Genomic DNA, 144,179 nt, shown 5'->3' with positions numbered 1-144,179 from the left:
GGCGTCAATGTGCTGGAGGAACAGCAACGGTCAGCAGAGAGCCCGCCCCCATGGACGATTTACAAAATTTACATAGCAAAAGGTATAAGTTTATAAAGTATTTAATTTGGTTTAAAAGGGGCCACAAAAAGTACAGGAACCTTGCTAGAATGCAGCCCAGGAGCTGCAGAGGGGGAAACTTTTAGGTTTCAAGCTAAATTTCTGATGACAGGTTCCCTTTAAGGTGATGACATACCGAAGCCCAATGGTTCTTAGGAGTCTACCCTTACGTGTTCTGCCAGCAGCTATTTTTCCTCTTTTCCCTGAGACTTTTCTTTGTTTTGCTGTGCAAAAAGGCTTCTACCATACACACAAAATCATCAGTGAAGTTTTATACGACAGATACGACATATCTGACCAGCTTTATTTAAACACGTGAGACTTACCGCAGATTTTCCGACAATCCTCATCCAGTCTATGGAGCGTCTGAAACTGCATTTACACAAAGCGGAACAAATCTGCACAGATTTTAGGGATTTTTGCAGATTTTGAAAGTCATGCCATCCAGATTGTACTGATGCTGAATGGTACAGTATGTAACCCTTACTGCTACAAACAGAAACATCCAAAGTCAAGCCTATGTCACGATCCTCTAAAGTCAGTTGGAGATTTTCATTGAGTACCTGTGAATTGTGGGGGAATTTTTCAGCAGCTCATCCGCCTCGTGTGAAGCTCCAAAGGTGAAACACAAGCAAAATAGACCACAACGCATTTTCTCTTAACCCCAACACAACTTTTTTACGCAATTGAGACCTTTTTCTCATTTTTTGAGGCCTAATAGAGTAAGCCCTGCATCAGTGTCTCATACCACCCAATAGTAGGTACTTAGCTGTCTAATGACATCTATCATCTGTACTAATGGCCCAAGAGCCCGACCTGTTTATGTTTTGATCACCAAGATCGCTCTGACTTTGGTTTTACAGTTAAGCCAACAGAGACTGGGAAACCCCTGTGCAGTCTATACAGTGCACCTTAGGGAATACCAATACTACAAAATTGCTGCAGAAACTGTGAGGTCATTTACCATATATCAGCAAATCCTCACCAAATGTTTCAAATGCTGCGATTTTGTGGAAGGAAATGTCATTGTAGAAGTCTGATCATCAGAGGATCAGGTAAGAGAAATATGGAAGGGTTGGAATAGTGGTTTTTTTTCATTGCATCTTTACAATTATACATTTTTTTTTCAAAAGCTACAGATTTTGATTCCCCCGGTGAACTCAGTTGGAAAAATCCACAACCAGGGCCGGTGTCAGCACCCGGCAAACCCTGTCAAATGCCGGGGCCCTGGGCTGCCAGGGGGCCCATTCACGGTGGCAGGAGTGGCGTACCGCTAGTCAGGGGGGGCCCAGTGGTGCCCGCGCTGTCACCAGCCTCCCCCCCCCCGCCGAGGATCGCGCTTTCAATTGTATCGGCATCGCAGTTGCCGATACAATTGAGAGCAATGATGATATGGAGCGGCGCGCTCACTCTCATCATTCTCCCCACTGTGTCTGTCGGCACTCTGATAGCTCAACAGCGTAACGCGGTGACGTCAGCACTGCACGCCTGCTGAGAGGTCAGAGTGACAGCAGTTGACGCACTGAGGAGACCAGAGCAGCGGGGGAACGAGGAAAAGTGAGTATGTGTTTCATCACTGTGGCCAGACTACCATGGGGGTGCATTAAATAATATGGCAACTGTATACTACATGAGGGTGCCTAATGCTATCTGGCTCTGCACTGTGCTATATAGGGGCTGTGTACTACATAAGGATGCCTAATGCTATCTGGCTCTGCACTGTGCTATATAGGGGCTGTGTACTACGTGAGGATGCCTAATGCTATCTGGCTCTGCACTGTGCTATATAGGGGCTGTGTACTACGTGAGGATGCCTAATGCTATCTGGCTCTGCACTGTGCTATATAGGGGCTGTGTACTACGTGAGGATGCCTAATGCTATCTGGGTCTGCATTGTGCTTTATGTGGGCTGTATACCACATGAGGATGCTTAATGCTATCTGGGTCTGCACTGTGCTATATAGGGGCTGTGTACTACATGAGGGTGCCTAATGCAATATGGGTCTGCATTGTGCTATATGAGGGCTGTATACTACATGAGATTGCATAATGCTATATGGGTCTGCATTGTGCTATATGGGGGCTGCTTAATGTTATATGGGGGTTGCATAGTGCCATCTGGGGGTTGCATAGTGCCATATGGGGGCTGCATAGTGCCATATGGGGGCTACATAGTGCAATATGGGGGCTTCATAATGCTACATGGGGGCTACATAATATTAAATGGAGGACTATGGGAGGGTTCATAACACTATATGGAGGAATATGGGGGCTGCATACTACTATACCCCCAGAGTTGTATGTCCCCTCCACCCCAATGCTGTATACCCCCTCAGAGCTGTATGTCCCCTCACCCCAGTGCTGTATACCCCCAGACCTACATGTCACCCACCCTCCCTCCTCAGAACTGTTTGTCCCCCCACCTCAGAGCCACTGCCCCCCTCTAGAGCTGTATGCCCCCTATTGCTGTATACCCCTTTTCTCAGTAATATGTATGTCCCCAGCCTCTCTTGTGATGGATATACATCGGTGTTAGTGAGCTCTATGTGCGGCCATGTCTGTTAGTGACTGCCACCAATCAGCATGGCACAGACACATGCCCAGGAGGAGCTGGATGGAGACAAGCGGGGAGGTGAATGAGGCTGTTGCCGGCTGTCCAATATTAGAAATATATATAAATATATAAAAATAATGTGTCTGTGTGTGCATGTATGATGTGCATCTATGTTTGTCAGTGTATATGACTGTGTCTAGATTTATGTCTATTTATATGTTTTTGTGAATTTCTTTTTAAATATATATGTGTACGTATGCCTATATGTGTATGTATCTGTTCATCTTTGTGTGGATGGGGCCCACTGAGACTCTTTCACCCAAGGCCCAAAAAGACCTGGAGCCGGCCCTGTCCACAACCAATCAGCAGTATAAATTGACGTACGCCGTGTCCGTTTCTACTTTGCCTCCATCTTTTCTGCAGTGTGCGAAGGACATAAGTTACAATCCACTTATCTGTCACTGTAAAATGCGGTGGATTTTCAGAATAGTATATTAATAATGTGTAGCATATTCTCCCTCATGTCAACATACCCTAAGGCAAAGTTCACAAGAGGATTTTTAAGGAGGATATTGAAACGGATCTGCTCCAAATCCACATCAAACGCTACATCTCCTTGAACACTTTTCCTGTTCATATCAATGGAAAATTAACTTTTCAAGTGTTTATTAGACTTTTTGCCAGTGAGATTTTGAAAACCTTATGGTGGTAAAAAAAAATAAGTGACATGCCCTTCATGGAAACTGCTGCGTTATTGATACTGTAAAATGAGAGGAAGGCTGAAAAAAAAAAAATATGGGAAAAACTCTAACAGAAGACAAAAAACACAAGTATCCAAAAAAAGCAGAATTTCTTGAAGAATTTGTTTAGGATTTTTCTACTTCCAGAAAAAAAAATCTATGTGCACACAGGTTTTTGAGGCAATTAAAATGACTGGATTTCTAGGAGAAACTTTTTTAGGAAATGCTCCTTCTCATCCAGTTTTCCCAAATAACTTTTGAAGAATTTTACAAAACATTTTTTGCAACTTTCTGATTGGAGCTAATTCAATCAGGAACAACTGCAAAGAAGTAAAATTCACTTTCCTTTTTTCCCCACCATTCATCCTTTTAAAGTTATTTTTCAGACGTTTTTCCTTTGGGTTGGAATCTCTCTCCCAAAACATTTTTCAAAAAGGTCTGAGTGCATATAGTCTTATTGCTGTCCTAAAAGAAGCTATAGAGAACAAGAAAATGTAACACAAAAATATACAACCTGCTAAAACAAATTAGTCAATAAGTTGTTATTTCTTTGTCGCTCCATTGGGAGACCCAGACAATTGGGTGTATAGCTTCTGCCTCTGGAGGCCACACAAAGTATTACACTTTTAAAAAAGTGTAACCCCTCCCCTCTGCCTATACACCCTCCCGTGGATCACGGGCTCCTCAGTTTTATGCTTTGTGTGGAAGGAGGCACACATCCACTCATGCATTCTCATACATAGTTATGTCGGATGGAAGAAAAGAGGACCCCGATGGGGTCCCCGGCATGTTCCCTTCTCACCCCACTATGTCGGCGGTGTTGTTAAGGTTGAGGTACCCATTGCGGGTACGGAGGCTGGAGCCACATGCCGTCTCCTTCACCATCCCTTATGCGGCTCTGGGAGAAGTGGGATCCTAAGCGGTCATCCATGAGCTGGGATCGTGCTCCATCCGCAGCCCCTGGTGGAACCTGCCGGACCAGAGCTTCTTCATCCCCAGGGACCGGGCCCTGCAACTGGAAGGTACTCTGTGTCCCCATGTGGGGACTGTACAGAGAGGGTCGCACCTTATCCCCGGAAGCCGCGGTAGTTCCGTCCGTTGTCTTTTCGGCGGACTTCCGCGCCGACCGTGCCTGCTTGTCGGGCACGGCCTTAAATTTAGTCCCCGGCTTCGCCGCGGCCTAGTCACGAAAAATCCCGCCCCCGAGCCTGCCTGTCAGGGGTTAGGGCGGGATTGCCGGCATGACGTCGGCTTTGAGGGCTGGAGCATCCTGCATGTTTCCCTCCCCCCTCATTGACCACTGTGGGGACTCCAGATTCCCGCTCTTTGCTGGCGCCGCCCTCGGCTCCACACCCCCCCTGAGAGCTCCGGCAGCCATTTTTAGCATTCTGACGGTGGATGCTACTCAGCAGCAAAGCTCTGCAGCTCCGGGGGATCCACGACAGGGAATCTGGAGGACACACTCCGCTCGTTAGCGGTTGGTAAGCCACACCGGTCACGGTGCTGGTCCCCCTAGGGTGCCGGGATATATATATATATATATATATATATTATAGGTATATATATCTGTTCGGAAAGGCTGTATACCCTTTTCCTATATACCCTCAGTGGTCACTCTCTTAAAAGACAACAGCATGTCGTCCACAAGGAGCAAAGCTACTAAGGCACAGATTTTTTTCGCGGCCTGTACCTCTTGTGGGGCTATGTTGCCTGCGGGATCCACCTACCCTCACTGTGAGCAATGCTCGACTCCTGCCACGCTTGCTCAGCCGGAGCCTAGGGCACTTGTGGGCCCCTAGGCTCATGTAGATCCCCCTGCTCCCACTGAACAGGCTGCAGAGACAGAGTCACCGTCGTTGGCCTCTTTCGCTGAGAAACTCTCTGTCACTTTCTCAGTCCATTGCACAGTCTATGGACAAATGGTCATCTAAGCTCCTTGAAGCTTTGCAGTCCAGACCGGGCCCTTCACAGGCCCCGGCCCCTGTTAGTCTGTCTCCTCCAGGCCCTTCTCGGTCCGCGCCGCAGCGCGCTCCCAGGATAGCCCCTAGGCCCCAGGCGGAGGACTCCTGCCCGGACCGCAGCCCCAGACCGGCTAAGCGGCCTCGTTGGGACTCTTCCCCGGCCTCCTCACGCTGCTCTGGATCCCAGCTTGAGGACTCTTAGGATGACGAGGCGGACGTGGGAGCTCAGGGCTCTGACCCTGACTTCACCCTTAAACTTGATACCCCTGAGGGGGACGCCTTAGTAAATGATCTTATCTCGTCCATCAACCAGGTGTTGGATCTCACACCACCGCCGCCTCCTGCAGAGGAGTCGGCTTCTCAGCAGGAGAAACACCAATTCCGTTTCCCCAAACGTACGCGCAATACGTTTTTTGATCACTCTAACTTCAGGGACGCTGTCCAGAAGCCCAGAGCGGTCCCGGACAAGCGCTTTGCTAAACGGCTCACTGACACACGTTATCCCTTTCCACCTGAAGTTGTTAAGGGCTGGGCACATTCTCCCAAGGTGGATCCTCCAGTCTCTAGATTGGCTGCTAGGTCCGTTGTGTCTGTTGCCGATGGCCCATCCCTGATGGATGCCACTGACAGACAGATAGAGCTCTTGGTGAAGTCTATTTATGAGGCCACGGGCGCGTCTTTCGCCCCGGCCTTTGCGGCCGTGTGGGCTCTCCAAGCAATCTCGGCATGTCTGACTGAGATTAATGCTGTCACGCGGAATTCTGCTCCACATGTTTCTTCCTTGACCTCTCAGGCATCAGCATTTTCGTCCTACGCCATGAACGCCGTCCTGGACTCCGCTAGCCGTACGGCTGTAGCATCCGCTAACTCCGTGGCAGTCCGCAGGGCCATGTGGCTGCGCGAATGGAAAGCAGACTCTGCTTCCAAAAGATTCTTAACTGGTTTGCCTTTTTCTGGTGACCGTTTGTTTGGCGAACGGTTGGATGAGATTATTAAGGAATCCTCGGGAAAGGACTCCTCCTTACCCCAGTCCAAACCTAAGAGACCTCAGAAGAGAAAAATCCAATCGAGGTTTCGGTCCTTTCGTCCCTCCACCAAGTCCCAATCCTCTTCGACCAACCGGCCGGAGAAAGGCCAGAGGAACTCCTATGCGTGGCGGTCCAAGTCACGCCCCCAAAAGGCCGCAGGAGGCACTGCCTCCAAGACGGCCTCCTCATGACTCTCGGCCTCATCTAACCACATCCTCGGTCGGTGGCAGGCTCTCCCGCTTTGGCGACGCCTGGTGGCCACACGTTCAAGACCGATGGGTGAGAGACATTCTGTCTCATGGTTACAGGTTAGAGTTCAGCTCTCGACCTACGGCTCGTTTCTTCAGAACCTCCCCACCCCCCGCGCAGGCCGACGCACTTTTTCAGGCAGTGGACGCTCTAAAGATAGATGGAGTTGTGATTCCCGTTCCCCTTCAGGAACGTGGTCGCGGTTTTTACTCCAACTTGTTCGTGGTGCCAAAAAAGGACGGGTCATTCCGTCCCGTTCTGGACCTCAAGCTGCTCAACAGACATGTGAGAACCAGACGATTTCGGATGGAATCGCTCCGCTCGGTCATCGCCTCGATGTCACAAGGAGACTTCCTAGCATCGATCGACATCAAGGATGCTTATCTCCATGTGCCGATCGCACCCGAACATCAACGTTTCCTGCGTTTCGCCATCGGGGACGAACACCTCCAGTTCGTCGCATTGCCCTTCGGCCTGGCGGAAAGTCCCAAAGTTATGGCATCCGTCGTGGCGGTCCTGCACTCTCAGGGCCACTCGGTGATCCCCTACTTGGACGATCTCCTAGTCAGGGCTCCTTCTCGGGTGGCGTGTCAACGAAGTCTTTCCGTCACTCTGGAGACTCTCCAGCAGTTCGGGTGGATCATCAATTTCCCGAAATCCAAGTTGACGCCGACCCAATCACTGACTTACCTCGGGATGGAGTTTCATACCCAGCCAGCGTTAGTCAAGCTACCGCGGGACAAACAGCTTTCTCTGCAAGTGGGGGTGCAATCACTTCTTCGGAGTCAGTCACACCCCTTAAGGCGCCTCATGCACTTCCTGGGGAAGATGGTTGCAGCTATGGAAGCAGTGCCGTTCGCGCAATTCCATCTACGGCCACTCCAATGGGACATTCTTCGCAAATGGGACAAGAGTTCGGCTTCCCTCGACAAGAACATCTCTCTTTCCCTTGCAACCAAAACATCACTTCAGTGGTGGCTCCTACCCACATCTCTGTCTCGGGGAAAATCCTTTCTACCTCCAATCTGGGCCGTGGTCACCACGGACGCGAGCCTGTCAGGTTGGGGAGCGGTTTTTCTCCACCACAGGGCTCAAGGGACCTAGAATCCGATAGAATCGTCCCTTCAGATCAATATCCTGGAGATAAGGGCAGTATATCTAGCCCTATTGGCTTTCCATCGGTGGCTGGAGGGCAGGCAGATCCGAATACAGTCGGACAACGCCACTGCCGTCGCGTACATCAACCACCAAGGCGGCACTCGCAGTCGTCAAGTTTTCCAGGAAGTCCGCCGAATTCTGCAGTGGGTGGAAGACACAGGCTCCACCAGCTCCGCAGTTCACATCCCGGGCGTAGAAAACTGGGAAGCAGATTTTCTCAGTCGTCAGGGCATGGACGCGGGGGAATGGTCTCTTCACCCAGACGTGTTTCGAGAGATCTGTCGCCGCTGGGGAACGCCGGCCGTCGACCTCATGGCGTCACGACACAACAACAAGGTCCCGGCCTTCATGGCTCGGTCTCAGGATCACAGAGCTCTGGCAGCGGACGCCTTGGTCCAGGATTGGTCGCAGTTTCGACTGCCATACGTGTTTCCCCCTCTGGCGATGCTGCCCAGGGTACTACGCAAGATCTGGTCCGAATGCCGTCGCGCCATTCTCGTCGCTCCAGACTGGCCGAGGCGGTCGTGGTATCCGGATCTGTGGCATCTCGCGGTGGGTCAACTGTGGGCACTTCCAGACCGCCCAGACTTGCTGTCACAAGGCCCGTTTTTCCATCTGAATTCTGTGGCCCTCAACCTGACTGTGTGGCCATTGAGTCCTGGCTCCTAGCGTCTTCAGGGTTATCTCAGGATGTCATTGCCACCATGAGACAAGCCAGGAAGCCAACGTCCGCCAAGATCTATTACAGGTCTTGGCAAATCTTCTTATCCTGGTGCTCTGATAACGGTTTTCCTCCATGGCCGTTTGCCTTACCCACATTCCTTTCATTTCTACAATCTGGAATGGACAAGGGTTTGTCCCTTGGCTCTCTCAAGGGCCAAGTTTCGGCGCTCTCCGTGTTTTTTCAAAAGCGTCTAGCCAGGCTTCCGCAGGTCCGCACGTTCCTGCAGGGGGTTTGCCACATGGTTCCACCTTACAAACGTCCGTTGGAACCTTGGGATCTTAACAGGGTCCTGACGGCTCTTCAAAAGCCGCCTTTTGAGCCGCTGCGGGATGTCTCTCTCTCCCGTCTTTCCCAGAAGGTGGCCTTCCTGGTGGCAGTCACATCACTTCGGAGAGTGTCTGAGCTTGCAGCGCTGTCATGCAAAGTTCCCTTCCTGGTTTTTCACCAGGATAAGGTGGTTCTGCGTCCTGTCCCGGAATTTCTCCCTAAGGTGGTATCCCCTTTTCATCTAAATCAGGATATCTCCTTGCCTTCCTTTTGCCCTAATCCAATTCACCAGTGTGAAAAGGATTTGCACTCTTTGGATCTAGTGAGAGCACTCCGGCTCTACGTGTCTTGCACGGCGCCCCTGCGCCGTTCAGACGCGCTCTTTGTCCTTGTCGCTGGCCAGCGCAAGGGCTCTCAGGCCTCCAAGTCAACCTTGGCTCGGTGGATCAAGGAACCGATTCTCGAGGCCTACCGTACTTCTGGGCTTCCGCTCCCTTCAGGGTTGAAAGCCCATTCTACCAGAGCCGTAGGTGCGTCCTGGGCATTGCGGCACCGGGCGACGGCTCAGCAGGTGTGTCAGGCAGCTACGTGGTCTAGTCTGCACACTTTCACGAAGCACTATCAAGTGCATACCTATGCTTCGGCAGACGCCAGTCTAGGTAGGCGAGTCCTCCAGGCGGCGGATGCCCACCTGTAAGAGGGGGCCGTTTTCGGCTCTTTCTATTGAGGTATTGTTTTTTACCCACCCAAGGACTGCTCTTGGACGTCCCAATTGTCTGGGTCTCCCAATGGAGCGACAAAGAAAAAGGGAATTTTGTTTACTTACCGTAAATTCCTTTTCTTCTAGCTCCTATTGGGAGACCCAGCACCCACCCCTGTGCCCTTCGGGCTGATTGTTCTTTGTGTACACATGTTGTTGATGTTGATTTGTTCTTTTGGTTCATGGTCTTCAGTTCTCCGAACATCCTTCGGATTGAATTTACCCTATACCAATTTATAAGTTTTCTCCTTCCTGCTTTTGCACCAAAACTGAGGAGCCCGTGATCCACGGGAGGGTGTATAGGCAGAGGGGAGGGGTTTCACTTTTTTAAAAGTGTAATACTTTGTGTGGCCTCCAGAGGCAGAAGCTATACACCCAATTGTCTGGGTCTCCCAATAGGAGCTAGAAGAAAAGAAATTTACGGTAAGTAAACAAAATTCCCTTTTTTTAGTTAACTCATGCACTGCTCTGGCATATGTAATATAAGGAAGGTAGTGAGAGGGGTTAAACTCTTGACAGGACCTGCATTTTTTGGTATAGCCGTAATAAAACTTGGCCTAATAAAAGTGTCTTCAGGGATTGCCCTTTACTGAGCTTTTCCTTAAAGCGAGGTAATCCCAGTAATTTCCCTTGAAAACACATGGGGCTTTTGTAGTGTGGGGAACAATGGACCTATAACATCCGGGCTGGATCTCTGTGCCGGGAGCTCTATGACCAAATCTTCTTTTAGGTTCAGTACTGGATCTCGTAGCTCGACGGGGCGTAGGCGTGACACAGGGTAAAGTGCAATAATTAAGGGCTTCCTGAGCTTCTTCACGAGGAGTGAAAATCTAAGTAAAGCTTTGTGTCGGCAGCATGTAATCGCCAGATGTGGGCGTTTATTCAGGAATGTTACACTTAGAAGGGCATGACATGGGCAGCTGGGCAGGCCATTCACGCTGGCACAAAAAAGAGGAAATTCCCATTTCTTGAGGGGTTTTTATGATCTTCGGCTCAATCTCGAGCCATGGTGATTTGATGGATGAACGCTCTGTAAGAAGATTGATCTTGTGCAGCCTAGTTAGGTCCACCAGGATCTTCTCTGCCGTTATCTTGATAATATAGTACAAAGAGGAGGAGAAAGGGCTACAACCACACTGTCATGAAGAAATCAATTCAAACTTGTAGTAAATCCTTATTGGTGATTTTTTGAGGTGTATGCGTTTCGGAGTAAATTCCGTCTTCGGGACCAAATACCAATACAATTTGGTTACGAAGAAGGAGTTTTACTCCGAAAAGCATATACTTCAATGAATCACCAATAAGGTTTACAAGTTTGAATCGACTTCTTCATGACAACGTGGTTGTACCCCTTTGTGCTCCTGTTTGCATTGTGTTATCGGTGGGACTGCTGCAGTCGTGCATGCTGTTTAGTGGATGTGACTCTCACAACCTTCTAGGGTGAGTACCTTTTTATATTAGTATTCCGATCTACTTGGGTAAGACCCTATTGCGCTCCTGGCTTCCAGTAATATAGTTATCCTGATAGTATCAAGCCATTGGGTTGTTGGTCTTCCTGATTGTTGGTCTTCCTCTTCACTTTGTTTCTTCTATTCTCCTGACCATGATGTCCTTTTCCAGTGATTGCTCTCTTTGTATGATGTTTACAACTTGTCATTCAGGTCTCGAATCACCATTAAATATCTGTCTTGCACATGTTATGTGGTTAAAGAGGATCCATTAGATGTGCCAATTGTGGCAATTTACCCTTCTCATCCCAATTGCCCTATAGTTAATGACAGTTGTGATTTGTCAAAAAATCACAACTGTCATCAAGCCTGAGGTTAGTAATGGGGAGGGGTCTATGCGACCTCTCATTCCTAACCCTGCAAGTCAATAGAAATAAGTCAAAATCTTGTATTTAAAAAAACATTCTGTTTCTCGAATTTATTACCACCAAAACACCCCGGCAGGTCTGACATTATCCACATGAGGTCTCAAGATGATTCTGACTTTGCTAGATCGGAGGTCGCAGTGTGCGGTCACATTTGAAAACATGACTGCTCACTGCAGCATCAGGGACACACTGGCGGAGATGCAGCTGTGAGTGGTGACGTCACTGAGTTGAGGTGAACTCATTGAACTAAATGCCAGATTACCCGATTAGGCAATGTGGGCACATTGGATATTTGGTTGTAGACAGTTCTGCACCAAATCTGCATATCCTGACAGAAAAACGCACCGAAATCGTATAAAAAATGAGAATTAGACCTACCGAAATTGTGATGTTTCCAGGAGTCCGTCATGATAGCACCACAGGAGGTTGCTCCCCTATCCTCTGTAGGGACAGGAAGCACGCAGGTTAAAACCCCTCCCATCCCCAACCTACTCAGTGACTTTCCAAGAACACTGCAGAATGGGTACAACGCCATTTTATTTGAATCAAGTAACAAAAACTGTGCAATACAAACAGTAATACCAGACAAGCCGGAAAAAGGGAAGGAATAAGGGTGCTGTCATGACGGACTCTTAGAAACATCATTACCGGTAGGTCTAATTCTTATTTTCCAGGACGTCCTTACATGACAGCACCACAGGAGAGTACCAAAGGAATCTGACTTAGGGGGGGTCGACTGCCTGAAGCACCTTCCTACCAAAGGCTAAACGTTCGTCAGCCGACAAATCTAGCTTGTAATGTTTACAGAAGGTACTGGGCCCCGACCAAGTAGCTGCGTTACAGACCTGCTCTAAGGTGGCCCCTGCCTTAGTAGCCCAAGAAGCGGCAATAGCCAGGGAAGAGTGAGCCCTAAGGGAAGAGGGAGGGTCCCGACCCGCCCCGGAATAGACTGATAAGAGCAAGGATTTAACCCATCTGGCCAGTGTAGCCTTGGAAGCCTTTTGCCTCTGTTTTTCCTCTGAATTGAACAAATAGACAATGGTCCAATTTCCAGCTCTTAGTTGCCTCCAGATAGGCCAACAGTACGCTGCGCACGTCCAAGGAACTAAGCTCATGTTCTCTAGGAGTGGCAGGAGCGATGCAGAAAGATGGAAGAACGATCTCTTGATTGAGGGTAGCCAGAGACACAACTTTAGGAGAGAACCCAGGATTCAATTTCAGAATGATGCAGTCATTGCGTATCTGTAGATAAGGTTCCCATATGGAAAGAGCCTGGATCTCGCCAATTCGTTTCGCCGTAGTAATGGCGACGAGAAACACCGCTTTGTAAGTGAGGTCTTTGATGGATAACGCATCTCCCGATTGGAAAGGCGGGGAACACAGGAACCGAAGAACTAGACTCAGGTCCCACGGAGGCGAGGAAACACAAATCGTAGGCCGAAGACGCTGTGTAGCCTTGATAAAACGGGCGACCCAGGGATGAACAGCCAGGCGCATGTCCATGTAGACACTAAGGGCTGCCACTTGAACCTTCAGAGTACTAGGCTTCAGGCCTTTACTGAAACCTGCTTGGAGAAAATCCAGCACCCTGGCAATACTGACGGTGCCTGCGGGCAAGAGACTGGTATCCTGACGGGCACAAAGCGTCTTCCAAACCTTCCGATATATGGAATTCGTGACTGGTTTTCTGCTGCGCAGCATAGTGGCTATGACCGGATCCGAAAGACTCCGGGATTTCAAGACCTGCCATTCAGGATACATGCTGACAACTTAAGCTGTTGAAGGTTCTGATGGAGTAGAGGCCCTTGGGAGAGGTGATCCCTCCGGAGAGGGAGAATAAGCGGGGCATCTTGGGCCAGAATCTGCAGAAGAGAGAACCAACTTCGCTTTGGCCAGAAGGGAACCACCATAATCACGCGAGCCTAATCCACGTGAATCTTCCATAAGACCCTGGGGATGAGGGGAATCGGAGGGAAGGCGTAATGCAGACCGTCCCCCCAGGATTGGGAGAGAGTGTTCACTGCCAATAGCTGGTCTGCCGGATTGAGGGAGAAGAAGTGAGGCAGCTTCGAATTCTGCCGGGTAGCAAACAGATCCATCTTCGGCTGTCCCCATCTCCAGACGAGACTCTGAAAAACCACTGGGTTGAGACACCATTCTGATGGCTGAACCTGCTGACGGCTGAGATAGTCCGCTTCGTGTTCTCTACACCCCTCAAGTGAACTGCCGACACTGAAAGGACCGTCGTCTCCAAGAGTTGAAATATCTCGTCTGCCAGCTGCTGTAGAGGTGGGTGACGTGCACCTCCCTGATGGCGAATAAATGATACTGCTGTCGTGTTGTCGGAAAGGATCCGCACATGTTTGTTCATGATCCAACGACGGCACCGCAGGAGAGCCTCTAGGATTGCCCGCAGTTCCCTGAAATTCGAGGACCGGAACGTCACGTGATAGGGCCATGGTCCCTGAAGGGAAGACTGGTCCACCTTGGCACCCCAACCCGAAAGACTTGCATCCGTGGTTATCAGGACACATGGTGACGCGCCCCAACGGACTCCTTGTAGGAGATTGCTCATGTCGCTCCACCAGTGCAGAGACTCTGGGGCCACGTCCGTCAGAGAAAAGTGCAGTTCCAAATTTTTGTGGTGACCGCCAGAGACTGCCAGGATGTTTCTTTGCAGCGCCCTGGAATGGTACTGACTCCACTGCACGCAGTGAATGCAAGAAGTCATGAGACCTAGAATCCTCATGGCCCGTCTCACTGACGTCCTGGGCCGTGTGGCGAATCTTCCAATCTCTCGACTGATTGAGGACACCTTGTCTGCTGGAAGAAATGAACACTGACTGGTAGGGTCCAAAACAGTTCCCAGAAATATTCGCTGCGGGTGCGGCCGTAATTCCGATTTTTCGAGATTGATCATCCAGCCTAAATCGGCCAGGGATTTTGTGACTAGCTGAAGATGAAATTCCATAGCCGGAACAGAGTCTGCCACCAGGAGAAAATCGTCCAGATATGGAATCAGATGTACGTTTTTTAGCCGAAGGTAAGTCACCATCTCCACCATGTCCTTTGAAAAGATGCGTGGGGCGGAGGAGAGGCTGAAAGGGAGGCAACAGAACTGGAGATGGAACACCTTCCTGCCTTTCTGAAGGGCAAACCGTAGGTAACGTTGACTTGCGGGATGAATGGGAAGGTGGTAGTAAGCATCCCGCAAGTCTATGGTGCACATTAAGGATCCCGGGGATATCAGGGGAACTGCCAAACGGATGGATTCCATCCGAAACCTCTTGTAGATGACCCACTGGTTCAGAGGTTTCAGGTTGATTATTGTACAGTACTGTCCAGAAGGTTTTTTGACGGAGAACAGACAGGAATAATGACCTCGAAGTTTCTCGGCCTGAGGGACTGGGAAAACTGCACCTTTCTGTAAAAGGTCCGTGACATCTGCCCAAAGGCAAGCCATGGAAGAGGTGGAACCTCGTGTAATGACGAATCGACTGGGGGGGGGGAAGGGAAAATTCTATCCTGTGCCCCTGAGCAATTAGTGATAGAACCCATGGATTGGCGGTTACTCCCTTCCAGCCCTCTAGAAAATGGGATAACCGACCCCCCACTGGAAAACCGTCAGGACTGTTTTGATTTTGACCGGTAATCCGGAGTGGGTTTTGAAACTCTAGGACCTCTATCGGACCAGAAAGGAAAACCCTTTCTGCCTCGAAAGGACTGCCTATGGGAAGAGGACGGTTTATTATGGGGCAAAAACCTGCGTCTTTCCTCAGGGAACCCCTTCTTTTTGTCAGAGGCTTTCTCCAGTATCTCATCCAATGCTGGCCCAAACACCCATAATCCTGAGAAGGGAATGGAACACAACTTCTGCTTAGACGCAAGGTCACCGGACCAGGACCTTAGCCAGATAGATCTCCTGGCCGTATTAGATAGAACGCTGTTCTTGGCTGCGCACCTAACCGATTCGGCCGAGGCATCAGCCAAGAAGGCAGTTGCAATTTTCAACAGCGGTAAAGCCTCCAGGAGGCTCTCAGTGGGAGTACCCTGCCTAAGATGGTCCTCCAAATCATTGAGCCAGAAGCCCATAGATCTGGCGACCGAGGTGGCAGCAATATTGGTCTTAATGGTCGCGGCCGACGATTCCCAGGTCTTTTTCAGCAAAGCGTCGGCCTTGTGGTCCATGGCGTCCTTCAGACCTGAAGAATCCTCGAAAGGAATCGAGGTCTTTTTAGCAATTTTTACAATCTGTACATCAATTCTGGGCACCGTGTCCCACAAAGTTACGTCCTCCGGATTGAAAGGAAGACGGGACTTAAAGTCTCTAGGTATGAAGAGACTACGCTCAGGGTTTTCCCACTCTTCCAGGATCATTTCCTTTAACTGGGAATTGACTGTGAAAACCCTAAAGCGGCGGGAGCGCAGTCTTGCAAACTTTTTATCCTGCACCGACGCAATGTCCTCAGGTTCATCCACCTGCATGGTGTGCCTGACCATTTTAAGCAGCGCATCTGAATCCCCGGAATTGAAGACATAACACTTTCGTTCCCCTACTGGGGATGAAGAATGGCTACGGCCGTCCACCGAGGATGATACGGAGCAAGAGCCCTCCTCGTCGGAGGACAAGTCCATTTCCCGATGGGGTCTTTTATGGGTCCTCTGCGAGGTGGAAGAGGATGAGGTTAGGGAGACCATGGACGCCTGCACCTCCTCCCGAATCATGCTCCTCATATGTGCCAGGAGGGAGGACTGTTCATCATTCATGATGGAAGGAATACAGGCAGCATATAGGTTCTTAACATAGGAAACTGCCAACTTCACATGACAGACAAGGCAGCGCTTTGACTTAGAAGCCACCTTCAGGCCAGCCGGCCTTTTTGGAGGTGGCACCGGTGAGGAGTCCCTGCCCTAAAATACAAGTAATGCATAATAAGGCTAGTGGACACACTAAAACCGGCTATTGGGCGAGTAAATCAGAAACCGCCTTACATGGACCAGGGGAGAACCCGGGGGGCATCAGGCAGGGTGACATCAGCTATGACAGTGAGGAAAAAGCACATATTCACAGCGTTCCCGGATCCCCCCCTTTATACTGTACCATATCCTCGGCGTCCCTGGTCCGACCCTGCTGCTACATTCAAATTTCCAGGTCCCGCTTCCACGTGGAGTGACGCGCCCGGAAGTGACGTGCAGAGCGCAAGTGCGTCCCGGAACTCACCGCACGCTCCAGCAGGGGACCCAGCGCTCCCATGTTGGGAGATGCGGTCTGAGCTGGGAGCTCCCGCTCTACCAGCGCGGCTGAGGAACCAGCTCGTCGGTTTCAGCCGCAGGGGGATCCACTTGAACGGGGAACAAGAAGCCTGTGCCCCCCTCTCCCTGAATCCGGTAAGACGTGCCGCTAGGCACGTGCAATCTTGCATGCCCCTGTCCTGTGTAGGGACAGGAAAAACACTGAGTAGGTTGGGGATGGGAGGGGTTCTAACCTCTTGCGTGCTTCCTGTCCCTACAGAGGATAGGGGAGCAACCTCCTGTGGTGCTGTCATGTAAGGACGTCCTGGAAATGTGTATTGGTGTGTTTTTTGCCAGGAGATGCAGATTTGGTGCAGAGATGTCTGCACCTAAATACTCAATGTGCACAAATTGCCTAATCCGTTAATCTGGCATTGAGTTCAATGAGTTCACCTGAGGTCACAGCTGGTGTTCTAATGGTACCCCAGCTGTGTCCTCAGGTGAACTCATTGAACTTACCGTATTATTCGCTTTATAAGACGCACCGGATTATAAGACACACCCCAAACTTAGACATAAAAAAAGGTAAAAAAAAAGAAAAATGGGGTCCGTCTTATAATCCGGTGTTCTCTTACCGGAGGGGGGCAGCAGTGGTGGTGAAGTGGGGTCACAGGAGGCAGAGGTTGTGCTGGCAGGCACGGCGGGTCAGTGGCAGCGGGGTCCGTGGTGGCAGGTAGCGTCTGGGGTGGCAGGAGCCGGGGGACCCGTGGTGGCAGGAGCCGCGGGGCCCGTGATGGTGGCGGCAGCAGCGTCGGCAACGGCGAGTGAGTCATGCAGCAGGCCGGTGCAGTGAGTGTCCCAGTGTCCGCGGTCCCGGTTCAAATAATGGCGCCTGCGCAGATGGAGCTCTCATCCAAGGGCTCCATCTGCGCACGCGCTGACTCCCGGGGGAGCGCGTGCGCAGATGGAGCTCTCATTCAAGAGCTCCATCTGCGCACACGCCCGCTGCCATCATTTGAAACTGGGACCGCGGACAAACTGGGTAACTTGCTACACAGCCGCCCGCCCCGCACGCACAGAGCAAGCGGCCGGGTACCTGTGCTTGCGTGCGGGCGGCAGCCATCTGCCGCCTGCACAGGCACCCAACCGCCGCCCGCACACAGCACCCGGCCGCCGGCCACTGCCCGCACACAGCACCCGGCCGCTGCCCGCACACAGCACCCAGCTGCCGGCCGACCGCCTCCCGCACGCAGCACCCGGCCGCCGCCCGCACACAGCACCCGGCCGCCGCCCACACACAGCACCCGACTGCCGCCCGCACGCAGCCACGGGTACCCGGCTGCCACCGCACACAAGCACAGGTACGCGGCCGCTTGCACGCAGCCACAGGCACCCAGCCGCCCGATCACCGCACAGACAGGACCCCCAGGTACCGCTATATTCGCTTTATAAGATGCACCCCCCATTTTCCTCTCAAATTTTTGGGAGGAAAAGTGCGTCTTATAAAGCGAAAAATACGGTAATAACCTCACCTCAGTTGAAGTGATTTAAGTCAATGCTGGCTATGTGTACACGTTGAGTATGTGGTTGTAAACATTTCTGCACCAATTCTGCATCTCCTGGCAAAAAAAGTACCAAAAACGTGGTGCGTTTTTCTGTCAGGAGATGTAAATTTGGTGCAGAAATCTCTGCAACAAATTTCTACAACAAATCTGTATCTCCTAGCAGCATAACGCATCAAAAACACGTCAAAATCGCATTGCATTAGTGACATGTTTTTCTACCAGGAGATGCAGATTTGATGCAGAAATGTCTTTAACCAAATACTCAATGTGCACACGTTGCTAAATATTGGCAAGTCAACTTTATGTCTGAGGTAGCCAAGATGATTGTCTATAAAATGAAAATGGTCTCACTCTCAAAGCTGTAGTGGATGGTGAGATATGGAGGATGAAAGTGAAAAATACAAAACATTGTTACTAGGGATGATCGAATACTTTGATTATTCGGCTTCGCGAATATTTTCCGAATACCTTACCGCTATTCGACTATTTGCAAATATTCGATGCGCAATGTAAGTCTATGGGAAACCCGAATAACAACTATTCAGAACTATTCGGGCTTCCCATAGACTTACATTGCGCATCGAATAGTCGAATAGCGGCGAGGTATTCGGAAAATATTCGCGAAGCCGAATAATTATTCGATCATCCCAAATTGTTACCATATTGCTTGTAAGTGTAAATAGGACTGACCCATCGGTGGACATGTAAATCCCCCTGTAGGCCCCTTTGTAGGAGTAAATAACTAACCCAGGGCCGGATTATAGGCGGGGCAGGCGGGGCTCCAGCCCAGGGGCCCCCACCAGTAGAGCTTCTAAGGGGGCCCCCACCATACAATGCACTAGGCACCTGTCAGCATTTTTTTTTCTTCACACCCTCTCCCCCTCCGTAAAGACAGTCTAATAAATCAGCTGTGTTTTCGGGGAGGGGGGGGGGGCGGAGTGTTGGAGCACCACTATTTATTTGCATCTGCGTCTTTAAGACGCAAAAACAAACTGCGGGCACAGGACGCTGATTGACCCCGGAAGTACCAGCGCCCGCTTGCAATTCCGGGGTCAGAGGTGTGCTAATGCTCCCTGCTATGTGCTGCGGCCGTACCCGGCGGGGGGGGGGGGGGCAGCTGCCCCCCCCTAGAAGCAGGGGCACGGTGTGGTGGGCCGCTGTATATGCTGTCCCCGCTGCGCTCCTCTACAGTGTGTACATGCCAGGCACACTAGCAGGAGCAGGAGGCAGCGCGCTGTGCCGGCTCTGCTGTGTGCTGTGCTCGGCATGCACCCAGTGCAGAGGAGCGCAGCAGAGCCGATGACCGCAGCTTCCTCTTTCCGTTCCTATTCAAATGTATTTGCGTCTTTCAGACGTAAATACATTTGAACAGCGCGCCAGGACAGGGCCCCGCCCCCGACGTGCAGCAACGTGATGAGATCAGCACCTTGCTGACGTCATCACAGTGCTGCGGGCGGCACACAGGGGACATGAGAAAGCGAGCGCTCCATGAAGGAGCTGAAGAGACAGGTTTAATTAATGGGGATGAGTGAGGAGGGGCTGAGGACACATAACGGGGAACATTTGTGAAGGAACACAGCTCTGTGACAGGCAGAGGAGGAGTACTGTATTCGGAGGGAGGGGGGAAGGCAGGAGTGTGTAGGGATGGGGCAGTGTAATTTGTGTGTGTAGGGGGTGATGAGGGTTGTATTGTGTGTGGGGGGAGGGGTAATGGAGGGTGCATTGTATTGTGTGTGGGGGGAGGGGTAATGGGGGGTGCAGTGTATTGTGTGTGGGGGGAGGGGTAATGGAGGGTGCACTGTTGTGTGTGGGGGGAGGGGTAATGGAGGGTGTATTGTGTGTGGGGGGAGAGGTAATGAGGGGTGCATTGTATTGTGTGAGTGTGGGGGGAGGGGTAATGGGGGTGCATTGTATTGTGTGTCTGTGTGTGGGGGGAGGGGTAATGGGGGTGTATTGTGTGTGTGTGTGTATGGAGGGAGGGGTAATGGGGGTGCATTGTATGTGGGGGGAGGGGTAATGGGGGGTGCATTGTATTGTGTGTGGGGGAGGGGTAATGGGGGGTGCATTGTATTGTGTGTGGGGGGGTAATGGGGGGTGCATTGTATTGTGTGGGGGGGGAGGGGTAATGGGGGGTGCATTGTATTGTGTGTGGGGGAGGGGTAATGGGGGGTGCATTGTATTGTGTGTGGGGGGAGGGGTAATGAGGGGTGCATTGTATTGTGTGTGGGGGGAGGGGTAATGGGGGTGCATTGTATTGTGTGTGGGGGGAGGGGTAATGGGGGGTTCATTGTATTGTGTGTGGGGGAGGGGTAATGGGGGGTGCATTGTATTGTGTGTCTGTGTGTGGGGGGAGGGGTAATGGGGGTGTATTGTGTGTGTGTGTGTATGGAGGGAGGGGTAATGGGGGGTGCATTGTATGTGGGGGAGGGGTAATGGGGGGTGCATTGTATTGTGTGTGGGGGAGGGGTAATGGGAGGTGCATTGTATTGTGTGTGGGGGAGGGGTAATGGGGGGTGCATTGTATTGTGTGTGGGGGGAGGGGTAATGGGGGGTGCATTGTATTGTGTGTGGGGGAGGGGTAATGGGGGGTGCATTGTATTGTGTGTGGGGGGAGGGGTAATGAGGGGTGCATTGTATTGTGTGTGGGGGGAGGGGTAATGGGGTGCATTGTATTGTGTGTGGGGGGAGGGGTAATGGGGGGTTCATTGTATTGTGTGTGGGGGGAGGGGTAATGGGGGGTGCATTGTGTGTGGGGGGAGGGGTAATGGGGAGTGCATTCTATTGTGTGTGGGGGGAGGGGTAATGGGGGGTGCATTGTATTGTGTGTGGGGGGAGGGGTAATGGGGGGTGCATTGCATTGTGTGTGGGGGGAGGGGTAATGGGGGATGCATTGTTTGTGGGGGGAAGGGTAATGGGGGGTGCATTGTGTGTGGGGGAGGGGTAATGAGGGGTGCATTGTATTGTGTGTGGGGGAGGGGTAATGGGGGTGCATTGTATTGTGTGTGGGGGGAGGGGTAATGGGGGTGCATTGTATTGTGTGTGGGGGAGGGGTAATGGGGGGTGCATTGTATTGTGTGTGGGGGGAGGGGTAATGAGGGGTGCATTGTATTGTGTTTGGGGGGAGGGGTAATGGGGGGTGCATTGTATTGTGTGTGGGGAGGGGTAATGGGGGTGCATTGTATTGTGTGTGGGGGGAGGGGTAATGAGGGGTGCATTGTATTGTGTGTGGGGGGAGGGGTAATGGGGGTGCATTGTATTGTGTGTGGGGGGAGGGGTAATGGGGGGTTCATTGTATTGTGTGTGGGGGGAGGGGTAATGGGGGGTGCATTGTGTGTGGGGGAGGGGTAATGGGGAGTGCATTGTATTGTGTGTGGGGGGAGGGGTAATGGGGGGTGCATTGTATTGTGTGTGGGGGGAGGGGTAATGGGGGGTGCATTGCATTGTGTGTGGGGGGAGGGGTAATGGGGGATGCATTGTTTGTGGGGGGAAGGGTAATGGGGGGTGCATTGTGTGTGGGGGAGGGGTAATGGGGGTGTATTGTGTGTGTGTGTATGGAGGGAGGGGTAATGGGGGGTGCATTGTATGTGGGGGGAGGGGTAATGGGGGGTGCATTGTATTGTGTGTGGGGGAGGGGTAATGGGGGGTGCATTGTATTGTGTGTGGGGGAGAGGTAATGGGGGGTGCATTGTATTGTGTGTGGGGGAGGGGTAATGGGGGGTGCATTGTATTGTGTGTGGGGGAGGGGTAATGGGGGGTGCATTGTATTGTGTGTGGGGGGAGGGGTAATGAGGGGTGCATTGTATTGTGTGTGGGGGGAGGGGTAATGGGGGTGCATTGTATTGTGTGTGGGAGGAGGGGTAATGGGGGTTCATTGTATTGTGTGTGGGGGGAGGGGTAATGGGGGGTGCATTGTGTGTGGGGGGAGGGGTAATGGGGAGTGCATTGTATTGTGTGTGGGGGGAGGGGTAATGGGGGGTGCATTGTATTGTGTGTGGGGGGAGGGGTAATGGGGGGTGCATTGCATTGTGTGTGGGGGGAGGGGTAATGGGGATGCATTGTTTGTGGGGGGAAGGGTAATGGGGGGTGCATTGTGTGGGGGGGAGGGGTAATGGGGGGTGCATTGTGTGTGGGGGGAGGGGTAATGGGGGGTGCATTGTGTGTGGGGGGAGGGGTAATGGGGGTGCATTGTATTGTGTGTCTGTGTGTGTGTGTGTGTGTGTGTGTGTGTGTCACAGCTGTGTGTGTAAGAAGCAGTACTGTGTGTGTGTGTGTGTGTGTGTGTGTGTGTAGGGGGTGATAGGGGCTGCATTGTAGTGTGTGTGTGTGTGTGTGTGTGTGTGTGTGTCACAGCTGTGTGTGTAAGAAGCAGTACTGTGTGTGTGTGTGTATATATGAATTAGAGCAGTCTGTGCACCCCCCCAGAACTATATGGGTCCCCCAGAGCGCTATGTCACCCATCCCAGTAATGAGTACACCACCAGATCTGTTTACCACTCCAGTAACGTCTATGCCCCCTGCCCCTCCTGTAATGTATATATTGTAGCCCCCAGCCCCTCCTGTGATGTATTATATACAGCAGTGCTGTCAGTGTGCAGTCATGTCTGTTAGTGACAGCCATCGTGAAACACAGCCACATGTCCTGAAGGAGCTGGACGGAAACAAGCGTTAGAGGTGAGTGAGGCTGCTGGCGACTTCCCCATATTAATACCTGTAAGGGCTCATGCGCACGTAACTGCTGAATATTCTGCAGCGATTTGACAGCACATGTGCGCGTCAAATCGCTGCAGAAACACTGCATAATGGATGCAGTTTTTCTGTACAAAAAAAGCCGATTTGATGCGCTCTGGCTGCTGCCCCCACCATAGACAGAGTGGGAGCTGCACCCATAGTGCACGGAATAATTGACATGCTCCTTTTATGAACGCACGGATTTGGGTCAACATTTTAGCACCCAAATTGCTGCGTTCATAAAAGCAACGTGCGCACGTCTCATGCACAATTTTCATAGATTGTATAGGGGACGCAGGACGCATGCATTTACACTGCAGTGCTATACGCAGCGTAAATGCATGGAATTACGCAACGTGCGCACGAGCCCTAATGCGTCTGTGTTTGCATGTATGTCAGTGTATATGACTGTGCATATATTTGTCTGTTTATATGCATTTTTCTGAATTTGTCTTCAAATATGTATATGTACGTATGCCTGTATGTGTATGTGCGTGTCTGTGTGTGGATGTGCGTGTCTGTGTGTGGATGGGGTCCACTGAGACTCTTTCACCTGGAGGCCACAAAAACCTGGAGCCGGCCCTGGCTGCCTTAACATTGGGATCAATAAAAAATATGTGACTAAAGCGGGCTTTACACGCTACAATATATCTAACGATGTCTCGGCGGGGTCACGTCGTAAGTGACGCACATCCGGCATTGTTAGTGATATTGTAGTGTGTGATAGCGACGTGCCACCCTGATTGTGCGTTAAAACGTTGATCGCATACACGTCGTTCATTTTCTAAAAATTGAACGTCCGGTTGTTCATCGTTCCTGAGGCAGCACACATTGCTCCGTGTGACACCCCGGGAACGATGAACACAGCTTACCTGCGTCCCGCCGGCAATGCGGAAGGAAGGAGGTGGGTGGGATGTTTACGTCCCACTCATCTCCGCTTCTATTGGCCGGCCGCTGTGTGACGTCGCTGTGACGCCGAACGTCCCTCCCACTTCAGGAAGTGGATGTTCGCCGCCCACAGCGAGGTCGTTTGGAAGGTACGTGTGATGGGGGTTAATCGTTTGTGCGACGCGGGCAACAAATTGCCTGTTCCGCACATACGATGGGGGCGTGTGCGATCACATACGAGATCGCATATGTAATTGAAACGTGTAAAGCAGCCTTAACTCTACTTTCTGTGTATAAGTGGCGGCTGTGAGTGATCCTGGACTGTATCTGTATTGTGCTGTGTGTATAAGTGACTGCTGTGAGTGATCCTGGACTGTATCTGTATTGTACTGTGTGTATAAGTGACGGCTGTGAGTGATCCTGGACTGTATCTGTATTGTGCTGTGTGTATAAGTGACGGCTGTGAGTGATCCTGGACTGTGTCTGTATTGTACTGTGTGTATAAGTGACGGCTGTGAGTGATCCTGGACTGTATCTGTATTGTACTGTGTGTATAAGTGACGGCTGTGAGTGATCCTGGACTGTATCTGTATTGTGCTGTGTGTATAAGTGACTGCTGTGAGTGATCCTGGACTGTATCTGTATTGTACTGTGTGTATAAGTGACGGCTGTGAGTGATCCTGGACTGTATCTGTATTGTAGTACTATAAATCTGAATGTGGCAGAACAGGATAAGATAACTGTTCATTGGATTTATATCTAAATGCTACAGTTCGTGCTATACTGTTATGGCTAAAAATGTTAACGTTATGGGGCCCCCACCAGATTTTCTGCCCAGGGGCCCCCACCAACCTTAATCTGGCCCTGAACTAACCCACAAATGAGCAGTAGTTGACGCAATAAATTTGATACTCTATGCACAGACAGAAGCAGCAGTTCATCATTCATCCAACAAACTAACAAGTTATTTTATTATTCTTTATTATTATATATTATTTATTATTATTATTTATTATATAGGCGCAGAGGTAAATTTGTGGCCGAGGGTAATGTAATAATTGCATGGAGATAGATACATAGATAGATAGAGGGATGGATAGATAGAGGGATGAATAGATAGAGGGATGGATAGATGGATGGATAGATAGATAGAGGGATAGATAAATAGAGGGATAGATAAATAGAGGGATAGATAGAGGGATAGATGGATGGATGGATGGATGGATGGATGGATGGATGGATGGATATTGGATAATTGGGCAGCACGGTGGCTCAGTGGTTAGTGCTGGGGTGTTGGGTTCATATCCCAACTAGGACGACATCTGCAGGAGTTTGCATGTTCTCCCCGTGTGTGCGTGGGTTGCCTCTGCTTTCCTCCCACACTCCAAAGACATACTGATGAGGCATATAGATTGTGAGGCCCAATGGGGACATTGATGATGATGATGATGTCTATATTAATGACGCTATATAAGAGGGTAATACAAAAATAAATAAAATGTATGAATAATTTAATGAATGGAGTGTTACATTAGAAGATTGGCTGTGAAGGTGTTAAGTGTTCCCTGTGGTCCTGCAGGCTGTAGGTGGCACAGGGAAGCCTGGTGACTGCGCAGCCTGGTAATGAAGCATCTGTAATGCAATCCCTGACATCAGCTCACAATGTGGAGGAGGCCAGGACTCCCTCACTGTTTCCTGGCCTTATATGGAGAGAAGCAAGCGGCAGCCGGTGATTGGCTGAGCTGGGGAAGGAAGGCTGCATGGGGAGGCAGAACGGGGTGGCGGAATGAATGAGCGCAGCCTGGGAAATCTGTCTACTTGTATTAATGCCCTGTGTATAGCAGGAGGCGTCTCAGGCTCATGTCATAACCATGCACTATCCACAAAAAAGAGCAAAACAATAACTCCCTAGACCGTGGTTACAGGAGGGGGAGATTCAGAGACCCCAGACCGCCCCAAGTATACAACTACAGCTCCAGACCACACTCTGATGTTAACTTTGGTCTGTAATATTTCGAAACCCATCCTAATCCTTAAAGGGAGCCATTAATAGGAATCTATCAGCAGGTTTCTGCTACCTCATGTGAGAGCAGCATGATGTAGATAAAGAAATCCTGAATCCAATTTAATATACACCCTGCAGTCCTCCAAATATTATAAAACTCGTGTAAAACACATATAGGAGACTCATTCAATTGTAGAAATATTAAATTTTACTATACAGTTAGGTCCAGAAATATTTGGACAGTGACACAATTTTCGCGAGTTGGGCTCTGCATGCCACCACATTGGATTTGAAATGAAATCTCTACAACAGAATTCAAGTGCAGATTGTAACGTTTAATATGAAGGTTTGAACAAAAATATCTGATAGAAATTGTAGGAATTGTACACATTTCTTTACAAACACTCCACATTTTAGGAGGTCAAAAGTAATTGGACAAAAAAACCAAACCCAAAAAAAATTTTTATTTTCAATATTTTGTTGCGAATCCTTTGGAGGCAATCATTGCCTTAAATCTGGAACACATGGACATCACCAAACGCTGGGTTTCCTCCTTCTTAATGCTTTGCCAGGCCTTTACAGCCGCAGCCTTCAGGTCTTGCTTGTTTGTGGGTCTTTCCGTCTTAAGTCTGGATTTGAGCAAGTGAAATGCATGCTCAATTGGGTTAAGATCTGGTGATTGACTTGGCCATTGCAGAATGTTCCACTTTTTTGCACTCATGAACTCCTGGGTAGCTTTGGCTGTATGCTTGGGGTCATTGTCCATCTGTACTATGAAGCGCCGTCCGATCAACTTTGCGGCATTTGGCTGAATCTGGGCTGAAAGTATATCCCGGTACACTTCAGAATTCATCCGGCTACTCTTGTCTGCTGTTATGTCATCAATAAACACAAGTGACCCAGTGCCATTGAAAGCCATGCATGCCCATGCCATCACGTTGCCTCCACCATGTTTTACAGAGGATGTGGTGTGCCTTAGATCATGTGCCGTTCCCTTTCTTCTCCAAACTTTTTTCTTCCCATCATTCTGGTACAGGTTGATCTTGGTCTCATCTGTCCATAGAATACTTTTCCAGAACTGAGCTGGCTTCAGGAGGTGTTTTTCAGCAAATTTAACTCTGGCCTGTCTATTTTTGGAATTGATGAATGGTTTGCATCTAGATGTGAACCCTTTGTATTTACTTTCATGGAGTCTTTTCTTTACTGTTGACTTAGAGACAGATACACCTACTTCACTGAGAGTGTTCTGGACTTCAGTTGATGTTGTGAACGGGTTCTTCTTCACCAAAGAAAGTATGCGGCGATCATCCACCACTGTTGTCATCCGTGGACGCCCAGGCCTTTTTGAGTTCCCAAGCTCACCAGTCAATTCCTTTTTTCTCAGAATGTACCCGACTGTTGATTTTGCTACTCCAAGCATGTCTGCTATCTCTCTGATGGATTTTTTCTTTTTTTTCAGCCTCAGGATGTTCTGCTTCACCTCAATTGAGAGTTCCTTAGACCGCATGTTGTCTGGTCACAGCAACAGCTTCCAAATGCAAAACCACACACCTGTATTCAACCCCAGACCTTTTAACTACTTCATTGATTACAGGTTAATGAGGGAGACGCCTTCAGAGTTAATTGCAGCCCTTAGAGTCCCTTGTCCAATTACTTTTGGTCCCTTGAAAAAGAGGAGGCTATGCATTACAGAGCTATGATTCCTAAACCCTTTCTCCGATTTGGATGTGAAAACTCTCATATTGCAGCTGGGAGTGTGCACTTTCAGCCCATATTATATATAATTGTATTTCTGAACATGTTTTTGTAAACAGCTAAAATAACAAAACTTGTGTCACTGTCCAAATATTTCTGGACCTAACTGTAATTCAACCATAAAGGATAAAATTCATTTTCCATATAATATAAATATGAGGTAAGGTGGATTCTTTACACACCCACCCATCAAAGAATCACCCAAATTTAGCCCATCATGATCCCAAGCAATGAGTAATAAAGAGTATATAAACAGCCAGTGCGGTATAATGGGAGAGCACCATATGGTCAAACAGTCATACTATAGAGCAACAGTTTTCAGACTTACCCATGGTGTACAAGCTGAGGGTCTATCAGTGGCGGTTCAGAGGTGGGTAGGTGAGCATCCTTCAACCTGGACGCGCGTGTCGCCAAAGCTTCATCAGCGGGGTGCAGGCCCATATATTATAATGCACCCCATAGTCCTCCATATATTATAATGCATCCCCATAGTCTTCCATATATTATAATGCACCCCATAGTCCTCCATATATTATAATGCATCCCCATAGTCCTCCATATATTATAATGCACCCCATAGTCCTCCATATATTATAATGCATCCCCATAGTCCTCCATATATTATAATGCACACCCATAGTCCTCCATATATTATAATGCATCCCCATAGTCCACCATATATTATAATGCATCCTCTAAGTCTTCCATATATTATAATGCACCCCATAGGCCTCCATATATTATAATGCATCCCCATAGTCCTCCATATTTTATAATGCACCCCATAGTCCTCCATATATTATAATGCATCTCCATAGTCCTCCATATATTATAATGCACACCCATAGTCCTCCATATATTATAATGCACCCCACATAGTCCTCCATATATTATAATGCATCCCCTAAGTCTTCCATATATTATAATGCACCCCATAGTCCTCCATATATTATAATGCATACCCATAGTCCTCCATATATTATAATGCATCCCCATAGTCCTCCATATATTATAATGCATCCCCTAAGTATTATAATGCACCCCATAGTCCTCCATATATTATAATGCACCCCATAGTCCTCCATATATTATAATGCATCCCCTAAGTCTTCCATATATTATAATGCACCCCATAGTCCTCCATATATTATAATGCATCCCAATAGTCTTCCATATATTATAATGCACCCCATAGTCCTCCATATATTATAATGCATCCCCATAGTCCTCCATATATTATAATGCATCCCCATAGTCCTCCATATATTATAATAGACCCCCATAGTCCTCCATATATTATAATGCACCCCATAGTCCTCCATATATTATAATGCATCCCCTAAGTCTTCCATATATTATAATGCACTCCATAGTCCTCCATATATTATAATGCATCCCAATAGTCTTCCATATATTATAATGCACCCCATAGTCCTCCATATATTATAATGCATCCCAATAGTCTTCCATATATTATAATGCACCCCATAGTCATCCATATATTATAATGCATCCCCATAGTTATCCATATGTTATAATGCATCCCCATAGTCCTCCATATATTATAATAGACCCCCATAGTCCTCCATATATTATAATGCACCCTATAGTCCTCCATATATTATAATGCATCCCCATAGTCCTCCATATATTATAATGCACCCCATAGTCCTCCATATATTATAATGCACCCCATAGTCCTCCATATATTATAATGCATCCCCATAGTCCTCCATATATTATAATGCACCCCATAGTCCTCCATATATTATAATGCACCCCATAGTCCTCCATATATTATATTAGACCCCCATAGTCCTCCATATATTATAATGCATCCCCATAGTCCTCCATATATTATAATAGACCCCCATAGTCCTCCATATATTATAATGCACCCCATTGTCCTCCATATATTATAATGCATCCCCATAGTCCTCCATATATTATAATAGACCCCCATAGTCCTCCATATATTATAATGCACCCCATTGTCCTCCATATATTATAATGCATCCCCATAGTCCTCCATATATTATAATAGACCCCCATAGTCCTCCATATATTATAATGCATCCCCATAGTCCTCCATATATTATAATGCACCCCATTGTCCTCCATATATTATAATGCATCCCCATAGTCCTCCATATATTATAATAGACCCCCATAGTCCTCCATATATTATAATGCACCCCATTGTCCTCCATATATTATAATGCATCCCCATAGTCCTCCATATATTATAATGCACCCCATAGTCCTCCATATATTATAATGCATCCCCATAGTCCTCCATATATTATAATGCATCCCCATAGTCCTCCATATATTATAATGCATCCCCTAAGTCTTCCATATATTATAATGCACCCCATAGTCCTCCATATATTATAATGCACCCCCATAGTCCTCCATAGATTATAATGGACCCCGCATAATCCTCAATATATTATAATGCACCCCCATAGTCTCAGCATGGTGACTCAGTGGTTAGCACTGCAGTCTTGCAGCGCTGGCATCTTGGGTTCAAATCCCACCAAGGACAACATCTGCAAGGAGTTTGTATGTTCTCCCAGTGTTTGTGGGGGTTTTCTCCGGTTTCCTCCCACACTCCAAAGACATACTGATAGGGACCTTGAATTGTGAGCCCCAATGGGGACAGTGTTGCTGATGTAAGTAAAGCGCTGTGGAATTAATAGTGTTATATAAGTGAATAAATATTATTATTATTATATAGCATAATGAACCCCATAATCCTCCATATAATTCCCCCATAGCCCTCCATATAGTATAATGAACACCCCGTAGACCTCTATATATTATAATGCACCCCATAGTCATCTATGTATTATAATGCACACCCCATAGTCCTCTACCCGTGTACTCACTGACTTTAAAATCAGTTTCTGGTTTCTTCAGTGGTTTGTGTTCTGAAGCGCTGCATATCTCGGAACAACGGTTGCGCAGAAGTGGCGTCATCAAGGCCGCTGTGATGAGAAGTCAGAGCACAGATACAGCGCGAGAATGATGGAAGATGACACGTAAGTAGAGGGCTCCCTTTTTCATTGTTCATTTCAACTGTATTGACATCCGCAATGCTGATACAGTTGGAAGTGCGATGTCGGGCGGTGGGGTGGCCCAGTGCAGGTGCTGGCACCTGGCCTTCCTGACTCATAGGTATTAGTACACCACTGATTTGAAGAGTGTTTGTGTGGAAGAATGAGCCAAAACCCCACCTGAGTAATGCAGGCGACTAGTTTCTGCATACAGAAGGCGTCTTGAAGCTTCATCAGTACTAAATAAATTTCAGTAAGCGTGTTCAATACATTTTCCCTGTGTAATTTCCCATTATTACACATAACTTCATTTATGGACATCTATGGTTTGTCTTTTCCTTTGTGGATTGGATGGGTTGTTACAGACATCTGGTGAGAATTTCACAGCAATAGCACCTTTTAGATATATATTTACTTTAAAAAAATTGGTGATGACTTCAATACTTATTTCACTGGGTGTAGATAGTAGAGAAGGAATACCTCTTTCCCTCTCACGAGTTGCTCCTCTCACCAGTAATTCCCCGCAGTCTATCTTCATACTTATATAGGGCTGAATGGACAATGTTTCTATTCCATCAGAAGAGCCATAAGAGTGATTTAATAGAGCAGATAACCTTGAGAGCTGCTCCATCAGTGGACCGAAAACCTGCCTGTTCATTCCTTTTTTACTGTTCCTATTAATAGTTCCTCACTCGTCTTCATTAGCTAAACCAGAAAGATTTCACCAGGCGGCAGGCACTGTGCCTGAGGCCAGGGTAGATTTATACCAGTCAGAAAACTAAAAAAATATATATATATATCAAGTGACCTACAAAAACAATATCCATCAACTATCCTCAGAAAAAGTGATATACAGTGCCTTGCAAAAGTATTCGGCCCCTTTTCAACCTTTTCCCACATTTCAGGCTTCAAACATAAAGCTAAAAATTTTAATGTTCTGGTGAAGAATCAACAACAAGTGGGACACAATTGTGAAGTTGAACGAAATGTATTGCTTATTTTAAACTTTTATAAAAAATAATAAACTGAAGATTGGGGCGTGCAATATTATTCGGCCCCTTTAAGTTAATACTTTGTAGCGCCACCTTTTGCTGCGATTACAGCTGCAGTCTCTTGGGGTATGTGTCTATCAGTTTTGCACATCGAGAGGCTGAAATTATTGCCCATTCTTCCTTTCTAAACAGCTGGAGCTGAGTGAGGTTGGATGGAGGCGTTTGTGAACAGCAGTTTTCAGCTCTTTCCACAGATTCTTGATTGGGTTCAGGTCTGGACTTTGACTTGGCCATTCTAACACCTGGATACGTTTATTTGTGAACCATTCCATTGTAGATTTTGCTTTATGTTTGGGATCATTGTCTTGTTGGAAGACAAATCTCCGTCCCAGTCTCAGGTCTATTGCAGACTCCAACAGGCTTTCTTCAAGAATGGTCCTGTATTTGGCTCCATCCATCTCCCCATCAATTTTAACCATCTTCCCTGTCCCTGCTGAAGAAAAACAGGCCCAAACCATGATGCTGCCACCACCATGTTTGACAGTGGGGATGGTGTCTTCAGGGTGATGAGCTGAGTTGCTTTTACGCCAAACATATCATTTGGCATTGTGCCCAAATAGTTCAGTTTTGGTTTCATCTGAGCAGAGCGCCTTCTTCCACATGTTTGGTGTCTCCCAGGTGGCTTGTGGCAAACTTTAAACAACACTTTTTATGCATAACTTTGAGAAATGGCTTTCTTCTTGCCACTCTCCCATAAAGGCCAGATTTGTGCAGTGTACGACTGATTGTTGTCCTATGGACAGACTCTCCCACCTCAGCTGTAGATCTCTACAGTTCATCCAGAGTGATCATGGGCCTTTTGGCTGCATCTCTGATCAGTCTTCTTGTTTGAGATGAAATTTTTGAGGGACGGCCGGGTCTTGGTAGATTTGCATTGGTATGATACTCCTTCCATTTCAATATAATCGCCTGCATAGTGCTTCTTGGGATGTTTAAAGTTGTGGAAATCTTTTTGTAACCAAATCCGGCTTTAAACTTCTCCACAACAGTATCACGGACCTGCCTGTTGTGTTCCTTGGTCTTCATGATGCTATCTGTGCTTTAAACAGAACACTGAGACTATCACAGAGCAGGTGCATTTATACGGAGACTTGATTACACACAGGGGGATTATATTCAGGGCCAGATTAAGGTTGGTGGGGGCCCCTGGGCAGAAAATCTGGTGGGGGCCCAATAATGTTAACATTTTTAGCCATAACAGTAGAGCGCGAACTGTAGCACTTAGATATTAATCAAATGAGGATGGATCTTATCCTGATGTTCTGCCACATTCCGATTTGCAGTACTACAATACAGATACAGTCCAAGATAACTCTGAGCAGTACACTTATACACAGAAAGTAAAGTTACTCCCATTTTTAATGGATCTCAATGTTAAGACAGCCAAGGAATAGTAAAAATACAGAAAGGGTAAGTTTTCACTGGCAGCAATGGTTGCAAAAAATAACTGTGCTCTCCATTGTATTATCTTTGGAGTAGTACATAACAGCTGATGTCTGTACATGGTATATCATATACAGTATCAGAGGTGGATCTAGGTTTTCCTACCCAAGGGGGAAGAGTTCAGTTTGTCGCCCCCTCCTCTACACGGCTTATGGGGTTAGAGAAGTCATGTGACCAATCATACGCCATTTTCACGCTTATCCACGTGCCGATGAGCTACTCTTCCTAATTCTCTCAATGTTTAGTGAAATACTATAGTCCATAAAGAAAAGCAGGAAGAGAAGCTAATTGTGACTGGAAGTATGAAAATGACCTGCAAGTGGACATGTCACCACTTCTGGAATTGGCAAGAAGAGCTGAATCCTTACATTGAGTATATTGAGGATGTCCTTAACAATTGTAAGAAAATGCTGGGAGTTGTTATCAGTATTTATCAAACTTTGGACCATACAGGATCCACAGTCCTGATGAGAAGGATTAAGTATCACAAACATACATTTACATCCAGATACCTTGTAGGTGACATCTTCTCTGATCGGAGTCCTCTTATTCTTTCTTCTCCATCTTGTCCAGACGTCATGATGACTTTTCACTTCCACAGCTCATCTCTGCAGACTTCCCGGGTCTTCTACAGCACATCTCGACATTATGCCCTTAAAAACAGCAGAATGATTATAATGCTCCTAAATAAAAATATATAATCTATGCTGTGAGCCTGAATAAATAATTGCCCCACACTGTGCTCCCTGCACAAAATGACCCACACAATGTCCCTCTTATGGTACATGGCCTCTTCTTTCAGTTCTGGGCCGTCTTCTTCACACCGTCCTCTACATTATGTCACCACTATACTGCACTTCAAAATGTCTATACTGTGCCTCCCCCTCACACTCCTCCTCCTAAGCTGTACCCTCACACTGTTCCCCATGCTATCCCCTCTCTATACTGCCCTCACCCTCAGTACCAAAATCACTATACTGCACCTCAGTCTCATATTCCCCCTCTTCACACCGTCCTCTACATTGTGTCCCCACTATGCTTCCAAACGTCTATACTGTGCTCCCTCCTCACACGCCCCCTCTTGAGCTGTACCCTCACAATGTCCCCATGCTATCCTCTCTCTATACTGCCCTCACCCTCAGTACCAAATCACTATACTGCACCTCAGTCTTACATTGCCCCTTCTCAGCATACTGTGCTCTCCATACTGTGTCCTCACACTAGCCACCATGCTGCCCCTTTTCTATACTGCCTACCTCCTTCACTGCTGGTATATATAATGCTCGCCAGCCTGACTCCCATGCTGGTATATATAATGTTCCCCAGCCTGGCTCCCATGCTGGTATATATAATGTTCCTCAGCCTGGCTCCTATGCTGGTATATATAATATCCCCCAGCCTGGCTCCCATGTTGGTATATACAGTATAATGTCCTCCAGCCTGGCTCCCATGCTGGTATATATAATGTCCTCAGTCTCACATTCCCCCTCCTCAGTATACTGTGCCCTTAATACTGTGCCCACACACTAGCCACCATGCTGCCCCTTCTCTATACTGCTTATTCCCCCCCCACACTACCCAGTCTCTATGCTATGTCCCCTCACACATTTCTCCACCAATACTGCCCCCTCACACTTTTCTTTCCCAATACTGTCCACTTACAATATTCTCCCACCATACTGATGCCTCCCACTTTCCAATGGTGCCCCCTGATTGCTGTGCAGGGGCAAATGTACTCCCCAAAGGTACGCCCTTGTACAGTGTACAGGAGAATACATGACTGGTACACAATATACTGTGACACAGACAGCAGATGTTATACAATACACACATATTATTATATACCATCTGATGTGTGTACACAGTATATCACACTACTCTGTACACTGGATGTGCTATACCATATACACAGATATACAATGTACTGCACTGATCACACCTGGACCTACAGGACGGGACCTCTCATATTCTATATGTAATTTGGGCCATATAGTGTAATCTGTGCTGCAGGCTCAGATGTGATCAGTGCAGGATCTGTGTAGTGATGTCTGTGCGCTCTGCTGGAGATCAGTGTTAGTTATTGCAGGGGAGGGATGAGGCTGCAGCCGATGACCTGGCACTGACAGCCCGACCTGATCTGCAGAAGTTCACACTACTGCAATAACTCACACTGATCCCGGGCAGAGCTGCCGCTGAGCTGACACTATGGAATCCAGTCTGGAGTTATCAGGAGGTGAGCGGCATCCTGCTGCCTCCTCACTGCAGCTTCCTGGCCGGCACCATGATGGATGACGTCATACTCACCGTGATCCACTGAAGTCACCACTCCGGTCCTCCAACAAGCTCCTCTACGGCAGAAAGAAGCAGCAGCAGGCGTGCGGTGACGTCATCCTTACAGACGCAGCCCACATAGCGTACAGTGGGCGTGTCTTCAGCACAGTGACGGCCCCGTATTGAAATACTTTTAAGGTACAGTGTGGTCCTGAACCACTGCTAGGGGACCGGCATTGATAAAATGGCGGCCACACAGATGGTGGTGGGGGCCCCCTCAGGAGCTCTTTTGGTGGGGGCCCCGGGGCTGGAGCCCCACCTGCCTTTACCTATAATCCGGCCCTGATTATATTTATCATCATCAGTCATTTAGGACAACATTGGATCATTCAGAGATCCTCAATGAACTTCTGGAGTGAGTTTTCTGCACTCAAAGTGAATAATATTGCACGCCCCAATTTTCAGTTTGTTTTTTACAAAAGTTTAAAATAAGCAATACATTTTTTCCAACTTCACAATTGTGTACAACTTGTTGATTTTTCACCATAACATTAAAATGTTATGTTTGAAGCCTGAAATGTGGGAAAAGGTAGAAGAATTCAAGGGGGAAAAAATACTTTTGCAAGACACTGTATGTACTAATGTGAGGTCCAATTGCTGAGACCCCCTACACATCCCAAGAAGAGGGGTCCTGCTGTGCCGCCTATGTGAATAGAGCAAAATAACCACAGACAAGATATTTTCTGTAAAATCTTCATATTGTTTATTTAGAATCACAGCTTTTAATCTGTAACATTTCTGCTATCGGCGGCTGGCCGGGGAAAGACCGAGAGCCCAAAATATCAGTGCAGATATCTTCCCCAGCGGAAGAAGAGAAAGTTTGACACATAGTACAAACTTTTAAACAAAAGGGAAGGAAAAGAAAAACAACTTATATCATTCTGTCCAGTTGCATTAGAAATAGAATAAAAATCTACCCGTCGCCTATATTCAGGGAAAGCCACACAGCCTAGCAATGCAATGTCTGACATCAGGGAGGCGCGAGGCACTGATATAGGAAATGTTGCTTTCTACAGCTGGATAAAGGTGACGGATCCATTGTAAGCACCATAAGACAGTCATAGGGTCAGCATCGGAGGCGGCAAAAGATGCAAAAAGCACAATCAGCTGGTATCCTATTCAAAATTAGCATATCCTTTACATATAATAACGGGCATTATACAAAAAATCACAATCTCATATAAAACAAGGCATAGTATAACACACACTGTATATCTGTGCAACACATAGGGCCTCATGTATCAAGTGCCAGCATAGCTAACATTCTAACCAATCAGAAAGCCACTCCCACGAGGAATGGACTATGATTGGTTGCCTTTTGGAGCCTATACAAACTAACTCTTTTTCGAAGGAAAGAAAACTGTCTCTCTAGTCCATAAATGTACTGTTAAAAAAAGAAAAAAGCCTTGAAACATCAGATACCCATCAACTTTTTTGGAGGAGGCATGGAGTTAAAGGGTAGCTTTCTGTCAATGGCACTAAAGACTCAGTTTTCCTCTAAAGTAGAGCTGATTTGCATATTTTTCCCAGAGAGCAGGATCTCCATAAGGCAAACAGTACCTTCCGAGAGTTTGAGACCAATGTTGATATTTTTTTGCCCAATGTGTCCAGTTTTCACCTCTCATAAGGATCTATAAAATGATTTTTACCTACTTTTGATAATTTTGCTCCACATTTTTGGTGCAGATTATCGGCTGACCAGCTACACACAAGAAAAAAAGAAACCAGCCTTTGTTATGGGGAAGAAAATGGTGCAATAGATTAGTTTGTCTCTTTGTCACTCCTATAATAGGACCTACAAGGGTGCCAATAAAAGGTTTTGCATAGGGGAGTAGCAACTTAAGAAAATCAATAGAAAAGAAGATACCAATATATATATATATATATATGTATATATATATGCACACAGCCAGTCATGACTGGAAGCAGCCGAACAGTCCAGTGCAGCCAGTTGTAAGATCAACCAAATGAGGGCTAAAATAAGCCTGGAGCTTACACCTGTCTGTGGTTTTGCCTAACAAATTCAGTAAAAACGAAAGCGATAAATGAGACCGTACTGTGGTTACAAGCCTGGCCAACTCTCCGGAAATGCCAGTGATCCACCCACAGGGCTACTGCAAAGCCCACAACTACAGCTAAATTAAAAAAACTTACAGGTTTCCGGTCAGCAGACAGCAATACATCATGAGATCTAGGCAGATTGGTCACATATCTGACAATGAGGAGGAGCTAAATCAATTTTTGATTCATTTTAAAAAAGCAGCTCTGGCTATGAATGGAGTATAGATAACAAGGATTTGCTCAAAATCAGCATAAAGCAAATAAAAACAGTAATTAGAAATGCCCTTACTTTATATTAAATAGTTATGTTAAGCGCAGGAAATATAAAATTCAGACACATCATAAATAAGGGGTTTTTTACATTATGTAAATGCCGCTGTTTTCCTGAATCCGGCAATGTTTTTCTTTTGTTCCTGGGCCTCTCCATTCATGAGATAGGGCCCCGTCTTCCCTGTATATAAATCTAGAAAAGTGGGCGTGGTTCTTATGAAGACACCCAAGGAGGAGAAGTCATGACCACGCCCACTTTAAAAATTGATTTACATACAGGGAAGAGGGGGTCGTATCTCTGGAACGGAGAGGCGTAGGGACAAAAGAAAAATATTGCCGGATTCAGGAAAATAGCAGCATTTATACCAGATTTTAAAAAATACATATTTATGACAAGTCACAGGTCCCCTTTAAAAGGTGACTAAATGTTTAAAAAAGTCTCAGTATGTTGTTGATAATGTTGAATAGTTTCAATTACATGTGTCGGTATCTTAAGACCCTCACTCACCCTCAAGAGATGGGACAGGAGTTTTCAGTTTCATTTCATTGCATGAGCTCAATAAAAAGTCATCATCACTCTGATGATGCTCTGTTTGGATCACAGAGATCAGTGCAGATCCAGTATCCGGGCCAAGTTTGAAGTCAAACGTTTTGATAAAATTTAGTTATGAGATTTGTGCTTATCATGAATGAGTTAGGAGAGCAGGCTCCAAATTATATTTTGTCCCTTCCTCCATTATTATAGAACCCCTTATGAGTAGGAAATAACTAAAATGCCCACGTAACTGCCAGTAACACAAGGTAAAATGTTGGGAGAAACCCCACAAGCTGCAGTACCGGTGACGCCACACCCCAGATGTGTAAAGTTGCAGGAGGTCGTGGTTTGTATTGTTAAAGAGTCAAAAGTGTTAGAAACGTTTAATGAGAGTCATTAGAACCACTTTTATGATTTTTTTTTTTTTTTTTTTACTGTTTCCAGGACAACAGAACTTTTTTTTACGCCGAGCGCTTAAAAATAGTAATTACATGACAGATCGGGAAATGTTGGCTTGTTAGTTGTAAACGATGAATCAACATCCATAGTAAGGAGGTCGTTTCACAAACGCGAAAAAATATGACAAGGGAATCAGGTCACAAAACAAAAGGGCTGGGCTTCTCGGACCATGGGGTTAGTCTGTCTGGTAGGTGTCACTTGTGGTACATTATTTTCTACGGTGTAGGCTACACAAAACTTGGTGGCCAACTCACATTTTAATTGAGTCGTGTGGTTTTGGAAAAAAGGTCTCCTGGTCTTCTTTCCTGAAAGAGCATCACTTCTTTTCAGGGACTGTGCTTGGTATTGCAATGTTACAGTAAAGGGAATAGAACTGCAATATTGGATATGGCTGGGGAAAAAAGAAAACTCAGTTTTTAGGTTTGCTAGGATATGCAATAACTATGATCTGGACAACGGAAGGGGAAAGAGGCAAAAGGGCTAGAGTAGACCCTCCTAATTTGGGGGAAAAAATTGTAACGAGGATACAGCGCTCCATGAAGATCTCAGAGGTCTGACCACCACCGATCATAAAGTGATGGTTAGGGCCACAAAATCTCATACAATGATTGTCAATGGGAATCATACTGCAACCAGTGACCTACACCACGTCACGTGACCAGGTTTGGATCGAAGTCCCATGCCATTTTGCTTCCACCAACCTCAATGTAAGTCATGATGTGCACACATTTTTTGGCCAAGTGACCGTCGTCACCATATAGCCCCAACCATAATATTAAAGCCCTGTGCTTAGGATAGGCCATTGGGGAAATTTAAGACTTATGATTAAAAAGTGTAATATAGTTGCTGAAAGACTTAAACGTTTGGGTTTTCCATAGTCTAATTCAGTTCTTCCAATTAAAATCTGTTCAGTATACACACCGGGATCAAAGATAATTAAAATAATATATAAAAAGACCCAACAGCAGAGAAAATGAGGCAGAAGAATGAAACAAAAAACATCAGTTCTTCACCACAGGAAACCAGTAACACCTTTCTGCCTGTGAATCACATATTGGGCTGTGCAGCTGTCAGGACTCACAAAGCCAAAACGAGGAAAACTCTCAACTTCACGCTCGGTGCAGCTGTTTTCCAGTCCAAGTACGGAGCTGTTCTTTCCCCTTCCTGCAAATATAGGGCTTTCGGAAATACGAGACAATGTGCCAAGTGTATGATTTACCAAGAGCGTGTGAAGATACAGCTGAGGCCATAACATGACCCTTTACCCTCTTGCAGGTCATGGATCGGTGGATGGAATAATCTATCTTCTACTGTATAAGCCAATTAAAGAGCGATTTCAGCCATAGTCGATATTAACACCAAAGATACAGTCATCGTTCTACTGGTAAATACTTCTAAAATAACTGTTTTTACAGTAATCCTCTCTCCCATTGTGGGTCAGGAGGCAGCGTAAATGCCTAATCATCTGGGGATGAGATTTATTTTATCTATGCTCACTGTAGAAATGAGAAACTGACAACTGCTTTGAGCATATTTCACCAGCGAAGTAGTGAGTGCCGCTCTGGAGTATATTACAGTATGTAACTCAGGATCAGTAATGTATTGTTTGCACACAGTGACTTCACCAGCAGAATAGTGACTGCAGCTCTGAAGTATAAATCAGAATGTAACTCAGGATCAGTACAGGATCATTAATGTACATGTAATGTAATGTGTAATGTACATACACAGTGACTCCACCAGCAGAATAGTGAGTGCAGCTCTTGAGTATAATGCAAGCTGTATCTTAGGATCAGTAGAAGATAAGTAATGTAATGTATGTACACAGTGACTGCACCAGCAGAATAGTGAGTGCAGCTCTGGAGTATAATACACGATGTAACTCAGAATCAGAATAGTAATGTATGTACACAGTGACTGCACAAGCAGAATAGTGAGTGCAGATCTGGAGTGTAATACAGGGTGCAACACAGGATCAGTAATGTAATGTATGTACACAGCGACTGAACCAGCAGAATAATGAGTACAGCTCTGGAGTATAATACAGGAGGTAACTCAGGATCAGTACAGGATCAGTAATGTATGTACACAGTGACTGCACCAGCAGAATAGTGAGTGCAGCTCTGGAGTATAATTCCGGAGATAACTCTGTATCAGTAATGTAATGTATGTACACAGTGACTGCACCAGCAGAATAGTGAGTGCAGATCTGGAGTATAATACCGGAGATAACTCTGTATCAGTAATGTAATGTATGTACACGGTGACTGCACCAGCAGAATAGTGAGTGCAGATCTGGAGTATAATACAGGGTGCAACACAGGATCAGTAATGTAATGTATGTACACAGTGACTGCACCAGCAGAATAGTGAGTGCAGCTCTGGAGGATAATACAGGAGGTAATCAGGATCAGTAATGTAATGTATGTACACAGTGACTGCACCAGCAAAATAGTGAGTGCAGCTCTGGAATATAATACAGTGTGTAACACAGGATCAGTTCAGGGTAAGTTAGAACATATAGTACACAATTACTCGTCTTTTTATACAATCTGAGTGTTCAATACATATTTTGCAACGTTTCAGGTGTTATATAACAAAATGATCAATAAGCCCAGTTATTATACAGGGGCCGTGTATAAATCTCATCACCTTCCCTGATATTGTTGGATCCTGCTAACCAAAACCTGATCATTGATCAATGACAACACTCCTGTCGTAATTGGCTGCAGGTTTTACATATAACCCCCAAAGACGTTATCTGGAAACATAGTCATTGCAATCGTGGGTTCGTCAGCAAAAGCTAAACCATATCTCACAATTCTTAGCAATACACTGTCTGCCTGAAATTCCTAGGGGTTATAGTTTTAGCCTTTTCAGCCCAGTTCCTGCAATGCAGATGCTGATTAATATTATTCTTGCAAGACTTGTTCACGGCACTGGGGGTAGACGTCCTTGAGCGAAACGTTATGCTACAATACATACATCTCTACATAGCGCATAATCCTGAATCACCCGTCATTTATAACAACCAGGAATTTTCCAGCACAAATCTTAAAGCAGCAATGTTATAATTTCTGCCTACTGGGAGCCAGCTACCGTTTTACATGCAATGCTGGCATTCTGCCCAAGCGAGGGACGGGGGGTCACTAAATAATGAGAATAATTGCCAGACGCCTAAGTTTAAGTTAACATGTTTTGCTTAACTTTAAGGTCGAAGACTGATTAATTCCATGTTTTAATTCTTAACTTTGAGATGAAAACTGTTCACAGTAAAAACAAAGCGGAAATCAACATCTTCACTTCACAGCTCCAATCTGTAAATTCGGTTGACATTAGAAAACAATCTGCCTAAGGAAAAGCAAAACTGCAGCGATTTTGTAAATCAGAGATTGTGATAATTTGTAGTAGGTTAACTGAGAGTATAAAACATCCATATTTTATCCTGAAGCCTGTAACACCAATGAAAATAAAAGTATTAATGTGAGGATCAAAGCTAATTAACCTCATAGTCCACTAACATCTAGTGACATCACCAAAGTGCTGCCTGCCTACACAATGTGAATGCAGTCCCACTTATCCGATCTTTGGGTGGTGATGGTCTATGAACAACTATATAGGACAGTGAGACCAACTGGAGTGAGGATATTAATAGGGTAGGGGACAACTCGATCATCCCAATTGTCAACCTAACATCTTGTGTCATCACCAAAGTGCATCCTGCCTACTTGATATCAAAGTAACACCCGTTGACCAATCTTTTGGAGATCAACTATGAGGGGGTTAAACCACAGGGAATAAGAATATTAATGGGATAGGGTACAAGAGCTAATGGAGCATCTTTATTGTCCAGTTAATATCTAGTGACATCACCAAAGCGCTCCCTGTCTATGTGATGTCAAAACAACCACAGCTGTCCGAGCATCTTTATTATCCACTTAACATCTACTAACATCACCAAAGCGCTCCCTGTCTACGTGATGTCAAAACAAGCCCAGCTGTCGAGCATCTTTATTGTCCACTTAACATCTACTGACATCACCAAAGTGTTTCATGCCTACGTGATGTCAAAGCAATCTCAGCTGTTCGATCTTTGGGTGGTGGAGGTCTGTGATCAACCATGATGGGTAAGACCAACATGAATGAGATTGTTAATGGGATACAGGACGAGTTAATGGATCATCGTAATAGTCAACTTAATATGTAGTGACATCACTAAGGTGCTTCCTGCCAATGTGATGTCAAAGTAACCCGAGCTCTCCAATCCTTGGGTAGTGGGGGTCTATGATCAACTATTCAATAATGATCAATATTTGATTGTTAGACCAACTGGTATGAGGTTGTTAATGTGGTAGGTGACAAAGGCTAATAGATCCTTCTAATAATCATCGCAACATCTGCCTCCTGCCTATGTGATGTTAAATCTCCCCAGATTATCCCATCCTTGCGTGGGAAGGGAGGTATGATCGTCCTTATTTAATTTTCAAACATTTTATGCCAACTGGAATAAGAGTGGAATCAAGGCTAATAATTATCATATTAACATGTCAAAGCAACCTCGCCTGTCTAATCTTTGGGTAGAGAGATCCATGTTTGATTTCTTAAATTTGTGAGACTAGTAGGAATAAATGTGTTACTGAGGGGAAAGAGGGCTAATGATTCAACCTTCAATTATACTAGTGACATCATCAAGGTGCCTCCTGCCTGAGTGATGATAAAGTAACCCAATGGTCCAATGTTTGGGTGGAGGTGACAATGATCGTCCATATTTGATTGTTGGACCAACTGGAATGAGGGCAATATAAGGAGGGAGGATCAGTGCTAATAGTTAATTGACATCTAATGACATCATCAAGGCGCCTCCTACCAATATGATGTCATAACGCGACATGCACGACATAGCAATCACTATTCTTTCAGCCAAGCGGAGAAGCGCATATCCAATCATCAATGTGGGTAAATACACCCGGATACAAAAGTGCATAGTCATACTCAGTACCAATTTATGCTACAGCTTAATGCAAGTGGTGGTCTGAAGTGGTTAGAGATTGATTGCCCTTGACTGTTATGGTGCCAACTACAGGAAAAAAAAGAAGGTAAAATGCACTGTAACTAAGCAGACGTAAACACATGGGACAATGGAGATGGGATAACTTGTATTGGATAGCACATTCTACAAGACTATACAGTTTGTCACATGCCTGGTCCAGTTGCCCCACGACTCATTGCAACCTCTGAGACAGTGCTCACTGTTAACAATGTAGAGCCTAAAGATTCTGGATGTACAGGTTGCAAGCAAATGTTATTGGATCCCAAGCGCCTCTATGGGGCTCCCTGCATATATATCAACAGCTTGCTGCATTCTACAGCGTGTACAGCCACCCCGAAAAGTTGAGTGGGTTGGTAAAGAAATTGCAAAGCCAAGGGATCCTTCCGGAGACAGCCCGACTTCTTCCCTCTGCTGGATTCCACGGCTCTCCGAAGGTCTTTCGCTTTGCATCATGAAGCCAGAAAGCAGGAAATATTCCTTTTTGGAGATGAGGACATTAAAAAAAAACACTCACACCCTTCACATGAGGCTTTTTCTGTAAAGACTACTCAGTTTCTGTTTTGGGTCTGAGGACTGAAGGTCCGCTTGTTTATATAGGTCCCTCAGCTCCTTAATTTCCTGCAGAACCTTCCTGGCCTGTTTCCAGTTGGAAGAGGCTTCTTCTAATAGCCTCTCGGCCTCTTGGAGAGCATTTTCAGAGTCCACCTTCCCAGAAGATTCTTTTTCCTTTTTTTTTCCATCCCCACATTCTGTCACCTCGGTAAGAAGTTCCTGAGTTTTATCAATCTTCTGAGCAATCAATTCTTGTATTCGTATCAGCTTATCTGACTCCGGTACCTTTTTTGGTATCGGTCGCTGTCCAGAAGAGTCTGAACGGGACAAGATTTCCTCCATAGAGGCACATTTGTTCTTCTCGGAATAGGACAATTTTTTGGGAACCTGAGGTGTGTAGGTTGTGCCCTTTCCAAATGAATCGCGGTGTGAAGCCCATTTATCCCAGGGTATTTGGTCTCTCCCCTGCTGAAGGTTTTCCGACCTTCCTTTTTCTGGGCACTTGAGGTTTTCAGAGTCTGATCTGCGGCGGACTGAAGCCAGCTGTGCCACAGACTTATCTAGGTCCACTCTGAAGCTCTCCTCACAGCTCTGCTCTTCTGGAGAGGCATCTTCTTCCTGGATGAGGTCCAAAGTCAGCATTCCATCGGAGGTTGAGGTAGATGCCTGTAAAAAAAAGGTGCAGACATCATCAGCGCAATAGCGGAATCTGAACAGAACATTTGCATATACCGTACATACTTTTTATATCCAGACTTTCGCGTTGCTGATTTCCTGTTAGCTCTCTGTCAGCAAATACTCAGATACGTCACTTTATTCATCTTAGATTTTATTCATACCTAAACTTAAACTTTGCTGCATATACTCCCAAATGAATTATTCATACTTGTCGTCTACTCTATTAATGTCCAGACTCACATTTTGCTGGATTCCTGTTAGCTCTCAATAAGTGTATACTCAGTAAGCAAAAGCTTACTTTTATCTATTACTCTTACTATCTATCTACTATATATATATCATTCGGACATATAGATTAATAAAGAGTGGTTTGAGCATCTTGACTCGACCATGCATTACACAGATCAGACACCTGCCGTGTACAATGGAAATGAGTTACGAGTGAGCAGCGCAGACATCTGTGTTTACAGCTGAGATGGCGTCTGCATCAAAGGCCAATTGGCAGGTTAGAGGTCACTGTAAGCCTTATTGACCCCAATTTTTACACCTGTTGACCATGCAAATACTTGTTTTAGATACAGCATAAATATCACTTGACCCTTCCAACCTGGGATGTGTCATTACGCCATGTAGCCATCTCAAAGAGAAATGCGGAAGGTGCAAATCTCATATACACACTGTCGGGCAACGGATGTGAGAAAAAAAAAACATGAAGGAAAAGAGTCCCAATAGTCTCCTCATTATTATTAATTAGTTCTGCCTTCATGATGACAAGCTGCCAAGTTATTTGTAGTCTTAATGCCAGGAATGGGGGTCTTCTTCTTTTTTGCTAGGAGACCAAAACTCATAAGCATCATTTTTTATGGTTACGTGCCAATACAGTATATATGAGGGATCGGTTCACAGAAACCAGGTTGCCTATAATTAATAAGATTATCCCTGTCCTCCAACATGTTTATTTTCACACTGTTATTTAGATTCTCACTATCATACCGTGTTTCCCAGAAAATAAGCCCTAGCAGGAATTTTTGCCTTTTCTGAGTAAGGCTTAAATATAAGCCCTACCTTGAAAATAAACCCTAGTTGTGGTTCAATAATGAAGTGTCCATGCAGCTAAAGAAAGTTAAAAAATACTGCAGGACAGTTCATTAAAGAAAGCCTATACCCCAAAAGAGAGAAGAAAGACCCCGCAATTATACTCACCAGACCACGAATGGGATGCTGTGGAACGCAAGGACCTGCGGTTGAACGCACACACTCATTCGGTGATACTATACTGCTCCGGGGACCTGGGACGCAGTGGATCGCGAGGACCTGTGGTGTAACACATGGAGCACCTGCGGTGGAGTGTATTGATGTGTTCTACCTCAGGTCCTCAATGCTTTCTACTGAAGGTCCTTGATAAGTTCCACAGCATCACAGCCGAAAGCAGTATGGTATCACAGAATGTTTATGGGTGATGTTACTACGATCTGATGTATGTGTGTGAGTGCCGGCCAGAAGCAGGGGAGGACCGCTGTTGCGCACACAAGGATCTACTGGGAGCGCCCGCTGTGGATTACAGGAGGACCTACTGGGAGTGAAGCAGATGTCCGGGCGTGTCTGCCTTTTTTGGGGGGTAAACTGTACCAAACAATACGCCCTACCCCGACAATAAGTCCTATTGCATTTTTCAGGGCAAAAAAAATAATATAAGACATGGTCTTATTTTCTGGGAATTAAGGTATTACAGAAATGTGAGAACCTCACCGATCACAAACATATGGGTCTCGTGTCCACAATTTAAATCCAATTAATGATGGAGGTAGCTAAGTCCAGTGCTTTGCTACCACCATCAGTCCCATAGGGCTTGACCACTGCATAATTCAAAAGGATGACTTAAGTTCCCTATTCACATGATCGGTGGGGTTCCCAGCATCATTGGATTACCGTTTCTCTAAAGTAGTCACATCCTTAATCTTAATACATACCACAGCCATGAGGTGACCCCTGGTCGGCGGACGTCTGGTGTGTTGTATCTTCGCTCGGTCTCTGGTTGGATGGGCCAGATAACTATCTTCTTCTACCGTGACCTATTGTAACAATGTGGAAAATTCCTTTAGAATACAAACACTGACAATACCAAACCCAAAAATGTGAAATGTTAGAAATGAATTATGCCTAAGGGTTAAAGAAATAAGGAAAAATCTATTTTCCAAGTGTGGGGTCCAGCGCAGATGCAGGAATTGTTAATACTGAGCACAAAGAGCCGCCATCTGCATGGAGCAAGCCCAGGTGGATACTGCTTACCTCATCTAAGATGCGGTTCTTGGCTCGCGTGATTGCAGAGTTCAAGGCGTTGATCCAAGATTCTTTTTCCTCAGGGCTGACAGCAAGGAAAATCAGATTTGGTGCCTGACAAAAATAAGGGCTGCCGTTATTTTAATTGAAATACTGTATCTGTGGTGTTATGCAAGGGGACAGGCGCAATACAACATCATAAGGGGATGATTTAGGGTAGAAGGTAATAGGGTTGACACCTTTTCCATGCCATCTTTAATAGGTGCACGATTGTTGACTACTGGGACAGGGAATGATGTTTCTCAGTCTCGAAAAGGGCACACATATGGGTTCACTCTCAATTAAAGTCCATAACTTTAAAGGTGGATATGCTCTTTTGCAAAAAAAAAGCTACACTTGACATCTCTGAATCAATCACATGTATAAAAGGGTTAAATAATCCCAATAGGATGAGAGCCAAAAGGGATAAATGTGCCCGACTGCAGAAATGATCCAGCAATAACAACAGCTGCCCATTCTGTCTGCTGTGCTGACTACGGCAGATATTATCCAGCAAATTAATTAGAAAAAAGGACAATACAGAGACAAGGAATTTTCCTCCAACAGCACATAATATACAGTACAGCAGTAAAACAGAGAGAACGATGCAGATCGTAAAAACATGTCTTACTGTGCTGATAGCTGTCTGCAGTGATCACCAAGCTCACTCATCATCATGCAGCCCTATGAACACTTTAAGCCTTGTCTAAGGACTTTTGCATCCAGGGGAGATAATCTGAAACTCGTGTCTTAACAGCCATCATTATCCGATCAGTGGCAGTTGTGGCACCCAAACTAATCAGTTCTTTGAATGGACAACTCCAATAAACTGGTTGAATGGCGGTTAAACTGAGATTTGGACTTCCACCAATCTGATATCGTACAGCTATATCATTAATATCCTTATGTCCCGATGACTATGGGGATAGCAGGAAACCGGGGTTCATAAGCAGACCCTCAGGCTAGGTGGCCCTATTCTATCCCTAATCTCAGGGATACCCTTAAAGGTGGGGATGCCTGAGTCTCCTTCCTGGCCCTGTTTTCAGCAGCCCTATGGGGGACCGAGACAGGAGTGAGATTTAACTCACAAAATAGACAGACAGGGGAAACCAAAACTCTATCACACAGCACAGAGGTATAAGACAATACGAGATTAGAAGGAAAACAAGGGCAGGGAGGAAACAAAAAGATGGATAAAATCTACAACCACTACAAGCAAAAAGCAACTTTTTCTCCAACAGGTCTGGAACACCACAACATACAGACCAACACAGAATAAACTATAGTTGGCATGGGTAGAAGATTTTCCCCAGCATAAATATGAGGGGAGCTGATGTGATTGGCTTTCTCACAACTTGTGATCAAAGGAGCCTAATAAGAAGGCTAGAAGGTCGAGGCCTGAGTCTTCCTGTATTGATCAGAGACACCAGAGAAACCATAGGGCAAATTGTCAGAACCTGTAATATCAACATAGCCTGACGCCACAATGACAGTTGGCGAGGTACGTGCAAAACTCCAAGTGACACCTCATCCAGTAAAAAATAATAGCAGTTCTAACGTGTCTTTTTTTTTTTAGTAAATAAAGCCACTTTAATGCAAATTATATCCTTAATAAACAAGAACAAATTGTTTTCCATCTAAAAACAAGCCATTCTCCTTTGTGAGCAGCTCATTATCAGGGCAGGTTTTTTTCGGCTTTAAGATATAAACAAAAAAAGCTTTTAATCAGCGACAGCAAAAAGTGCTTGAAAATAATGAGAAATTGAAGAATATGTTGTAAAGTTCCAGTGAGTAATGTACAGATGTTACATACCGTGTTTCCCGGTTGTTTCGATCGCACAAGCGAAAACCGACTGTGATTTTTCTTAGATCGGCTTCTTGATTTCCGCAGCTCCTCGCACTTCTCGTAGTCACTCAGGTCAAAAATTTCTTGCCCGTTTTTTTCATCCTTTACCTAAGAAGATATCACGGAAGACATTCCTCAGAAAATACAGTATTTAATATAGTAGGATTTATAAGGAAAGATTTATCAGGAGCAGAGGTTGTAGTAGCTGTGAAGCCTGAAGTCTAGATGTTTGGTTGGCTTTTTTTTACAGAATCACAGTTTAGAACTTGTCTGACTCTTTTTGGAAGCAATAGGAAAGACCTGCCCCTACTGTTATAGGAGAGATGCCTATACAAGTGCAAAACTCTATCAATGTTTTTTTTTTATAGTTCCAAATTTTTCAAAAGCAAGTAGACAGAGCTGCGCATGTGCTCCTGATGTGTGTGGAAGGATTTCTGCGCATGCGTAGCTCTCTCTGTTCACTTCTAGGTGAGGAGCCAGGTACTGGAGATAGCTGCCTATCTCTGGGATATCAAATATTTATGAAATTTTAGGGACTGTCTTCCTCATCCTTATTGTGAACACATGCATGATCGACTGGGCTAACTGTCCATGTGTATGGAGGGGTTGAGAAGACTAGATCATAATTATAGTATTTCTTCAGACATCTGCTCCATTTTGTGATCTGTACTTGTTTTCATTCAGGGTTCTCATCATGTATTTAGATCCTACTGGCCACAATGAACATATCCCTGTAATTTGTGACTATATTGGTGCTTGTTGTATTCCGGGTTCTGTCTCCCTGAAAAGTCTTGGTAGTCAGCCACAGGAATTCTCATTACAGGCCTGTGTGTGGCCCATTTATGCGACGCCCAGGCTTCTATTCCTTGTGTGGCCTGGCAAGAAATACCAAACAGTAGTTTTGGTTACATCTGTGAATTTCTTTATCTACTTAACTAAAAGCAACTTAGAGATATTTCAATCCTATGAAATGGTGACATATAGTGGGGACAACTAAGATGTGGAAACTGGTAGCACTGAGCCCTTTTTTGCCTCGTCTACCAGGGGAAAAGCTGCACCTAGGCCTATTCAAGTTACCAAGGCCAGATGCAAATCCTTTCATGGACGGGAAACTACTTTGTCTCAAGAGGAAATTATTCACTGGCTATGTGCACATAAAGCGTTTTTACAGAATTTTGGTGCAAACATTGAGCAAAGACTCAAAGTACTTGAGAAGATTTGAGTTTTTGAGAAAGATTTGAAGATTTTCTGGTCAGTTTCTGCTCCAAAAATGCCTTGGAAAAAATTAATGGCAGCTTTTTTCCCTTTAGCCCCCATACCCATTAGTTGATCAGTGGAGCATCTTGATGAAATTGCATTTTTGTACGATTTTAATCTACGTATAACAAGACTTCCCAATACATATGAACATTCAGTTCAGCTAAGCATTTAGGCAGAGGGGAGAAAGTCACTGCCGGACTTCTCTATCAGTCGCTAAAGGATTGGACAGTGGAAATTTAAGCTCTCAATCCTTTTTGTTTCCAGGGGAGTTAAATCTCTGACAGACTTCACCATCGCCGCTGGCTTATCTCCTCAGAGAACAAAAGGATTGGAAAGTTGAAATTTAAACTCACCATTGTTTTGTTTTCAGGAGAGTTAAGCTGGGTTCACACTAAGCGACAGCGACAACGACGTCGCTGTTACGTCACCATTTTCGGTGACGTAACAGCGACCTTGTAAGTCGCTGTTATGATCGCTGCTTAGCTGTCAAACACAGCGACGCAGCAGCGATCATAACGTCGCTGTGCTACATGTGCAGAGAGCAGGGAGCCGCGCTTAGCGCTGGCTCCTTGCTCTCCTAGGTACAGTACACATCGGGTTAATTAACCCGATGTGTACTGCAGCTACATGTCACAGTGCAGAGAGCAGGGAGCCGCGCACACTGCTTAGCGCTGGCTCCTTGCTCTCCTTGCTACAGTACACATCGGGTTAATTACCCGATGCGTACTGCAGCTACATGTCACAGTGCAGAGAGCAGGGAGCCGCGCACACTGCTTAGCGCTGGCTCCTTGCTCTCCTTGCTACAGTACACATCGGGTTAATTACCCGATGTGTACTGCAGCCACATGTGCACAGAGCAGGAGCCGGCGCTGGCAGCAAGGGCGGAGGCTGGTAACGAAGGTAAATATCGGGTAACCAGGGAAAGGTCTTCCCTTGGTTACCCGATGTTTACGCTGGTTACAGCTTACCGCAGCTGCCAGACGCCGGCTCCTGCTCCCTGCTCGCTTCATTTCGTCGCTCTCTCGCTGTCACACACAGCGATGTGTGTGTCACAGCGGGAGAGTGACGACCAAAAAATGAAGCTGGACATTCAGCAACGACCGGCGACCTCACAGCAGGGGCCAGGTCGTTGCTGGATGTCACACACAGCGACAGCGACGGGACGTCGCTGCAACGTCACAGAAAATGGTGACGTAGCAGCGACGTCGTTGTCGCTGTGTGTGACACCAGCTTTACCTTATTTTCCAGTTTGTAAAGGCCCAGTCACACACAACGACTTACCAGCGATCCCGAATACCGACCTGATAGGGATCACTGGTAAGTCGCTGGTAGGTCGCAGATGAGATGTCACACAGTCAGACCTTACCAACGATGCAACAACGATACAGGTCGCATTAGCGACCTGTATAACGATCTCAGCAGTCACTGTGACCCTGTCACATAGTGTCAAACACAGCGATGTGTCCTGTCCAGCAGGACATCGCCTTTGAAGAAAATGACCTGGACCATTTTGCAACGACTAGCGATCTCACAGCAGGGGCCTGATCGCTGGTAGATGTTACATATAATCTCGCTAGCGATCTCGTTATGTGTGACGGTACCTTTAGACACTTTTTTCCCCCAAAACCTTCTTCTTATTACAAACCGCATACAGCTTACCAGGGCGGCAGTGGTGGTGCAGGGTCGGCTGTACTGCGGGCTCGTGGAGTGTCACGGTGGCGGGTGCCACTGATCTGCTGGCGGGCTCAGGGGAGAGGGTGTTGCGAATCAAGAGGGTCAGTGTGCGACAGCGGAGGGTCAGCGATACTGCGGGCTCGTGGGGTATCGTGGCGGCAAGCACCATTGATCTGCCTCCAGATTGCGGGCTGCTTTGAATCGCCCACAGTTGACGAGATGGACGTCAAGAAAATGACCGCTGAGGCGGAGCATGCGCAGATAGGACTCCGTGGCCATTTTCTTGATGTCCATCACGTCAATCTGCGCACGTGTCGCCTCTGCGGCGATTTTCTTGAAGACCGCCAGCAATTCAATGGAACCTGCAGTCCGCCGGCAGATTTATGGTACTTGCCGCCGTGACAGCCCACGAGCCCGCAGTATCGCTGACCCTTTGCTGCCGCACACTGACCCTCTTGAGCTGCAAGACGTCTTCCTCCAAGCCCGCTGGCAGATCAATGGCACCCGCCGCCGTGACACCCGACGAGCCGGCAGTATTGCCGACCTTCTGCACACTGATCCTCTTGAGCCATGACAACCCCTCCTCTGAGCCCGCAGCATCGCCTACCCTACCTCCTGGGACCTTCCTGAGCCACTCCACCACCGCCGCCCACCCTCCCCGGTGAGTTACTATAAGAAGCACTAAGATTATAAGACGGACCCTCATTTTAACAGTAAAAAATATTTTTTTCCTATTTTCCTCCTTTAAATTTGGGGTATGTCTTATAATCTGGTGCGTCTTAAAAAAAGAAAAATACGGTAAGTCACTGATAGTAGTCTGGCAGCAAATTTTTCCCCTTTACCCAGTAAGTTGGGAGCCACCTAACACAATCAGTTGAGTGTCCTGAACAAATCGGCAATTTTGGACAACTTTTATCTAATTATTTAGTCATTTACTTCCAGCACAACTTACAAAAGTAAGATAGATGTAGAAAGAACCTAATGACTACATGACCAGCCCTGAGGAATCCTGAATTTTAACCCTTTTTTTTTGCCTTCTGAGCATGCCGATTTATAGAGTCAAAAGCATGTACAGGCATTATTTTTTGGGGAATAAAAGATTGAGGAGGGCTAACGTCTGTTAACCTACAGATCAACAGGAAAAAAGGACCTTTACTATAGTAATACAATTCCTTTGTTTTCCATGTGGCTGCATCTGGTATGGCCCGTGCAGATCACACGAGGATAACCTATCCCAGATATCAATAATATATCTCAGAAAACCTCTGTTGGATGTAGTCATAAGCGTTTACACACTACCTCCGCATCAATGGGCGGCATGCATACCCCTCAAAATAATTATTTTTCCTGACACCAATGTAAAACACAAAGTGAAAAATGACAGGACCTGACAAGGTAATCATCAGTTTCCGTTCTTGATTGTGAGACGCAGTCTTTTCGATAAACAAGCTTTGCTAGATGATTAGCTTTCTGGGATAGGCAAAAGCAAAGCATCCTGGGAAACATCCCTCCCTCTTGTTGATCCCATGATAGATAGCACAGCTGTACGTCTGGGGTACCGGTCAATAGTCCATCAATAAAGCATTTGTTTCCAAATGGAGCTTCCGAGAAAGCGCATGTCGTGTTAACCACTTATTTCCCGGCTACAAATACTAGTCAGTGATGGCTTTACTTGGAGATTCTGTGGCTTTAAATGGATCAAAGTATTCATCCTAACCTATTATGGAGTAGAGGGAGATTAAAGCCTTAATACAATCCACAGTATACTCATTAGAAGAACCTAATTACCACCAAGTATGTTTTTCCAGTTGTTTGTATAGCACCGGTACCTACCACAGGGATATAAAGAATTATTCATGATTCTTATAAGTCCCTGTCCTCAGTGGGGATTACAATCTAATTTCAGATCTATTGGGGAAAGAGAAAACCATAGAAGGACACACAAAGACAACATGTAACCTCCATGCAGATGTGTCCTTTGGCCAACTGTGGTCAATATTTCTAGGTGTGTTTACTACCTAGTTAGTGGGATTGGTCCAACCTCACAGCTCACAGATCCACCATGCCAAATAGATATCAAACCAACAGCAAGGGTTTACCTCCTCACATTAGGCTATCAACATTGAGGAATCATACAGAAGGTAATCTATCAGGTGGCCATACACCTTAAATGTACGTTGGCTCAACTATATGATCAGTTCCATATACGCGAATACATGGAGTTCCAACCACGAGGATCCACCATGGGTTCCTGAATCCCCTTTTTGAATTCAGCAATCGCTCCCAGAGACACTTAATGGAGTGGTAGTCATGCATTCATATTTCTCCATTGTAATTGGTTGACCCCTATAGATCAGTCAACTATCCCATGTAAAGGTTACAAATGCTGTTCATTGGATAACACCTTTAAAAAAATAGGGGATCAGGCATATGGAAATCCATGCCACCTCCTTCTTTCCCATGATACCTGACATTGAGGAAAAAGTCAGATTCACCTAACACATAAGGTGGTCCATCCTGACTAATCTCTCCCAACATTCAACTCATGTACTGTATATGGTCAAGTTTACAGTTGTAAATAATAAGTTGAAAGGCTAAACAAGTGTCTTGTTTAGCCTAATGATAAGGCTAAACAAGTGTCCAAGCATCACCCAAAAGTGCTGATTTTGCAGAGATGTATCTTACAGAAAAGACAGTCAGACATTGGACATCAGATCCATTTTGGTTCCTACAAGATATGCAAAGAAACAAGATTCGTTCAACGCAACCAGAATAGAGGAGAAGTGACGAAACAATAAGAAGTTTCAACATAAGAGCTGGTGGTGGTCTGAGAGTTGAGGATGAATTGGAGGCTGTGAAGATCTAAGGTTGTGGGTTGTATTTATCACCTAGGCAGGTTGCAATGCAACAAATTTTATTTCTTCCATACACCAACAGCAACCATAGTCCTTATGCTCCGCCAGACAACCGAACAACAGATGTCATGACCGTAGCATGTGTATCCAGCTCCAGCCAGCAACAACAGTCCCTATTCTCTTCCAGACGGTGGATATCACAACCTTAGCACCTCTATTCAGCTTCAGCCAGCAACAATAGCCCTTATGCTCCTCCAGATGATAGATATCACAACCATAACATGTGTATCCAGCTGGTAACAATAGTCCTTATGATAGTTTCTCAATCCAGATTATAGATATCACAACCATAGCACAGTTATCCAACACCAATCTGTATATGTCCATTCATAGGCATCAGGACGTGGCCAAAGCTACAGCTCCTCACCACTCCATGTCACAGTACCAACTACCTCCAAACGTGTCTCCTCGCTATTCTACCTGTTTTGGGATCAGCCCCCTAGATGAGGAGAGGTGATCACATCCCACCCCCTTAAACATTTTTTTCATGTAATTCCAAGTATGAAGGAGGGTATAGAAGTCCAGTCTCTGGCCATTCTGTAGGATTGTGTGTTAGGGAGGCCCTCTGCAGAAGGGAACAATAGACGCACAACCCCCCCACCAGATACAGATCAATTAATCCTACTACAGGCCTGATTACATGAGTCCATGGAGGCCAACTAGGATACACACATGTACAACCCCTTTCCACTTCAAATTGTGTACCTTACTCACTAAGGCTACTTTCACACATCCGGTTTGAGCCCTGCGGTTCAATCCGGCTGTGAAAACTATGCAACGGATGCGGCGAAAACACCGCATCCTTTGCATAAGTTTTTACATGCGGCCCGCCCGGTTTTTTCCGGTTGCGGCATGCTACTGAGCATGCGCAGTGGAAAAAACCGCATGCGGCGACCGGATGCGTTTTTTTCCGCATCGCGCCGCATCCGGCCTCCATAGGTATGCATTGAAAAATGCGCCGCAGCGGCCGGATGCGGCGCGATGCGGTGTTTTTTGCCGGAGCAAAAAACGTTGCAGGGGACGTTCGATCCGGCCGCCGCATCGGCTAAATCTGCCGCATGCGGCCAAAACCGGACCGAACGCAAGCCCCTGCGGCACAATACGGCACTAATGTAAGTCTATGCAAAAAAAAACCGCCACCGGCGTTTCAAAAGCCGGTGGCGTTTTTTCTGCAGAACGCCGTATTGTGCCGCAGAGCAAAAATCCGGATGTGTGAAAGCACCCTAAACGACGTACCAGCGATTCCGACCACGATATGACCTGGTCAGGATCGCTGGTGCGTCGCTATATGGTCACTGGTGAGCTGTCAATCAAGCAGATCTCACCAGTGACCAGCTACCAGCCCGCAGCGACTCGTGGAAATGATGCTGTACTTGGTAACCAAGATAAATATCGGGTAACTAAGCAAAATGCTTTGCTTGGTTACCCAATATTTACCCTGGTTACCAGCGCACACCGCTTAGTGCTGGCTCCCTGCACTCGTAGCCAGGGTACACATCAGGTTACTAAGCAAAGCGCTTCGCTTAGTTACTCGATGTGTACTCTGGCTACGTGTGCAGGGAGCCAGCACTGGCAGCCTGAGAGCGGCGTACGCTAGTAACCAAGGTAAATATCGGGTAACCAAGCAAAGCGCTTCGCTTAGTTACCTAATGTGTATCTTGGTTACCAGCGTCCGCAGCTTCCAGATGCTGGCTCCCTGCACATTCAGATTGTTGCTCTCTCGCTGTCAAACACAGCGGTGTGTGCTTCACAGCGGGAGAGCAACGAGCAAAAAATGAACCAGCACTGTGTGTAACGAGCAGCGATTTCACAGCAGGGGCCAGATCACTGCTTAGTGTCACACACAATGAACAAGATCAAAGACCAAAGGGAGAAATGCTGTATCATTTTAGTGAAAATTTCTTATAATTCCCTTATATACGGATTCATAACTGGAACAACTCCATCAGCAATTTTCCAGAAAATATGTGTCCAAAAAACACATACACATCGGAGTATAAATTTCCATAAAATTTAAATTTTTATTAGACATATAGAAAAACACACAAACGTATAAAATTGCATAATTCATCAATATCAAAAGGTATAAGGAGGACCTCTACCTGAAATCCACCCCCCACAACCGTAATTGTATGTGCCCGGATAGTAGAACCTATCCTGAATATATAGTATGAAGGGCAGACAGAAAAAGTAAATCCCAAGGTCTTAATTAAAACTAACAAAGGGATATGCTGCCACTATTTTCATTTATAAGGCTCCCAAATTGTACAGGGTAAATGCCAAGTCATATGAAATCATTAAGTCAGTCTAAGCAACATATTTAAAGCTTACCCATATTGTGGACAAAAACAGTGGCACTGGACACAAAACAGTGGGGGGAAGGAATACAGCTCCCAGTCCCAGACGCTTTTCGCTATCGCTTCTTCAGCGGGATGGAGGCAGGGGCGGAAGTCACACACAGCGAGATTGCTGATGAGGTCACTGGTACGTCACAAAAACCGTGACTCAGCAGCGATCTCGCTATGTGAGAAGTACCCCTTAAACTGACGAGCAAGTAATCTATCTCAAAAAACACAACAATAAGATTGACGTAACTGACACTCCATGCTGGAAAAAGTCCAATAGTCTTTAGTTCATGGCCAGCTCCTTACTGAGGGGCAAAACAGATGGGAGGCTACAGCAGTCTTAGAGGGAAATGATAATGTCTCATACTAGTATTTTCATTGACTCAGGGGTACTTTGCACACAGAGATAAATCTTTGGCAGATCTGTGGTTGCAGTGAAATTGTGGACTATCAGTGCCAGGTTTGTGGCTGTGTACAACTGGAATAATATGTCCACAATTTCACTGCAACCACAGATCTGCCAAAGATTTATCTGTGTGTGCAAAGTAGCCCTTAGAGTTAAAGAAAGAGCAAATTTGATAAATCTTTTCAGATCAGAGCTGGACCTGGTAAGGGCTTTCATATTTGGATTAAAAGACAAGGATGAGTTAAAGGTTACCCCAAGGCAGCAGACAATATAAGACTATGTGATCACAGAGTGCATGCTGGGAGATGATCTTCAATCAACACCAACTGGAAAGGCTCAGGATGTGTTGACCACTATATATTCTTGTCGTGAAGTGATGGATGATTTGCTTTTTCCATTCACAAAGTTACAATCAGATCCTGCTTCACTCATGGACAGTAAATGTTGTGATAAGCCCACGTCAGCTGCTATACAGAGCGTTACATTCCTTCTGGAAAGACTGCGGGATTATTGGATGCTATTTATGAACAATACAAGGAGAGGAAGTAAATTAAGATGTGTGGGAAAAAAATACCTCCGAGATGAAGATCGAGGGATAACAAATCATCTACCACTACCATGGGCGTACGGCTCCTTCCTTCATGCCATCAAATCGACTCTGTCCCATTGAAACTTTGGCTCTACAAGATCACTTGTCTTTGACTAAAGATGATGATTCAGGGACCTTAATTTACTAGAGATTTTAAAATTATTTTAGAAGGTATTTCACATCTGGACACCATAATAATAAGGTCCAGTGGTGACATCTTGTTTTGCAGACCTACACACGACTAGAAACGGGTAGTTTCTTGTGTCAGATTCCTGAAGGCTGATGGGCCAACAGTTTATTTATGGAAGATAGCACGATTTGTTGGAGACTTTGCACAACAGTTCACTTCCTTCTGTGTCCACGTGTAAAGTACAAATTGAGGAAATGTCTCATGAATCCTAAAGCTGGTGTCACACACAGCGACAACGACAACGACGTCGCTGCTACGTCACCATTTTCTGTGACGTTGCAGCGACGTCCCGTCGCTGTCGCTGTGTGTGACATCCAGCAACGACCTGGCCCCTGCTGTGAGGTCGCCGGTCGTTGCTGAATGTCCAGCTTCATTTTTTGGTCGTCACTCTCCCGCTGTGACACACACATCGCTGTGTGTGACAGCGAGAGAGCGACGAAATGAAGCGAGCAGGAGCCGGCACTGGCAGCTGCGGTAAGCTGTAACCAGCGTAAACATCGGGTAACCAAGGGAAGACCTTTCCCTGGTTACCCGATATTTACCTTCGTTACCAGCCTCCGCTCTTGCTGCCAGCGCCGGCTCCTGCCCTGTGCACATGTGGCTGTAGTACGCATCGGGTAAGCGCGGCTCCCTGCACATGTAGCACAGCGACGTTATGATCGCTGCTTCTGCTGTGTTTGACAGCTAAGCAGCGATCATAACAGCGACTTACAAGGTCGCTGTTACGTCACCGAAAATGGTGACGTAACAGCGACGTCGCTGTCGCTTAGTGTGAACCCGGCTTAAAACAATTGGGGCACATCATGTGAAGATAGCGATCACTGAAGAAGGACATCATGGATGGAAGAATAGAGGGATTAAGGAAAAGAGGAAGACCAGCAACCCAATGGCTTGATACAATCAAGATAACGGCAGAAAGACCCTGGTGGACCTATATAGGCTGTACAAGAACGATCTTCTCACAGTGTGTTCATCCATCAAATCACCTGTCAAAAATATTTTATTCAATTTGGACAACTGTTTTAAGGCGCAAATTGGGTTAAGAAGTTAACAAGCACATCGGAAAGACTACATAGTTGTTTGGCAAAATATATTTTGGTGTACCGCCACGGTGTTGGTCGGGATGCTCGGATTCGGGATCGTGGTGGCTTGAGGGGCCCGGACCCGGCTTGGCGGACACTTTGATCCGTGAAAGGGGGTATTTACAGGGGATTAGTTTGTCACACCACCTGCGGGTAGCCGTAATGGTAGTACCGCCGCTGCTGGAGGAGTACCGGGGCAGATGGTGTTGGGCAGCAAGATGTCAGTCCCTCCGCAGATGGGGAAGGGCCCGGGCTCAGGGTGTTGGTGCTTTGGGAGGACAGGGTGCAGGGGACCAGGGTACTCACTGTGGGTAGTCGTGGTGCTGGATGAGGTTTAGAAAGGAGACACACACACTGCAGGTAAACCAAAGTCTCTGTGTACAGCTGCTGCTGCCGGGAGTCTGTCCAAGTACACAGTCCCACCAATGTCACTTAGTGATCCGGAGCCTGCCTCCGTGCTCAATTTGTGGTCCGTCAGTGGTCCCTGTGGCTTGAAGCTGTTGGGGGCCCTGCTCACTATTTGTAGTGTAGCTGTGCTCTTGAGGGCTGGCATATGGGACCTCAGTGGGTTACTGTGTCTGGATACACCTGTCCCCCTCATTGTGCTGATGCCCTCCACCTCTGAGCTCGTAGAGAAGTCCTTGGAGGTCCTCTCCCTTACAGGTGAATTGCCAGGACGTTGAATAGGCTCCTGACCTAGGGTCCTGTACCACGTCGTGCTCGGTACCGGTCAGTTTTTTTGGGCCTTCTGGTGCTGACAGTCCTCCAAGACTATGTCCGTCATACCCTCGTCCAATGTCCCTGCTACCGGTCCCTGACTCCTCTGGACCCGGATCACCGCTTGCGACCCAACCAGTGTCCCTAGCTCCCCAGGAGCTCACTCTCCCAGCTCCTCTCTCTCTGGAGCCTACTTCACTTCTCTCTTCCCTCTCACAGTCTGCTTAATCTCCAGTGGCCATCCCATTTCCAGTTTGTCCACCCCCCCTGGTGTGTCTGGCAGTGATTGCGGTGAGGTGATTGCGTTTTGTAGTGCAGATGGGAGTGACATCAGCTTCTTGGGTACCTGGAACCATGGGGGGTGGGCCCTGCACCCTGGGTAAGGATGCAGTACCCTGTGGCATCCTGATGTATTCAGGGGCGCCACATAGGCATAAAGATGTGGAAACGTAGGCTAGTCACCTTAGGGTAATTAATTTTGCCTACTTTTTATTTATTTTTTCAAAATATGAACAAGAAGTTGATCCTTTTTTTTTTCTTTTTTTTTTCAAAAACTGTGACACAAGTCACATCGCTTAACTCATCCTTGTGCAAATGAAATCTCTCATTCACCAACCTATGGAAGTCAATAAATCCATGACAAAAATTTTGGTAAAACTGCAATCTTCCGTACCTAATAAAAGAATTCCTAGCCCTTCATATGTGATACAGCCCCATGGAGCTGGTATATCCGTATGTAATACTGCCTCATTGGACCACACAGGCAAGTCTGGACCCTGGAATCGTCCTGAAGATTAGGGTCTTTGGCATTACAAATCAATACACAAAGATTTCCATGATAACAGGGGTAGCGCTGCTTAGTAGAACGGGATCGGTAGGATTTCTACACACCAGGGAGCTACAGAAGCTGCACCAGCCACAATTTTCTTTTTACTTAGTTTAATGTGGTTTGCTTATAGCAAGTGAAGTGAACCGTTCTTTGGTATTGTGAGGTAAATCCGGAGATATGACGATAAATCATGATATTCAAGTATGTCAGGAAGCCCTCTCCTGGTGTCACCCCCCCTTTCCTTCACACAACTGGTTTAACAACAAACTCCATGGCCATGTCCTGTGATATGGAAATTAGGTGGCTTTAGGACAAAGGACACAGGATGACTCCCTGCCGTCACCCTGTAACAAGAGCTGTATCTCATTAGCAAGGCTATGGAAATAGCCAGACAGAACGACTCCAGTAAAAAATGGTTCATATCTCGCAAGCCATATTTCCGATAAATATGGCAACCATAAAAATGGTGTCTCCGCATGCAGACGATGCCGGCACACCCTTTTTATGGGAGCAGGACATCGGGAAATGCCCCAGGCGTGATATCAGCCGATGGGGAACTGGCAGACAGGTCATGAGTCCCCTCGTTCTGTAGCTAAATTCATAACTGTCACAATGAGAGCATTGGCGTCCGCCTACGACGCTCCCAGGCAAAGTTATGGCCCATATTCCATGTTGGGATATTGTCCATAACTCAAGCCAGGGGTGGAGCAGTGCTCCCTGTGAGGTCACGAAGGTAGGAGGGGACCTGGATTTGGCCAGGTTGATAACCCTACTTCGGCCATTTTCCAGTGTTCTTCTGCTCGGGGGCCTGGTTGGGACAGACCTGTGAGAGAGTTCCTGGAAACCTGGTCTACAGCGCCCCCCTGTGGCCAGACGCACAAGGTAACTGATTGAATTGCATACCTGTTGTAAACCATGCTTTATCTGTAACTGTACTCTGACATATGTATATTCTGTAGATTCCCTATTGTATATATTGTAGTTCTAGTGTGCTTTAAGCTGATTAAATTATATAATTAATCTTGGGCTGTTCTGTTATCTCGATCTCGAATCCCGCGTCTGTGTGTTCGGCTAATAGTTACCGTAAATCGGTTGGTGGCAGCGAGTTGTGCCAAGGATTATTGTGGGGAGGCCAGTGAGATCCGGGAAGATATTATATATTCCGCCCGCGGAGGTCGGGGGAATATATACCCTACTCTCACCGGGGACCCTTCAATAATCGGCATAAGTAGTATAGCGGCCTCCTTGCTTATTGTCGGGCAATTCCATAATTGGCCTGACTATAAGAGGGGCGCTAGAGAGCGCGTCACGTGCTCTGTCTGTCGGTCGGGAGGTATAAAGGAGGGGTGACCCCACTTGTTACCCCCCGATTGTGACGTACTGGTAGCCAGCGCGGGGGATTTCTGAGTGACCCCCCCGGTGGTTTGTGACATATTGGTGGCATAGCGGTGGGATCGAGATAATAGTGTGTGTGAGTGTGAGACCCATACTCCCAGACACTAAAGACTGCCTGCAGCAGCTGTGGCTGCTGGGGTCTTCAGACTAGCTCAACACTAGAGTGTCAGAGTGCAGATACTGTAAGGTGTGTGGAGGCATCAGGTGTCAGTTCTGTGTCAGTGACCAAAGGTCTGCAAGAATGGCTGATGGCACCAGGAGCAGAGCTATGCAACTGGCCAATGCTAAAGCAGGAGCCGAAGAGAGGGAGGACGGTGCTGTGGACAGTAATGAGGAGGTTGCCCACGAGTCCTCCAGGAGCTCGACGCCAGAAAACAGCTCTGCAGAGGACATTGCACAACCGGGCACTGCTGGACAAGATGAGGAGGAGCTCACCCAAGGTTCCTCAACGAGCCAGATGCCAGCCCTCCGCTCTGAAAGGGACAGTGAATCACCAGGCTCCGCAGCGTGCCGCAGAGCACCACGTGCCCTTCCACCGAGCCTGGGAGGCTCGGATAGCCTTCTTCAAATGGCTATGGCCCTACGCCAGGCTGGAGACCGGGAGGGCTACAAGGAACTCATGGCCGAGCGTGAGCGGCAAGCAGCGCGTGAAGAGCGCCAGGCAGAGCGTAACTACCAGCTGCAGCTAGCTCAGCTCCGGCCCTCATCAGCCACCCGTGACCTTCCAGACACCAAACTTCCAAAGGTCCGTGTTGAGGACTTCCCAGTGCTGGAGAAGGATGGAGACTTGGACTCTTTCTTGACTGCTTTTGAACGGACTTGCTTGCAGCATCATCTGAACAAGGACCAGTGGGCCAAATACCTGACCCCCCGTTTAAGGGGTAAGGCCCTGGATGTCCTTGGGGACTTGCCTGCTGAGGCAGATCAGGGCTACGACACCATCAAGCGGGCCCTGATCCAACAGTACAACCTCACCCCGGAGTCCTACCGCAAGAAGTTCCGGACGCTGCAGAAGGGACCAAAGGACTCCTGGGCTGACCACCGGCGGGCACTTGCCCGAGCTGCCGACCACTGGACCCAAGGCCTGCAGCTTTCCACCGGACCGGAGATCCTGGACTTGTTCATCACGGAGCAACTCTTGTGGAACTGCCCTGAGGATCTCCGCCAGTTCATCCGAGACCAGAAGCCAAAGGGGTCCACGGCTACAGCTGCCCTTGCCGATGACTACACCAACAACCGGGCCCCTGAGGCCAGGAGAGCGGCCACCAGCAGCACCTGGAGAGGGGGTAAGATGAATTCTGCGACTGCCCCACCTGCCCCTAGACTGCAGGGGGTGTCCCCCTCAACTCCCCTCTCCAGGCCCGTGGCAGAGCCAAGACGGTGCCACCAGTGCAACCTACCTGGACACTTCAAGGCCATGTGCCCTCAGCGTCCCAAGGCCCCGGCTCCGTCCCCGTCCCAAGGGCCGCCCAAGGTGTATTGTGTGGGTGGGGGTGGTGGTAGGTCCCTGGACAGCTTCCAACCTGTCACCGTCGGCCAGTCTGTGACCATAGGACTGCGAGACAGCGCCTCGGAGGTGACTCTGGTGCGGCCTGAGATGGTGTCCCCCCAAGACTTGATCCCTGGAAAAACCCTCGCTGTCTCCGGGATTGGAGGCATTGACCCGGCGCTGCCTGTTGCTGACATTTATGTGGACTGGGGCGCAGGGCGAGGGGTGAGAGAGGTGGGGGTAACTGATCGGATCCCTGCAAACGTGCTACTTGGGACAGATTTGGGGCAAATAACCTCCCAGTTTGGCCCCGCCCCAAAGGCTGAACCTTCAGCCAGTGCTGACGTGCCTCCGGACAATGTTAATGTGTTATCTATGAATGATGTAAGGGAGGAGGGAGTGAACTCTGATATTTCTGCTTGCACAGACACCATAGACACACACGCAGCTGCAGCTGTGACAGGGGAGGGGGTCAGAGAAAGGTGTGACAATGCCTCTACAAGTAATCAGCCTGTGAGCTGGGATCTGTTGCCCTCTGCAGGGATAAGCAGAGAGCAGGGTGCTGCAGGGGGAGGACCAGTGTGTGGGGTGGGGGCTACCACAGCAAATGTGGGGTCCCCAGAGATTTCACAGCGGGGTTCTGTTGCTGCAGGAGGGGAACAGGCAGGTGAGATTGGGGCCGGTCCAGGAGCGGAAGTGCTCCCAGGTAAGATCTCGGTGCATGGTTCCCCCACAACCGGGGTGTCAGGAAGCCAGGTAGGTCTGCCTGAACCGGCGACTTGGTCAGGAACGGAGGAGGAGCAGGCACGACCCACGGTCGCAGCGGCTGTGGCCGCTGTCACCCGCAGTGGGAGTGCTGGAAGCCAAGGGGCCTCCCGGAGGTCCGATAGCTCTTCCCCTTCTGACCAAGTGGCAGCCGAGTCAGGTGGAGGCCAGGACACAGGTCCCGGGGTACTGACTGAAGATGTGACAGTCTCGTCGATTCTGGCCACATCTAGTCAGGAGTTTCAGGCAGCGTTAGAAGCTGACGACAGCCTGAAAGCTCTAAAGGAGCAGGCGGCACAGCCTCCCTCGGACTCGGACCCGGAGCGAGTGGTCTGGGACCAAGGACGGCTGTACCGGGCCACGGTCCAGCAGGGTTCACCGGAGGCGTGGCCCAGGGACCGACAGTTGGTGGTACCCTATCCGTTCCGGACGGAGTTGTTGCGGATCGCACATGAGATTCCGATGGCCGGACACCTAGGGATCGCTAAGACCAAGGCCAGGTTAAACCAGCATTTCTACTGGCCAAAAATGGGGGCCGATGTGGCTGCCTACTGCCGTTCGTGTGAAACCTGTCAGAGAGTGGGGAAGGCGGGGCCACGCCCCAAAGCCCCACTGGTATCTCTGCCCATCATCGATGAGCCTTTCAGGAGGGTGGCTGTGGATCTGGTCGGCCCGCTGGCCATCCCCAGCAGCTCCGGGAAACGCTTCATACTGACGGTAGTGGACTATGCCACCCGGTACCCAGAAGCAGTGGCCTTGTCGTCCATTCGGGCTGACAAGGTGGCCACCGCATTGCTGGAGATTTTCTCCCGAGTGGGTTTTCCCCAGGAAATGCTCACTGACCGGGGGACCCAATTCATGTCCCAGCTGATGGAGGCCCTCTGTAAGCAAGTCCAGGTGCGACATCTGGTGGCCAGCCCGTACCATCCACAGACTAATGGCCTGTGCGAGCGGTTCAATGGCACCTTAAAGCAGATGCTTAAGATGTTGGTCGACTCCCATGGGCGTGACTGGGAGCGGTATCTCCCACACCTGTTATTTGCTTACCGGGAGGTTCCACAGGCCTCAACAGGATTCTCACCGTTTGAGCTCCTGTACGGGCGACGTGTGCGGGGCCCCCTGGCTCTGGTGAAAGAGGCTTGGGAAGGGGATTTGGCCACCCCTGGAGTGTCGGTTATCGAGTATGTCATGCGCTTCCGGGACAAAATGCAGGCCTTGACGCAACTGGTACACGACAATATGGCTCAAGCCCAGGCCGATCAGAAGCGTTGGTACGACCAGAACGCTTGTGAGAGGACCTACCAAGTGGGTCAAGAGGTGTGGGTACTGGTCCCCGTACCACAGGACAAGCTTCAGGCAGCCTGGGAAGGCCCATACCTCGTGTACCAGCAGCTCAACCCTGTGACGTACCTGGTCACCCTGGACCCTGCCCGTGGAAGGCGGAGGCCCTTCCATGTGAACATGATGAAGGCACATCATGAGCGGGAGGCATGTGCGCTCCCCGTGTGCAACCTGCCCGAGGAGGGAGAAGCGGAAACCCTCTTGGATATGCTAGCCCAGGTTAGGGCAGGCGGATCCATTGAGGATGTGGAGGTTGGCCACCAGCTCTTGGAGGACCAACGGTCCCAGCTGTGGGCCACCCTCCTCCCCTTCCGGGGGTTGTTTACCAACCAGCCCGGAAGGACTGACTTGGCTGTCCATCACGTGGACACTGGGGATCATCCCCCGATCCGGCGTTCAGCATATCGGGTCTCCCTGGAAGTGCAGCAACACATGCGCCAGGAGATTGACGAGATGCTGAAGCTGGGGGTGATCCAGGCATCCAACAGCGCTTGGGCCTCGCCTGTAGTCCTCGTCCCTAAGAAGGACCGAACCACTCGGTTCTGCGTGGACTACAGGGGGCTCAATGCTGTCACGGTCGCCGATGCGTACCCAATGCCACGCATCGATGACCTGCTCGATCAGTTGGCCGGGGCTCAGTACCTGACCATCATGGATCTGAGCCGGGGATATTGGCAGATCCCCCTGACTCCCAAGGCCAGGGAACGCTCTGCCTTTATTACCCCATTTGGACTGTACGAGTCCACGGTGATGCCATTCGGGATGAGGAATGCCCCTGCCACTTTCCAGCGGATGGTCAACACCCTGCTCAAGGGACTTGAAGGGTACGCGGCCGCGTACCTGGATGACATTGCCGTCTTCAGTCCCACCTGGGAGGACCACCTAGAGCATCTAGCACAGGTGCTCAGGCGGATCCACCGGGCAGGTTTGACCATCAAGCCGGGAAAGTGTCAGCTGGCCATGAGCGAGGTCCAGTACCTCGGTCACCGGGTAGGTGGGAGAACACTGAAGCCCGAGCCTGAGAAAGTGGAGGCCATCGCATCCTGGCCCACCCCCAGGACCAAGAAGCAGGTGATGTCCTTCTTGGGGACCGCTGGGTACTATAGGAGGTTTGTTCCATGCTATAGTAGCCTGGCAAAGCCCTTGACGGACCTCACCAAGAAGAAGCTGCCCTCTGCAGTCGATTGGACAATGGACTGCGAGACAGCCTTCCGGGCCCTAAAGGACGCCCTGTCCAGCCCGCCCGTGCTACAGGCAGCCGACTTCACGCGGCCGTTTGTAGTACAGACCGACGCCAGTGACTTCGGCCTCGGTGCGGTGCTCAGCCAGGTGGACTCTGCGAGCCAAGAGCACCCAGTCTTGTACCTGAGCAGGAAGCTGTTACCAAGGGAAGTGGCCTATTCTACAATGGAGAAGGAGTGCCTGGCCATAGTGTGGGCCCTGCAGCGTCTGCAACCCTATCTATACGGGCGCCACTTCATCGTGGAGACGGACCACAATCCCCTCGGCTGGTTGCACACCGTCTCTGGGACGAATGGGCGATTGTTGCGATGGAGCCTTGCGCTCCAGCAATACAACTTCACCATTCGCCACAAAAGGGGCCGTGACCACGGTAACGCAGACGGGCTGTCCCGACAAGGAGAGGTCGCGGACGGGCGCACGGGGGAACACCGGAGTGTGCTGCCCCCTAGCGCCCTCAAAAGGGGGGAGGTGTGAGGTAAATCCGGAGATATGACGATAAATCATGATATTCAAGTATGTCAGGAAGCCCTCTCCTGGTGTCACCCCCCCTTTCCTTCACACAACTGGTTTAACAACAAACTCCATGGCCATGTCCTGTGATATGGAAATTAGGTGGCTTTAGGACAAAGGACACAGGATGACTCCCTGCCGTCACCCTGTAACAAGAGCTGTATCTCATTAGCAAGGCTATGGAAATAGCCAGACAGAACGACTCCAGTAAAAAATGGTTCATATCTCGCAAGCCATATTTCCGATAAATATGGCAACCATAAAAATGGTGTCTCCGCATGCAGACGATGCCGGCACACCCTTTTTATGGGAGCAGGACATCGGGAAATGCCCCAGGCGTGATATCAGCCGATGGGGAACTGGCAGACAGGTCATGAGTCCCCTCGTTCTGTAGCTAAATTCATAACTGTCACAATGAGAGCATTGGCGTCCGCCTACGACGCTCCCAGGCAAAGTTATGGCCCATATTCCATGTTGGGATATTGTCCATAACTCAAGCCAGGGGTGGAGCAGTGCTCCCTGTGAGGTCACGAAGGTAGGAGGGGACCTGGATTTGGCCAGGTTGATAACCCTACTTCGGCCATTTTCCAGTGTTCTTCTGCTCGGGGGCCTGGTTGGGACAGACCTGTGAGAGAGTTCCTGGAAACCTGGTCTACAGCGCCCCCCTGTGGCCAGACGCACAAGGTAACTGATTGAATTGCATACCTGTTGTAAACCATGCTTTATCTGTAACTGTACTCTGACATATGTATATTCTGTAGATTCCCTATTGTATATATTGTAGTTCTAGTGTGCTTTAAGCTGATTAAATTATATAATTAATCTTGGGCTGTTCTGTTATCTCGATCTCGAATCCCGCGTCTGTGTGTTCGGCTAATAGTTACCGTAAATCGGTTGGTGGCAGCGAGTTGTGCCAAGGATTATTGTGGGGAGGCCAGTGAGATCCGGGAAGATATTATATATTCCGCCCGCGGAGGTCGGGGGAATATATACCCTACTCTCACCGGGGACCCTTCAATAATCGGCATAAGTAGTATAGCGGCCTCCTTGCTTATTGTCGGGCAATTCCATAATTGGCCTGACTATAAGAGGGGCGCTAGAGAGCGCGTCACGTGCTCTGTCTGTCGGTCGGGAGGTATAAAGGAGGGGTGACCCCACTTGTTACCCCCCGATTGTGACGTACTGGTAGCCAGCGCGGGGGATTTCTGAGTGACCCCCCCGGTGGTTTGTGACAGGTATAAAGTAGGGCAGTGAAATGATAACCATCCCGATCCATCTGATTAAAATGCAGAACATTGTGATCTCTCTCCATGGTGCGAACCTCAGAACAAAGCTCTCCCGCCAGACATAATCAAAGCCCCTCGTCATGGGGAAGACGCTCGCAGCCGCACATCTCACGAGACGTACGATCGGGCTAGAATTTTTATCAAGATGGGAAAGTGTACTCCAAAAGTGAGGTTATACTTGGCTTTCAAGAAAAATGGCAACCAAAAAAAAAAAAAAAAAAATGTTGCATATGCTGTTCATAAAAAGCATTTATAATTAACATTTTCTAGGGAATTTATTTTTTTATAAGGGCACTCTATGTCTGGGGCACTCTGACACTTTATTAGGGCATTCATTGTCTGGTAATATTTATAGCGCATTCACACTGTTTATAAGGGTATTGTCTGGCAGTGTTTTGGGGTCACTCTTTGTAAGGGCACTCTCTCTCGAAGAATTTATGGGGCCCTCTAACATTGTTTACTAGGACACTATGTGTCTGGGTGTGTTTATGAGACACTGACACTAGTTTATAAGGGCACTCGCTGTCTGGTAGTGTTTATGGGGGTACCCTATGTCAGATCTTGTTATCATTGCCCTGATACTGTTGATAAGGTCTCCTTCTCTGCTCCTCTCTTATCTCCTCTTCCCACAATCGCGTACAAGATTTCTCCTGTGCCTCCCCCATACTCTGGAACGCTCTACCTCAGCACATCAGACTCTCCCCTACCGTGGAAAGCTTCAAGAGGAACCTCAAGACCCACCTCTTCAAACAAGCCTACAACCTACAATAGCCCTCAGTCCAGTACACCACTGCGCAACCAGCTCTGTCCTCACCTATTGTACCATCACCCATTCCCTGTAGACTGTGAGCCCTCACGGGCAGGGTCCTCTCTCCTCCTATACCAGTCTGTTTTGTACTGTTAATGATTGTTGTACGTATACTCTTTCACTTGTAAAGCGCCATGGAATAAATGGCGCTATAATAATAATAATAATAATAATAAGGTCACTCCATGATACTGTTTATGGGGCATTTTGACAGTTTATTAGGGCACTCTCTAGCTGTCACTGTTTATAGGAGCATTCTCTTTTTTCCACTGTTTTTTGGGGGAACTGTGTCTTTTACAATACATTGATACACTGTCTGGTTATCACTTTTTATAGGGGTATTATCTGCCTGACACTGCTTACAGAGGTACTCTCTAGCTAGAACTGTTGATAGGGACACTATCTAGCTGACAGTGTTTACATGGACTGGTGTCTGGCTGGTACTGTTGCTATATGTTTATATATTCTCTGGCTGACACTATTACTGAGGCTGAAGTTTGGTCCACTCTTTATAAGGTCTCTGTCTGGCTATGTTTATAAGGATAATAACCACTGGCTATATCAGTGTTTATAAGGACACTGTCTTTTTGCTCTGTTTATATGGGTATATTTGGCTGGCACTGATTTTAGGGGCAATGTTTGTATGGCACATGGGCTCTCTTTGATTGGGACTCTTTATATATCTGACAGTGTCATTACGGCGTATAGTGATCAGTAAATGCTACTACATAGGCTCCCAGTCGCCTACATAATGTACTACAACCTGGAAGTATAGCTGTGTCACCTATAGCCTATAGAAGCCATTCAAACCACCCCCGAGGGGCTGCTGATAAGTCTTTGGCTTTACCCAGAAAGAAATGAGATAGGATGATGGAAGTTTACATTTATTCCACATACTCTCCACTGATGACAGCACACTTCTTACATTGGTATTACAAGTTCTGTAAGCCTAGCAAAAAGAAGGATTTCGGTTGTGCCGCAAACCAGGCATCCGAAGCAGCCATGGCATCAGAAGTGGTTTGAAATTTGGTACCCTTGAGGTGTTTCTTCAGGTTTGGGCACAGATGATACTCGGAGGGAGCTAGATCTGGTGAATAAGGTGGGTGGTCAACCAGCTGGAAGCCCAGCTCTGCCAGTTTTGCCGTGGTTGCTTGTGCAGTGTGAGCTGAGGCGTTGTCTTGCAGGAACAAGATTCCTTGTCGCGCCTTTTGGCCTTCAGAGCTGCCTTCAATTGGTCCAAAAGTGCAATATAATACCTTGCATTGATGGTGGAACCCTTTTGAAGGTAGTCCACTAGCAACACGTTCTCCTTATCCAAGAACACAGACGACATCACCTTACTGGCTGATTTTTGCACCCTGAACTTCTTTGGATGAGGAGAACCACTGTGCCTCCACTCTTTTGTCTGCAACTTGTTTTCAGAGTCATACAAATAAATCCAGGTCTCATCCATAGTGACAAATCGCTCCAGGAAGTTCTTATCTCTCCGGAAACGTTGACAAATGGACTGGGACGTTTTCAGTCGCATGCTTCTCTGATCTGTTGTCAAACATCTGGGGACCCACTTTGCAGATCACTTCTTCATGTCCAAATGTTCATGGATAATGACACAAACACGTTCACAGGAAATCCCCATGATGTCTGCTATTGCTTTAGCTGAAATTTGTCAATTCTCCAGTATGAGGTTGTGCACAGCATCGACGATCTTTGGAACAACAACCACTCTCGGTCGTCCAGGACCTTCCTCATCATTGTTACTGAAGTGACCCGTTTTAAATTTGGCAACCCAGTTATTAACTGTGGAATATGAAAGACATTGATCTCCCAATGTCTGTGACATATCACCATAAATATTCTTCGCGAACCTTCCTTGCAGAAACGAGAATTTTATCACTCCTCTGCTCTCAGTTGCTGTGAATATCGCATTAGACTCCGCCATTTTTTTTTCCCGCGTGCGTAGAACACTTGCCATAAGCAACAAACACAACATTTTGATACCATATATTAGACACATAAGGCTTTCATGTGATGTAACATTCGTTACCATAGAAACAAAAAAAATCTCAAAGCCAAAGACTTATCAGCAGCCCCTCATATTAATTGGACCCCCTGGAGCAAATGTATCCACTGGTATTCCTGCAGCCTGATGATACAGATTGTGATACAACCCCCCCCATCATTCTTCATGTGCTGAAGGTTACCCCCACCCCCACATCTTAGGTTCTGTTCATCTATTAAAGAAAGAAAGGAAGAATGAAAAAGCAAGTTACCCTGACCTTGCAAGCCCTGAACGAGGAACAAAAGAGGGAAACTGTATGCTGCAAATGGAGAATGCACGAAGGACGTGGCGTATTATTATATAAAAGTACCGCATTACGGGCAAGGATGGTACAAAATGCTCCGAGTCATTTTAGGATTCGACAAATCCGCAAAGCATCTTAAAAATCTGCAGTGAGCGGCTGAAAAACATGATTCAGTTCCAGCTTCTACACTGCAGCCTCAAAACCTAACGCCTACCTCCAGGGTCTAAAGACAACTGAGGGCTGGTACATTTTTTGGAGTGGGTCTGCTTAAAAAAAGACAACTGAAAAATCGCTTCATCAACACTTGGCAAACTCTTCTTTATTGTAAGACTATTTTGCTGTTCTTATGTTCAGTCTTTTAATAGTTTTTTTTGGGGGGGGGGGGTTACCTTTTGGATAAAAAAGAGTGTATTTTACTTCATTAAAGTGTCTCCTAATGAAATCTACTGTAAACTCAGCAATCAAAAGCTGTGTAACAAAAAGAAAAAAACATTTCAGGAGAAAACTTTTTCAAAACACTTTGAAAAACAACAGCAGGAAACCAAAAGCTCCTTAAAGAAGAAACCGTTTCCACTAGAAGATTTGTCAAGGTAGATCACCTTGGAAAAAAGCCCTATAATTTGTATGTGTGATGCAGTCACTATTTATGGGCAGAATGGACAGAAATGTAGTCAGGAAAGCTGGGGTCTGGTAACGGGAGTGCACATATGAGCACAAAGAGTAAATGGAGGTGTAGTCAGATCAATATCCGAGGATCAGAAATGCAGTAGAGCACATAATAAATTCAGGGAGAAAACAGAGATGTGGTCAGGAATAAGTCTGAGGTCAAAAGTCAGGAGGTCACGATAGGAACAGGGAGTGGGCAGAGAAAAGTCAAATTACAATCTGGGGTCAGAACCAGAAAATACAACTGGCAAAGTTCTGGGCGAACATGCTCAGTAAGAAGCCTGAGCAATTACCAGTAAGGAGGAACACCTGAGTAATCAGCACCAACATTGAATCCTGCGCTGTCAAACACACTGCTAGCTCAGTAACTCAGGAAGGCTCAGCAGAACATCTCCAAAGGCAAGATGCTCTGCACAGAGGAAACGTGTTACTGTCAGGAATGTAATTCAGGAAAACGCAGCAGAGCATCTTCTAGTCTGTAAGATGCTTACAGGCAGTTATCTGTGAGCTTTACAGTCTACAGTCCAGGTTCATACAATGTATAAGTGGAGATGAAAAATGATAAATCCTCAGGACAGGAGACAGATGTGGGAAATCTGGGTGTCAAGCCTAGCGGGGAGCTGTCATGAAATTACAATATTACAGAAAGGAGAATGCAAAGATTAATACATACTGAGACTTCAAGGCTTACAGGGGAGTACTGAGGTCACAGTTGCACCCGGGTGACCCTCTCATATAAATATGTACCAGTCTTATAAGTGGCACATGGTGGGTGAGCAAACTGTTACATTTTGCATTGGGACTCAGGAGATTTGCATTGGGACTTCCTCTGCTAGGAAGTTATTTTATAAGGCCCACCAAGACTTTCTACACTAGGTGGTGGCAGAAATGGTTCTCCGAAGATCCATGTTGAATTCCTTTCGACTATACCCTATACAGCCAAGAGGCAAAAAAAAACCGAACGAGAATTACTTAATATACAATCTCCGTACACCAACTTGTGAAATAGTCCCCCCATAGAACAAAGACTAATCTTTGGGTATTTCCATTATAAGAAGCCATGTTGGCATATGCATGACATCATCAGTGTGTTAGTAACTATATGAGATTGTGAAGATGGGTACCACGAGATAGCAATGTGGTGTCTATCACACTGTACAATGCAGCCATTGTGGTCTCAGCTGTTGTAGGAAATGCTTCCAGGCCTGACAAGCCTCTCTGACTGCTCGACCTTTGGGAAAGCAGTAGGAACCCTTGATTTGGCCTCTGGGAACTCAGAGATTCCAAAGTGTCTGCCACAGACAGCCAGACACAGACAGTCCTGGGGGGCCCTATCTGAACTGTATAGTTTTTAACCCACAAACTGCTGGACTTGTTTACATCTAATTTAGCTTCTACTTTTGCAAAGTCTATTTGTTAAAGACAACCTATCCAAAGGCTGCAAAAAGGCACACCATATTTACAAGTATATGGGATCACATATACGGTGTCCTTCAATCTTTTTCAATTGTAAAAACTGGTGATTAAATTAATTGTAGATTATTAACGCTCAAAAGAAGTTACACCGGTGGATACATTTGGCCCCACGAAAATGCCTGCTAAAGCTCATGACTTTTGGCAAGCCCCTATAGACGCCTGGATGGTAAAGTTCTCTAAAATGGTCAACAGTTCTCATATAACCTCAAAACACTAGTCTGTCTTAGTGCCTAGTAATAAAAATCTCTGCATGTTTGAATGGGTTCTCTGGTTTTCTTTATGCACCGAGAGACAATTTAGAGCCTGATTTGAAGATCCCAGTCACAACCCTGCTGTTCTACGCTGCTACTCTCTTGTCACCCATTACTAGTAGTTTTTTTTTAAGCCACTCATCATATGTCTTCTCCAAAGAAAAGCTGGCAGATGGCAGCTAAAGCATTGAAGATGTCTGAAAAATAAGTGTATCCATCTGATAGGACACAGAGCAGCTTCTTTCGCTTCCAGGAGTAATTTGGTATTTAAAAAAAACATCAAATAGTAACAGAGCTGGAGTTGCGCCAGCCTCAGGATATTTCCATCCTCTTGTCTTAACTCCTCAGAAAGTATCAGAAAAAAATATCCCAAAAATATATATTCTAGTGGAATACACATCTGATACTTGGTGCTGATGAGAACAGAAGCAAAAAGTTCTTATGTGTTTTTAATATATTCAGGAATTCGACAGTATCAAATCTCATTCCTTTGCAGAGTTTGCAGATACTATGCCAACATGTATGGCTAATATTCAGTGCACCTTAAATCCTAGAGCCCCTTTGAATTTTTTTTTTAGTCCATCAACTGTTTATAGACGCAACAAAACAACTGGAAACGTTAGCCAACAAAGTCACCAAAAACTAGTAAATATCAAAGGACAATTGAAACCACAGTGGACTTCTGCTTCAACTCAAAGATCACAGCATAGGAGTTTTGGAGTCTTAGTAGGAGGATCATGGTGGTGAAGTTTTTATAAATGGACATGGCCAAAAGTTCATAGCGGTTGTGTCCTTGCACTTGGTCCTTATCATGGGGGTAGAGTCCTTAAGTTTAGCCTGCCACTGATTTCCAAAACAATTTAATATACAACACTCTTCCTAGCCACCATTTCAATTTTTGGAAAGTTGTCAGAAGTGGCCTGTTAGGTCTTCTTCTAATGTATTAATGGCTTGACCTACCATATAATGAGCATGTTTCAACTGGCCAATACCCTATCAGACAGGATTGTTTGACTCCTACAGCTCCTTTAAAGTTTTTAGTAGACCTCCGTTAAGATATTTTATAGACACCTATAGAAAAATCAAAAAGTTGGACAATGCTAAATGTTTTTTCTATATCTCTCTTTGAACCTGTCCAGCCTTCATTTACAAACACATGGAAAAGTAGTACACGTATATGAACAATCCTACCCGCATTGCACTGCTGCCATTATCAGAAGCTCATGAAGGTGGAAGCCCTAAGCTTAGACCTTATCAGAAAATAAAGTGATATGAACATATAACAGTCACACATGGGTAGTGGAAAAGGGGAAGGCGCCACCGCATCCAATTGGTTCCTGTACAAACTAAAAGACCCTGGCTGCACAACTAAATGACGACTTCAGACCTAGCTCCACATAAGGCTATCAATGACCAGAGATGAGGATGCCACACACTGCCAAGAGGAGAAGAATGTGTGAAAATACAAACCAAGAAAGAGATAAACAGAAATAAGTGCAAATAAGGAGAAAGGAGTAAAGGCCCAGTCACACACAACAACTTACCAGCGATCCCGAAAACGATGCGACCTGATAGGGATTGCAGGTAAGTCGCTGGGAGGTCGCAGGTGAGATGTCACACAGTCAGATCTTACCAGCGATGCAGGAACAATACAGGTGGCAGTAGCAACCTCTATAACGATCTCAGCAGTCACTGTGACCCTGTCACATAGTGTCAAACACAGCGATGTGTCCTGCCCAGCAGGACATCACCTTTGAAGAAAATGGCCTGGACCATTCTGCAACAATTAGAGATCTCACAGCAGGGGCCTGATCGCTGATAGGTGTCACACATAACAATATCGCTAACGGGATCGCTACTGCGTCACGGAAACCGTGACTCAGCTGCGATCTCACTAGCGATCTCGTTATGTGTGACGGTACCTTTAGGGCTGGAAAGGAAAATAAAACCGGCACACAGCAAGCACTCAACCTGTGTTTACTCTAATGTAAATCTCTAAGTTGAAGGGCTGAAACACCCAGAAACTGGTCCAGAGAGAGCTATAGCCAGCAAGGAACTGTAGTGAAGGGAAAATATATAGGGAAGGAGTAATATAGGGAAGGAGTCTTGCGAGGATAATTTGCATATTCCCAGTGCCTTCTGGGATAAGTGAAGAGTCACCGCGAGCTCAAGGAGAACCGGGTTTTGGCCGTTACAGCCGGAAGGAAGACTTCTGAAAGCCAGGGAAGGAGTCTTGCGAGGATAATTTGCATATTCCCAGTGCCTTCTGGGATAAGTGAAGAGTCACCGCGAGCTCAAGGAGAACCGGGTTTTGGCCGTTACAGCCGGAAGGAAGACTTCTGAAAACCGCGCGCCGCTAGGCCTGTCTTTTAGCCTGTCTTCTTCATTGTGAGCGTGAGTGAGCAAAGTGTGAGCAAAAGTAAGTGTGAGTAGAATTGTTTGTATTTAGTTGTTTAATTATTTAACATTTGTTTAGTGCTATCCCCATTAGAAAATGTGCTCCACTATTGCTAATGCGATCCAGTGTACATCTTGTCTCATGTATGCAGTCCTTGAAAAGCCGTTCGAGGGTGCATACTGTTGTTCGAGATGTGAGCAAGTTGCACATTTGGAAGCCCAGATACTGGATCTAAATGAGCAGCTGGCAACTCTGAGATGCATTAGCAATATGGAAAGGAGTTTGCTGCTCACTGAGCAGCAGCTTGCTGGGTCAGATGTGGGGGAGGATCGTAGTAGGGAGTGGCAGGACGGTGAGGTAGGTAGCTGGGTGACAGTTAGAAAGGGGGGTAAAGGGAAAGGTGCTAGGAAGGCTAGTCCTGAACTGACACACCCCAATAGGTTTGCAAACTTGGCAGATGAGGGGGATGTCATTACAGGGGTAGCATTGCTGCAGCCAGGCATGACCTCTGAACGCCAGAGGAGTGTCTGCTCCAGTAAGGGGGGGAATAGGAGTGCAGGGCAGGCAAGTCAGGTACTGGTAGTGGGGGACTCAATTATTAGGGGGACAGATAGGGCAATCTGTCACAAAGACAGGGATCGCCGAACAGTGTGTTGTCTTCCTGGCGCTCGAGTTCGGCACATCGCTGATCGGGTTGACAGATTACTGGGAGGGGCTGGGGAGGACCCAGCGGTCATTGTACACATTGGCACAAATGACAAAGTTAGAGGTAGGTGGAAGGTCCTTAAAGATGATTTCAGGGAATTAGGTTGTAAGCTTAAAGCATGGACCTCAAAGGTGGTATTTTCGGAAATACTACCTGTGCCACGAGCCACACCAGAGAGGCAAAGAGAGATCAGGGAGGTTAACAGGTGGCTCAGGAATTGGTGTAGGAAAGAGGGTTTTGGGTTCCTGGAGAATTGGGCCGACTTTTCAGTTGGCTACAGATTCTATGCTAGGGATGGGCTGCATCTTAATGGGGAAGGTGCAGCTCTGCTGGGGCAGAAAATGGCTAGAAGGTTGGAGGAGTGTTTAAACTAGGAATGGGGGGCGAGGGTATTCACTTTATAGAAGGGGAATGTAGTGCAGATAGTGACCAGGGCACAAGTAATGAAATTGGGGGTGGTACGGGGGGAAGGGTTAGGACAGTTAATACAGTAAGCAGGAATACAGGTACAGAGTCATACGTAACGTGCATGTACACTAATGCTCGAAGCCTCACAAATAAGGTGGAGGAATTAGAATTAATATTGTTGGAAGAAAATTATGATATAGTGGGGATATCAGAGACATGGCTGGATGAGAGCTAGGCCTGGGCTGTTAATTTACAGGGTTATAGCCTATTCAGGAATGACCGTACAAATAAGCGAGGGGGAGGTGTGTGTCTATATGTAAAATCATCCTTAAAACCCATCCTGCGTGACAACATATGTGAGGGTACTGAGAATGTGGAGTCCCTATGGGTGGAGATAAGGGGGGGAGAATGAATAATAAAATACTGATAGGGGTGTGTTATAAGACGCCGAATATTATGGAAGAGGTAGAGAATCTCCTCATAAAGCAAATTGATAAAGCAGCGAGTCTCGGAGAGGTAATTATTATGGGGGACTTTAACTATCCTGATATAAATTGGGGAACAGAAACTTGCAGTTCCAGCAAAGGAAATAGATTTTTGATAACCATGAAAGATAATTACCTTTCACAAATGGTACAGGACCCCACAAGAGGGGGAGCACTACTAGACCTTGTACTAACCAATAGGCCAGACCGCATATCAAATATACAAGTTGGGGGTTACTTGGGGAATAGTGATCACAAAATAATAAGTTTTCATGTATTCTTTGGTAAGATGTCTAGTAGAGGGGCTACAAGGACACTAAACTTCAGGAAAGCAAATTTTAAACGGTTGAGAGATGATCTTAGTGCAATAAACTGGGATGATGTACTAAGTAATAAAAGTACACAAAGCAAATGGGAGACTTTTATGAGCATCCTGAATAGGGCTTGTGCAGAAAATATACCCTATGGGAACAAACATGCTAGAAATAGGAGGAAACCCCTATGGCTAAATAGAGCTGTAAGGGAAGCAATAAAAGAAAAACAGAAAGCCTTAAAAGAATTAAAGAGGGTAGGTAGTGATGAGGCATTATATAATTATAGAAAATTAAATAAAATATGTAAAAAGCAAATTAAGTTAGCTAAGTTTGAGACAGAGAGACTCATTGCGAGAGAAAGTAAAAATAATCCTAAAATATTCTTTAACTACATAAACAGTAAAAAACTGAAAAGCGATAGTGTTGGCCCCCTTAAAAATAGTCTTGGTGAAATGGTGGAAGGGGATGAGGGTAAAGCCAACCTGCTGAATGACTTTTTTTCTACGGTTTTTATACAAGAAAATGCCATGGCAGATGACATGACCAGTGATACCATAAATTCACCCTTGAATATTGCCTGCTTAACCCAGCAGGAAGTACGCCGCCGCCTCGAAATCACTAAGGTTGACAAATCTCCGGGCCCGGATGACATACACCCCAGAGTACTACAGGAATTGAGTTCTGTGATAGATAGACCATTATTTTTAATCTTCTCAGATTCCTTAATAACAGGGTCGGTACCGCAGGACTGGCGCATAGCAAATGTGGTGCCAATATTCAAAAAGGGGACAAAAACTGAGCCGGGAAATTATAGGCCGGTAAGTTTAACCTCTACGGTTGGTAAAATCCTTGAGGGTTTCTTGAGAGATGCTATACTGGAGTATCTCAAGAAAAATAACCTTATGACAGAGTATCAACATGGGTTTATGAGGGATCGATCCTGTCAAACTAATTTGATCAGCTTCTATGAAGAGGTAAGTTCAAGCCTGGACCAGGGAAATGCAGTGGATGTTGTGTATATGGACTTTTCAAAAGCTTTTGATACGGTGCCACACAAAAGGCTGGTACATAAAATGAGAATAATGGGGATAGGGGAAAATATGTGTAACTGGGTTAAAAACTGGCTCAGTGATAGGAAACAAAGGGTGGTTATTAATGGTACGTACTCGGACTGGGTCTCAGTTCATAGTGGGGTACCACAGGGGTCAGTATTGGGCCCGCTTCTTTTCAACATATTTATAAATGACCTTGTTGGGGGCATGCGGAGTAGAATTTCAATATTTGCAGATGATACTAAACTCTGCAGGGTAATCAATACAGAGGAGGATAATTTTATATTACAGGGAGATTTATGTAAATTGGAGGATTGGGCTGAGAAGTGGCAATTGAAGTTTAATGTAGATAAATGTAAGGTCATGCACTTGGGTAGAGGAAATAACATTTATGATTATGTACTTAATTGTAGAACACTGGGTAAAACAGACACAGAAAAAGACTTGGGTGTATGGGTGGATGGTAAACTTCACTTTAGTGGACAGTGTCAGGCAGCTGCTGCCAGGGCTAATAAAATAATGGGATGTATTAAAAGAGGTATAAGTGTTCATGAAAAAAATATAGTTCTACCTCTGTACAAGTCACTAGTGCGTCCGCACTTAGAATACTGTGTACAATTCTGGTCACCGATATATAAGAAGGACATAGCTGAACTGGAGAGGGTGCAGAGAAGAGCGACCAAGATTATTAGAGGAATGGGTGGGCTGCAATACCAAGACAGGTTATTAAACTTGGGGTTATTTAGTTTGGAAAAACGAAGGCTTAGGGGGGATCTAATCACAATGTATAAATATATGAGGGGACAGTACAGAGACCTTTCCAAAGATCTTTTTACACCTAGGCCTGCGACTGGAACACGGGGGCATCCGCTACGTCTTGAGGAAAGAAGGTTTAATCATAATCACAGACGAGGATTCTTTACTGTACGAGCAGTGAGACTATGGAACTCTCTGCCGAATGGTGTTGTAATGAGTGATTCACTACTAACATTTAAGCAGAGCCTGGATGCCTTTCTTGAAAAATTTAATATTACCAGTTATGTATATTAGATTTCATGACAGGGTATTGATCCAGGGAACTAGTCTGATTGCCGGATGTGGAGTCAGGAAGGAAATTTTTTCCCCATTGGAACTTGTTTGCCACATTGGGGTTTTTTTTTTGCCTTCCTCTGGATCAACATGTTAGGCTACGGGTTGAACTAGATGGACTTAGAGTCTCCCTTCAACCTTAAAAACTATGATACTATGATATATAAATCCACCCAGACAGTAATTAGGCAAACCAAAACAGGACAATAGAAAACTTCTAAAGAGGGCAAAGACCAGAAAGGAAAAACAAAAGTAATAGGAATAATCAGCATTAGAACAGAGACAGCAGACAAGAGACCAGACCAAGCAAGAGGTCACCGGATCAAATCCCCAAATCAATCCATGACATAAAGATCTTGGAATTCTTGAGCTTGGACCTTATCAAAAGATCATGGCAATGGAATCACAGAGGTAGAGTCCTTAAACTTGAACCTTATCAGAAGATCATGGTGGTGGAGTCTTTGTGCTTGGAACTTATCAAAAGATTATGGTGGTCCTTATAAAGTAGAGTTTTGTGCTTGGAGATCATGGTGGTGAAATCCTTTAGGTTGGAAGTTATCAGAAGGTGATGGCAGTGGAGTCTTTGAGCTTAGACCGCATCAGAAGATCATGGCAGTAAAGTTGTGGTTAAATCCTAACAAAAGATCAGGGTAGTTAAATCATTGAGGTTGGATTTTATTTATTAAAAGAACATGGCAGTGAAGATGATGTGCTCTTATTTTACCAAAAGGTTCTGGGTGGTGAAATTCATGAGGTTGGACCTTATTAAAAGATAATGGAGGTAGAGTCCTTGGACTTGGATCCCCACATTTTTTTTAAGACAGTAGAACTTGCTCTTCCTAACTACAATTTCCATTTTATGAAAGGTGCTATAAGGGACTAGTTGTACTTCTTCACCATTGCGCCACCTGCGATGGAAATATTGTGACTCTAGTCAAGAAAACATACCCTAAGAAGTGTATGATCATGGCTTTCACTAGTCACATCAAAGAGTTTTGTTTCTAAGGAGATAAAAAGAGATAGGTATTTGTGCTAATAATTATGGTCCTAAATTCTGCACTCTAAATAGCCGCTTTGTGGTATTCCTTGTCGATGACTATATTATTTGGAGAGAAATACTCATGATATTTTGCAGCTTCTTAATTTTTTTGTTTTCTGATGAAGAATGAAGTAAACCATGCCGGGTTGAGAGCACAGAATCTCTTGTATTAGTCACCATCAGGGGGCTGGGAAGTTTATACAACAGTCAGTGTGAAGGGAGAATATATTTTCATTACGGAGCCCACTCAACTGATCTAGTCATCCTGCACAACAGGGAGCAAAGCTGCAGAACAGGAAGGAAAAGAGACTTAAAAGCAAGGTTTCATTTCAGATTAGTCCTCTATACAGTAAATCTCCTACGGTATTGTACACTGAGATTATAAGATTAACTATCAGCGGGAATCATAGGTGCAATGATACGTGGAAGGGTTCAGACAGGAACATACACCATAAAGAAGACCTCTGAAGTAATTTAAAAATTGGCACTCTCTCGACTGGACACTCCTTTCCCTGTGTGTGGCACCATGATTAGCTCCTGGGTCTATGTTACATAATCTCAATCCCCAATGATCTGCAAAATGAGGGAGGATGGGTTGACATTGAAATTCCCCTTGGATAAGCTCTAACTGCAGAAATCTCATGTACATGGACGTCACAAACTCTAGCAAAGCTCCTCAAAAGTGCGACAGACCGAAAGGCCTCATATTATACCTCCAATTTCATATGAAAGTATGCAGATGTTTTACTTCTTACCAGTTTATACAGTGCTAGGTTTTGTCTGGCAGTACCATTAAAAATGAATAGACCAGAGGTTGAGCATGTGCACCTCTGCTACATATAGGACGAGTATCTCCTCAAGCCGGACCCCATGATCAGAAGGTTAGCTGCTATCCAATGGTTAGCAGATATCAGTGCTAGGTTTTGTCTGGTAGTCCCGTAAACAATGAATAGACCAGAGGTTGAGCATGTGCACCTCTGCTCTATATAGGACGGGTATTTCCTTAAGTCGGACCCCCATGATCAGAAGGTTATCCCCTATCCAATGGTTAGCAGATAACTTTTTGATTTTGAGGCAGCAACTCTTTAAGCTAGCCTCCTCCTGATCCGTCCATGGACATTCAGCTCAGTTGAGCGTTCATATGTTTTCAACGGGGAGTGAAAAGAAGATTGCTGCCAGATACCTCTAGTGACCAATTATCTTCCCTGATAAGAAATGGATCAGATCTTTACATTTAGGCTGCCCAATCATTCTCTCCTTTTATATGTCCTGGTAGAATCAGGAGACACCCGCCCCCCCCATGCACATCAAGTTGGGAGAGTCCTTCCGAAACTTTGTTTTCCTCAGGCCTAGTAGGGAAACCTTCTGCTGTGGATCTAAAGATTTTGATGTGGATTGTGTTGTGGATTCACAATGCATTTAATTCCATAGATTGAAGGAGTGAAATTTGTGGTAAAAATCCACAGTATTTCTGCAACATAACTACAAAAATTTGATTTTTCCACACATTTGGTAGAAGTGTTCAAAAACCCTGTTCAGATGCAATGTGCTTTAAATCGCTGTGGATACAGATATTTTTATAATTTTGGAAATTATCTTTTTTTACAATAATAAAAAAAAGTAATAAATATTACCATAAACTGAAAAAAATTCTAGACCATAAAATAGAATTAAAGGTTCCATCATTACTGGCAAATAGCTGATTATTTTCTTTTTTTCTTTTCATCCTTTGTTTTTTTTGTTTTCCCTAATTTTTACTTTATAATTGTTTTTATTGTCATGTAGCTTTTTATACTGCTCACATAGTAATAAACCTTTTATGTTGCGTTTGTTATCGGTCACGCATTAAGACAAAAAGCAGACATCCATTAGTAACTAGGTCACATGAAAAAGTCACAGCGTGCAGTAACTATCTATAGCTGAGTGACAGCTGATGTCATCGCAGTGCAAAGAAGCTTTCACATACGGATTAACTTGGATACACGTGGGAACATTCAACACTCAGAGAATAGTGGTGGCAGGTAGATTTGTGAATGTGCAGGACATCTCCTTCACAAAGCAGGATATGGCTGGCCTTACTCTTCCATGATGGAGAAGACCTAACTATAGAAAATATAGAGTTATGGTGCTTAGCTAAATTTGAAGGATCTCTTCTTGAGTACATGAGTATGGATACAAAAGTTTGTGGCTGAAATTTACTTGCGAAATGCTGTTTTTAGAGCTGTAGGGAAGAAGCCCTATGCCATTTGTCCATATGGCACCCTTTATGTAATAGCAGGTTGATGGCCTTTTGGGAACCGTAATGGGGACCATACAGGGTGTCCCCAGCTATAAACAGGTACAACAGGTGAATACTATTTTAAAAATCAAAGTGAACAGCTTCTCTCAAGGGCTGACTGGCAATATGTCTTGGTAGACATATGTAGGGTGTCCGACATGTCTTCTTTTGTTATATATGGTGCTATATCAAAATAATAGATTGCAATAATACTAACGCGATTCCAGTAGGAGAGGAAATACTGTAGGATGGGGTAAGCAGCCGATTTGCACAAATCCCTAGATTAAAAGGAAATTCACATGGACACTTGGGATTTTTCTTGCTTCGAGTGAGGTTTCAGATTTCCCATAATCCTCTTTCAATTACACAGTGAGTAATTCCCCACCTACATATTCCTTCTCACCCCCCTCCCCCAAGATTTGCATTCTGGAGTGTTTTGAGAGAATTTATAGAAATGCTGCAGACAAGCACACAAGCCTTTGAAGGTTAAAATCAAAAGACTTGGAAGATATTATGGTGCACGAAGGAGGCAACGGATCAACCTTACTAAGACATCAACCGACCACTCTAAATCTCTCAAGAGCAATTTTATATTAAGACAAAGAAAGAGAACACAGTGACCGATGTCACAAATTTCTCTTACAGCAGTACAGACCACTTCATGGATGGAGTTTTTGGATGTGGATTTTGGATGTGGATATTTAACTGTAAAACTTCCCATCTCAGGGGGGCGGGGAACTACACAGTACTTCATGGATAACTTATTTCAATGTCATCATAAGATTTTTCCAGGTGCCTCCTAGAAAAAAGAGTTGTCCAAGACAACTTGAAATTGGCCAAATCTTCCAGGCAGGGCTGAAATCACCAAGATCCAACACTTCAAGAAGGATTTTTGTGTGATGCTCCATCATGACATAGATTTCTGCTGTCCAATTCGAGGGGCAAGTAGGATAGGGAGAATGGGTATGTAGAGGCCAAAGCTTCCACAAGGATTGTTTATTATTCTACACGTTGATATCTCATGGGCTCCATCCGCTAAAGAGAAATCAGACAAACTGGACATAGAGATGAAAACCCCAATAAAAGAAATGTGGTTGATAGGTGATGCATCCTTAACTAGACTGTCAGACATGACTACGCACAACCATGGCGGAAGATAAGGAGTAAAACCACCAGGTCTCAGTCTCCTGAAAACATTAACCATCTTTGGTTGCAGTATCTATGAATACATGTAGGTGGATAAACCTAGTACCACCAGAAATGGGGCCCCTAAATATTTGCCGGTTTGGCTCACTCTCCCATATCGACTTTATACAAGGCTGGTACCCTGCAAAGATTATTACATGCACCTGCACATACTTTGGAAGGTTTCCAAGTACCTGAAATAAAAGACGGCTTACCGTGCCAAGGCAGCATCAATTCACAAGCACAATACAGAGAGAAAGAGAACATTATATTCAACGTGAGAGAAAAGGAGCACTACAGGAGCCAGTAATGTGGGCGTGCCTACAAAAACAGAAGGGTGCTCACTATAGACGAGAGGTTTCATCAAAAGGGCAATCCCCAGCCTGAATAAAAAGCATGGGCACATGTAGTTATTAGTTGGCAGCGTAATGATACAGTCCAACTAGGGCAACCCCAAACAGCAGCATGTCACCCCATTACACCATGTTCTCTTTTCACAAGCCAGCATAATTTGTAGGAAGTGTTCTTCTTTCTTGCCCAGTCTTAAAAGAGATATCTGGCTTGGAAAACTCTTACCCATACAGGTGGTTTGTGTGGTGACCACCATGCCATACAGTCAACTATTACCAGCAGTTCTTGACAGTTATTGAGCATTCATCATTCCCATTGACCGGTCCACGTAAAAGGGTCTTTAAACAAACACAGATCAGCACTTAACACCACACCAAGTGCTACCCATACCAACTAATCAAGTGAAATTGTGAAAGCCACCAACATATCAGACTATTGTTCCCTGCTGACGACTCTGCTTAACATTGTTGACCATTGATATCCAATCAAAATCTTATATTGATTTCCTAAATTCTTCCGCAAGTGTTGACAAATACACGTTTGTCTAACATTTCATCAGAAGGTTGGTGAAATGGTTCCATTAACTGCTATCAACGTTTTGTATTGTCTCCAACATGTAGGACATAGTTTAATAATCTCAAAATCTGTGCCATGTCTTAAACAAGTCCAATTGCTCAGCACCAATTTTCAGCTCAGGAGTCCTAGGTTTGAATCTTAAGGTACCTTCACACATAGCGAGATCGCTGCTGAGTCACAGACTCTGTGACGCAACAACGACCTCGCCAGCGATCTCGCTACGTTTGACACATAGCAGCAACCAGGCCCCTGCTGTGAGATCGCTGGTCGTGTCGGAATGGCCTGGACCATTTTTTGATCGTCGAAGTCCTGCTGGGCAGGATGCATCGGTGTGTTTGACGCCTTACCAACGACCTCGTTGACGACTCAGAGCTCAGATATTTACAGCCACGTATGGGTCCCAACGACCACAGAGATCGTTATTCAGTTCGCTACGGTCGCTGTATCATTGCTGCGTCATTGGGAAGATCTGACTGTGTGACATCTCACCAGCGACCACGTAGCGACTTACCAGCGATCCTTATCAGGTCGAATTGATGTCGGGATTGCTGGAAAGTCGTTAAATGTGACGGGGGCTTTACCATGGAAGATATCTCCAAAAAGTTTGTCTTCCGTCCCCGTTTTTATATATTTTCAATACACCCCCAAAAAAACAACACACTATTAGCAAAATACTATTGTATTGATTCAGAGCGTCGATGGTACAGCCCCAGAAGTAGAGTCAGCGCCACCTAATGTGGACATAAAGAATGAATCGTAACTATTCTTATCATGTGCGGTCAACATCCCCATCACCATCTCTCATCCTTTCTATCTAATCTCATTTTAGTTTCCAGAAAAAGCAACATAAGCACAATTAGCATTGATCCTTTCCAAATAAACATCAAATATATAAATCCGTAACCCTATTACATCTTGACGACAAGCTCACTGCACTATATTTAGTTCCTATACTTTATTATAATACAGTAGTGAGGCCACACAAAACGTTATCCACAGCATTACAAAGCACGATAATAGTCAATGTAACTAGGTAATAGCAGCCATCAGACAGCTACATTACAACAGCTGCAATGCTAATCTGGTTTCAGGACAAGTGAGTGACCACCAAGATTGTCCAGAAGAACTTACAATCTACAGGGTAGTTAAAGTGTCCCCGATCACATAGAATAATCAGAATCGAGCATCTGCCCTCCCGGCAGTCATTACGATGGCACATAGATAGTACATTAATTCTTGAACATAATATACCTCCTTTTCAGACATGTAGAGCTGATCTCCCCTTATCACTACATATCTGTTCTTCCAGATCTCCCTGAAGATGCCCTTCCCGCAGTATTTCCGAATCCAGCCCACTTTCTCCGGCTGGCTAGGGGCCTGATTCCCGTCCAGAGGGCCCTACACATCGGAGAGAGAAAATGAGGCCATAATGTGATTATTAAAAAAAACAACAATTATTACACAGGAGAAGCAGTTTTTAGACAGACATATAATGAAGACGTTAGGCCAGAACTACCATAATAGAAGGCTGTGCTCCTGCAGTGACCCACATACGGTAGTAGTAATAATAATAATAATTTTTATTCATATAGCGCCATATACAAACAATATCAGACACTACAGAATAGTACAATTCAACAGATACCAAGAGGAGTGAAGGCCCTGCTTGCAAGCTTACAATTTATGAGTACGAGGATGTATTCGACCAGGGACACAGAGATCCCCATAATACAAGGACCCACTTAGTATAAGGATCTGTTCCACCAGAGACATAGGACCCCATAATACAAGATGTGTTCCTCAATAGACACACAGATTGGCATAATATAAGGATCTTCTCCTCCAGAGACACAGAGTCCCCATAATTCAAGCACCTGTTCGTCCAGAGATACAGGACCCCTATAAATACATGGATCTTCTCTTCTAGAGATACAGAGACCCTTTAACACAATGATCTGCTCTTCCAGAGACACAGGGACTCCTATGATACAAGGATCTGCTCCTCCAGAGACACCCGACCCCCATAATACAATAATCTGGTCCTCCAGAGACATAGGAATCCATAATACAAGGATGGATCTGCTCCTCTAGAGACCCACATAGTACAAAGTTCTACTCCACTAGAGACACAGGACCCCCCTAATACAAAGACCTGCTCCTCCAGAGACACCCAACCCCCATAATACAATGATCTACTCCCCCAGAGACACAGGACCCCATAATGCAAGGATGGATCTGCTCCTCCAGAGACACTGAGACCCACATAGTACAAAGATCAACTACACTAGAGACGTAGGAGCCCTCTAATACAAAGACCTGCTCCTCCCGAGACACAGGTCCTCCATGATAGAAGGACCTGCTCTTGCAGAGACACAGGACTCCTATAATACAAGGATCTTCTCCAACAGAGACCCATTACCCTGTAATACAAGGATCTACTCCACCAGAGTCACAGAACCCCCATAATACATGCACCTTTAGAGACACTGCACATCATAATACAAGGATGGATCTGCTCCTTCAGAGACACAAGGACCCTTTTAATACAGTGATCTGTCCCAGAGACACAGAGATCCCTGGTTTCCAAGAATGTGTTCCTGCAGAGTCACAGGAACCATATAGAGACACAGGGGCCCAATCATACAAGGCTCTGCTGCTCCAGAGACAGAGTAACCCTTATAATACAAGGTTCTGCTCTTGCAGAGATGTAGGACCCCATAATACAAAACTGGATCTGCTCCTCCAGAGACACCGAGACCCACATAGTACAAAGATCTACTCCTCCAGAGACACAGGACCTCCTCTCTCATTCGCTCCTCACGCAACCGACTCTAAGACTTCTCCCGAGCATCCTCAGTCTCCTGGAACTCGCTGCCTCAACACGTCAGACTATCCCCTACCTTTGCAAACTTCAAACGGAACCTGAAAACCCACCTGTTCAGAAATGCCTACAATCTATAATGAACTCACTGCCGCCCGACCACCGGGCAGAGCTGCCGCCCGACCACCGGGCGGAGCTGCCGCCCGACCACCGGGCGGAGCTGCCGCCCGACCACTGGGCGGAGCTGCCGGCCAATCTACACCCCACCTATTGTCTCCTCCACATAATCCTATAGAATGTAAGCCCGCAAGGGCAGGGCCCTCTTCTCTCTGTACTAGTCTGTCTACTGTTAACTTGTATATGTATTTTTTATGTAACCCCCTTCTCATGTACAGCACCATGGAATTAATGGTGCTCTATAAATAAATAATAATAATAATAATAATGATGCAAATACCTGCTCCTCCAGAGACCTATAATAAAGGCATCTGCTCTTCCATAGACACAGGACCTTCATAATGCAAGGATCTGCTCCAAATGACCCTGTAATACAAGGATCTACTCCACCAGACACAAGACCCCCATAATACAAGGACCTGCTCCTCCAGAGTCAGAGAGACCCCATATTACAAGGATCTGCTTCTCCAGAGCCCCATAATACAAGGATCTCCTCCTCCAGAGACACGGGGGCTGCATATTACAGTAATGTGCTCCTCCAGAAAAACAGTACCTCCATAATATAAGGATCTGCTGCTGCTGCAGAGACACACAGGACCCCCATACTACAATGATCTGCTCCTCCATAGATACAAGGACCCTTTAATATAGTGATGTGCTCCTCCAGAGAAACAGGGACCGTATAATACAAGGATCTGCTCCTTTAGGGACACCGCACATCATAATAAAAGGATGGATCTGCTCCTTCAGAGGCACAAGGACCGTTTTAATACATTGATCGTCTCTTTCAGAGACACAGAAATCCCCTATTATACAAGCATGTGTTCCTACAGAGATTCCGTACCCCTATAGAGACACAGAGGCCCAATCATACCAGGCTCTGCTGCTCCAGAAACACAGAGACCCACATAGTATAAGGATCTACTCCACCAGGAACACAGGACTTCCATAGTACAAGGATCTGCTCCTCCATAGACAGAGTGACCCTTATGATACAACATTCTGCTCTTCCAGAGACATAGGACCCAATAATAAAAGGATGGATCTGCTCCGTCAAACATTTAGGGACTCTCTAAATTTAGTGATCTTCTATTCTACAGACACAGATCCCTATGATACTAGAATATGTTACTACAGAGACACAGGGGCCAAATAATACAAGGATCTGTTCCTCCAGAGACCCAAATTGTACAAAGATCTACTCCACTGGAGTCACAGGAGACCCATTTTACAAGGAGTTGTTCCTCCAGAGACACAGAGAATCTTTAATGCAGTGATCTGCTCCTCCAGAGATACAAGACCCCTATATTATAAGGATCTGCTCCTCCAGAAACACAGGACTCCATAATACAATGGTCTGCTCCAAGGGACTAAGGACCCCCCTAATACAAAGATTTGCTCCTCCAGAGATACAAGACCTCTATAATATAAAGATCTGCTCCTCCAGAAACAGGACTCCATAATACAATTATCTGCTCCAGAGACTAAGGACCCCTATAATACAAAGATCTGCTCCTCTAGAGACACAGGGCCCCCATAATACAATGATCTGCTCTAGAGACTAAGGACCCCCATAATACAAGCCTTTGCTCCTGCAAAGACACAGGGCCCCCATAATACAAGGATTTGTTCCTAAAGAGACACTGAGACCCCTACCCCATAATACAAGGATCTGCTCATTCAGAAACATAGTACCCCCATAATACAAAAATGTATCTGCCCCACAAAAAACAAAGGAACCATATTAATACAATAATCTGCTCCTCCAAACACAGAAGACCCCCATAATACAAGAATCTGCCAATTTAAACAGGTCTCCTCATAATGCAAGGATCTGCGCCTCCAGAGACACAGGAACCACATAATAGAAGGATCTGCTTCTCCAGAAACAGAAGACCCCCATAATAGAAGGATCTGTTCCTCATGAAACAGAGGACCGCCATAATACATTTGTTACTATAGAGAAACAGGGCTCCCTATAATGCAAGCATCTGCTCCTCCAGAGACAGAGGACCCCCATAATAAAAAGGATCTTCTCCTCCAGAGACACAGGGACCCCCATTATACAAAGATCTGCTCCTCCAGAGACACAGGACCCCCATAATATATTAGTTCTCTAGAGACACAGGGACCCCTATAATACAAGGATCTATTCCGACAGAGGACCCCAATAATACAAAAATCTGTTACTCCAGAGACACAGGACTCCCATAATAACAGGACCTGTTCTTCCAGAAACAGAGGACCACCCCCCTTATATAGGGTTATGCTCCTACAGAGACCTGTATAATACAAGGATCTATTCCTCCAGAGATAGAGGACCCCCATAATACACTAATCTGCTATCCCAAAGACACAAGGAGCCAAATAATAAAAGGACCTGCTCCTCCAGAGAAACAAGACACCCATAATACATTAATCTGCTCCCACAGAGACACAGGAACCCCCATAATACAAGGATCTATACCTCTAGAGACACAGGACCACCATAATAGAAGGATCTGCTCCCTTAGAGACAGAGAACCCCCATAATACATTAATCTGCTCCTCCAGAGACACAAGATCTCCACAATACAAGGATCTGCTCCTCCAGAGACACAGAACCCTCATAATACAAGGATCTGCTCCTCCAGAGACACAAGACCCCCATGATACAAGGATATGCTCCTCTAGAGACACAGGACCCCCATAATACAAGAATCTGCACCTCCAGAGACAGAGGACCCTCATAATATAAGGACCTGCTCCTCCAAAGACACAGGAGTCCCGTAATACAAGGATCTGCTACTCCAGAGACAGAGGACCCCCATAATACAAGGATCTGCTCCTCCAGAGACAGAGGACCCCATAATACAAGGAGCTGCTCCTCCGGAGACACAGGACCCCCATAATTCAAGGATCTGCTCTTCCAGTAACAACGGATCCCCATTATACAAGGACCTGCTCCTCCAGAGACAAAGGGACCCCCATAATACAAGTATCAGCTCTTCCAGAGACACAGGACCCCCATAATACAAGGATCTGCTCCTCCAGAGACAGAGGACGCCCATAATATAAGGATATGCTCCTCCAGAGACACAGGACCCCCATAATATAAGGACCTGCTCCTCCAGAGACAGAGGACTCCCATACTACAAGGACCTGCTCCTCCAGAGACACAGGACCCCCATAATATAAGGATCTGCTCCTCCAGAGACAGAAGACTCCTATACTACAAGGATCTGCTCCTCCAGAGACAGAGGACTCCCATAATACAAGGATCTGCTCCTCCAGAGACACAGGACCCCCATAATATAAGGACCTGCTCCTCCAGAGACAGAGGACTCCCATAATATAAGGCTCTGCTCTTCCAGAGACACAGGAACCCCATAATAAAAGGATATGCTCTTCCAGAGACACAGGACCCCCATAATACAAGGATCTGCTCCTCCAGAGACAGAGGACCCCATAATACAAGGATCTGCTCCTCCAGAGACACAGGACCCCCATAATTCAAGGATCTGCTGTTCCATTAACAATGGATCCCCATTATACAAGGACCTGCTCCTCCAGAGACATAGGGACCCCCATAATACAAGTATCAGCTCTTCCAGTGACACAGGACCCCCATAATATAAGGACCTGCTCCTCCAGAGACACAGGACTCCCATAATACAAGGATCTGCTCCTCCAGAGAGACAAGACCCCCATGATACAAGGATATGCTCCTTCAGAGCCACAGGACCCCCATAATACACGGATCTGCTCCTCCAGAGAGAGGACCCCCATAATACAAGGATCTGCTCTTCCACAGACAGAGGACCCCCGGACCTGCTCCTCCAGAGACACAGGGACCCCCATAATACAAAGATCTGCTCCTCCAGAGACACAGGACCCCCATAATTCAAGGATCTGCTGTTCCATTAACAATGGATCCCCATTATACAAGGACCTGCTCCTCCAGAGACATAGGGACCCCCATAATACAAGTATCAGCTCTTCCAGAGACACAGGACCCTCATAATATAAGGACCTGCTCCTCCAGAGACACAGGACTCCCTTAATACAAGGATCTGCTCCTCCAGAGACACAAGACCCCCATGATACAAGGATATGCTCCTTCAGAGACACAGGACCCCCATAATACACGGATCTGCTCCTCCAGACACAGAGGACCCCCATAATACAAGGATCTGCTTCTCCAGAGACAGAGGACCCCCATAATATAAGGATATGCTCCTCCAGAGACACAAGACCCCCATAATATAAGGATCTGCTCTTCCAGAGACACAGGACCCCCATAATACAAGGATCTGCTCCTCCAGAGACAGAGGACCCCATAATACAAGGATCTGCTCTTCCAGAGACAGAGGACCCCCGGACCTGCTCCTCCAGAGACACAGGGACCCCATAATACAAAAATCTGCTTCTCCGGAGACACAAGGACCCCCATAATACAAGGATCTGCTCCTCTGGAGACACAGGACCCCCATATTTCAAGGATATGCTGTTCCATTAACAATGGATCCCCATTATACAAGGACCTACTGACTCCTCCAGAGACATAGGGACCCCCATAATACAAGTATCAGCTCTTCCAGAGACACAGGACCCCCATAATACAAGGATCTGCTCCTCCAGAGACAGAGGACCCTCATAATACAAGGCTCTGCTCCTCCAGAGACACAGGACCCCCATAATACAAGGATCTGCTCCTCCAGAGACAGAGGACACCCATAATACAAGGATCTGCTCTTCCAGAGACACAGGACCCCCATAATACAAGGCTCTGCTCCTCCAGAGACACAGGAGCCCCATAATACAAGGCTCTGCTCCTCCAGAGACACAGGAGCCCCATAATACAAGGCTCTGCTCCTGCAGAGACACAGGACCCCCATAATATAAGGATCTGCTCTTCCAAAGACACAGGAGCCCCATAATACAAGGACCTGTTCTTCCAGAGACACAGGACCCCCATAATACAAGGCTCTGCCCCCGTCCTACACACAATCCTTGCAGACATCACCAGTGCAGCTGTTTGCAGTGGGCACAGATACATAGTTTCCATCGCTGCTACATAATATAGAAGACTGGATGCAGGTATTACTATATATATATATATATATATATATATATATATATATATATATATATATATATATATATATATATATATATAGATAGATAGATATAGTCCCCCTCCCCAGCTGCACGTTTGTGTGTATATATTATCCAGGTGCACCCTAGCAGCAGTGCCCCTCTTACCCTCTTTGCAGAGACGTTCTTCTTCATGCTGCTGCTCTCAGTGCCAGGCTGCGGGCAGGGTGTGCGGGGCTCCTGCAGAGAGGGGGTGTACTGCAGCCTGGCTCCTGGTATTGTGCGGATCACACAGAGGATCTGGTTTCAGTGAGTGCAGCCTCTCCAGCATCCAGAGCTGTCCCCAGCACACAGCCCCCTCTCTGCTCCTCCGTGCAGCAGCTCCATCTATGGCAGGCAGCTCTGATGTCACCTCGCATTACATGACAACACGTGAGAGAGTGAGGAGGCTTCCTCCTTTGTTTCTCATTTTAACCTCCCCTCCTTATAAAGTGGAGGGGGATTGTGTAATCCTGAGGCCCCCTCATGCCTTCAGACTCTCAGTCATCCCCACCACTAGAAGAAGCCCCCTCCTCCTAACCCTTCACCATCCACGAATGCCATCGATCACCAGGACACGGTGGCTACGTAACAGACGGATAATTGCCAGACACACGACCCCAGACAATTTAGCGCCTCAGACAAAGAGCGGCAGATTCAGAAGGGAGACCGAATATCCCCAATAATCCTCCGATTGTGGCTCCAAATATCCAAATTGCAACCGGCGCTTTCTTGGCTTTTATGTCGTGGCCGTCCGGCACGATCATCATCGAAGCAACGATCACAAATAATGATAAAAAAGGTGGAAAATGAGTGGCCCTAATTAAGGAAATCATCCCATAAACATGCAGATGACAAAAAATACAACATTTTTCTTAGTGATTTACATATAATTTTCAAGCGTCAGTTCACAAAATGGTCAAAATCGTCTGTATGGCCATCTACTAGGGGTACTGCCATTATACACGCTTATGGAGGATCCTGTGATATGTGTAGGTCCTTGAGAATGGACCTGTCACCCGCTCCCGGGAATGGTGAAGGGTGAAGGGGCAAATATCTCAATTTACCTGTATGGGAATTCTGAAAATAGACAAGGTGTATGGCTGCCCTACAGCTATACTGGAAATCCTAGGGAGCTACAAGGGCTGGTGATAGAGAATATAGTGCTCTATCATCTACAGCTCTGGCAAAAATTAAGAGACCACTTCCAAATTTTCCGTTTTTCTGATTTCTCTCTTTATAGGTATATTTTTAAGTAAAATGTAAATTGTTCTTTTATTCTATAAACTACTGACAACATGTCTCTGAATTTCCAAGTAATAAATGTTTGTATTTATTTTCTGAAAATGAGAAATGGGCAAAATAACAAAAAAATGCATTATTTTCAGACCTCGAATAATGCAAAGAAAACAAGTTCATAATCATTTAGAAACAACAATGATAATAATGTTTTAACTCAGGAAGATTCAGAAATCAATATTTTGTGGAATAACCATGGTTTTTAAAGGGAACCTGTCAGCAGAACTGTTGCCCTAAACCTAAAAGTTTCCCCTTCTGCAGCTCGTGGGCTGCATTCTAGCAAGGTTCCTATAGTTATTGTGCCCCCTTTTAGATCAAAATAAATAGTTTATAAAGTGGTACCTTTCAGTTTGAAAATCTTGTTAATGGTACACGGGGGCGGGCTGTCTGTTGTCCATTACTGTCCCTCCTGCCGCTTTAGGCCGTCCTCCAACGCTCATTTACATACCTCAGGACGCTGCTCAGTGCGTCCGATGTCTCGCGCATGCGCCGTGCCACTGTAGCGGGACTGTGCACAGTGGGACCGCTGGTGACGTTGCGCAGGCACGAGATTATGGGCAGTGCTGTGATTTTCATCAGCAAGCTCCCGCCCATAATTTCGTGCCTGCGCTTTCCCCTCTGCCTCCACCATTCTGCGCATGCCCTGGCCAGATGACCAGATGATTGGTGGTGTCCTGCTCCGCTCCTCCCATCCATTTCCTGCTGCAGGGCTAGATGGGAAAGAGGAGACATTGGGTCATCTGGCCAGGGCATGCGCAGAACGGTGGAGGCAGAGGGGAAAGCGTCGGCACGAGATTATGGGCGGGAGCTTGCTGATGAAAATCACAGCACCGCCCATAATCTCGTGCCTGCGCAACGTCACTAGCGGTCCCACTGTGCACAGTCCCACTACAGTGGCACGGCGCATGCGCGAGACATCGGACGCACTGGGTGGCGTCCTGAGGTATGTAAATGAGCGTTGGGGGGGTGGCCTAAAGCGGCAGGAGGGGCAGTAACTGACAACAGACAGCCCGCCCCCGTGTACCACTAAAAAGATTTTCAAACTGAAAGGTACCACTTTATAAACTATTTATTTTGATCTAAAAGGGGGCAGAATAACTATAGGAACCTTGCTAGAATGCAGGCCACGAGCTGCAGAAGGGGAAACTTTTAGGTTTAGGGCAAAATTTCTGCTGACAGGTTCCCTTTAATCACAGCTTTCATGCGTCTTGGCTGCTTTCCACCAGTTTTTCACACTGCTTTTGGGTGACCTTATGCCACTCCTGGTGCAAAAATGTAAGCAGTTCTTCTTTATTTGATGCATGTGACTATCCATCTTTCTCTTGATTACATTCCAGAGGTTTCCAATGGGGTTCAGATCTGGAGATTGGGCTGGCCATGACAGGGTTTTGATGTGGTGGTCCTTCATCCACACATTGATTGACCTAGCTGTGTGGCATGGCGCATTGTCCCACTGGAAAAACCAGTCCTCAGAGTTGGGGAACATTGCCTGAGCAGAAGGAAACAACTGTTTTTCCAGGATAAACTTGTATGCGGCTTGATTCACACATCTTTCGCAAAGTTTAACCTGTCCAATTCCAGCCTTGCTGAAGCATCCCCAGATCATCACTGATCCTCCACCAAATTTCACAGTGGGTGCTGGACACTGTGGCTTGTATGCTTCTTCAAGTCTCCATCTAACCAGGTGTTGCGCAAAGCTGAAAATTAGGTAAGGAAAATTCAACAAACATGTTTGTGAAAGACGTATGAATCAAGCCACATACAAGGTTATCCTGGAAAAACAGGAGACGTCAGTAGCTTATAGAATAAAAGAACAATTTACATTTTACTCAAAAATATAAAGAGAAAAATCAGAAAAACTGAAATTTTGGAAGTGGTCTCTTCATTTTTGCCAGAGCTGTATTTATTTATCTATCTATCTAATCTACAGTATCTGTCATATCTAGCCATCCATCCATCAATCCGTCCTTCTTTATATCTAACTTTCTTTATATCTATACCTAATTTATCCCATATCTATTATCTGTCTTATCTCTCTATAGATTATCTATCTCTGTATCTATCCATCTATCATATCTATCTATATCTAATCTATCCTATATCTATTATCTGTCTGTCATATCCATCTATCCATCCATCATTCCTTCCTTCTTTGTATTTATCTATCTATCCCTCTATCTATCTGTCTATCTATCTATCCATCTATCTATCTGTCTATCTATCACTCTATCTATCTTATCTATCCCTCTATCTATCTATCTATCCCTCTATCTATCCATCTATCTATCTTATCTATCCCTCTATCTATCTATCTATCCCTCTATCTATCCCTCTATCTATCTATCTATCTATCTATCCCTCTATCTATCTATCTATCCCTCTATCTATCCCTCTATCTATCTATCTATCTATCTATCTATCTATCTATCTATCTATCTATCTATCTATCTATCTATCTATCCCTCTATCTATCTATCTATCCCTCTATCTATCCCTCTATCTATCTATCTATCTATCTATCTATCTATCTATCCCTCTATCTATCTATCTATCTATCTATCCCTCTATCTATCCTTCTATCTATCTATCTATCTATCCCTCTATCTATCTATCTATCCCTCTATCTATCTATCTATCTATCTATCCCTCTATCTATCCATCTATCTATCTATCTATCTATCCCTCTATCTATCCATCTATCTATCTATCCCTCTATCCCTCTATCTATCTATCATCTATCTATCCCTCTATCTATCTATCTATCTATCTATCATCTATCTATCTATCTATCTATCTATCCCTCTATCTATCTATCTATCTACCTATCCCTCTATCTAACTATCTATCTATCTATCCCTCTATCTATCTATCTCTCTATCTATCTATCTATCTATCTATCTATCTATCTATCTATCCCTCTATCTATCTATCTATCTATCTATCTATCTATCCCTCTATCTATCTATCTATCTATCTATCTATCCCTCTATCTATCTATCTCTCTATCTATCTATCTATCTATACCTCTATCTATCCATCTATCTATCTATCTATCTATCTATCTATCCCTCTATCTATCTATCTATCTATCTATCTATCTATCTATCTATCTATCTATCCCTCTATCTATCTATCTATCTCTCTATCTATCTATCTATCCATCTATCTATCTATCTATCTATCTATCCCTCTATCTATCTATCTATCTATCTACCTATCCCTCTATCTATCTATCTATCTATCTATCTATCGCTCTATCTATCTATCCCTCTATCTATCTATCTATCCCTCTATCTATCTATCTATCCCTCTATCTATCCCTCTATCTATCTATCTATCCCTCTATCTATCTATCTATCTATCTATCTATCCCTCTATCTATCTATCCCTCTATCCCTCTATCTATCTATCATCTATCTATCTATCATCTATCTATATATCTATCTATCCCTCTATCTACCTATCTATCTATCTATCCCTCTATCTATCCATCTATCTATCTATCTATCCCTCTATCTATCTATCCCTCTATCCCTCTATCTATCTATCATCTATCTATCTATCATCTATCTATATATCTATCTATCCCTCTATCTATCTATCCCTCTATCTACCTATCTATCTATCTATCTACCTATCCCTCTATCTATCTATCTATCTATCTATCTATCTATCTATCCCTCTATCTATCTCTCTATCTATCTATCTATCCCTCTATCTATCTATCTATCTATCTATCTATCCCTCTATCTATCCCTCTATCTATCTATCCCTCTATCTATCTATCTATCTATCCCTCTATCTATCTATCTATCCCTCTATCTATCCCTCTATCTATCCATCTATCTATCCCTCTATCTATCTATCTATCCATCCCTCTATCAATCTATCTATCTCTCTAGCCCTCTATCTATCTATCTATCTATCTATCTATCTATCTATCCCTCTATCTATCCATCGATCTATCTTATCTATCTATCCCTCTATCTAGCCCTCTATCTATCTATCTATCTATCTATCTATCTATCTATCTATCTATCTATCTATCTATCTATCTATCTATCTATCTATCTATCTATCCCTCTATCCATCTATCCCTCTATCTATCCCTCTATCTATCCCTCTATCTATCTTATCTATCTAGCTATCTCTCTATCCATCCATCTAATTTTTATTTATATACTTATCTTTCCCCCCATTAAATATTTTTAATACATTAGTTGTTTTTCCTGTAGAAAAAAAATACCCTTTTCATTTACAGGAATATGATGGTCTTTCCCATTAAAAAAAATTGTGGGAAAGTTCTGACAGGAAATGTGTATGAGAGATTCCTGTCTGTGTGGACAATAGAAATGGAGTGTTGTGTGAGGGATCAGCACCAACACTACATGTCACCGCTGGGTGTTGGGCACGGACCAGCTCAGCCTCTGCCGCTCTGTTACATGTGTGTGTCTAGATTCCCTCCTCAACATTAAATTGTAACCTCAATAAGGAAAAGTAATTGAATTATGAAAATCACGTTAGTGATCTGCAAATTATGAAAAAAATGGAAACAAAAAATATAGCGTATGAGCTCCACCTGCAGAAATCTCCACACTGACAACCTCAGCTGCTATCAGTGAGGGTATTAAAAGTCTGAGGAATGCTCTGCCTAGTTAAATGCATTTTGGCACATAAATCATCAAAATCCACTGCTGGCAGCTTCCTCTACAATTGCCAACCAATGACATCCTAGATGTGCTTGATGGGAGACAAGTCCAGAGACGTTGCAGGCCATGGTAGCTACGCAGGCTGCTCACAGTAGCACAAGCAACATCTCTAGTGTTGTCAATCATGTTGAAAAATGGCTCTTAGGACACCACTGGTTCCATGTTTGATCCATGCTGTAACAATGATGTCACGCCAGGCCTGGGAAAAGAGGAGTCGGGGATGCCGGCAGATAGGAGGCACTTTGCAGTGCTCCCATTAAGCCACGGAATAAGGATGAAGACCCTGGACCAGAGTCTTGCTTATTGGTCCCCTCCTCTGTAATTACAATTACCCCCAAAGACCATAATACATGCATAAACATATATGTATATGTGGCGCCCCTGAGGCTCTGGTCGCCACAGGGTACTGCACTCCACTTTCACCATACACAACCACATACATACATGGGTTGCCCTTTTTCCCACTGGGGACTGGGCTAGGGTCGGGTACCAAAGGGGTCACCTACAGTGTGGCATTTACAGGATGCCTCACAACTGGGGTCCAAATCCACTAGCTTAGGACCTGAGTGGGGGGAGCTGCGGCAACCAGGGGGAGTTAGGAGTCACACATGCAGTAATTAGAGAGTCTCCAGCAGGAGTGACAGTGAGCGGACGTCTTTCCCGGTAGCTCCCATGGGACATAGGAGTTTAACGGTCGCTGTGGAGAATACCGTGTCAGTTCCCCCGGGACCAGCGCAGTTCAGGGTGCAGCTCCTAGGGTGGTGCAATTCCACGTTGCATCACCAGATTCTGCCGGACAGAGAGGTTCCACGCTTCTCCGACCACACAAGTTTCCAGAGGCAAGTGGCACCTAAGACTCCCGGGCCTCAATCACGGTCAGACTCAAGAGGATCCATGTTACTGGCATAGGGAACAGTACTCTACCTAGTACAGAAGGGACTCTAAGTGCTTCAAGCCACAGGGACCCGCACTACAAAGCGCAGTGAGGAAGGGCCCACGGAGTACCGCACTGGTTCTGATCTCCCGTGGATCTGAGATCGTCCAGAGCCCATCACGGCAGTGACCAGTACTACTGGGCTGGCGACTGAAGCTGTGAGTAAACTACACCTTGAACCTGCAGAGACTGTGTTGGCTTGTCCTTACCGGTATCGCCGCCCAGCGCCTAGGCGCCAACCGCCATTGCCTCCCACCGTCTTCCACCCGGGGTCCACTCCGCCTGTTGGGAGCGACACCATCCCGGCTGCCATAACACCTGCCCCGGTGAGGAATCCTGCAGCGGCGACTACTGCCTGGCCGCATACCACAAGCGGCATCACGACAAACTTTCCCAAATACCCCGATACCCCACCATTCACTGTACGCCTCGGGGCAACGGAACCGGGCAAGGCCACCTGTGACAACGCCTGACCTGACCCGCGACTGCCCGTCAACGAGTAGGTTAACCAACTGCCCCGTGAGGCGCTATATATAGCCAAACAGCAGAAACTAAGATACCGTACTTCCCCTGTATAAAACAAAGCCTTATAAAGACACATCAATAATAAAAAAATTGTTAGGCTATGGGCGCACAGTGCGTTTTTTGGGCTCAAAACTGCATGACTTTGCTTCCCAAGAAAGCCTATGAGTTTTCATTTTTGCTGTCCACACACAACTTTTTTTTTAAGCTGCATTTTTAAGCTTTAAAAAAAAAAAAAATGGACATGTCAATTCTTTCATGCGTTTTTCTTCGTTTTTCCCCCATGCAATGCATTGGAAAAACATAGAGATCAAAAACAAAGCAAAACGCAGCCAAAAACGCACCAAAATGCATCGTCAAAAAAACGCAGCTTGCGAACATAGCCTTAAGGAAAGCAAAGAGGCAAAAATAAAACGTTTACATACTGTTAAAATAGTAATGAATACTACAAAGAAGAATCAAAATGCCCCTTGTGTGACCTACAATTAATGATACGTGAACAGTAAATGCTATGTTCTTGATGGCGCTGTCCCTTTAACGCCTTATTGGAATAGGAGGGAGTTTTTCACATTACCTCTCCCCTCTGCAGCCCTGCTGTTTTCCAAGATAATAGACCCTGGGAATCTGGAGTCATCACAATGCTAGGTTTTCTTAGGAAACAATGGCTGGGACGGGTTGTGTTTCTATGCTGTCTGTGGACATGTCATACAGAAGCTGCTCGGTCACTGGGGAGAAACTGGAAAGTGGCCACAGATGCGAGAGCAATAACTTCTGTACAAGTGCGGGATAAAAAGCCACGGTACGGTCCCTGCAATACACAGCAGCGCTTTCTAGAGCAACAGCATACAATTTGAACACGTTGTTTCAATTTTCTTACGTTTTATTAACATATGTATAGTATATTTAATCTGAGAAATAGTCCATTTTATCCACAACACTTCTCCTTTCCTTGCTTCCGTTCACTCTGAAAAATAGCGCTAAAATCCATCTTGGTCAAAAAGTCACATTGACATCTTAGGCTAGGTTCACATTTCCGTTATAATGTATCAGTCACAATCCGCCGCTCTGGTAAACAACGGCATCCATTTAGCGGATTCCGTTGTGTCCCATAGACTTGTCTTAGTGGCGGATTGCGACTGATGATCATGCTCCGCAGTCAGTCGTCTTTTGACTGACCGCCGGGCGTGGAAACAACGCAGAATGTGACGTTTTTCGGGCCGTCAAAATTAACGCACCGCGCAGGAATCCGCCGCGGGCTGTCAAGCTTGCAATGTTTGTCTATGGTGCTGGATTCCGTCGTAATCAGTCTTACGACGGAATCCAGTGCTGGATTCCGTCATGCTCTACTGAGCATGCCCAGCATGTTTGGCACACCCACTGGGCTGTCCCAAACACAAACGGATCATGACTGATCTGTCAAAAAACGGATGCACAGCGGATGTAACGGACGCGACGGATCAGTTTTTTCACAAGATTTCTGTGAAAGGAATCCTGTGAAAAACACATCCGTTGCGTCAGTTGACATCTAAAAAACAACTGATCTGTCGCTGATGAACCTGACGGATTTAAAACAACGGAAATGTGAACCTAGCCTTACTGAGAGATCAGATTACAGATGCCTATAGAAGTCTCTGAAGAGGAGGCGGGGAGCAGGAACAGGCAGATTGCGCTGCTTTCTAGTGTTTTCTCATCCAGTGCTGGATTCACAGCTGCACTGCTCAGTACTTATGTGTAATGTCCTCCATGTTGCTGCTTTTCTAGCTAGTGTTTTATCTCACAATGGAGAGGGATTCATATCTACACTAGTCAGTACTGTTGTATAATATCCTCCATGATGTTGTTTTCTAGTAACAGTTTTCTCTTACCACAGTGCTGGATTCACAGCAACACTGCTCGGTACTGTTGTATAATGTTCTCCATACTTCTGATTTCTATTGTTTTATCTCACCTCAATGCACAGCTTCAGTGCTGCTGTATAATGTTCTTGCTATTTTTATTTTCTAGTAAGTGTTTTATTTCACCCAGTACTGATTTCACAGCTGTACGTCTCAGTACTTATGTGTAATGTTGTCGATATTGCTGCTTTTTAGCTGGTGCTTTATCTCATGACATAGAGGGATTCATACTGAGCGCAGGACTGTTATATAATATCCGCCATGATGTTGTTTTCTAGTAACTGTTTTCTCTTACCACAGTGCTGTATTCACAGCAACACTGCTCAGTGCTGTTGTATAATGTTATCCATACTTCTGATTTCTATTGTTTTATCTCACTTCTGTTCTGGATTCACAGCTTCAGTGCTGCTGCATAATGTTCTTCCTGTTTTTAATTTCTAGTAAGTGTTTTCTTTCACCCAGTGCTGTTTTCACAGCTGTACTCCTAAGTACTTATGTGTAATGTCATCTGTGTTCCTTCTTTGTAGCTAGTGCCTTATCTCACCACAGAGAGGGATTCATACTGGGCAGGACTGTTATATAATATCCTCCTCCATGCTGTTACTTTCTAGTAATTGTTTTATGTTACTTCAGAGCTGGAGTCACAGCAACATTACTCAGTGTTTTTGTATAATATTTCAATACATCTGATTTACTAGTTCTGGATTCACAGCTTTACTGCTCAGTGTCGTTGTATAATGTTCTCCATACTTTTGCTTTGTAGTAAGTGTTTTATCTCACTCGGTGCTGTATTCACAGCTGTACTGCTCAGTATTGATCTTTTATGTCCTCCCTGCTGCTGCTTCTGAACATGTGCTACATTGAAAATTGAGATCAGAAATCTCCAATATCTGTGTGTGCTATGTATAGGAGAAATAGCAGTCATATGGGTGACCTATTAAATACATACAACCTTACAAGCATATCAACAGCCAGCACAGAGCTCTGTAATCTTTTTATTCCCAAGATTGTAACTACACCAAGGGGGCATCCGCAACAATTAGAGGAAAGAAGGGAACCAAGATTTCTATATTATATAGACAGGATTCTTTACAGTAAGGGCTGTCTACGGATCTGTAGATGTTGAGAAAGATTTAAAAAGTGAAAAGGATGTCTGATTGCTAGAGCGTTGAGAAGGAAAAATTGTTATCCATTACCAGTAATACAAGGATAAATTGGAAAAACCTCCAGGCAGCCCCTGTTTGTAGCCAGAAATTGTAGAAATTAGCACACTCTACCATTTTGTCTAATGGCTTAGCCCATTCTTCTACGTCTGCACAGTCACCATCATTTTGTCATCAACAAGATGATATTTTTAAAGCGGTGAACTCCTGATAATGGGGAAGTGACAAGAGATATTGGGGAAGTTGCCAAAGATATTACATCTAAGTATAGAAACATCATCTGACCAAAATTTGGGGGCTCAGTACGCAAATGTCAGTCACATGGTGTATAGTGCGTATGATCGACTCATGTACATGCGATTGGGGATATTTAAAAATAGTTATCTATGGTGAATTACGGTATGTCAAATAGACCTGTGAACTCTGAAAGTCGGAGAGTCATGTTAGCATTCATGTTACGATGTACATTGACACCTCGTACAGTGAAGGAAATTATTATTTGAGCCCTTGCTGATTTTGTAAGTTTGCCCACTGACAAAGACATGAACAGTCTATAATCTTAAGGGTAGATTAATTTTAACAGTGAGAGAATATCCAAAATAAAATTTAGAAAATCACATTGTATAAATTATAGCAATGTATTTGCATTTTCCAGAGAGAAATAAGTATTTGATCCCTTACCAACCATTAATAGTTCTGGCTCCTACAGACACTTAGATGCATTACAGACGCTGTCTTATATTGTCATCAGTATAAAAGACTCCTGTCCACAGACTCCATGAGTTAAGTCAGACTCTAACCTCTACAACAAAGGAGACCAAAGAGGTTTCTTAAGCCCACTTTACACACTACAATATATCTTACGATGTGTCGGAGGGGTCACATCGTAAGTGACGCACATCCGGCATCGTAAGGTACATTGTAGTGTGTAACAACTACGTGCAATTGCGATTGAACGGTAAAACGTTCATAGCACGCACGTCGTTTATTCCTCATGAATTGAACGTCAGGTTGTTCATCATACCCGGGGCAGCACACATCGCTCCATGTGACACTCCGGGAACGATGAACAGATCTTACCTGCATCCTGCGGCTCCCGGCCAGCAATGCGGAAGGAAGGAGGTGGGCGGAATGTTTACATCCCGTTCATCTCCGCCCCTCCGCTTCTATTGGCCTGCTGCCGCGTGACGTCAATGTGACGCCGAACGTCCCTCCCACTCCAGGAAGTGGACGTTCGCCACCCACATCGAGGTCGTATGGACGTGTAAGTACGTGTGACGGGGGTTAATCGTTTGTGCGGCACATTCAACAAATTGAACGCGCCACACATACGATGGGGGCGGTTACGATCGCATACGATATCGTATGCAGAATCGTAACATGTAAAGCAGGCTTAAGGATGTCAAGGACAAGATCATAGACCTGCACAAGGCTGGAATGGGCTACAAAACCACAAGTAAGATGCTGGGTGAGGAGACAACTGTTGGTGCAATAATAAGAAAATGGAAGAAATACAAAATGAGTGTCAATCGACATCAATCTGGGGCTCCATCAAAAATCTCACCTCGTGGGTCTCCAGGATCATGAGGAAGGTGAGAGATCAGCCTAAAACTACACGGCGGGAACTTGTTAATGATCTCACGGCAGCTGGGACCACTGTCACCAAGAAACCCATTGGTAACACATTACGGTGCCCACAAAGTCCCACTGCTCAAGAAGGCCTATGTGCAGTCGGCCCATCTGAAGAATGCCCATGTGCAGCCAGCCCGTCTGAAGAAGGCCCATGTGCGGCCGGCCCGTCTGAAGAAAGCCCATGTGCAGTCGTCCCGTCTGAAGAATGCCCATGTGCAGCCAGCCCGTCTGAAGAAGGCCCATGTGCGGCCGGCCCGTCTGAAGAAGGCCCATGTGCTGCCGGCCCGTCTGAAGAAGGCCCATGTGCGGCCGACCCGTCTGAAGAAGGCCCATGTGGGGCCGGCCCGTCTGAAGAAGGCCCATGTGCGGCCGGCCCGTCTGACAAAGGCCCATGTGCGGCCGGCCCGTCTGACAAAGGCCCATGTGCGGCCGGCCCGTCTGACAAAGGCCCATGTGCAGCCGGCCCGTCTGACGAAGGCCCATGTGCGGCCGGCCCGTCTGACGAAGGCCCATGTGCGGCCGGCTCGTCTGAAGAAGACCCATGTGCGGCCGACCCGTCTGAAGAAGGCCAATGTGCGGCCGGCCCGTCTGAAGAAGGCCCATGTGCAGCAGGCCCGTCTGAAGAAGGCACATGTGCAGCCGGTCAGTCTGAAGTTTGACAATGACCACCTAGATGATTGTGAGAGTGATTGTGAGAAGTTGCTGTTGTCAGATGAGACAAAAATTTAGCTCTTTGGCCTTAACTCAACTTGCTGTGTTTGGAGGAAGAGAAATGCTGCCCATGACTCAAAGAACCCCGGCCCCACGGTCAAGCATGGAGGTGGAAACATTATGTTTTGGGGTTGTTTGTCTGCTAAGGGCCCTGGACTGCTTCACCTCATCAATGGGAGAATGGATGGAGCCATGGGCTGTAAAATCTCTAGTGACAATCTCCTTCCCTCTGCCAGGACATTAAAAATGGGTTGTGGCTGGGTCTTCCACCATGACAATGACCCAAAACATACAGCCAAAGCAACAAAGGAGTGGTTCAAAAAGAAGCATATTAAGGTCATGGAGTGGCCTAGCCAGTCTCCAGGCATTAATCCCATAGAAAACGTATGGAGGAGCTGACGCCCCGAGTTGCCAAGCGTCAGAGTCAAAATCTTAATGATTTAGAGATGATCTACAAAGAGGAGTGGAGCAAAATTCCTCCTAACATGTGCGCAAACCTCATCATCAACTACAAAAACGTCTGACTGCTGGGCTACCAACAAGGGTTTTACCTCCATGTATTAAGTCTTGTTTGCCAGAGGGATCAAAGACTTATTTCTCACTGCAAAATGCAAATACATTTATATAATTTATGCAATGTGATTTTCTGGATTTTATTTTGGATATTCTATCTCTCAGTGTTAAAATTAACCTTCACTTAAAATTATAGACTGTTCAGTGGCAAACTTACAAAACCAGCAAGGGATCAAATACTTATTTCCTTCTCTGTATACACTCCATATTACTATCAAAGGGGAAGAAGTAACATTGATTATCTGATGATAACGATACCTGTCAATGGTGAGAAATATTATCAGCAAGTGAAAAGTTGTGTCTTCAAGTTGAAGCAGGAAAAATTAGCAGATCTGAGCAACTGTGACAAGGGCCAAATTGTGATGTCCAGATGACTACATGAAAGCATCTCCAATATGGTGTTTCTTGTGTTATGTTTCGATATTCACCGGGTGAATTGTGGGAGGTTTTCAGAATAGAGTGGCTTTTTTTTTAGGGTGTTCCCAATATACAGCAGGTCATGTGGGATATTTCCATATACAGTCTAAGGCCCCTTTCACACGTCAGTGATTCTGCTAAGTATGTGCTTTTTTTTATACGTACCAGAATCACTGACATACGCAGACCCATTATAATCAATGAGTCTGCTCACACATCAGTGATTTTTCACTGAACGTGTCTCCGTGCAGCGTGCACCCTTGGCCGTGATTCTGCACGGAAACATGTCAGTTTTTGTCTGGCATCACTGATGACCCACAGACCACACTATGGTGTGATCCGTGTGTGATCAGTGAAACACGTACAAGAAAATCACGGACATATTAAATATTAAAAATGTTCAACTTACCTTGCCTGCGATTCGCTGTGCAGCCTCTGCTTTTGGCAGTTTCTGCCTGGCTCATGAATATTCATGAGAGCAGGAAAACCCGACCAGGAAGTAGGTGCAGAGAGCGGTGGGCGGACGCTGGACAGCCGAGGAGATCAGCACCAGGGACAGCAGCAGTGAAGACAGGTGAGTAATGTCCGTATGCAATCACGGGATCACGAATCACGGATTGCACATGGACAACCCACGTGTGCCGTGAATCACGAAACACGGAGGGACATGTGCGTGTTTTACATGTCAGTGTTTTTCACTGACGTGCGAAACGGGCCTTATGGGGTGTTCCTGGTTTAGGTCTTGTGGAGTGTTCCCAATATAGGGTGGATACGTCCAATATACAGTGAGTCCTGTTGATTGTTCCCAGTATACAGGTCGTGTTGTGGGGTGTTTCTGGCATACAGCAGGTCTTTTGCATGATGTTCCTAGTGTGCAGACAGTCTTGTGGAAAGTTCCAGGAATTCTGTGGGTCCTGTGGGGTGTTGTGTTTATAGCAGGTGTTTCTGTCATATAGCAGGCTTTGTAGGGTACTCCCATTATATAGAGGGTCTTGCAGAGTGTTCCCGGTATACATTGAGTCTTGTTGAGAGTTCCCAGTATATGTTGGGCTCTGTGGGGTGTTGCCTGTATACGTCGGGTCTTGTGATGCGTTCCCAGTATACAACAGGTCTTGTGTGGTGTTCCCGGTTTACGGTAGGTGCAGTTCCTGTAAATGTTGGGTCTTGTGGGGTGTTCCTGGTATATGTCGGGTCTTGTGTGGTGTTGCCGATAGGTGTTGAGTCTCATGGGGTCTTCCAATTAGGCGGGTCTCGTGGAGTTTTCCTGGTATACAGCAGATTGCGTGGAGTGTCCTCTGTATCTGTCAGGTATTGTTGTAGGTTCCCAAAATATTTCAGGTTTTATAAAAAAAAGTTTGTTTAAAAGAACTGAGAGTCCTCAGTAGTTGATACCTTTTAATGGCTAACTGAAAAGATGGTAATAATAGCAGCTTTCCAGACTACTCAGGTCTCTTCATCAGGCATGGTATAACACAAAATCTAAATAGTGCAGTAAAAAAAAAAACCTAAAAAAAAAACAAGTTATGTGAAGCAAAACTATCACTATGGCAAGGGGGCAAACTGTTGTGGCCATAAATATTGTTGTAGTTCATAGATAAGCAGTGTGAAAGTTTTATTGTCCTCTGATTGGGGTCTGGTCTGGGCTGTGATGCCCCCGGATGATCTGAGGAACACATTTCTTAATTCATGTAAAAAGACATGAATCCATGAGACACATTCATTCCTGCTCTGAATGTGTCAAAGGTCATCATAAGTTTGTATTCCCAAAGTCTCCTGTCTCTTTGGGACTTGAAATTTCCTTTCAATACCAGCAATTTTATGTCCATGATGCTGTGGTCGGGGTTCCAAAAATGTTTGGCCACAGGTAGAGCCATCCTTTTTTTCTCTAATTGTGTTGGGGTGAGAATTCATACTTGTCCTGAGCTGTTCTCCGGTCTCCCCTACATACAAATAAGGAATAACGTTTGGAACTCCATTCTGTGTCTGAACTGGGTGCAAAAACCTAAAAAACATCATTATATGGAGATAAGGTATGCACACCAGTGACTATGCAAGAGGAATACATGTAATAGCAGAAACTGCTGTGTGAATACTGACATGAAAAATTCAATAGCTATATGTAAGAATGAATTGTGAAAAATGGAACCTGCATTACTGCCATGAATATATGAATCAAGAGAAATTTAGCTACTGAATTGATCAATGCAATAGAGCCCCAACACTACGCCAAAGTATTTCTCTACGTTGGGGTCCCTAGCTAATGTGTCCTCTCATGCAGACACACACAAGCTAGGGACCCCAACGTAGAGAAATACTTTGGCGTAGTGTTGGGGCTCTATTGCATTGATCAATTCAGTAGCTAAATTTCTCTTTATTCATATATTCATGGCAGTAATGCAGGTTCCATTTTTCACATTTCATTCTTACATATAGCTATTGGATTTTTCAAGTCAGTATTCACACAGCAGTTTCTGCTATTACATGTATTCCCCTTGCATAGTCACTGGTGTGCATACCTTATCCCCTACATACAGACCCCAAGTTGGACATTTGGTACATATAATCAAGTACACCCCATTGGTTGTGGTGCAGCTGAAGGTACCTGGGATCTTGTAGTCCTGATGTGATCTGGGAATTTTTATCTTGTCCGATGTCAAAATAAATGGACAGGTCTTACATTTTTTCTGGTTGCAGGAAGAGACGTGAGTAGTCTGGAAAGCTGCTATTATTACCATCTTTTCAGTTAGCCAATAAAAGGTATCAACTACTGAGGACTATCAGTTCTTTTAAACAAACTTTTTATTTATCTCTACTGGCTAACACGGTACAAAGATATATTTTTCCTGTATCAGGTTTTATAGTGATTATTACCTACCAAATATAAACCACACAAGGAAAACTGTTAACAGGTTTGTGAGTACCTAAGGCTCAATAATGCAGAAAGCGAGTGAAGATGAGCCCCTCTGGACTTATACCACAGGTAATACCCCAAATAATTGATAAATATATCAATAATAAGAAAATCTCAAGCTATTTAACAGATCACAGATCGCCAAGAGCCTTAGGGCCGCTTTACACGTTGCGACATCGCTCAAGTGATCTCGTTGGGGTCACGGGATTTGTGACGCACATATGGTCGCTTTAGCGATGTCTTTGCGTGTGACACCTATGAACAATTTTGAATCGTTGCAAAAACTGTCAAAATCGCTCATCAGTGACATCACCCCCTAATCTCGAATATCGCTGCTGCTCGGTGTACGAAGTAGTTTGTTGCTCCTGCAGCAGCATACATCGCTATGTGTGACACCGCAGGAATGAGGAACCTCACCTTACCTGCGGCCGCCAGCAATGAGGACGGAAGGAGGTGGGCGGGATGTGACGTCCCGCTCATATCCGCCCCTCCGCTTCTATTGGGCGGCGGTTCGGTGACACTGCTGTGACGTCACAGTGACGCTGAATGAACCGCCCCCTTAGAAAGGAGGCGGTTTGCCGGTCACAGCGACGTCAGTAGGCAGGTAGTGTGACGGGTCTGCGCGATGTTGTGCGCCACGGGAAGCGATTTGCTCGTGTCGCACAACTGATGGAGGCGGGTACGCATGCTAGCGATATCGCAGCATGTAAAGCGGCCTTTAGAGTGTCCTTCTACAAAAGTACATATAATGAGCATGTGAACATCAGAAGTGGACCATTGAGGGATGGAAGGTGGTGACCTGGTCTTATGGATCACATTCTCCACTATGTGGACAGCCGAGGTCATCACTTATCGGAGAAAAAGTCTACACCAGAATGCCCAGGCACAACGATTGGAGTATGGTAATATGCTGGTGAAAATCCCTGGGTTCTAGCATTTCTGTGGTCATGTCACATAACCCATGTATCGCAGCACTTCTTTCTGCAGGATAATGGCCAGTCAGGAAAAATCTGAGGACCTTTCTGTCTGATCATCGGTCAACACATTCGACTTTCTCCATAGTCACCAGACTTCTATATGAGATGTCAGTTGTGGGTGTAACTGGAAAACGGGTCTCATGGGTTAATAGATCTGTTCAGTGTCAGATACGACAGGAAACCTTGAGAGATCGGTGGAGTCCAGACCTCAAAGGATCAGAGCTGTTTGTAATGTCACAATGGAGTACAACACAATTTGCTTTCCTGCCCACCCCAGTACGTGTAGTTACTAGCTCTTAAGAATAATTACAACCAGTATTTTCTCCCTAATTAACGAGTCCCATCGCTATCTGCCCCCAAACCTCACATTAGAGGAAGATCCAGTGTCACGTAATCATGACTGGACCATCGGTGGAACTACTAATAGACTGTTATTGTGAAAGACAACATCCTGCAACTCTCTAACCGCTGGCAGCCACAGCGTCCCTCAAGATCAGCCGACTGGAGAAAAAAAAAAAACCTGTGACAGCACCAACTGGAAATATATGGAAGATAATAATTGATCAAAGCTAAAGTTTTTGTCCATTTTTAATATTGAGAGATGGAGGTGATTGAACAAAACATTAGTTAAAAGGGTTAGGCCACAGCATTTTAGCCAGGAATCAGTCTTGTAAAACACAAGAATTATAGGCACTGTGATGTCAGAAAAGGAGATACTGTTAATATCAGGATTATTGTTACATGTATTAAAAAAAAAAAAAGACTTTTTTTAGGTTATTATTTTTCTTAAATGAAGAGTTTTCAGCAATTTCATTATCAGCAGAGGCAGGATTACAATGACTGATCACACCTCCACCTGATGACACAATAGCCTTCCATCACATTAGGCAATGTCCTGCTCCCACCTCCCTTCATAATGATTTTAGCACACGCTCATTAGAGGCTTCAATACACAAGATAGGGGCGGAGTCTATACATTGCTGCTAATGTTCATGTGCACTTCCTAACAGGAAGTTAGAGTAAAAAAAAAAAGGCCCAGTATTTCTAATTTTAATTTTTAATAATTTGATCATAACAAAAATAGACAAATATTTAAATTAAACATAAAATTCTGATTTACAGTCATTTTCTTTTTACCCTTTACCTTTAATCTCCTGCTGATCGGTTCTAGCTTTGGCTTGTACCCTTTACATCGAGGGGACGGTGCTTCATGATATTTAATCTTACCGTAGACAAAGCAGATGGGGAGAGGCTCCTGCTGAAGTTAGACATCTTAGAGCCACACACAGGATGAAGATTTCTTTATACATTTCTCAATTTCAAAATGGGATCATATAGGAGACATTTATTACAGGGTGGGACGGGATCTTTTCCTATGTTTTTATGTTACAAAGCTCCTTAAAAAAATAATATGTATAGAAACGTCTTCCAATAGGTGGCAGTAGCGGTCACTTTCTACTTCCTTGAAATGGAGCTCTAAAAGGAGGAGAGACAAAAACCACTTGGACATCATTTTTATTAAATCCAGTACATGCCCAGGGATTGGTAACCTTCTTCCATTGGCCCCAATCCAAAAAAAAACACAGAAAAGAATCGCAGTGATACCAATGTAATGTATTTATCTACAATTAGACATTCACATAATACAGTAGACACCTGTGGACAGTTGTGGAGGAACAGCAGCCTAAATCTTAGATGGAGACACCATTATTATGTCTAATACATCTGAAGAGCAGAAGACCCCTTTATGTTATCACTAGCAAGAAGGCCTGCGGAGACACCATCACGTGTTTCTCAACGCTGGCAGGAAACTAGCCAGGTCTTTCACCGGGAAGGAACAACCACGGGAAGGGCAGTCTCCAGTCAAGAAGACCACCTATACCAAACATGGTATCCATCCACAGACAGCCGTTTCGGGGTATTTGCCCCTCATCAGTGTGGAGTAGGAATCTGGCTAGTGGGAGCATTGCCTAGTAAAAGACTATGTGAGCAAGGATGGTTGACCTTAGGGAGATCAACATCCACCACTGCGGAGACACCATCACGTGTTTCTCAACGCAGTGATTCTAGAGCAATGCCCCCTGGGAAATATTCAAAGCAAGAAGGCCTGCGGAGACACCATCACGTGTTTCTCAACGCTGGCAGGAAACTAGCCAGGTCTTTCACCGGGAAGGAACAACCACGGGAAGGGCAGTCTCCAGTCAAAAAGACCACCTATACCAAACATGGTATCCATCCACAGACAGCCGTTTCGGGGTATTTGCCCCTCATCAGTGTGGAGTAGGAATCTGGCTAGTGGGAGCATTGCCTAGTAAAAGACTATGTGAGCAAGGATGGTTGAACGCAGTGATTCTAGAGCAATGCCCCCTGGGAAATATTCAAAGCAAGAAGGCCTGCGGAGACACCATCACGTGTTTCTCAACGCTGGCAGGAAACTAGCCAGGTCTTTCGCTGCCAGCGTTGAGAAACATGTGATGGTGTCTCCGCAGGCCTTCTTGCTTTGAATATTTCCCAGGGGGCATTGCTCTAGAATCACTGCGTTGAGAAACACGTGATGGTGTCTCCGCAGTGGTGGATGTTGATCTCCCTAAGGTCAACCATCCTTGCTCACATATTTATGTTATCACTAGGGATGATCGAATACCTCAAATATTCACCTTCGCAAATATCCAACGAACAGGTCACCACTATGTGAATATTCGATGCACAATGTAAGTCTATGGGAAGCCCGAAGAGTTCCAAATAGTTGTTATTCGGGTTTCCCATAGACTTACATTGCGTATCGAATATTCGCGAAGCCGAATATTTGAGGTACACGATCATCTCTAGTTATCACACATGGGGCTCCTCCCAATAATATTGCACATGCATACCCAGTTAACCCCTAAAACCATTGGAAATTTCTGCCCTGTCTGAAACAGCTGATAACAGAAAACAATAGCACTGCACAGAAAATAGAACGTGGACTTTAACTTTAGTGTCCCTTTAAGAAATGTTTATGTTTGAACTCAAAATGAAAAGTTTTGTCAGGGTTAAGGCCATCCTTGTATCCACACCGGATAACATAAGCGTGTACAGCAAATATTACAGAAATGTAACAGTCCTCCTCTGCGTTTCTTCACACAAGGGAAGATTTTGAGCAGAAAGGTCTGCAAATATTCAATTCATCGAAAAGGGGCTTGTTGCAATCTGTGCTCATGCTGCAACAGCCAGATTAATCCGTCTCGAACACTAGGGGAAAGAGGCAAATTGGGGGAAGGCCTTTACCCTACTCTACAGGGAGGAGGGACCTTTACCCCCCTCAATGGGGAGGTAGAGCCTCTACCCCCCCTCTCAACAGGGAGGCGGGGCCTTTGCCCCCCCTTCTACAGGGAGGCGGGGCCTTTGCCCCCCCTTCTACAGGGAGGCGGAGCCTTTGCCCCCCCCTTCTACAGGGAGGCGGAGCCTTTGCCCCCCCTTCTACAGGGAGGCGGAGCCTTTGCCCCCCTTCTACAGGGAGGCGGAGCCTTTGCCACCCCTTCTACAGGGAAGCGGAGCCTTTGCCACCCCTTCTACAGGGAGGCGGAGCCTTTGCCACCCCTTCTACAGGGAGGCGGAGCCTTTGCCACCCCTTCTACAGGGAGGCGGAGCCTTTGCCACCCCTTCTACAGGGAGGCGGAGCCTTTGCCACCCCTTCTACAGGGAGGCGGAGCCTTTGCCACCCCTTCTACAGACGCGGAGTCTCTACCACCCCTTCTACAGAGAGGCGGAGCCTCTACCACCCCTTCTACAGAGAGGCGGAGACTTTGCCACCCATGCAAACTATCCAGGCATAACAGAGAAACGACAATCATTCAGTTAAGGACAGACAAGCTATTGGATGAAAAGTTCCAGCACCTCTAATGCTGGCAGAATGCTGGTAAATATTGAATGTCAAATTACAGAGAATGAGAAATGGGACCGTTCCTGGAATATTCTAATGGCACCAAACGCAGATTTATTTGATGCTGGGAGACTAGGCTTGCAAGGCCGTGCTTTTATACAGGTTTTATTTTTTTTACAAAGGACAGGGCCACATTAAAGGCCGTATGTTTTCTGACCACCTCATTTTCTATGTATGTAATGTAAGTGAACGGATGCCTTTTACCACATGCCATGCATTACAATAGTGTGGTCCTGATCATACCCCCCACCACCACCACCCATGGGCAAGGACGACTAAAGGCAATGTTCATTTTTGTGCCATTAAATATCAATGTTTTTATATACAGATTATCCCCATATTAAATAAGGCGCCCCTTCACTGCATTGTGCCTCCCGACAACATATTCTCTTGCCCTTGTGAGGGGCAAATACGTCAGTCCGTTTACTACCTGAATACCCCAAATCTGGTAGCTCTGGACGAGCAGAGACTTATGGACATGGATCCATTGTTGCTCAACAAGGGTGGCAGTCTTCTAGCTGTAGTTGTCCATGAGAATGGATGTAAGGTGCCCCCAGACACAGACGTAGCACAATAGAGGGGTCTCCAGGAGGAGAGAGAACGCAGTGCACAGCATGACACAATGGACCCCAGCAGGAATGCCACGTCTGTGTGCTCACCGCCTGACTGATGACCGCGCTGCCCCCTGGTAGGCTTCTGAAGGGCGGCCGTGGAGGCCAGCTGCTTGGACTTCTTCCAGGAAACTGCAAAGAGTAGAGACATCTGATCAGCACATACATACAGACACCGTAACCTGAGCATTACCCAACAGGATTACCATGGATTCTGCATTATGTAATCTAATGACTAAATTCCATCATAATCCAAAATTATATAATATTTCCCCTCAGCAGCACAGAGTGTTTTAGCAGATTAATGTTTTTTTTTATCTTGTGCCGTGATAAAACCCGGCTCCAGGTATTGGCACAGTGGTCTCCATATAAGTACACTACATAGCCCTGCGCCCACAGGACGGTGCCTGTCATAGCTGTGATGCCATGACATGTACCGAGCGTGCCCGAGGCGGATGTCTCCTGTCCCCTGCTCATCGGTCAGTGACAGGGAGCCTCGTGTGCGTCAGAGACGGACGCTGTAAGCCAGTCTGGAAATAACAATTAGGTCAGCGGATTAGATGACTCTTACGAGGGCAGCTTGAGGCATTAGGATACGAAATCCCCTTGTTTTGTTTTTTTTTCTTATGGGATCCGTGAATAATCCTAAAGCAGGAGAAACCCACTAAAGATATATCACAGTGTTAAAGGGGTTAACAGAACAGCGAATTTCTCAGCTGCATCTAAAACACAGTGTTGTATATGACAGATTAGTGTAGGCCGGTACCACACCGATCACATTGTGGCCGCTCATTACATATTATAATTAACTGAAAAATGTATAGTCTCCTCCTGCGTTTGTTTTGGGAGGACAGCGTGTCCTCAATTTACCTTCCTACTGTCTGCAGCAGAAGCCTACCCCCCTCAGCCCCGCCTACAGCCAGAGCCTATCCCCACAGCCCCGCCTACAGCCGGAGCCTATCCCCACAGTCCCGCCTACAGCCGGAGCCTATCCCTACCCCCTCCTGCAGCAAGAGCCTATTGCTCGCCTCGTCTGCAGCAGGAACCTAACCCTCACCCCGCCCCACCTGCAGCAGGAGCCCAACCCCCGACCCACCTGCAGCAGGAGCCTACCACCTGCCTCACCTACAGCAAGAGACTCCCCATGCTGTCTGCCACAGGAACCGCCCCTTCTTGCCTAACTCTGAAGCAGGAGCCTATCCCTTGCCCTGACTGAAGCAGCCCCCACCCCTCGCCCTGTCTGCAGCGAGAACCTCCCCCCATCTGCAGCAGGAGCCCATTGTCTCTGCCTTGTCTGCAGCATGAGCATCCCCTGACTCTGCAGCAGGAGCCCCCCTCTACCCTTCCATCCTAAAATGGAGCAGGTCAACAACCCCTTTGTATATCGCAGGAGCTTTGCGTTTTTGTTTTCTTTCTTAAGATCTCCGTTTGCTGTCACTCAACATAAATTTACAGTTCTGTCCCAGCCTAGGCCGGACTGATTACAGTGTATTTATCAGAGCATCATAAAGAAAATATGTCTGTGTCTACCAGACCCATAAACAGGCTTCCACTCATACATAATCCCCTAAACCCAAACACCTGTATAGATAATATATTGTGCTGACCCCTCAGGTGCCCCCAAAAAAGGAGGAGGTGTGATCTAGGCCACACACTGGTTAATGGTGTCTGTGTGTGAGCGTTTAGTGTTTCTACTCTCTATGTAAATCCCGTCACCCGATCCCACTGTGCATGTAAATAATAGAAGGGCTGAGGGACAAGAAAGAGCGGTGCGGAGGCTGGGACCCCCTGATGCATCACCTGAGCTCCACTGTCAAACATACTGGATATTTTTTCCACTCCTGGTGTGGAAACTACTGCAAGTATCCATATCCCTTCTTAATGAGACCCCCGCAGGTAATTTGGGCCTCATGTACAGATAATGGACAAGGAGGCCTGTTTTTCCAGTGAGGTTTAGAAGACGAGTGTTATTTCTATTATGAAGTCTGAGACCCTCACTGAACAAGCTAGTGCCAAGCTTTAATGGAGAAGCAGCTAAACATGGTCACCAAAATGGCTTAAGGAGACTAAGAATTTTGCTGGAAAATCAACACTGACCTATCAGAAGGATGAACAGTACTTGAACTTTATGAACCCAAATGATTTGACAGAGTATTATACTCTATAAAGTGGCTACTCCGTAAATACAATCTCATTCATAGCACAGACTTAAAATCCCATGAGCCAGAGCAAAATCCTGCTGATAAAAAAATAAATTAAAAAGGGAGCTGCCGCTGCCAAAAAGGGAGCCGGCGCTGCCAAAAAAGGGAGCCGGCGCTGCCAAAAAAGGGAGCCGGCGCTGCCAAAAAAGGGAGCCGGCGCTGCCAAAAAAGGGAGCCGGCGCTGCCAAAAAAGGGAGCCGGCGCTGCCAAAAGAGGGAGCCGGCGCTGCCAAAAGATGGAGCCGGCGCTGCCAAAAGAGGGAGCCGGCGCTGCCAAAAGAGGGAGCCGGCGCTGCCAAAAGAGGGAGCCGGCGCTGCCAAAAGATGGAGCGGGCGCTGCCAAAAGAGGGAGCCGCCGCTGCCAAAAGAGGGAGCCGCCGCTGCCAAAAGAGGGAGCCGCCGCTGCCAAAAGAGGGAGCCGCCGCTGCCAAAAGAGGGAGCCGCCGCTGCCAAAAGAGGGAGCCGCCGCTGCCAAAAGAGGGAGCCGCCGCTGCCAAAAGAGGGAGCCGCCGCTGCCAAAAGAGGGAGCCGCCGCTGCCAAAAAAGGGAGCCGCCGCTGCCAAAAAAGGGAGCCGCCGCTGCCAAAAAAGGGAGCCGCCGCTGCCAAAAAAGGGAGCCGCCGCTGCCAAAAAAGGGAGCCGCCGCTGCCAAAAGAGGGAGCCGCCGCTGCCAAAAGAGGGAGCCGCCGCTGCCAAAAAAAGGGAGCTGCCGCTGCCAAAAAAAGGGAGCTGCCGCTGCCAAAAAAAGGGAGCTGCCGCCGCCGTTGACAAAAAGGGAGCTGCTGCTGAAAAGGAGGAGATGCTGCTGCTGCGATCTAAGAGAATTTGGTATTCAGAGTGAGGACCCAAAAAGGCTCTGGTGTTGTTACATATGTCTGTCTCCTCCTCTTTTGGGGAACTTGCCTCTCTCGATACCGTAGAACTTAAAGTGTGCAAGATCCCCATTAAGAGTATTAATGAAATGTTTCACTGCCCCAGAATATGAACTATTTTTAATTACTTATGTTAAAAAATGTGTTCAGCAATGCGTCTTTCTAATTTTCCAATGGTGAAACCCACATATTGCATATTCTGCTCTCAATACGATATATTACATGATGAAAATGGCAATTAATAAAATAATTTATTGCCTGATGACAGCTGGAAGCAAAAAGTATGGTGTTACCCGAAATGTCTTTTCTGTAAAGGGATGTATGTTCTCTTAATAATAGGATCCCCTTCTAAAAAAAGAAAAATATCCAAAAATGGAATAGAAATACTGGGTAAACTGGAAGTAAAACGAGGGTTGGATGATATATCAGACTAAACATCATCAGGGTGGCCAAACATTGCTCACCCTTCCACCTCAGCATTGCATCACAATGTGTCAGTCTGGAGCCCGGGCTGCTTTGCTTACAGAGGAGTCGTGTGGATACAACTGCACCCACCGTTCTGCAAGAACTTTCCTTCACAAGACGATTCGGCCTGTCATTTACACTAGATATGTTGGAGTCTAAGAAGCCCCGTATATCGCTGCTCATCTCAGAGTATGCTGGAACTAAGGACTGCCAAACCCACCTGCTCCAACAGGGGCTGTCATCATAAGATCACGATGGCCGTATTCTTCTATAATGACACCCTGGCGGACTGGCTACTGATCACATGAGGTTGTGTTAGTGGGAAATCCACCCAGCCTTAACCCCCTCTAGGGACTGACCCCGTTACACAGATCTTGTAACCCAATTCTTCTCGCTCAGCTCCGGCACCTGATGACAGGACTGGAAAATACACAGTTAAGCCTGACTCCGATGACAGCCGAGCGGCGGCGTTCATTACACCTCTGGGTCTGTCCAACTAGACTGAGACCAGAGGAAAAATCCTGGCTCGGGTTTCAGATGTCGTGTTCTAGTAATGGGATGCCCGGGACCCCAGAGATGGTCTGTAGTAAGATGGGTTGTTGTAGGGTGGCGATGACAGAAGAAGAGAAAAGAGAAGAACAGCACATGTTGGGGGCGAACAAGAGAAAGACAGGACACATCGGAGTTGCCGAGCACACACGCGTAGAGAGGTCTATGTAAGGAGAATAGTCTTCCCCGTGGTTCCTACATATCTTTTCATAAGCCAGATCAGATACCCACACTTTGAATTGACGAGGGGCAATCACCCCGAAACACCATGTCTGCAAATTAGGATTCTGATCTGGCGTTAAATCCCAAGTCTTATGAAAAGGCTTGTTTAAAAAGCCACTTTTGACTTTTAGGATTGTTACTTCCAATAGGTGGCGCTAGAGTTTGTCTCCTTCCTCACTGGAGGGACAATTTGAGAGATCAGGAGGAACAGCTGTCAATCAAATCAATGCCCTTCAGGGGCACCAACTTACCTCTTCGTATTATGAATAGTGGTCCCGCCAAGGACAATGCGGACCCCCGGTGTTGTTCGGTTCAGGTTATAAACAGTCTGAGCTTCTTCATAAGTTGCTCCTCCAACTATGAAGACAATGATATCCTGAGGCCTGCGGACAGAATCATTTATAAAGCTTGAGGACCTCCATGACACCCAACTGCTGGATTATAAAGAAATATATGTGCAGACATCATGTGTGATATACCAGTCATCGATCGCAGCAGAACACGCTGCATGGTGCGCCTCCATTGAAGACATTAAGCAGACAGATACTTAATGCTGGAGGAGAGGAAGACTGGGCACCTTTTGTGCTTGTAGAGATAAGTGACCACATGCATGCCAAAGCTGAGCTGTGCATGCATCTATATAGCATGGCTGGTTCAAATGACCAGCCTTAGGGAAGTGGTAGGTGTAAATGGCAGTAGCCTTACCGGTCCCGCAGGGTGCTAGGTCCCACATAAGGGTACATGTTGTCCCTCAGCTTCCCTTTTATCAGCTGGTCCAGGGTATCAAGGAGGAATGGCTGGTGCTGGGTGTACACATTCTCCACTCCCTGCACGAAAACAAACAGGTCAACATTTTTTTTGGGAATACAGGCCCTCAATGTGCTAACCCTTTTCTAATATAGTTCTCCTTTGTAAGGTCAAACCAGACCCTGCGCCCACAAAAGCCGGCGTGCTCTGGGGGTAACAAAAAAGGCCCCGCAAGAGGCGGCGAACTCTGGGGGTAAAAAAAAAGCCCCGCAAGAGGCAGCGAACTCTGGAAGAAGGCCCCGCAAGAGCCGCCGTCCGCCGGGAACACCCCACCAGTCATCTAGACATACCAGTTTGGTCCTTGATCCTTACGCTTGCTCATTTTTAATAGTTCCAGTACATCATCTTGAAGAACGGACTGATTACTTACGGATTATAAATCCCACCCTTTCCACATCTGCTGGCCGGGATAGATATGTAACAATGAGGAGGTGTAGAGAGTTTGTCCAAATCCTCCAACCATAAGTCACTGACCTTGAGTCCTTTGAAGAATTGTTTGGTGATAGCCACGGCGTCCTTAGGACTGAACAGATCGCTGCCTCGGACTCTCTTCCCACCAAACTCCACCACGGAAGACACCAGCTGCCAAATAACCAAAGCAGTCAGGCACCTTCCTCTCATATAGGGAGAAATAAGGGAAAATACTTACCCTGCGATACTTCTCAGACACGCCCCGATTACGGAGGTCAGAGAGGAGATTCTGCAGGGCATTGCTGCTGTGCCGCTCGTAGTGCAGAGCGTACAGCATGACCAAACGCGTGGCGTCCAATTCGGACAGGCGCTGGTTCTGAAGAAGACGCTTCACATTCTGAAATTAAAAAACAAATAGTAAGTTCTGCTCTGAAGCTTGTGGGATCTAGTGTAATAGAGGACAAGTAATGTATGTACACAGTGACTGCACCAGCAGAATAGTGAGTGCAGCTCTGGAGGAGAATACAGGATGTAACTCAGGATCAGTAATGTAATGTATGTACACAGTGACTGCACCAGCAGAATAGTGAGTGTAGCTCTGGAGGAGAATACAGGATGTAACTCAGGATCAGTAATGTAGTGTATGTACACAGTGACTGCACCAGCAGAATAGGGAGTGCAGCTCTGGAGCACAATTCACTTTCAAACTCCAAAATATCCTGTGTCTCCTAGCACTAAGTAAACACTTGTTACTTAGGAGTGTAGGACAGCCCGGTGATGATATTGCAGACAATACTACAGGTCACCCACCTTTCTTAGATACAGAAGAACAGACTGCCCTCCATATAAAGGAGAAGGTAATGGCTGTGTGCTCACATCCCCATCACCCTGTTGGTATGTAACCTTTAGAGGGCGATGCATCGGGCACGTCACACAGGCTGGATGGAAAGGACACAGTGTGCTGACGTCTATGTGACGGCTGCACAGCCAGCCCATTGTCTGCATGACTCTTAAGGAGTCTCCGGATCATTATTCTTATAATGGGACCCCCGGTACAAAGACCGTGTCTCATTCAACAGCCCAGACCTACACACAAGGCTGTGTCATCGGTTCCAGAGCGTGCGGGATGGCTTGGCATGACCTTACCATGACTGGGCACATGGTCTAATAATTGAGGCTTTGTGCAAAGACCAAGGAGACTGAATCACCAGTACAATGGCCATCATTAATTATCCTTTGAAGTTGTATAGTGCGGTCTCCTCTGGGGGGGGGGGGGGGATAAGGACATTACTATACTACAGTAGTGTATGGGATTTCTGCATTCTCACACTGATCTATTAATCTGAAGACCGGAAGGTGGCAGAATTTTCATCTGCCTATACCAATGATCCCATTGGGTATCAATCACATCTGACCCCCTCTTAAAGTAGGTCTCATACAGGTGTAAACTGCTGCTCCTATGAGATTTTTTTGCCTACTTAAAGGGGTTTTCCCATTTTTATAAACAGGGTATTGTTAGATAGAGCTCATAAATACAAACAGTTTATCAATTTACTGCAGATTAAAATTTTCTGCCGTTCTTCAGTTATTAACACTTTTTTTGTTAAAAGCTCATTGCCGTGGCAGCCGACCACAGCGGCTAGACGCAGAAAACACAGTGCTTACAAGCTATTTACTTTTAAGCTTGTAATCATTGTTTCCAAGCTGGCCAGTATTGTTTTAAAGTCGCCTACAAATTCCTGTAAGCTTCAGCACGGTACTTACAAGCTACACAATAGCGGTGGTCTGTCTCCAAGGCAACAAGTTGTAAACAAAAGAATAAAAATTGATAATATCTCAAGAACAGCTGAAAATTTTAGCAAGCAGTAAATTGCAAAAGTGATTGTCTTTACAAGCACTGACTATACCCATCTCTAAAAATGGGAGAAAACCCTTAAAGGGATGTTCCCATTTAGTGTAGTTGATGATTGGTAGGATTCTATCTTCTTGGAGTGTAGCGGCCATCTGGCAAGGCTGGGAACAGCTGTCTACCCCAAAGATGATAGGCGTTGGATCTCACCTGTAGGGCATTGGAATGGTCGTTCTGACAGGCCAGCTCCTGCTCCACTTCAGACACCTCCATTAGGTGGCGATCACTCACAAGCCGCGACAGCTCGCCCACCACGGTCACATGTTTGGACACTGTGCCGGACATTTTCTTGAACTGGGGGTAGTTTTCAACAAAAGCCTGGAAGAGAAACAACCAAGGAAGGAGTCCCATAATATTGCTGTATGTACTAAGAATGACTAAATGGGAGTACAAAAGATAGCAGTGAGGAGCTTTAGTAGATCCCTAGCTGCCATATCAATCCATTATCACCCTCCAAGCACAATAAGGTGACAGAGGAGGGCTCTACCCCTTCATTCAATATCTTAAATGCTGTGGCCACTATTGATTGCAGCATCTAAGGGGATCGAGCTTTTACACGGTGCTGCGAATGGCACGAGCTAAACTCCCGAGCAAGTGCCATCTACATCACATCGGATCACAGCGACATCCCCTCGGAATGGGAGCAATGCAGGGATTAAAGAACCTGACTGCCCTCTAGTGGTAGAATAGCAGAATGCTCAAGGCCAATTATTAAAGATTATGTTCATATTCCTCAAGTATGGAGGTGTGGAAGAACGAAGCAGTTCAGAATAAAACCTTGAATTGGTAGAAATCCAGAATAGCCTTTTAAGCAAGCCTGAATATTCGGGAATGTTCACATGCTGCATTTTGTCATTGCCAATCCAACCATAATCCTCAATAACCGGAGACATCGCAGGAAAATATCAGTTTGGGTCACTACGGTGGTGTGACGTACCTTCATGTCGGAGATGGACTCCAGCTTCTGCTGCTCCTTTGGTTTCTTCCGTTGGAAATCTTCCATCAGGTTCTTAATGTTGGTCCCGATCTCTCCGAAATTCATGTACATGTTCTGCGGAAAGGCAAGAGGCGCCAGATGTTGTTACGGCTCAAACAGACCCGTCGCAACTCTTAGATTTTTTTCTGTGGCTTACGTTGGCGTAGAACTCGTCGTTCTCTGCGGACAGCACCACCTCCTTCAGGTCCTTGCTGATTCCTGGCACACGCGACAGGTCGATACGGTTGTTGTTGATGCCCAGTAACTCATGGACCATAGCCTGGTACGTCCACTAGAAAGAATCAGAGCCGTAAGGTAATTCGCAATTGCTGCCATCTATAGATATAAATATCCATGCACACTTATGAATAGAGTATTCCCGCTCCCGCCTGTCCACGCACCCACCTGGTTGAGTAAAGGTGTGATAGCATCGTCAGAGCGATCTAGGATGAGAAGAAGAGGCGGCACCTCCGTGCGTCGGAAATCAAACAGCTCATATTCCTTAGTAATGACTTGCTGGAGAGAAAAGGACTGAAAAGTGAGTCTGAGGAATCATCTGCCCCATGGACATCAGTCACCGACACCCACCTTCACACCCTCCGCTAGCCTCTTGGCCATGTCTGACGAGAGCTGGTATCGGATCATCGGACACTTTTTCAGGGAGAGGAGCAGAGCAGTCAGTCCTTGTGTGGTTCTGGAGAGCTGGGCGGCATCCCAGTTCCTGCCCTAGAATGGAGAAGGTAACGGGGAGGGGGGGGGTTACATCCTTGGAGATGTTCACTGCAATTTACGAGTCACGTTGGGTTATACTACCTGATAGCAGCCGACTATGTTCAGAGAAAAGACGTGAGGATTCACCGCAATGTAATCTCCATAAAACTCCTGCAACAAACAAGAGAATACCAGCTTAGGCTTTGTGCGTACGCTGTGTTTTTTGCCACGTTTTTGGGTGTACTTGGTTGCCCAAAACTTCATGCATTGCCTTCCCCAGCAAAGTCTATGAGAATTCAGAAAGGCTGTGCACACATTGCTTCTTTTTTGCCTGCAGTTTTGAGTGCAGAATAAAGAAGCAGCATATCAATTATTTTTGCGTTTTGTCCCTGTGTTTCTGAGGGCTGGCAGATCAATCCCCCGCTGACTCGGGGTCGGCGGGGGATTGAGCCCCAGTATCTGGTAGATACTGGTCTCCATATAAAGTCCATGGCGGCTTCATACTCACCGATCACTGGGGCGGCTGTCACACTGCTCTCAAGGCCTCTCATTCTTCTTCCCAGCCGCTCATTAGGCTCATACATATTCACTGCTTCTCCCGACCACCAGCAACTGTGATTGGTTGCAGTCAAATGCGCCCCCACACTGAGTGACAGCTGTCTGACTGCAACCAATCACAGACGCTGGTGGGCAGGTCTATATCATACAGTAAAAATACATAAAAAAACCCAAAACAAACAAAAACAAACTTTGTGCTGTCCCCTTAATTTTGATACCGAGCCAAAATAAAGCCAAACAGCTGGGGGGTGGTATTCTCAGACTGGGGAGGCCTATGGTTATTATGCTGCACTCCAGCCTAAAAATATCAGCCAGCAGCCACCCGGAATTGCCGCATCCATTAGATGCGACAGTCTTGGAACTTTACCAGGCTCTTCCCGATTGCCACCGCACCAGGGCTATCGGGCTAATAAGTTAATAGCAGCCCATAGCTGTCATTAAGCCCTAGATTACTGATGGCAGGTGTCTATGACACACTCCCCATCACTAATCTGTAAGTGAAAGTAAATAAACACCCAAAAAATCCTTTATTTTAACCCCTTCACGACCTTGGACGGATCTATCAGTCCAGGATCGTGTCCCGTTAAGCCCCGCCCCCTGCCGCGGGCAGGCGGCGTGGATCGGCACACATATCAGCTGTTTTCAACAGCTGACATGTGTGCCTGCTAGCCGCGGGTGGAATCGCTTCCACCCGCGGCCATTAACCCCTTAAATCTTGCTGCCAAAGTCTGGCAGCAAGATTTAAATGCGCGCGGCCATGTTTGTTACTCACCGCCGCCCCCACCGGAAGTCACGTGTGTTATCACGTGACTATCGGTGGTTGCCATCGTAGCACAGGGTCATGTGATGACGCCTGCTGCTACGATGTTTCACTTTCATTTTCCCTCGGCCGAGAGCAGAGGGAAAACCAAAGTGACTGAATCTGCTGATTACAGCGGTATTGCTGTGATCAGCAGATAGCGATCAGCAATCGGATTGCTGATCGCTATAGCCCCCTAGGGGGACTAGTAAAATAAAAAAAAAAAGTAAAAAAAAAGTTTTAAAAAATAAAAAAAAAAAAAAAAACCTAAAAGTTCAAATCACCCCCCTTTCCCCCCATTGAAAATTAAAGGGTTAAAAAATAAATAAATATACACATATTTGGTATCGCCGCGTTCAGAAATGCCCGATCTATCAAAATATAAAATCAATTAATCTGATTGGTAAACGGCGTAGTCGCAAAAAAATTCCAAACGCCAAAATTACGGTTTTTGGTCGCCGCAAGTTTTACGCAAAATGCAATAACAGGCGATCAAAACGTAGCATCTGCGCAAAAATGGTACCATTATAAACGTCAGCTCGAGACGCAAAAAATAAGCCATCACTGAGGCATAGATCCTTAAAAATAAGAACGCTACGTGTTTCGGAAAATGGCGCAAAACGTGCGCCACTTTTATTGGACAAACTTGTGAATTTTTTTTAACCCCTTAGATACAAGTAAACCTATACATGTTTGGTGTCTACAAACTCGCACCGACCTGAGGCATCACATAGATACCTCAGTTTTACCATATAGTGAACATGGTGAATAAAATATCCCAAAAACTATTGTACGATCACACTTTTTTTGCAATTTCTCCGCACTTGGAATTTTTTTGCCGTTTTCCAGTACACTATATGGTAAAACTTACGGTTTCATTTAAAAGTACAACTCGTCCCGCAAAAAACAAGCCCTCATATGGCAAGATTGATGGAAAAATAAAAATGTTACGCCTCTCAGAAGAAGGGGAGCAAAAAACAAAAACGCAAAAACGGAAAGTGCCCGGGGGCTGAAGGGGTTAAATAAAACAAAAAAAAAAAAAAAAAAAAAAAAAAAAAAAAAAAAAAAAAAACACACAACAAAACACCCTTTTTCACCACTTTATTAACCTCAATAACACTCCTTCAGGTCCGACGTAATCCACACGAGGTCCCACGACGCTTCCAGCACGGCTACATCTGACAATCACAGAGAGCGGCTATAGAGCATGACTACCCGCTGTGAGGTGTCTCACTCACTCAGGCGAGTCCTCCACCTGCGGCTCATTTCAGTCGCGGCCTGATTTGCGATCACAGGTGGACTCCTACTGTGACAGCAAATCACTATAGTGACTCAAGTGAGCAGTGCGAAATCACTCAGGTTAGTTGCAGCCACAGGGTGTCAATGAATTTGGGTGAACCCATTATATCACTGCCGCAACACCCGAGATAGCGCGGCGTGCACAGCTATGACGTCAGGATTCACCCAAGTTTATTCTGACACCCTGTGGCTGCAACTAAATTGACTGATGTTACACTGACCGAGTGGCTCACTTCAGTCACTCTGGTATTTTGCTGTCACGGGTGGAGGATTCCAGTTGTGGCTGCGGCTAACCTGAGTGATATCACCGCTGATAGCGCGACTCACTTCAGTTGCTGGGTGTAGCTCACAGCGGACAGTCATGCTCTATGACAGGATAGGGATGTAGCAGAGTTGAATCACTGTGGGACCTTGTGTAGATTAGGCCCGTTTCCCACATTCGGCATTTCACCGGATTGCTGGATCCGGCACACTCCAGTACAGTGTAAATACTATACAATGGCATTGTGGCAAGCTCCGGTCACATGACAGCATGTGACCGGAGGTTTCTGCGATGCCATTGTACTGTATTACTCTGTACTGGAGTGTGCCGGATCCGGCGAAATGCCAGATGTGCGAAATGGGCCTTACTTCAGACCTGAAAGGGTGTTTGGGGGTTAAAGTGGTGAAAGAGGGTGTCTTTTTCTTTATTCCAAATAAAGGATTTTTGGGGATTTGTGTTTATTTACTTTCACTTAGACCGTTTTCACATTACGTTTTTTACCTACGTTCACTGGTCCTGTCAGAGCATCCATCCGAACCCCCCCACACACACACAAAACAGGGTTCAGATGCATACGCCGACGGGGCCATTGACTATAATGGAGTAGATTGAGTTTATGTGTGCTCTTTCTTGCACCATTTTTGGGTGTATACGTTTTCTGCAGGCGGACATCCAGTAGTACTATCAAAGAGTATGTTCGGGTGTCCGCCTGCAGAAAGCATATATGCCCGAAAAAGGTGGAAGACAGAGCTCACACTGACTCCGTCAGCTCCATTATAGGCAATGGCCCAGTCTGAGTATGCGCCTGAAACCCGTTTTGCGGGGGGTGGGGAAAGGGCCTTACAGATTAGTGATGGGGGTGGGGTCTCAGATGCCTACCATCACTAATCTAGGACATAGTGGCAGCTATAGGCTGCTATTAATTCCTTATTACCCTGATTGGTGGCTGGCTTTAGAAAAATGTGGCCCCCCCCCGTCATTTTTTTTGCCAAAATATAAATTTAAAAAAAAAAAAAAACAGCTGCCTAAGCCAGCTATCCCTCTATCGAGCTAGTCTGTTATTTCTTTCTATTCTGTTCTTTTAAATTATCTATTCTAGATTCTCTTTCTTTCTATTTATTCTAGATTATCTATCAATCTTATCCTATCATATTTTGTTTCTCCTTTAAAAAACGCATTAACAAAAAAAAAAAGAGGGTGTGTTATTTGCTGAAGAACTATAACTATAGTGTGCATATATATCCTAATATGGCCAACATAGACATGTGAATATACACATACACAAGGCATAATACCATAGGAAAATACACATAATACAAGGACAAATCAGTGACCTGATAAAGGCACACACTGACCTGCACTTCTGCCACCACCTCCTGTTCATCCGCCTCAGCCAAAGACTTCACATCACTTTTACTGATCACATTACTGAAATCTGAAGAAAAAAAAAAAAAACCAAAACACATACGTATATTACAAAAATGATGCTAGGCTGTGCAATTTTTACAGCCAAAAGGCTTTCTTATGCTGTTATATTCTTCAGAGCTGCACTCACTATTCTGCTGGGGCAGTCACTGTGTACATACATTACATTACTGATCTTGAGTTACCTCCAGTATTATACTCCAGAGCTGCACTCACTATTCTGCTGGTGCAGTCACTGTGTACATACATTACATTACTGATCTTGAGTTACCTCCAGTATTATACTCCAGAGCTGCACTCACTATTCTGCTGGGGCAGTCACTGTGTACATACATTACATTACTGATCTTGAGTTACCTCCAGTATTATACTCCAGAGCTGCACTCACTATTCTGCTGGTGCAGTCACTGTGTACATACATTACATTACTGATCCTGAGTTACCTCCTGTATTATACTCCAGAGCTGCACTCACTATTCTGCTGGGGCAGTCACTGTGTACATACATTACATTACTGATCTTGAGTTACCTCCAGTATTATACTCCAGAGCTGCACTCACTATTCTGCTGGGGCAGTCACTGTGTACATACATTACATTACTGATCTTGAGTTACCTCCAGTATTATACTCCAGAGCTGCACTCACTATTCTGCTGGTGCAGTCACTGTGTACATACATTACATTACTGATCCTGAGTTACCTCCTGTATTATACTCCAGAGCTGCACTCACTATTCTGCTGGGGCAGTCACTGTGTACATACATTACATTACTGATCCTGAGTTACCTCCTGTATTATACTCCAGAGCTGCACTCACTATTCTGCTGGGGCAGTCACTGTGCACATACATTACTGATCCTGAGATACCTCCTGCATTATACTCCAGAGCTGTACTCACTATTCTGCTGGGGCAGTCACTGTGTACATACATTACATTACTGATCCTGAGTTACCTCCTGTATTATACTCCAGAGCTGCACTCACTATTCTGCTGGTGCTGTCACTGTGTACATACATTACATTACTGATCCTGAGTTACATCCTGTATTATACTCCAGAGCTGCACTCACTATTCTGCTGGTGGAAACCTGACATATACTCACACAAGAAGTAGACACTGTACTTCGGCCTTCTTAGCTCCTTAATCAGGTAGTCAACATTCTCCTTTTAAAGAGACAGAACACAGAAAGAGTTTTTATCAGAAAGATTGGAAGGAAATCATGATTTAGTAGCCAGTCAGGACCAATCAGTATACAGCTTTCATTTCTAGAGGTTTCCGGTGGAGCAACTTTCTCCCAGGAATGACCACAAATGGGCACTAGACAGAAGTCAGGACTTTGCCCATCTTATGTAGGGACTGATAGGGACTCAGAACATTTCACTTTTCCCTAAAGAACTAGTGGAGGTTTTGGGACCTTCTGAGAGTTCCCCTTTAACAGTCAACTTAAAGCACTCTCACTGATTGGTTCTACTGGTGTTTCTGGCTGCAGTTACCCCAGCATTACACCATTACCTTGGTGGGCCTGAGGAAACATATGGCCTTCAGGTGCTTCATGCTCTCCCGGTTGGCCGAGTCGATGCGCTCGAACAGGTAGACCTCTTTCTGTAGAATCTCAGACTGGGTGTAGACCATGCTGACCACGCTAGTCTGAGGATATCAATCACAGAGTACGAGTTATGTACACAGCTCACAGCTAAAGCTGCACAGATAAATGGCTTAAACCCCTTTAATCCAGCAGTTTAGTCTGCCAAATTGCTTGTGGGATCACAATACTATTAATCAACTGATCACAATCAGCATTAGTGGGTTTCTCTAAAGGAAAAACACTAGAATTTAGACAACTCCTCAGGGGCAGATATGGGAGCACTAGCCCCGCCCCCGAGTATCATAGATGTCATATCAGCCAATCAGAAACGTTTCTTCATGCACCAGCTCCTTAGATGACAGTCACAACTAGTGATTGAACAACTACGTAGCCAAAATGAGGCCCCCGCCACAAAACAAGGGGCCCCATGTGCACAAATTATATGTAAATTTACACTGCCACATAGTGAGCCCTCCTCTCACCGTCTCCTTGTCCATGAGCAGCACCTTCATGCCCGGCCCGCTGTCCTCGATCATCTTGGACACATACTGCTTAACTGCCAGCACCACGTTCATGATCGCACCGCACTCAGCTCCCCGATCTCAGCTGTGATCTGCCAAATACACCTTCACTTCCGGGTGTCGCCGAAATGGAGGCTGGGAGTTGTAGGAATCCGGGTTGTTCGGGCAGGCAGGAAGCGCGTCTCTGACGTCATCGCGTTTCGCGACGCACGCCGGGAATTGTAGTCAGTGGAGAAAGTCTGCGCTAATCCGGTGTTCGGAAACAAAGAAAAGAGAGGACGAAAGGGATAATATAGAGACCCAGAAGGGAAGGGGGCATCGTGCGGGGTGTGGTGTAATATAACTCAGCACCTCGGTGCCCTCATAATAGTGACATCCACAATGCCCCCCCCCCCATAATGGTGACAGTGCCGCATAATAACAGTCATATCCACCGTGCGTCCATAATAGTGACATCGACAGTGCCCCATAATAGTGACATCCACAGTATCCCCATAATAGTGACATCCCACAGTTCCCCCATAATAGTGACATCCACAGTGCCCCATAATAGTGACATCCCCAGTGCCCCCATAATAGCGACATCCACAATGCCCCATAATAGTGACACCCACAGTGCCCCATAATAGTGACATCCCACAGTGCCCCCATAATAGTGACATCCACAGTGCCCCATAATAGTGACATCCACAGTGCCCCATAATAGTGACATCCACAGTGCCCCCATAATAGTGACATCCACAGTGCCCCATAATAGTGACATCCGCAGTGCCCCCATAATAGTGACATCCACAGTGCCCCATAATAGTGACATCCCCAGTGCCCCATAATAGTGACATCCCCAGTGCCCCCATAATAGCGACATCCACAATGCCCCATAATAGTGACACCCACAGTGCCCCATAATAGTGACATCCACAGTGCCCCATAATAGTGACATCCACAGTGCCCCATAATAGTGACATCCCCAGTGCCCCCATAATAGCGACATCCACAATGCCCCATAATAGTGACACCCACAGTGCCCCATAATAGTGACATCCCACAGTGCCCCCATAATAGTGACATCCACAGTGCCCCATAATAGTGACATCCACAGTGCCCCATAATAGTGACATCCACAGTGCCCCCATAATAGTGACATCCACAGTGCCCCATAATAGTGACATCCGCAGTGCCCCCATAATAGTGACATCCACAGTGCCCCATAATAGTGACATCCCCAGTGCCCCATAATAGTGACATCCACAGTGCCCCATAATAGTGACATCCACAGTGCCCCATAATAGTGACATCCACAGTGCCCCATAATAGTGACATCCACAGTGCCCCATAATAGTGACATCCACAGTGCCCCCATAATAGTGACATCCACAGTGCCCCATAATAGTGACATCCGCAGTGCCCCCATAATAGTGACATCCCCAGTGCCCCCATAATAGTGACATCCACAGTGCCCCCATAATAGTGACATCCCCAGTGCCCCCATAATAGCGATATCCACAATGCCCCCCCATAATAGTGACACCCACAGTGCCCCATAATAGTGACATCCCACAGTGCCCCCATAATAGTGACATCCACAGTGCCCCATAATAGTGACATCCACAGTGCCCCATAATAGTGACATCCACAGTGCCCCCATAATAGTGACATCCACAGTGCCCCATAATAGTGACATCCGCAGTGCCCCCATAATAGTGACATCCCCAGTGCCCCCATAATAGTGACATCCACAGTGCCCCCATAATAGTGACATCCGCAGTGCCCCCATAATAGTGACATCCACAGTGCCCCCATACAGTGCCCCCATAATAGTGACATCCCACAGTGCCCCATAATAGTGACATCCCACAGTGCCCCCATAATAGTGACATCCACAGTGCCCCATAATAGTGACATCCACAGTGCCCCATAATAGTGACATCCACAGTGCCCCCATAATAGTGACATCCACAGTGCCCCATAATAGTGACATCCACAGTGCCCCCATAATAGTGACATCCACAGTGCCCCATAATAGTGACATCCACAGTGCCCCCATAATAGTGACATCCACAGTGCCCCATAATAGTGACATCCACAGTGCCCCATAATAGTGACATCCACAATGCCCCATAACAGTGACATCCACAGTGCCCCCATAACAGTGACATCCACAGTGCCCCATAATAGTGACATCCACAGTGCCCCCATAATAGTGACATCCACAGTGCCCCATAATAGTGACATCCACAGTGCCCTATAATAGTGACATCCACAGTGCCCCATAATAGTGACATCCACAGTGCCCCATAATAGTGACATCCACAGTGCCCCATAATAGTGACATCCCACAGTTCCCCCATAATAGTGACATCCACAGTGCCCCATAATAGTGACATCCACAGTGCCCCATAATAGTGACATCCACAGTGCCCCATAATAGTGACATCCGCAGTGCCCCATAATAGTGACATCCACAGTGCCCCATAATAGTGACATCCACAGTGCCCCATAATAGTGACATCCACAGTGCCCCATAATAGTGACATCCACAGTGCCCCATAATAGTGACATCCACAGTGCCGCATAATAGTGACATCCACAGTGCCCCATAATAGTGACATCCACAGTGCCCCATAATAGTGACATCCACAGTGCCCCATAATAGTGACATCCACAGTGCCCCATAATAGTGACATCCACAGTGCCCCATAATAGTGACATCCACAGTGCCCCATAATAGTGACATCCACAGTGCCCCATAATAGTGACATCCACAGTGCCCCATAATAGTGACATCCCACAGTTCCCCCATAATAGTGACATCCACAGTGCCCCATAATAGTGACATCCACAGTGCCCCATAATAGTGACATCCACAGTGCCCCATAATAGTGACATCCACAGTGCCGCATAATAGTGACATCCACAGTGCCCCATAATAGTGACATCCACAGTGCCCCATAATAGTGACATCCACAGTGCCCCATAATAGTGACATCCACAGTGCCCCATAATAGTGACATCCACAGTGCCCCATAATAGTGACATCCACAGTGCCCCATAATAGTGACATCCACAGTGCCCCATAATAGTGACATCCACAGTGCCCCCATAATAGTGACATCCACAGTGCCCCATAATAGTGACATCCACAGTGCCCTATAATAGTGACATCCACAGTGCCCCATAATAGTGACATCCACAGTGCCCCATAATAGTGACATCCACAGTGCCCCATAATAGTGACATCCCACAGTTCCCCCATAATAGTGACATCCACAGTGCCCCATAATAGTGACATCCACAGTGCCCCATAATAGTGACATCCACAGTGCCCCATAATAGTGACATCCACAGTGCCGCATAATAGTGACATCCACAGTGCCCCATAATAGTGACATCCACAGTGCCCCATAATAGTGACATCCACAGTGCCCCATAATAGTGACATCCACAGTGCCCCATAATAGTGACATCCACAGTGCCCCATAATAGTGACATCCACAGTGCCCCATAATAGTGACATCCACAGTATCCCCATAATAGTGACATCCCACAGTGCCCCCATAATAGTGACATCCCACAGTGCCCCTATAATAGTGACATCCACAGTATCCCCATAATAGTGACATCCCACAGTGCCCCCATAATAGTGACATCCACAGTATCCCCATAATAGTGACATCCCACAGTGCCCCTATAATAGTGACATCCACAGTATCCCCATAATAGTGACATCCCACAGTATCCCCCATAATAGTGACATCCCACAGTGCCCCCATAATGTCAGCTATATTCACAGTGCTCATTTGTGGCCTGGCAGTGGGTGGCGCTAGTTGTAGGTATAGTGTTGTAGGGGGTGGTAGTTGTGGACTAGGTACTTGTCCCCTACACCTCACGTCACTACACGTAAATGGGAGTGTTAGCTGGGTGTGTGCGCTTTTTTCTCGTGGTTGTTACCGCGGTGATACGCCTCCGCAGACTGCAGAGATTTGGCAGGCTGAGGCCAGATGGTGCACAATAAATTAAGGGAGACCAAAGTCCAAAAGTACATTTTTTACTGAATTTGAACTTGATATAAACTACACACATCAGATAATGGCCGCAATGCTTCCCAGACATCGCTCACATCAGCAGTCACAGGCACTTCTCAGTTATGTACAAGGACTCTTCATTTTCTTACACCTCATACGTCGTCCCTCTGGCAAGCGGCTGTCTGACCCTCCGGGGCTGTTCCAGGATAATCCCTGTATAGGGGTTCCCTCGCCGGTTGCTCTACCAGCAGTGCTCAGCGTGAGTCGTCCCTCTGGCAAGCGGCTGTCTGACCCTCCGGGGCTGTTCCAGGATAATCCCTGTATAGGGGTTCCCTCGCCGGTTGCTCTACCAGCAGTGCTCAGCGTGAGTCGTCCCTCTGGCAAGCGGCTGTCTGACCCTCCGGGGCTGTTCCAGGATAATCCCTGTTTAGGGGTTCCCTCGCCAGTTGCTCTACCAGCGGTGCTCAGCGTGAGTCGTCCCTCTGGCAGGCGGCTGTCTGACCCTCCGGGGCTGTTCCAGGATAATCCCTGTATAGGGGTTCCCTCCCCGGTTGCTCCTCCAGCAGTGCTCAGCGTGAGTCGTCCCTCTGGCAAGCGGCTGTCTGACCCTCCGGGGCTGTTCCAGGATAATCCCTGTTTAGGGGTTCCCTTGCCGGTTGCTCTACCAGCAGTGCTCAGCGTGAGTCGTCCCTCTGGCAAGCGGCTGTCTGACCCTCCGGGGCTGTTCCAGGATAATCCCTGTTTAGGGGTTCCCTCGCCGGTTGCTCTACCAGCAGTGCTCAGCGTGAGTCGTCCCTCTGGCAGGCGGCTGTCTGACCCTCCGGGGCTGTTCCAGGATAATCCCTGTTTAGGGGTTCCCTCGCCAGTTGCTCTACCAGCGGTGCTCAGCGTGAGTCGTCCCTCTGGCAGGCGGCTGTCTGACCCTCCGGGGCTGTTCCAGGATAATCCCTGTATAGGGGTTCCCTCGCCGGTTGCTCTACCAGCAGTGCTCAGCGTGAGTCGTCCTTCTGGCAAGCGGCTGTCTGACCCTCCGGGGCTGTTCCAGGATAATCCCTGTATAGGGGTTCCCTCGCCGGTTGCTCTACCAGCAGTGCTCAGCGTGAGTCGTCCCTCTGGCAGGCGGCTGTCTGGCCCTCCGGGGCTGTTCCAGGATAATCCCTGTTTAGGGGTTCCCTCGCCGGTTGCTCCTCCAGCAGTGCTCAGCGTGAGTCGTCCCTCTGGCAAGCGGCTGTCTGACCCTCCAAGGCTGTTCCAGGATAATCCCTGTATAGGGGTTCCCTCCCCGGTTGCTCCTCCGGCGGTGCTCAGCGTGAGTCGTCCCTCTGGCAAGCGGCTATCTGGCCCTCCGGGGCTGTTCCAGGAGAATCCCTGTATAGGGGTTCCCTCCCCGGTTGCTCCTCCGGCGGTGCTCAGCGTGAGTCGTCCCTCTGGCAAGCGGCTGTCTGGCCCTCCGGGGCTGTTCCAGGGTAATCCCTGTATAGGGGTTCCCTCGCCGATTGCTCCTCCGGCACTGCTCAGCGTCGTGACCCTTGGGCCCTCTCACCTTCTGTTCTTGTTTAATATTACTTTTAAAAAATCATCTTCTATTTTTGCTACGTTCTCTCCAGTCTCTTGCTGTATCGGGTAATCTGTTGCCACCGGTAACCACGTCGTCCAGCGAGTCCATAGTAACATATCCACGCTTCAGCGGTGTAACAACATGCCATTTACAAAACACAGAAAACCACATTTAAGACAGTCCATTACATTACACACAGCATCACATTTTCTTAGAGGGGGTATGTGCAGAACTTCCACTTTCTTAGATTTCCCCCTCCTTTAACGATGGCTGTCCTTGACCATACAGAATCTATAAAGCACCAAGGGCAACCACCACACAACATATAAAAAATCAATTCTTGGCTGGTGACATCTTCTAGGAAGGATACAACCCTTGGCACAGCCATTGGTCCTTCTCGGTTAAGGAACCTGTAAAATAAAGTAGTCAAAGTCCATCAGAGTCCATCAGTGCATTGGTTAAGGACCCCAGAACAATAACTGGCAAAGTTCTCCAATCCAGTAACAGTCCATAGGATTTGTCTGGACCTTCTTGGTAAGAACCCCAGAACAGAACAATACAGTCCTTTAGTTCACCAACAGTCCATAGGACAGAAGCACAATCCATCCTCTTTAGAGGCTTGGTCAGCCGTAGGTTAAAATGTCCCTTGTAGTCTTCATACATTCCAGATTATTGGAATGTAATAGTTTCGGGACTACTCCAACATATCAGGGGTGCAACAAACAACAGTTTCCAGTGCACACTTCTCTTTGCTTCCTCTCCTCCACCATACCAGCAATCCACCAGGCCATGAACCAGGCTCACGTTCTTAGAAGGGCTCTTTGGTATTTATACCCATGGGGTAGTGAGATTCTTGGCCCTTCTGAGCCTGGCAAATCAGGCAAAGGTTTCCGGTTCTGTTCCAGATTTCTCTTCTTGTCCTCAGCACAAAGACCAGGTGATCTCCGCCAGATCACTCGGCCGAACCTGACTTCCAGACCGTACGATTAGGTCCCTTCCAGGCCCAAAACATACTAGGCTGAGGGAAGAAAACTTCCTTATTTTTCCCTTTATCAGTGGCGTCAGCATCCTGCTGGCTATGTGGGCGATCACCCCCTCCATGGTGTGACTCTGTAAGTCTCACTGGACCTCCTCCAGGAACTGTCAATATGGTGACCATAACTTCCAGCTTTCACAATTTTATTCCTTTTCACCGCAGGCAACTCCTGCTGATATAAGTTCTCCTCTTTCATCCCCCTTTAAACGGGCCTTCTGCTTCCCCTGGCTTTCTTTCCATTTTAATTGACCTCCCTGGCCTGGATTATGGCCTATTGAATATTCCAGTTTATCGCATGTTGCGGTTTATCACGTATCTCGTCATGTTTCCTCAGTCTGCTTTCAGGCCTTAGGTCTTGCACTACTGAATTCTCAGTTCTGTTAACTCCAAGGAAACAGCTCCCCTTGTCTGCCCATATAACTCCTCCCACTCTGGGTAAGTCTCAACTATTAACCATGTGCATGACCAGTACATCTCATTTACCAAAAACATAAGGCTATATGCACAAGCTGCAGTTTTAACTGCACCCAAACTGCAACAAAAACTGCAACCAAAACTGCACCTTGTCACAGAGAGCCTGAAAATGTAAAGAAAACGCTTGTAATGATGGTGTGTTTTTGCCGCATTTTTGTTAATGCGTTTTTTAAAGGAGAAACAAAATATGATAGGATAAAATAATTGATAGATATCTAGAATAGATAGACAGATAATAAAAATACATAGAAATAATAGATAGAAAGAACATATAGAATAGATAATAAGAAAGCATAGATAGAAAGAAATAACAGAATAGCTCGATAGAGCGATAGTTGGCTTGACCAGCTGTTTTTTAATTTTTTTTAGGTAAAAAATTTATGTTGGGTCCCCCTATTTTTCATATCCAGCACAGGAACAGCAGCAGCTTCAGGCTGCAACCCTCAGCTGTCTGCTGTACCTTTGATGGTTATGAAAAATATAGGGGATCCCACACATTTTTCTTTTTTTTTAATTATTTTATTTTTTTTTTTATTTTTTTTAAATGACGTGGCGTCCCCTCCATTTTTCTAAAACCAGCCAAGGTACAGCAGACAACTGGGGGCGGATATTATTAAGGTGGGAAGGGACATTGTTATTTGGCGCTTTCCAGCCTAACAGTAGCAGTCTACAGCCGCCCCAGAAGTGATGCATCCATTAGATGCACCAATTCTGGCCCTGGACCCAGCTCTTCCCGTTGCCCTGGTGTGGTGGCAATCGAGGTAGTAAGGCGTTAATAACAGCCCACAGCTGCTACAAAGCCCTAGATTAGTGATGGCAGGCGTCTATGAGACCCCACCCCATAACTAATCTGTAAGTGAAAGTAAATAAACAAAATCACCCCAAAAAATCCTTTATTTAAAATAAAAGGCAAAAAGCACCCTCTTTCACCACTTTATTAACCCTCAAACACCCCTCCAGGTCTGACGTAATCCACACAAGGTCCCATGACGTTTCCAGCTCTGCTACATCTGACAATCACATAGAACATGACTGACCGCTGTGAGGTTCAGGCCGCTACTGAAGTGAGCTATGCGATCAGTGGAGACATTACTCAGGTGATCTGCGGTCACAGCTGGTGTACTCGATCCTGTTACAGCAAATCACCTGAGTGACTGAAGTGAGCTGCGCGATCAGCAGAGACGTCACTCAGGTGATCTGCGGTCACAGCTGTGACAGCAAGTCACCCGAGTGACTGAAGTGATGTCACTCAGGTTAGCCGCAGCAACAGCTGGAGTCCTTCACCTGTGATGGCAAATCAGACCGCGACTGACGTGAGCCGTGCGATCAGCGGTGCCATTATTCAGATGATCTGCGGTTACAGCTGAAGTCCTCCAGCTGTGACTGCAAATCAGGCCGTGACTGAAGTGAACCGCAGGTGGAGGACTCACCTGAGTGACATCCCTGCTGATTGCGCGGCTCACTTCAGTCGCGGCCTGAACCTCACAGCAGGCAGTCATGTTCTATGGCACTTGCTGTGATTGTCACATGTAGCAGTGTGGGAAGCGTCATGGGACCTCGTGTGGACTATGTCGGACCTAGTGGGGTGTTTTAGGGGTTAATCAAGTGGAGAAAGAGGGTGCTTTTTTGTCTTTTATTTCAAATAAAGGATTTTTTGGGTGTTTATGATTATTTACTTTCCCTTACAGATTAGTGATGGGGTGTCTCATAGACGCCTGCCATTACTAATCTAGGACTTAGTGACAGCTATGGGCTGCCTACCACTCCTTATTACCCCAATTGCCACCGCACCAGGTCAATCAGGAAGAGCCGGGTAAAGTGACGGGACTGTTGCACCTAATGGATGCGGCAATTCCGGGCGGATGCAGGCTGATATTTTTAGGCTGGGGGGTGGCCTAATAACCATAGGCCTCCCCAGTCTGAGAATGCCAGCCCTCAGCTGTGGGACTTTATCTTGGGTGGGTATCAAAATTGAGGGGAACGCATGCAGTTTTTCTTAAATTCTGCATATATTTATTTTCCTTTACGATATAAACACACTGGCGTCTGTGATTGGTTGCAGTCAGACAGCTGTCAATCAGTGTGGGAGTGTGCGTCTGACTGCAACCAATCACAGACACTGGTCGGCGGGGGAAGCAGGGAATACGTATGAGCCTAATGAGTGGCCCTGAAAGAAGAATGAGAGGCAGCGGGAACAGTGTGACAGCCGCATCGGTAATCGGTGAGCATGAAGCGCTTGCTCCTACCCCTTTGCGCCAGATTCTGTTCCCTATAGATTACATGGTGACCGGCATCCAGCTACATACCAGGGATCAATGCCCCGCCGACCCCGAGTCGGTGGGGGATTGATCTGCAAATCCTCCCAACACAAGTGAAGAAACGCAGGGACAAAACGCAAAAAGAATGAACATGCTGCATTTTATTAGACGTTTGTGACAAATAAACTGCAGACAAAAAAACTGCAACGTGCGCACAGCAAATCTAAATTCTTATAGACTTGCTGGGAAGTCAAAAGTCAGAACTTTCTGACAACAAAACTGAACCAAAAAGAAGCGACAAAAACGTGTCAAAAAACGCAGAGTGTGAATATAGTGTGGCTCCCTGGACAAGCCAGGACGTCACGGGTACTGCACCAACACACCCCACACCCCGGCTAGGCACACCGAGGTCAAACACAAATTCTTGTTGCCTCCCTCCAGGGGCTGATGTCCACACCAGGGGGTGGACCAGGCGGTTGGTCCCGCCCACCGAGGAGTTCACAGTCCTGGAGGCGGGAAAAGGGATCAGTTTCAGATCAGTTGTGAGTTAGGGAAGTGGTAGTAGAGGAGACTGACCGTGTCCAGGTGCGTGGCCCGGGCACATACAGCAAGGTTGGCAGACGGTGGTGGCCGTCTGCAGGAGAGGCTGATTGGAGTGAACCGTAAGGACCGGGGACGGGCGGTGGCCCGACGGTACCGGATCGGGGAGTGAAGAGAAGCCAGCACCATTCGGCAGGGCCTACGGACCCCGACCAAGCTAGGAGTCGCCGTAAAACTGGTCAAATCCGTTAGCGAAGGGAACCTCCGGGGTTTCCCAGCAGTCAAGACCCGATTGAAGACAACAGCTCACACCGTAAAGGGAAACACAGTCACCGCCAAGGCTACAGTTCCCAGGGCCAGAGCCTGCGGGCAAAAGGGGCTCCCTCAGCATCCATCCAAGCTGGAGAGCGGGTTACCGGTGGGAAGCCACTGGAACCGTAAACACAACACAGGTGCAGGGAAAGGCAGTCACCATCAACCTACCGGGAGGAGAACAACCGCAGCCGTCTATGGGACCCGTCCATCCAGACGTTTGTTTGACCAGAGACTCTGTGTAAATTACTGGCTGAGTGAGTACCACCGTGCCGTGCGGCACAGCGCTGCCCCCGCGACCCTGCACCTCACCAGGCCCCGTAACCCGCCTGTCATCCCTAACCCTCACCGGGGCAACCAACCTCCCTACACACGGTGGGGAGAACCAACATCCAAGCTGCTCCCTGTCATCGCTCCCGGGATCCCCGTCCAGAGCAGCGGTGGTGTCACAACTTCACCACAACCGTGGGTGGCGTCACGGACAATATCCCCAAACCACACACCACCCCCCTTTCACTTACGGGCGAGGAACGCCGCTCGAGTCCCCGGGATCCGGGCCACCGCTCAAGCCACCACCGAGCAGCAGCAGCAGCCGGACCCGAGCAGTGGGAGAGCGCAGCGTCCCCTCCTCCGCCCGCGACAACTTGGCATCACGAACAGGATCTTACCGCTCTGCCGTCTGGTAGAGGTGCGCCTTGTGACCGCTGGACGTGTCCGGCCGAAAATCTTGAGAAGCCGCCATTTTGGGCACGAAAAGTTCCCGCTCGAGCGTCTTCCCGAGTAGTGGAGGCGCGAAAGCTGAAACCCCGCCCCTATAGAGGAGGAGCCGGGAAAAGACTAGGGGGGACGGATGGCGTCTGGCCGCATGTAGCCCGCAGCTATAAAAGCAGGGACGCCAGGACCCTGCGGCCATCTTTTTGTTCCTGGAAGAGGCCGCCGCAGCGATGTACCAGCCGTCCCGCAGCACCGTAGCCCCCGCGCCTGGAACCGCGGCGTGGGTGGAGGTCCGGACTGCCCAGCTCCAACAGCGGCTGCAGATCAGGATGCAGCTCCTCTTAGAGGAGTGGGAGGCCGACATGGCGGAGGTGGTGGCGGCCATACGGAGACGCGAGGTGTAGGGAGTCTTGGAAGAGAGGGTAAGTGACCCACGCCCCTGTACCCCTAGTGGGTCGGTCATCGCGGCCGAGGGGCCCGGTCTACACCCGCTCGCCCTGCTACCTCCCCCGCCACCCGTGTTTGCTGCTGCTGCCCCGCCACTAGGCCCGCTACCACCACCACCGGTAGCGGTACCCCGCCCATCCGCCCAGGCGGACCGACCTGCAACCGGGGCCCGTGACCGCCCGAAGCCGCTCCC

At 46.5% G+C, this 144,179-nt stretch overlaps 2 protein-coding genes across 2 annotated transcripts; both read right to left on the bottom strand.

Annotated features, from left to right (window-relative positions):
* Positions 1–36,170: 36,170 nt before the first annotated feature.
* On the bottom strand, positions 36,171–95,258 carry PLEKHO1 (pleckstrin homology domain containing O1). Its single transcript, XM_075330736.1, has 6 exons — positions 94,907–95,258; positions 87,916–88,062; positions 49,212–49,352; positions 47,369–47,473; positions 47,050–47,151; positions 36,171–45,067 (listed from the first exon to the last, which is right to left on the bottom strand). The coding sequence occupies exons 1-6, from the start codon at positions 94,931–94,933 to the stop codon at positions 44,369–44,371; spliced, it is 1,221 nt and encodes a 406-aa protein (XP_075186851.1). The 5' UTR covers positions 94,934–95,258; the 3' UTR covers positions 36,171–44,368.
* A 21,262-nt stretch (positions 95,259–116,520) lies between these two features.
* Positions 116,521–132,764, bottom strand: VPS45 (vacuolar protein sorting 45 homolog). Its single transcript, XM_075329465.1, has 15 exons — positions 132,587–132,764; positions 132,032–132,166; positions 131,622–131,682; positions 130,448–130,527; positions 126,277–126,345; positions 126,052–126,189; positions 125,869–125,979; positions 125,621–125,755; positions 125,425–125,538; positions 124,638–124,805; positions 122,817–122,975; positions 122,642–122,749; positions 122,066–122,187; positions 121,612–121,743; positions 116,521–117,185 (listed from the first exon to the last, which is right to left on the bottom strand). The coding sequence occupies exons 1-15, from the start codon at positions 132,677–132,679 to the stop codon at positions 117,098–117,100; spliced, it is 1,713 nt and encodes a 570-aa protein (XP_075185580.1). The 5' UTR covers positions 132,680–132,764; the 3' UTR covers positions 116,521–117,097.
* Positions 132,765–144,179: the final 11,415 nt, after the last annotated feature.

Source organism: Anomaloglossus baeobatrachus, chromosome 12, assembly GCF_048569485.1.
Source record: "Anomaloglossus baeobatrachus isolate aAnoBae1 chromosome 12, aAnoBae1.hap1, whole genome shotgun sequence".
NCBI lineage: Eukaryota > Metazoa > Chordata > Amphibia > Anura > Aromobatidae > Anomaloglossus > Anomaloglossus baeobatrachus.
Note: the sequence above shows the minus strand (reverse complement) of the source record. Positions and strands in the feature narration are given on the sequence as shown.

Excerpts from the sequence above, each read along its gene's own strand:
- PLEKHO1 (XM_075330736.1), bottom strand. The coding sequence starts at position 94,933 with ATGAAGAAGAACGTCTCTGCAAAGAGG. Across the intron at positions 88,063-94,906 it reads AGAACGTCTCTGCAAAGAGG|GGCCCTCTGGACGGGAATCA; the intron begins GTAAGAGGGGCA and ends TCCGATGTGTAG. Across the intron at positions 45,068-47,049 it reads GGGGTCACCTCATGGCTGTG|GCATCTACCTCAACCTCCGA; the intron begins GTATGTATTAAG and ends TTTTTTTTACAG.
- VPS45 (XM_075329465.1), bottom strand. The coding sequence starts at position 132,679 with ATGAACGTGGTGCTGGCAGTTAAGCAGTATGTGTCCAAGATGATCGAG. Across the intron at positions 124,806-125,424 it reads AGTCCATCTCCGACATGAAG|GCTTTTGTTGAAAACTACCC; the intron begins GTACGTCACACC and ends TTTCTCTTCCAG. Across the intron at positions 117,186-121,611 it reads ACTATTCATAATACGAAGAG|TTTCCTGGAAGAAGTCCAAG; the intron begins GTAAGTTGGTGC and ends TACTCTTTGCAG.